The 121,896-nt window shown below is 46.9% G+C and overlaps 1 protein-coding gene across 1 annotated transcript; it reads right to left on the minus strand.

The window, feature by feature from the left end:
- Positions 1 to 46,037: 46,037 nt before the first annotated feature.
- On the minus strand, positions 46,038 to 119,911 carry LOC134486149 (histidine-rich glycoprotein-like). Its single transcript, XM_063284985.1, has 2 exons — positions 118,095 to 119,911; positions 46,038 to 62,066 (listed from the first exon to the last, which is right to left on the minus strand). Exon 2 carries the CDS (start codon positions 47,562 to 47,564, stop codon positions 46,095 to 46,097), a length of 1,470 nt encoding a protein of 489 aa, XP_063141055.1. The 5' UTR covers positions 47,565 to 62,066; positions 118,095 to 119,911; the 3' UTR covers positions 46,038 to 46,094.
- Positions 119,912 to 121,896: the final 1,985 nt, after the last annotated feature.

Below are 121,896 nucleotides of genomic sequence, written 5' to 3' on the forward strand. Positions count from 1 at the left end.
GCCCAGGACAAAGCCGTCCACCCTGTACCACCCTGCTCAGGGTAGCTGGGGCAGGGAGGGGGCTCTGTGCACAGCTTTCCACCTTGACTCAAAGACAATGCACCTGGATCTTGGGCCCAATGGGAGAAGCAAATGCTGAGAAATCATGTCAGAGCAGGGGAGGAAAAAGCTGCGGTTCCAGTCTGTCAAAAGAGTGATGCCCGGCACGGAGCTGTCGTGTACAACCATAGTAACGGACCAGAGAAGAGTCTGATTCCGAGAAAGACAAGCAAACCTAAAATTCAGCCCAGTGGGGCAGCTGGCAGAGTGGAGGGATGACCCCAAGGTCAGTTACCAGGTGTGGATAACCCATCTGGACGGCTGGGTGGGGTCAAAGGTTAAGGTCAAGGCTAATTAATTACCAGCTCTTAGACTGTAAAGCAGGACGGAAGATGTCAGACAAGAGTCAAGACTGCCCAGGCTGCAGTAAAAAGGAAGGCAGGGATGACACAGGAGACTCAGGGCTCCCCCGCATCCACTCCACTCAAGTCTGTCAGGTGCTGCACGTGAGGGAGCAGCAGCATCAGGCATGGCGGGCGGTGAAGGCTTCTCTTCAAGAGCTAACTTTCCTCCACTCAGTTAGCCATAGGACCAGTTCTCAGAGTGAGGCGCCAGGTCCATATCTGGGGTCCCTCCTCGTCACAGCTCCTTCAGCACCTTGGGGTGGGGGTGGGGGCGCAGCCTGCACCTCCTCCTGGCTTCCATGAGAGGTGGAGTGGAGTCAGGCATTCAGGAGTCCTACTGATGGTAACTGTTCTAAATGCAGACGTGAGATAGACAGTGGTCTTTAGATTTTGCTTCGTGAGACTCCCTTGAGAAAACATCCTCGGAGTCAAAGATTCTTTTTGGCAGGACAACTGTGAATTTTAGCCTGTATCCAAAAAAGTAAAGCAGGGTGGGTATGGGGGAGGAGTTCTTGTTATATAGGCATGAATAGCTGGGTTTGAATTCCCAGTGTGTTAAAACCTGTTTAAGCAGGTCATCATCACACTGTGACCTCGAAGCTTTTCAATATCATGGACATATGATATCAATATTACCTACAACAGTGTGCTAGCCCATGGTCCTCACAGCAGCTCTGAGAGGGAAAGTGCATTGTCACACTCAGTGTAGATCAGGGAGCAAGGGGCAGGGGCGGGGTCCTAGTGTTTCTTGGTTTTAACCTGGAAGAGAAAGCCGAGGGTTAGGGAGGATCACCGGAGCCTGCTGGGAAATGGTGAGTTTCAGGGTCTCTGTGAGATCTCTCTCAAGGGAATTAGATGGGGCTTGATAGAAAAGGACACTGAGTGTCCTTCTCTTCTCTTTGCACGTAAGTGCACAGGCACACAGATTTGCATGCAAACATGCACACACACATACACTCCCTAATGCCCCCCACCCTCTACATGCTAGAAACAGTAGGTAATGGGAGATGAGCAAGGTGATCCTCGGGTCCTGAATGACAATGAGTGATCAGCCCAGCCACCTGTGAAAGCCTTCGGGACTGCTCTGAGATGATTAATCATGGGGAAGTCCACTCCTGGAAAAACTGTCATAGTTGTGAAATCGTGTGAGTTTTATAAAAACTAAATGCTCGATAGGAATTCTTGGACTATTGTAGACTTATTAGCCACGACGATTGACAAATATTTCAGAAAGAATACAGGGGCCCACATGGGTTTGATGCACACAAACGTGTGTCTTTTTTTTAACAGGTTTATTAAACAGGGTGGAGCTGATTAAACTGAAATCAATTTCATCAAGGCCATGGACAAAGTTTTTCAAAATATTCTCACTTTTGAAATGAACAGATATGGACCAGACGAAATACAATGGTAAAATGGATTCCCAGTCGAATGGAAACGGATGCCCGGATAAAACCCTGAACACTTTGAAGTTGCACAATGGAGACTCTTAGATCTGTGTTAGGGACCTTGGTCTTCCCAGACCAGCATTGCTGGAGACTTTAGATGTTAGGAAGTGGATCAGTCAGCTGGTGTTGCTAGGGTGTCGTAAGTCAGGTGTGTGACTTGCTGGTGCACTGTTAGTTGGATGTGACACTAGTGCCACTGTCACCAGTCTACTGCTACTCTGCTCTGGCCATGTGCCCTGGCCAGAAGCACAGACCCTTGTCACTGCTCAGCTCAGCTCCCCACTGGAGTCTTGAGACTTTGGCCATGTCACCCCACCACCCTGAGCCTCAGTTTTCTCACCGTGAACTTGATGTTCAAAGACATAAATAAAAATGTGGAAAGAGCAGGGCAGTGGTGCACACTTTTAATTTCAGAACTTGGGAGGCAGACACAGGTGAATCTCTGAGTTCGAGGCCAGCCTGATCTACAGTGTGGGTTCGAGGACAGCCAGGGCTACACAGAGAGACCCTGTCTCAGTGAGGGGGAAAAATTAAAGCATGGGTGTCAAATGTGAGGGTGAGGGGAATGCGGAGAAGGCCAAGCAATGAACCACCAGATTGTGACAGACTCAAACTGGTTTTAATGGGATGAGTCAGGAAGTCCAAACCAACACCAATAAACATTTAGTTGTAAGATTTGTTAAGAAAAATACTGAGAATTTAAAAATGCAACCAAGAAGAATGTACTGGCTCAGGAGTGGCTGGCTGGGCGCCTGCCTTTGTGAAAAGCACTCAAGTCCAACAATGACACTGTAAAAACCAAGACACCAACATCCTAAGGCTTGGGAGTTAGGGTCAGGTGGGGATGCAAACAGAATTACAATGCAAGCTGAGAATCCAGACACCAAGCACTGTCTGCACTGCAGACAGCTATGCCAAAGTGTTCAGTGAAGTTTAGTGAAACTCTCTAGCCCTGAGAACAAAATCATGCAATGATTTAGATACCGTGGATGTGATGGCATCCAGTATTGGGAGATAACATTCTAAAAGCTGATGTGGCTTTAGTTGGAGTTTGTGTCTTTTGGGTGTGATCCTCAGAGTCTCTGACCCAGATATCAGATACGGCACACCTGGCACTTGGGTGACGAGACAGCACTCATCTGGGTAACAAGTGTGTCAGAACAGAGAAAGGATGCGGGCATGCTCTTTAATGTCCTTCTCAAGAGACTTTTTGAAGAAAAAAAATGCCAATAACTTCTAGACAGAACGAGGAATTAAGTGTGGAAAACAAACACACTTCCCACCTTAAAGATAGGAATGAATATTTATCCCGATACGGAGGGATGCAAATCTCTTAAGTATAAAATAATGGGGACAAGCTGGGCAGGAAGGCTCATGCCTGCAGTGTAAGCACCAGAGACAGGCAGGAGGGGCACTGCAAGATTATCTAAAATGTCTCAGAAGCTGGAAAACCACAGTAAAGGTAAGAGGAAAACTGGGGAATATATATATGACTGACAAACAGACACACAGACACACAGACACACAGAGACACACAGGAGGAGATATTTAAAAAATGGGAAAAGACAGCAGGAAAATCAAGACAAATGATTTATAAAACATAGAAAGATGTTCAAAGGGTAGCTCAGTGGTAAAGGCCCTGGGTTCCGTCCCCAGCTCCGGAAAAAAAAAAAAAGAAAAGAAAAAAAAAGAAAGAAAGATGTTCAAACCCATAAACAGCCAACCCCATTAAATAAAAAGAGTAAGATAGCGTGTCTCCCTCAGAGTGGCTTTCAGAGTTTTCTTTTTGTGCTACCATAGCAGAATATCAGAAGTAGGGCACTTTCTAAAGAAAAGTTTTATTCAGTTCACAGTTCTGACCATTCAAAAGGGGGGCATCGGCATTGGCTCTGGGGAGGTCATCGTGTCAAATGGCACAGTGTGTTGAGTGTGGTGGGTACGGCAAAGGACTCAAAGAAGGCATCATGGTCTCATCTAGCAACCCACTCACATTCTAGCTGCCTCCCACTGCTCTACCCCTTAACGGCCCCTTAAACACCTCTACACTAAACTTCTAGCACACGAACCTTCAGGGGCTAAACCACAGCCAAATTGTAGCTGTGGGTGAGAAGACAGTAAGTCCAAGTGTTCAGGGACAAGGACCACAGTGTAGGTGGGATCTTTGGGTGTACCTCTTGGGCCTGACTCTCGTGTTCTTGTAGCCGTGACATCAAGTACTGTGCTTGGTTTCTCTTGCTTATTCACTGAAGAAAATCATAATTCCCGCTCCCAAGGTTGTCAAGAGGCCTGGGCTGAGTTTATTTTAACTCAGTGAGATGCTTCGAGGGGTGTGTGTGTGTGTGTGTGTGTGTGTGTGGTTACAAGCAATTGATCACCATACATTTGTAAAATGAAAGACGTCTCTTATTTTATTTTATTGTTTTTTTTTTTTTTAAGACATGGTCTCACATAACCGAGACTGGCCCAGAATTTTCTATGAAGCCAACAATAACCTTGAATTTCTGATCTTCCTACTTGCTAGTTGATGCCTACTGGAAACTTTGAGTCTCCCTGAGGGCACAAATCTTCTGGGTACACTAATTTTCTTCCTCATGTTCTTGTCAGGGAGAGGCAGGAGATGTGCTGTTTTAGAAGGCTGAGTCAGGCCTCTCTGGAACCTGACACCCATACAATGTGTGTAGACAGGTGCCAGAGCCTCTGAAGAGCCACGTCTGGTCCAGGCTGACATAATCATTTCCTGTTGCTACTTCTGGAAGCACAGGGCTTACAAGCAGCATAAGAGACCCACTGGATTCTCAGAACACTCGGCCGAGCCTTTGTTTGATATCAGTTCCATACCTTTTCAAGATTTACTCTACTTCTCTGTGTGTCTGTGTGTTATATACATGTACATGCATGTGAATGTGGGCATCCTTGGGCATCAGATACACTGGAGCTATAGGTACAAACAGTTGTGAGCCACTGGAATGTGGGTGCTGGGTTGGAAAGTCAGCCCTCTGCAAGAGCAGCTACCAGACAGACAGATAGACAGCTACCAGAAAGAAAGCAATTTAAAGATGGACGTTTTCCTCTTTGTGTACGTGCAAGGCTAGGGCCAGGAAGGTAGCTAGTTGATAGGGTTCAGGCCTAGCCTTCATGGTGCTCTGGATTCAATCCCTTAGGCTACATGAGCCAAGCATGATGGTGACTGCCTGTAACCCTGCCAGCCCACCACCCTTTCTCCTTTTCCTCTTTGGATTCAGTCTGGAATCCCAGTCCATCGATGGTACTGCCTACATTCAAGGGGAGTCTTCCCTCCTCAGCCAAACTTCTCTGGGAACACCTTCAGAGTCACACTGAAATCCACTCAAGCTAACACTGAAGGACAGTCCTCACCGTCCCCACGGCCAAACCAATCAGAATCACACATGCAAATCCACCTGTAAGTTACTTAAAATCAATCTCAGACAATCCTCAAAATCCCTAATTTAAAGACTGTAATAAATCAATTGAAAAAATACAACAACAGCAAAAACAACTTAAGGATCTGCCATAAACAGGCAAAGAACTGAGCTGATGAGATGTTGTGGTTTGCCCTGGAGTTATCTGTATTTTGATGCTAATTCCGCTACCTAAAGGACAGCTACCTAGTCACATACTCAGGACTCAGGTGACTTCACCAGAACCTTCTTCCCATTGAATTTGTAAAATACAGGTGAGGGGCAGGTACAGGATAAAAGAAGGCCTGTCACTGGATGAGAAGGAAGAATGGGTGAGAGAAAAGTCTGAAGGAAGAGGAGGAGACTGGAACAGAAAAAGGGAGAGGCAGGAAGGACAGAGAGGGCATTCACAGCAGAGACAAAATGGAAGCTGATGTTAAGATTCCGCTCTGTGTATTTACAGGTTGTTATAAATGTTCTTAAGGGATGGATGTGTACAGGGCTTTGTGTGTTTAGGTGGGCAATTATATCTTATCAATTGGATCAGAGGTTATTGTGTTGTGTGTTCTTTCATGTGTAGATTTAAGTGTAAGAAAGTGTGTGGCGGCTGGGCTGGGCTGCCACAGAGTTGGGATGTGTGTTTCTGGCATGGAAACCTGCCTTGGGAACTAGATAGGCAGAGAGATTGCTGACGGCTCAGAGAGAGGCCTTTGGCAGTGTGATATGGGATGGAGCAGGTCGGGTAAGATGCCTTGCTGACTGAGAATGAAGGTATCCAGCAGGTATCTTGGGGCACTAAGGTGCCGGACCTAGTGGGGATAAAAGACAACCTTACTTTTTTATTTTTCATATATATTTTTTTTAAACCATAACCACATGGTCTTTTTTTTTTTTTTCCCGGAGCTGAGAACCGAACCCAGGGCCTTGCACTTTCTGGGCAAGCACTCTACCACTGAGCTAAATCCCCAACCCCTATTTTTCATATTTTTACAACAACAACGAGATGTCACACCTTAGATCACGTGGCCATCCTGGTACCTGAGGCGAGGAGACTGAAGTGTGATATCAAATGCACGAGAAGAGATGCGTAACACTACAGAGCAGAAGAGAAAAATGCAACTGAAGCCTAAACCAAGACATCACTAGCCACCTTCAGAACTGTCAGATTTCCCTATGTGCTATATCCAAAGTAATGTCTGGAAACTGCGTCCTTCTGCCTGCTGGCTGCCTGCTTGTAAAATGGAGCAATGTTGGTGAAGCGTGACTTGACAGTATCTATCAAAGCTACTGGGGCTAATCCCCTACCTGAGAGCTCAGCTTCTGAAAAACTGAGGCCAGGGTAAGTTCAAGCAGGTGTGAGCCTCGTGCACCCACAGAGCTCTTCAGGCAGCATCGCTGTCTTCACTGAAGACTAAACACAGCCCCGAACGTCTGACATTCTGAAATTGGTTAAATAAACAGCGGGACAGTACACTATCCTTCATGCAACAAACTAAAGTGTCCCACCTTGTCTGTGTCAAAAATAGCACCATCGGATCCTGGGAAATACGACCGCAGTGGAAGAAAAAAGAATGTCTAGAGGCAGAGGCTGGGGGCCGGCAGGGTGCTTGCCACAGAAACCTGGTGACCTGAGCTTGAGCCCCTGGAACCCACTCAAAGGTAGAAGGAGAGAAATGACTTCACAAAAATCTTCCTCCGACTTCCACACGCATGTTGTGGCGTACAAACACCTTCTCCATCATACTGACATATAATGCAAAATGACAGACCGAGGCGGGAGGGTCCCTTCTCTGCACACTGACTTGGATCTTTTGTTTCTACAATGTGCAGGCTGCCTATTAAAATACATTTCAAGTGTAAAATATGAAAGCCACGTCCTTTTTCTCCAGGGGCCGGCAGATTCTACAAGTCACTAAACATTCAAGTACACTCCATCCACTTATACTTCAGTCAGGGCACACTGCTGGGTGAGTCTAAGGAGTAGGGTCAAGGGAGGAGTTCCTTCTCACTGTCCAGGAGTCACAGCTCAGCTCTGTGTGAGCTAAGTACACAATAGCGATCTTTCAGCCACTCTGCCTCCTCTTGGGGAGAAGCGGAGGAGAGTGTGGTGTTAAAAACTGAACCAACCAACATATGCCAGCTGCTGGCCAGCCCCAAGCCTTGGAGGTGTTAACTGATGATGAATGTGTTTATGGCCGGGGCCCTGTTCACAGCTCAGGGTCTCCTCATCCTACTGCTCAGTCTAGGATAAAAATAAAAACCTCACCATTTGTCTCTCTTGCCCCACTCTAAAAACAGCACCCGTAGAGGTTGGGCCCTTGAGAGAGGATGAACCTGCCTGCCATGGCCCTGACAGCTTCTTGTCAGTCATTGTGGGTTTGAGTTCTATTACAGCATCAACACACTCAACTACTGGCCTCTGAATCTGCTTTGGACTCAGAGCACTTGTGGGTGACTGCTCTGTGCCAAGCCCCAAGCGGGATGGCCTTGGCATACCCTCTTTGGTTCCTCCGGCAAATGCCTAGAATGGAGAACAGAGCCACTCTGGTTTTCATGGAAGGGTTGGCTGATCAAGCTTCCAGCTGTCATCCCATGAAGGAGGTGGCAGTGAGGCTGTCAGGGGCCTGGCCAGCTGCCTGTGGGTGTCAACAGTGAATTCCCTTGCCCCTGGGCTCAAGCACTGGCTTTCCTGGCTTTCTAGGGCTAGCTGCTTACAGTTTACTTCTCCCTCGTCTGTCTTCCCTCTTGACTCTTCTCTTTAAGCCAGAGCTCAGTCTGATCTGTAACTATTTGTGTGTCTCTGTGCCATCATTAGAGAGAGAGAGAGAGAGAGAGAGAGAGAGAGAGAGAGAGAGAGAGAGAGAGAGAGAGATCCAGGAATCTGGACACTCAGGCAGCTACCCTCTAGACCAGTGGTTCTCAACCCGTGGGTCACAACCTTATTGGGGGGTCGCATATCAGATATTTACGTTACAGTTCATAAGAGTAGCAAGATTACAGGTATGAAGTAGCAATGGGGGTCACCACAACACGAGGAATCGTGTTAAAGAGTCACGACACTAGGAAGTTGAGAACCACTGCTGTAGATCCACACTAACCAGTGACAGAGATTCACAGATGCAGCATCTCAGTTTCTTTTTCTGTTGCCATGACATAATACCATGACCAAGGTGGCTTGTAGAAGAAAGCTTTCATCTGGGCTTACAGCTCGCAAGCAACTAGAGTCTGTGGTGCTGGAGCAAAGGCAGAGAGCAGCAGCAACCGAGAGCTCACATTATGATCTGCAAGCAGGAGGCAGAGAGCATTCTGGAAGTGCTGAATCTTTTGAAGCCACAAAGCCCCCTCCAACAAGGCCACACATCCTAATCCTTCCCAAAGAGTTCCGCCAAATAGGGATCAAGTATTCAACCATTAATCCTAAGCAGTCATTCAGACATTTTAAAGATGAGCTACTAAGTTGGCATTCATGCTTTAATCCCAGCATTGGAGAAGCAGAGGCAGAGGCAGAGGCAGAGGCAGAGGCAGAGGCAGAGGCAGAGGCTCTCTGTGAGTTAGATTAAGTAGTTCTACAAAATGAGATTCAGTAGAGCCAGGGCTACATAATGAGATTCTGTCTTAAAAAGAAAAAAGGTGTGTGTGTGTGTGTGTGTGTGTGTGTGTGTGTGTGTGTGTGTGGCGCTGGAGAGATGACTCAGTGGTTAAGAACCCCGGCTGCTTTTCCAAAGGACCTGGGTTCAATTCCTAGCACCCATATGGCAACTGTCTGTAACTCCAGTTCCAGGGGATCCACCACACATAGGCGTACATGTAAGCAAAACACCAATCCACATTAAATAAGTAAATAAAAAAGCAAACAAATAAATAGAGACGCTACACCCATACTTAAGGAGAGGTGAAAAAAAGAAAGAAAACGAGAAGCTACTAATAAATGCTAAGTGGCCTATGATGGTTCTTATGAGCCTGTAAGCATGTGGTGTCCACTGGGGGCTTTGTGTGTGTCTATTTGTGTGTATGTGTGTGTGTGTGTGTGTGTGTGTGTTTGTATTTACAAATGCATGTATAAACATGCCTGAGTGTTTGTTCACGTATGAATGTGTTAAGTGTTAACAGGGGTGTACACACTTGAACCCCAAGCAAATTAGAACATCCCTGTGGCTGACCACACTGCTCCTGGTCTACCTAGAATCCTGTTGTGGATCCAGTCCTCCAGCTTTAGACAAAGGAAAACCAAGAGAGGACAGCTGCCTGCTGTGTCAGACCAAACATCTGGGTGCCACAGAGTGGCCATCTGAGCCTCTGCCTGGAGCAGAGGAGCCATCGGTGGGGCCTGAGGGAGACAGCATTCCATTGTTCCTGGGATGCTGTGGGCATTTGGTTTGTACTGGATTCCTGGCTGCATCTCTGGATAAGCCCAGAGGAGAGAGAACATTCTGAAAAGGAGGAGAGAGGGGGGAGGGTTGTTAAAGGGACCTGGGAGAAGCCTTAAGAAACGTATGCAGAGTCAAAGTGCTCTCTGCTCACGGAACTGTTTCTTTCCTGGAGGCTAAAATTCATGGGCAAGTAGCCAGCAGCCACATTAGGATACAAAATGTAATCTGTTTATAATAAGTTTGCAAACTGCCTCTCATTGGTGCGGAGCACGTAGAGGGTACTACAACCCACAGTGCTGGGACCCTCGCCTGCTGTCCATGGCAGCTCAAGCAAGCTGGCAATTCACTGTGAAGTGCAGCCTCCGGACGCTTCCTTGCTCAGCCATCTACATCCCTCTGGAGTAGATAAACACGTTACCAAAGAGGACAGCTGGAGTGGCTGAGCGCCAACCCCAGCTGCTTCTCCCTCCACTGCTGCTGCCTGAGGGCAGCTACAGAAGCAAAGAAACAAATTGACCCCCGCAGGTCGGAAGGCATCCCACAGGTCACACAGTCCCACTGATACAGGAAGTGTGGGTCCCCCTACACCAATATCCTCCCGCAGGTCCTAGGCTGAGCAAGGCAGCAGCCTGGGCAGCTCCTGGCCACCTCCCTGCTATAGTCACTGCTTGTCTTGCTTTCCAGAACAATGGTGAATGAAAACAGCAGCCAGTACTTATTAGGGAGTTGCCCTGGGGCCTGCTAGCATCTAAGCACTCAGAATGCTTTGTCTTGGGGAACTCAGTAAAATCTCCAGGGAGATGTTAGTCAACATTTTATAAATGTGGAAATGGGAGTGTAGAGGCCTCCGACAATATGCCCAGACTCTCATGGTCAGGGGAGTCTGGATTTGAACCCATCTTTTCCCAGTTCCAGAATCCAAGCAGTTGCCATGACCAGCATCCTCTGCCCCTCTGATCCCCCTATGCCTTCCACGTGGAGGTCCACAGCCTGGATTCCCTGCTAGACATCCCAGAACTGACAATGGACTGTCTAAGATTGATTCTAGAACCTTCATCAGATTTCTTCAATCTCTGATCTCCAGAGGACATTCTTCCCCTTGCCTCAAAACTGAGAAAACAATGAATCCTAGAGCTGTAAGGAAGGGCAAAAGCAAAGGGGATTGGGGACCTCATGCATCGACATTACCATTCAGTGGTCACCTCTCACCTACCTTGGGCCACCTGCTCAACCACTCTCAATGGCCAGTGCCCAATCTAGAAGCAGAGAGCATGGAATGACTTGACACTCCCACGACCTGAAGCTCTAGGAACCACAAGTGGCTGTCTTTCTAACTCTACTGCCACTCTTGGTGGTGATACCCCTGAAGAAGGGTTGTGGTGGAAAGGGCAGGGAATGCAGGATGTGGTGCCAGGTTCTGGAAAGCAGGCAGTGACACTCACCACACAGTCTTGGTCAGAGGCTCCTCCCTGGGCCTTGGGTCTGCCCCACTCTTCATGGGTGATGTGTAAATTTTCCTCCATCCCTCAAGATACACTATATTCCAAGGAATGAACACTTTTAAAGATGCAGGCTTATAGAAAGGGGAAAAAAAAAAACCCTGTCTTCTTCAAACCCAGCATTCCCCAAGATGCCTCCTAGTCCTTTCCCTATTCTGCCTGTCTTCTATTCATCACTCCCAGAAGCCTCCCCTGACCTCCAGTATTGAAATGATGACAAGTCTACCCGAAGTCCACTGGCCACTCCCGATCCATTCACCAAGTTTTCCTTAACCTTTGTGACAGGTGCTGCTAACTAATGTCACATGTCCATTCCTTGTTTATATTATTCTGTTTTACCACTGGTTGGCTGCTGCAGAAGAGATTCCCAGATCTCTTCCCTACTGATAACCATCCTAAGTGGTTACTCACTCAGAACAGGCTCACTGAACAGAGGCTGAGGGGTGTTTTTGAAGGAAGGAAGGAAGGAAGGAAGGAAGGAAGGAGGGAGGGAGGAAGGAAGGGATTTGTAAGCTCAATGTGTGTTCTAGTTAATTCTAATTTCTTTTCTCTTTGGATTTAGTTGTTTTATGTGTATGAACCTGTATGCATGCACACCATATGCCTGCCTAGTGCCTGCAGAAGTCAGAAGAGGGAATCAGATCTCCTGGAACTGTAATCACAGACAGTTGTGAGCAACCATGTGGGTGCTGGGAATTGAACCCTGATTATCTGGCAAGAGCAACAAGTGCTTTTAATCACTGGACCAACTCCAACCCAATTAATTTTAGTTGTCAATTGGACACAACCTAGAGTCACCTGAAAGGGGAGTCTTAATTGAGGGGCTGCCCAGATCAGATTAAGAGCAGACCCATGTGGATTGTCTTGTTAAATGATGTAAAAGATCCCAGCCTACTGTGGGCAGCACCATCCCCTGGGCCCATTTTCCTGGGCTGTGTAAGAGAACTAATGAAGCATGAACGGGTGAGCAAATAGCATTCTTCAGTGCTTCTGTTTCAAATTCCTGTTTGAGTTCTTGCCCTGACTTCCTTCAGTGATGGGTTGTGACCAATAAGAAGGGATGAATTATAAAATATGAGTACGCCCAAACACAGTACACTGAGAGAAGGGTCCAGACAGAGACGAGTGCACAATTGGTACTTGCACTGATCACATGGCTAATCTAGGATTGTCTTTTTTTTTTTTTTTTTAAGAAAAACAATATTTGTCTTAGGAGAGCAAGTGGGAAAGGATTTTTTGACAAGTTCCCATACATAAGGAAGATGAGGACTTCCACTTTCAGGAAGTTGAAGACATCCCTCTCCCTGCTGCCCAGCATCACTAAGTGTGCACATCATCACATAGGGAAAGTACAAAAGGCACTGGAAGGGGACAGGAGGACAAGCTGACCAACAACCTGGGAACCAGAGGAACAGCATGGCAGAGAGTTCTCTGCGTTCATTTTGTCTCATATATCATGGGTGTGGAGCTGAAAAAAGAGACTGCCAGTCCAAACCTACTCTAAGAACCTAGAAAGGGCTGTGGCCTAGAAGATAGTCTTAGGTGACAGTGGCCTACTCTAGGCTCCACTACAGAAAACATGTAAGCCCACCCTATGGGCAAAGGCTAACCAGAGGCGGGGATGGGAGGGGACGCACAGGGGGGAGGTGGGTAGACGTAGAATGAGGACAGGACACCTAGCTTTCCACTGTCACCAAGGGACTTATCTGCTCGCCTGCCCTTCACCAGAGTTGATGTTCAGGAGGACTGAAGAGAGAGCTGAGACTTTTCATCCATGTCCAAGGACAAAAGGTTTCCCTTAGGCCTGGTAAACAACTTCAGGGAGCCTGGGCTTCTACCCCACCAGCAATAAGGAACCTTTCTCTTTGGATATCAACAGAAGCTGCTACCTGGCATTAATCAATCAATCAATCAATTCCTCCAGAAAGCAAGATTTCAATAGAAAATACTTATGCTAAAATCCAGGAATATTTTAAACCAAATGAAAAAAATCAGTAAATTCTAATACTGAGATACAATATCATCTGACAAACTTTTTTTTCAAGACATGTTTTCTCTGTGTAGACCTGGCTGTCTTGGAACTTACTCTGTAAACAAGGCTGGCCTCTGACTTGGAGATCTGCCTGCCTCTGCCTCCTGAGTGCTTGGATTAAAGGTGTGCACTACCACGCCTAGCCCTATATGATAAACATTTTAAGGCATCTATCCTAAGAATGCTTCAAAGTGGAGTGATCGTACTATTGTACTGGTGAAACAAAAGTCAAAAATAGGAAAGAGAAAATGGAAATCTAAGGTCTGAAAGTGTCATAAGCAAGAGAGAGAGAGGGGGGGGGGGGACCAGGATGACCAGGAGGAGGACGGGGAGGAGGAGGAGGAGGACTCAAAAGATAGAGGTGCCCCTGGGGAGGAGTGTCGCTAAAGATTCACAAATGGAACGATTTTCTAAGAACAAAATAGGCATTATTAAATTGTCCTCGCAAGGCGGCAAATTGCTGAAGAGTATTTTGATATCTTCTTCAATGAACCTTGGCTGGGGCGTGCATTAAAACTCCCTAAAGGATATATTACTTATTTCTGTGCCTTGCCTTCCTGACTGGCTGGCTTTTCCTTCACTTCTGCAGGTGTTATCCACACTCTCCCTGGGGCTAGGCAAGGGCTGCCTTGGGGCTCATCCTTAGCTCTGTCTCCTCTACTCAGAGCCCAGAATAAGAGAGACATTCATCCCCATGCCTGGTGTTGGGACTCCTCTGTACTGTGGGACAGTAATTGGCTCTGACTAGCCTGGGAGTTTCCCTCTGTGGACCCTGTTCCTGAAGGGGGAGAGGTGCTGCTGATGTGGGGGTCCCTTGCTCTCCAGCCCCTCACTTTGCTTGGTTATGAAATTAAAGATAATGTCATAATGTTTGTGATCTGTGTGTTTCAGTTAAGATTTTAGTTTTCAAAGTTGGTGTGGTGATGTAACATGTAAAAGTGACCATTTATTTGGGGGATGTGGGTACCAAGATGTTTACTGAATTATACTCTGTTTTCTTCCATCATGAAGATCTCCTGTCCCAACCAAAGAAAAGGCCCATATGGAACCTGTACCTCCCCACCAGTAGGAATGACTACCTTCTTGGTGTCTCTGGCTCCTTCTGCTATAGAAGTCAACCAGACGTTAGAACAGGTGGGGGGGGGTCCTCCCCTCTTTGTCCAGAGCAGAGGCTGTTCTCTAGTCCTCTGGTTCACTTTAGTAGTCTTTTAGGGGAAGGCAGATGAGTTCAAAATGACGTCATTTCCAAGGTTTGACTTAATCCCTGCCCCCCACAAGAATCCCACCTGCACCGCACAGAAACGAACACCTGCAAGGAGAGAAACTTCTCTCTGCTGTCATTAAAAGTGAACCCGGTGCAACAAAATCCAAACCGTCTCGGGTTCGATGAGAACGCATCACTAGAGAAAACCCACGGTGACGCTGCGCGCCTCACTTAAAAAACAACCCACCTGAATGAAGGAACAACAACAACAAAACAACAAGAAGGAATTGTTTCCCACACCATTTGCCCAGCTTCTGCCTCCAAGTGTTCAGTTTGAACCAATTTCCACGCTTGAGTTATTAACTTATGAAAATAGGCACAAGAGGTGGGGGGAGTGCGCACAGATCCCCGGCTGCGTTATTACTCATTGCTATGGCTGAGTGGGTTCCAGCACAAAGGCGTGTTATTCTGCCTGCCACTCTCTCAGTTTTGAACGAAACGCAGCTCGCTAATGGGTTCTGCCTCATATACCTTTCTGTAATCATTACGTTGCCATTCTCTGTAATTTAGCCTGTTTTTCACGAAGAGCGTGTGCATTAGTCAGGCGCACACATGTCTTGTAAGTCCCCTTTCATTTGTGGCTGGAAAGAGAGGTCACGGAGCTGCCGGTCACTTGGGATAAGGCGCCCATAACGCACCCGTTATGCACTGATCCCTGCAGTATCTGGAAATAGTAAGGGATGGCTATGAAGAGACTCTGAAGACGGAGAGCACCGGGACATCGATGTGAATGAGGAAGGGGATCCGAAAACAGTCAAGAGAAGATGGAACAAGGGGGAAGTCTTCCACTGGACCTCTGTCTGGGGCTCACAATAAACACATTGCCCCCCCAGCCGGTTGGAGACACCTGCTTACAGGCTGAGTGGCTTCAAGTACTCCCCCCAGACTCCTAGACTGCCAGCTGATGCTGAGCTCTGGCTCTTATAGGCACAGGGGTAAGCACATGTGGGCATCCATGTAGCATGTGCACCTCTAAGTACACGCAAACATTTTTCTTTTGAAAGAAAGAAGAGCTAGCCTATACTAACTTGAGCCAAGTGTATCATGGAACTGAGTGATGTCATGCTTCTAGAAACTCCAGCATTGGTTGCAGAAATCAAGACCTGTCAGTGTTCACTGGGGGGGAGGGTGGGCTCGGACAGTCAAAATTGACAGTGAAGAAAACAACTGCAAAAGAACTTGAGGCGACACAGGAAAAGCTGGGACACACTTAAGATTTAAAAACAAACAAACAAACAAACAAACAAAAACCAAGTCTGAATTGCTTGCACTAGCTACTAGCAGGTCACACAAGGCTGGGCACTTTGCAAACAGGTGCCCCTAGAACAGCCAGAGAGAAGCCCAGGAAGCCAATCAGGTATCAGAATTCTCTACCAGATTCTTTCCCAGTCAGCTGTGTAGCCACCGACTCTTGTCTGAGAGCAAGTGTGTTTCTTTTATCTTCCTCGAAGTGCTAATGAATGCTTTGGTTTTCTTCTTTCCTCCTCATTAAGACAAATGAGCTCTCTTCTGCCCCCAGGAAGCTGCTCTAACCCCCTAAAGCAGCCACTCTCCTTCCAGCTCAGCAGAGCTCACAACTCTCTAAGAGACCCTGTCCCGTCAGGTGGCCTAAGGGCTTGCTAGTTTAGACTCAGCCTCAGGGCCTCCCCAGACTGCTTTCTGCTCTTGGAGCCATCTTGGGGCCTAGCAGCTTGTTTGAGGTTATATCAACCCTGGAGGTCCTGGCAGAGCCACGAGCATATTACATTTTCATGGTAGTGTGTCCGGAAGAGGCTGCCAGGTTCGACAGGATTTAGGAAGACTGTACCCTCAAAAGATAGACCATGCAGCCCAATCTTGTTCACCTTACTTTTGAATCAGAATCTCTCACTAGAAGTCACAAGAGGAGCTACAGGGATCGGCCTGTCTTAGCCTCCCCAGATCCTGGCCTTTCTTTATGTTGGTGCTTATGTGACAAGTGTTGTGTTTATAAAAAGATAAAGAGGGGGGATATGTTCTATGGAGGTCTGGGGCGTCAGGCTCACGCTGAGACATCCCTTCCTCTTGACACAGAAGGTATAGTATAGAATAGTTTATTCAGGGCATGGGGAAGGGAGTTAAGAGGGTGGTAGGAGCAGGGGGTGGGGAATTGAGAGAGAAGGGACAAAGAGGGAAAAGGGTAAGAGCAAGAGAGAACAAAAGAGAGCAAGAGAGTGAGGAGGGGGCAAGCAGCCCCCTTTATACTGTCAGGCAAACCTGGCTGTTGCCAGGTAACTGTGGGGGTGGAGCTTAGACAATGCTAACAAGCATTTTATCAATTGAGCTATCACCCCAACCCTTTGCTCCCCTTTTAACGGTATGAGATGAAGCAAAGTGGTGTGTAGAGACCCACAGTGCCAGGGAAGTGGCCCAAGGCAGGAAGCAGTGTCCCTTCACTCTGCTTGCCCACTGTGATCAGGGCCCCACCTAAGACCCCTTCTCTGCTTCCCAGTGCTAGCACCAAGCCGTCAGATCCTGCTGACTGGAAGATGAAGTGAACTCTGCTTTACTCGGAGACAACTGAAGGTAGAAAGAAGGGCTGCTTGCAGGTGCAAGGGAATGGTAGGCCTCTGGGACACAGCTCCGACTCACAGTGACCGGCGAGGATCCCATCACAGATGGCCCCATCTGGTTGCAAATCATAGGTGACTGCCAAACCGTCAGAGGAGAAGTGAGAGGGCCACCTGAGGACTGTTCTTGGGGAGTCAAACCCAAGCAAACATAACCCATTTTTTCTCACCCCACCTGAGTTGGGACCAGCTTGAGTAACAGACCACACCTTACTATGTGTCTGCCTATCACCGTATCCCCCAACCCCCATCCATCCCTAAGTGTCACGATGGTTGATGTAATCATCCTGACAGGATCCAGAGTTACCTAGGAGACAGGCCTCTGGGTAATGCCTGTGAGGGATTCTGGGTAATGCCTGTAGGTTAATTAAGGTGGGGAGACTTCCTTTAATTGTAGGTAGCACCATGCTGTGGGCTTAAATCTAATGAAACGATGAACTGGACACCAGCATTCGTCTCCTTCTGCTTCCCGACTGCATGTGACCTGTTCTCATCAAGCTTCTTCTTGCCAGTTCTTCTCCCACCAAGACGGATCATGAGCCAAAAATAAGTCCACCCTCTCTTAATTGCTTTTTGTCATGTATTTGGCCATAGCAACAACAAAAGTCACTGATGTTGGTGGCTACATTAATGAGTCCCGGTCTTTATCTCCTTCACCACATTAGCCATTTTAGGAAGATGTCTCTGTTGCATTAACTACCTTCCCACTGTTCTGTAACATAATCCCTAGGCCTCTATCTATTTGCAAAATTGAGACTCTATTTCAAAGAGCCACCGCTGTCTACTTCCCTCCTGCTGGCCCCTGACAGCTGCCACTCCACGCCTCTCTGAAGTTAGCTGCTCTTAGCACTTCATGTACGCAGAATCAGACAGAATGTTCTTTCACATGTGGCTAATTTTCATTAACTACATCTGGACTCAAGCAAAACCCACGCTGCCGGCGGTCCTGTGAGGTGAAGAACTTTCTCAAGCCTCTGGTCAGAGGATTTGTAGTTCCTAAGGAAAGGATCACACATGTACAGGGTATAACTGCAGTAGCTGGCTCACCGAGTGCGTCCGTCAAATACACCCTCTGTGCTCATGGCCTCACGAGCCAGATTACTGTTTGGAAGCCATTGACAAATCCAAGCTCCCAGAACCCAGAAGTAGGGATACCCACTTCAATGGGGGTTATGTTTTTTAATTCTTTCCCCTTCAAGGAAGGGGAGAGAGCTGACACTGTTGATGGAAAACACACTTAACTGGATCAGCACTGGGTAGCCATGTGCACATCTGTTCTTAACGGGTTTCAGCTGAAAACATACCTAGCCCTGTTTATGGGGAACTAGCTAAACATGGTAAGATTACAACTCACTTGGACGGTAATGGCGGAGTTAGGGGTTGGGGGTGGGGCAGGAGGAAAAACCCATCCACACCCCGCCTGTGTATTTGCTCCTCACACTCGACCACAGATGTGTTGACTGGGCCAGATTTGCTGTGGATTTTAAAAGCCAAAACGGTTCAAGATTAGTTACAGACAAACTCAAGATGTTCCCACAGCCTTTCTGAGACTCGGCCTCCCACCTCACCTCCATGTGAGCCCAGGAGGAGACTACAGTTGGGATGTCACTTTGAATTTTGAGTTCTGGCCCATGAGAAAAACAGTGTGCTAGCTACTCACCCAGGGAGGACATAGAACACCTTAAGCAAACAACTCAAAACAGCAGGGGTGGGAGGATTTCCTTTGGGTCAAGGTTACAGCTCATAAGTTGACTTGTTCTATTGGTTGTAAGTCTGTGGCACGAAGATCACTATAGTGAGAGCATGTGGCATACACCTTATGGCAGACGAGAGAGAGAGAGAGAGAGAGAGAGAGAGAGAGAGAGAGAGAGAGAGAGGGGAAGAAGATAAGGGGCTTGGTTTCCTTCACCTCCCACTAATGACAGCAAATCCTGTCCCATCAGAATTATACTCATGGGTTAGGTCATAACCCTCAGTCAACCAATAACTTCTCAATGATTGATTAGGTCCACTAGCTGAGGCCTAAAATTTCAACACAGAAGTCTTGGGAAGACATTTTTATATCTAAATCACTATGAATACCAATGCCCCACCTTACCCAAGGGGGGGCTGGTTTGTGCTGAGGCCTCTTTCTGCAGGCTCTGTGTTCTCTCAGGATCTTTTGACTCAGAACCTACAGCTCCAGTCTGAAGCTACACTGTCAACTCCAGCACAGAGCTGAGCAATCAGTCTGGGATGATTTTCTTAGAGCCTTGGTACTTTAGCAACTGGCTAATAATGCCTTCAGCAGACTAAGACTGGGAGGAAGTAGACCCTGTGATCTACTTTTCTGAGTTTTGCCGAACTGGAAATCACTGGTTTTTTTTTTTTTTTTTTACGTGATGACTCCAGTATTGAAGGCAAATTAAAAGCACAGCCCTGCTGTGGCTTTGGAGCCCCTCATGGGTCCGTTGGTGCCTCCCCAAGTGGGAGGAAGAGGCTTCATTGGCTTTGCCTACTCAGGGCTCTGACCACCCTCCAGTACAGGAATGCCCCATCTTAGGCAAAAGGTGTCACAGTTTAGTATCCTTCTCCATTTTCCTTCTGAATGCCATCAGACTCCATGGCTTGAAACTTGCATTCATTTGGAGACATCCATCCATAATGCAGCTCTATAAATTGATATCAGTCTATAAAACTCACCACAGGATACAGAAATAATAGTCACACAGCCTCAGAAACAATCAGCTGAAATTGACATCTGAAAGCACACCTCCTCCTGCGTCCCCCCCCACGTGGGGGTGGGCGGGCTGTGATTGGTAAGGGCTTTATCCCCACGGGACCTCATGTTGCGAGCGCTCACCTAGTTTAGTTCATCAAAAATCACTTCTTTTAATAAGCAGTCCACAGGAAAACAATTATGGGTGGCAGTTTCATTATACAGGAAGTTCTAGAACAAAGAACCCATCGACCACAATTCTGTGACCTATTAGATGATACAGAATTTTAATTAAAAAACATTAACATGTTAAATTGATGGCAAGAAGGGTACTGCTCCAAGGTGTTAGAAAGAAACTAGGAAGGCAAAATATGGCTGACAGGCTGTCTGAATGAACTGTGCGCTGCACCTCAACATTTGTCATCAGTGGCTTTTTGTCTGAGGCTTTCTGTTCTGTTTGTTTTTCTAAGACAAGTTCTTATTGTCAGGCACTGACTGGCCCCAAAGTGGCAGCCATCATCCTGCCTCTACCTCCCAGATGCTGGGGTTACAGGTCCACGTACCGTGTGTGCACACTTTGGTTTTGATAGAGCAGAATCCAAGCTGCACACATCCATGGGAGGGAGGGTAGTGAGATTCAGGAAGGGAGCTTTCTTTCTCTCTGAGTAAGTCCACAGCACATCCTGAAAGAGGACCATAGTTAAAATCCCTCCACCTCCCCACATGGCTACTACCCCGAGTAGTGCAAGAAGAGCCCTCGAAAGGAAGCTTCTGGTTTGTTTGCTGTTTCCTGAGCAAGGAACTCGATGTTATTTCCAGGTGATTAACTTAAAGGCTTCCTCATTGGGGCTGATAAGTGGAAGCACAGTCTGCTGAAAGCATTGGCTGAACAGGTAGTGTTGTTCAAGCCAGCCTCACTAAATCTAAGCGCACTAGCTTCTGAACTCATACATTAGCAGACTAGGGACACCCAAGTGCTCTAAGCCGGCTCACACACTAGCTTCAGGAGATTTTCTAGAGCTGAAGAGCATCCCATACCTTCTCTAGACAAACTCCTAGGTCATGCTGTGTCAGAGCAAACCCAAAGTTCTGTAAAAGAGTAGACACTTTGCCCCAACCACAGGGCATTGAGCTGTGACCTCTGGGGAAGACACTGGCTTGTGTCCAAGGAGGAAGTAGCTGCCTGAATCTTGAGAGCCCACAAGAACCAGCTTTACACCTGGAGCAGAGAGTATACTCCAGGGCACTAGGTGAGGCTGGCCACTTGTTACTACGAAGGATCTGGATCTTGGGATGCAGAGTGTCAGTCCTACCCTATGGGAGCAAGGCCAACTGCTTCTGTCCTGAGTGAGGAGGGATGACACAGGGGCAGGCCGTAGAGTTAACTACAGACTAGAAGAAAGCCTCCATTTCCTCCAAGGAAGAGACCATTTTGAGACCAGCTCTAGACCTGAGACTGCACAATGCTGAGACCAGACTGGGCCAGTGTCCTGTAGTGAACCACAGCTGGGGTCTTGGGAAGATCCTGGAGTGATAAAAGTGAGTTCAGGCCTCAGGACACAAATTATAAAACAGCCGGGTCAAATGGCCCTTGTTTATAACCTCAGTAGTGGGGAGAGAGAGACAGGTGGATCTCAGGGGCTCACTGGCCAGCCAACCTAGCCCACTCGTCCAATGAGAAAACTTGGCTCAAGAAAAACCCAAGAAGATAGTGCCTAAGGAATGATGCCTGAGATTGTCCTCTGGCTTCCACGTACACACAGAACCAGACACCTACACATGTACAGACACACATACCCCACCTTACCAAAAAAAAAAAAAAAAAAAAAAAAAGTCAACCAATCACTGCTGGGTCCCCAGCTAAACAGCGAGGGAGGGAGAAGGAGGTGGTAGATTTCCAAACATCCAGGCTTGACTGCATCAAGTCCTAGTTCACATGTGTTCCTGATTGTACCTTGGGGTACCAGTCAGTGGACCACTCCCTTTTTGCCATACCCATATATTCCTCATTGTGTCAAGGTGAGTGGATAAGCCATGTAGGCCCCGGGCTCACAATAGGTACCCAGGGAGCATAGGTTTGGTTTACTCTTTCTGGGAAAGCATGCACAACTCCACCAAGGAACAGTTATGCACTGAATATTCAGGACCTTAAAAAAATACCATGGTTACAAAAAGAAGATGGCGGAGTACCACCACAGGGAAATCCACCGTATCCCTGAAGTGAAGCAGGTGAGTGACGTTGGAACACTGACCTCAAGCACAGACCTATCTTCAACCATCCTGATGGCACGTAGCAGAGGCCCCAGCAGGAGTCAAGTGTGCATGTCTGAGCCAGTGTGGCTCCTGGACATTGTGCCATCGGGTCCTTACGGTCTCCCATGTGGGAAGGTGCTAGTAATGTTTGGGGAAGCTGGGTCTTGCTTATGTGCTGTAGCCACTGCCTGGGAGAGCTTCCTCAAGGATAAGAGAGGCCAAAGCTGGGTAAAAAATGAGCAGCAGGCTCATGGGGGAGGGTTCACTGTGCCCTACTTGGTCTTGGGCACATGACCAGTTTTCTCGGAGCCAGCACATTTTCCGTTCTAAAAATAGCTCACATTGACCCTTCCCGATATCTTCCCCTCCCGATAAGACCCATGGTTCTGTGTTGTTGTTGTTGTTGTTTGTTGTTGTTGTTGTTGTTGTCCCAGAATTTTTGTGATTTCTGAAAGCAATGGGCAGTGAAATCATTATGCTGTCAGTGCCTTATCTATCACCCAGGTACAACACCTTGAGGACCAATATTCGACCCTTCACTGAGGGAGGAGCCAGCCCTAGGAGGTAAGGGAAGCTCTCCATTTGCCAACCCTCTTTAGTCAGCCTGCCTTCTCCCTCCATCATGAGAAGCAGGGGGTGCTGTGAGCAGCTAACACCCACCCCCATCCTCGTCTGCCATATTAACAGCAGGGCACACCCATGAACCCTGAGGCTGTTGGCCTCTGCCAAGGCCTGACCTAGCCACAGCTGGAGGAGCTTTTAATTGGACGTTGGATTTCTGTCTGTCCTGGGAACCTTCCCACATCGATTTTGGGACACTTCTGGGAAGTTTAGTACACAAGCCTTTTTAAAAGAGGAGGTACCCACCACCAGTCAGGTGACTCCAAGGAGCCGACTGCTTGTTTGCAAGCATGGGGCTATTTTTACATATCTGAGCGAAGGCCTATTAATTGCTGCACAAGCACTTCTAGGGAAGTTCATGTTTCCCGAAGGCCAACTGTTAACTCAAACAGCGCCAAGGCTTCTCAACTGGGCACCGGGGTTGGGGGTGGGGAAACTTGGTGAACTGTTTTCAAGCGACTGCAAAACGCACTCCCTTTCCCTAAAGGGTTAATGGGCGCAGACAAGACAGTCATATTAAGTTATACATGGCAAAGGGTGAGCAGCGGGTGAGCAAGGCGGGCGAGCATAAGAAAAAAAAGCGTAGAAAGGGGAAGATGGGAAAAAGAAAACCGCAAGCGTATACACCACCCTCCCCCACCTCTCTCACCCCCACCCCCACCCCCACCCTCCCGCTGAACATTATATGTACGGGCTACAGATTGGAGCGAAGTTAAATTTGGCTCACAGGAATACGGGAAAGAAAGAAAACAGATCAAGTTACACAGAATCCTATTCAGATTTGAGCTTGGGCCTCAGCACACAATGCCTAGCTAAAGAGAACAAGGCCATGGTGTGTTGTGGAAAACCCACGCCCACTTGCTTTCCTTTCCCTGTAGTCATCTGCTGGCCCGGCCCTGGGCTTGCGGGCTAATTCCCTGCTCTGCAGGTGGAGACGGATAAAACAGACCGAAATGGTGTAATGGACTGCAGGAAACCCTGCTTTCAGAACTTGATCATCCTCCAGAAAGGAAACATGCGTGGACTTTTCCCCGACAGCAATCTGTTTTCTTAGGGTGCAGCGAGAGGCCTAGTGGCCAGGGTAAATAAAACAGCCAGTGGCCCGGCTTTTGGCAGGCTGAGTTGCACAGGAAATTTGAAAAGACCGCTTCCTACACTCTGATTCCAATCAAGAGTGAGCTGTCAATCTTGCAGGACTGAGACACTTGAAAAGCACCAGCCAGGAAAGACGCTTCGAGGGGGAAACCCGAGTCACAGGTGTGTGCCTGGAACCCTCCCGGGCTCCCTCAGGCTGGTTCACCTGGCTAGAACCCAGTCCCAGAAGCTGGATTCTCCAAGTTCACCAACTGGAGCCAAACAGGATTGCTGGAAAGAAACTCCAGGTGGATTTTGGCTTCTCCTTAGAACAGCTGGGCAGGCTGTCAGGGGAAAATCAAACCCGCTAAGTTAGCCCTGCATGTAAAGTCAGCCAGGAAATGGTCAGGTAGGCCTTAAACAGTAGAGATTAGACTGTCCCTCCAGCAGACAGAGAGGGATCTCCTCTCTACAAAACAGACAGGAGAAAGTTCCACCGGTGCTTCCCAGGGAAAGCGTCACAGTGATCTAAGGATAATATACCATATTGCAGTGGTGTGGGGTCTTTTCAAAAGCCATTCTATCCTATACTGTTTGGGTTTCCCTGACCCTAGGTGAGCCAGGCAGGGAGAACATGGTCCTCACGTACAGCGGAAGAGGATGATGCCTAGCAAGGCTTCCTCTTTGTCTCAGAGAACACGGTTTAGCATCTGAGCAGACAGGTGCCAGGTCAGGCTGGGTGGCCCAAGGTCCTCATACCCAGCTGTACATGACAGTCACCAACCTTCATCATCTGGTACCACCTACTCTCCTTAAGAATGTTGCCCTAGGGGAACAAAAATATTCATAGGAGGAGATATGGAGATAAAATTTGGAGCAGAGACTGAAGGAAAGGCCATCCAGAACCTGACCCACCTGGGGATCCAGCCCATACACATACAGCCACCAAACCTCAACAGTATTGCTGGTGCAAAGAAGTGTGTGCTGACAGGGGCCTGATGTAGCTGTCTCCTGAGAGGCTCTGACAGAGCATGACAAATACAGTGGCAGACTCTTGCAGCCAACCATTGAACTGAGAACGGGGTCCCCAATGGAGGAGTTAGAGAAAGGATTGAAGGAGCTAAAGGGGTTTGCAACCCCATAAGAATAACAATACCAACCAACCAGAGCTCCCAGGGACCAAACTACCGTCCTAAGAGTACCTATGGACAGACCCATGACTCCAGCTGCATATGTGGCAGAGGATGGCTTGTTGAGCATCAGTGGGAGGAGAATCCCTTGGTCCTCCCAAGGCTCGAGAATGTCAGGATGGGGAGGCAGGAAGGGGTGGGTAGGTGGGTGGGGGAACACCCTCATAGAAGCAGGGGGAGGGTGATGGGATGGGGGGGTTATGGACAGGAAACCAGGAAAGAGGATAACATTTGAAATGTAAATTAAAAAAAATCAAAAAAAAAAAAAAGTTGCCCTAGGGGTAGAGGAATGACTTAGCAGTTAAGAACACTGGCTGCTCCAGAGGATCCAGGTTCAATTCCCAGCACCTACGTGATTCTTCACAGCCTTCTGCAACTCCAGTTCTAGAGAGCTAATGCATTTTCTGGCACCAAAGTTACATGTGGTACACAGACACACACACAGGGAAAATACCCACATGCATAAAAAAATTTAAATTAAAAACACAGGAGAGACTGTTCTCATCTGGAGTTCAGCAGATGCAGTGGACTGGGCATCTAGTGTCCTTAGTTCTCACTGGGCCATGCTGTGAGGGGAGCCCGGCCTGCCTCTGCAGTGTCGGGACAGTACTCAGAGCATACCCAAGGCTGATTCGCTGAGAGACCCCGTGCATTTCATCCTGTCTGCCTGTGATTCTGTGGATCCTCAAACCTCTGTGGAAAATAAAAAGGCATCATGGGAACTGTGTTCCCGAGTTTTCTGCTTTGCCTTCCGATGCCCTGATGAGCCAGTGTGGAGAGGAAAGGCTTTGTTTGGCTTATTATAGTTCATCATTGAGGGAAGCCAAGGCAAGAACCTGGAGAGAGAAACTGAAGGGGAAGTCTCTCTCTCTCTCTCTCTCTCTCTCTCTCTCTCTCTCTCTGTGTGTGTGTGTGTGTGTGTGTGTGTGTGTGCATGTGTGTGCGCACGTGCATGTGTGTAAGCACACTCAGGGAATGCTACTTACTGGCTAGCTCAGATACCTTGAGTAGCCTGGGACACAGTAGCTTAGTCATCATTTTGCCCAATCAAGGCAATATACTGGATATGGATCAAGGCTCTATATACTGCATAGGCCAATCTGCTGATGGAGGCAGTCCCTCAATTGACAGACATCCCTTCTTCCAAGATACGTCTAGATTTATGTCACGTTGACAAAACTGTGACATCTACCAGACCCATCCATTCAAGTCCAACCTCTAGTATCTCAGAATGTATCATTACCTGGGAATTGGGATGCTATGCATATAATTAGTTAAGATGAGGTAACTAGAGTGGACTCGAATCCAAGATTCAGTACAGTTCTTACTCAAAGGGAAAACACGGATGCCAAGGCATATACTGGGGTGCATGCTGTACATCAGTGAAGATGCAGATCTGATGGTGCTGCTGTGAGCCAAGAATGCTAACAGTTGCCAGCAAACCTTAGCAGTACAAACAAACCCATGCTCCCTCCCTCAGAAGGCTGGTCTGTGCCAGTCTTGGACTTCGTCGCACATTTCTGTCCTGTGAGTCCTGGTGTGAAGCTCTCTTCATGTCAAGCCTCTGTACATCAACATGCTAAGAAACCATGCTGGAAAGGTTTTCAGCCTGTGGTAAATGCTCCTCCAAAGCCAGCGTCCAGGCCCTGCCAAGCGCTGAAGACATTTTCTCTGTTGCCTGAAGGAGGAATGAGACTGCGTTGCTATAAAGGGTCTCTCTGCTCCTTTGGGAGAAAAGGAGAGAAAGTATGGTCTTTCGCTTTTATAGCTTGGCCCTGTTTCTCAACAGAATTCCTCTGAAGCATCTCAGAAGTGAGAGCAGCATGCACTTCCTCTTTCGGACGGCGATGGGCTCCCACGTGAATTATGGTGGAAAGGAATACCTTTGTCCTCAGAAACTGAAGACCTGGCCCCTTGATAACTTCCCCTTTATCCTGGTGGCTTTTCTAGAGAAACCTGATAACTTCTTCATGTGACTACAGGAGAAGCCACAGTCTGCTTGAAGCAGAAGCTCTCTTAGGCCGGAATGAAGCCACACGATGCAGCCATAGGCAGGCTCATGGGGGCGGGGAGGGGGCAGACCCTGACAATATTCACACTCGTAACAGGAAGCCTCTCCCACTGGGTGGGAGTGCCTCCCCACGCACCCACACCAGCACCCTGTGCGGTATTGATCAGGCCTCAACCTCCCAGGGTAGCGAGGGACTCCACATCTGTTCTTCAAAGCCCCATGACACCATCCTCTTGGCTCTGGGAAATGTTCACAATACACCACCAGCCTTGGAACTCCGCAGCATTTCCAGTGAGGGGAGCTGTGCACAGGAGGTCCTGGGACTTCACTCGAGTGGGCGGTCAGTGAGATGGCGTTCACACGCCTGACGTGGAATGTCAATCTTTCTCCTTTTGCTGTATCCAAAATCTACCTCTTGCTCTATAGACCCCTCCTAAACACCCTCTCTTTTTTCCTTACCTTCACTCCTAAGTCTTTATTATTTATACACTCCAGAGTTATTTCCCCTCACTAAGTATTTCTTAATATATCAATTTAGGAAATAGTTTTCTTCCACGGAGACAGTTGCATGTTCGTGTTTATTACTGCTGTGTTCACAGCAGCAAGGAGATGCACGCAGCCTAGACGTCCATCAGTGGGTGAATGGATCCTTTAAATAGGTGCTTTGCACAGTAGGATACTATTCAGCAGTGAGGGAAAAATTAAATCTACGGGAACCAAGTAAGGTGACCCAAAGTCAGAGAGACAAAAAGCACATGTTTTCCCTTATATGTGGATCCTAGTCTACACTGCACACATGTATATGTGTAAAAAGGTATGAGTGCATACATATGCATATGCATATGCATATGCATATGCATATGTATATGTATATGTATATGTATATGTATATACATATATTTTTTAAATCAGTTTTACACAAGCTAGAGTGGTCTGAGAGGAGAGGCCTTGGTTGGGAAAACGCCTCCATTAGATCGTCCTGTCAGCAAATCTGTGGGGCATTTTCTTGGTGCATGATCGATTCGGGAAGTCCACTGTGAGTTGTGCCACCCCGGGGGAGGCGATCCTGGGCTTTTAAAGAAAGCAAACAGCAAGCTACAGGGAACAAGTCAGCAGGCAGCAGTCCTCTGAGGCATCTGCCTCAGCTCCTGCCTCCAGTTCCTTCCTTGAGTTCTTGCCCCCACTTCCCTCAGCGATGGACTGCGATGGCCTGCGGCCTGAGAGCTGTAAACCAAGATAAACCCTTTCCTCCCCAAGTTGGCTTTGGTTGTGGTGTTTTATTACAGCAATGCAAACCTTAAGCAAAACAGGGGGCCTAGGGCAAAAGGGAACATGGGACAAGGGGAAAACTATCTGGGGGAACTGTGATGGGGGCAGGGATAGAAGAAGGATGGGAAGATGAGGGAAGGTAAGCATGAAAACACAGTCTGTGATGATGTCATTACGTGTCGAACACAGTCGCACTGGCTAAGATGTGTACACACACACACACACACACACACACACACACACACAAAGAGAGAGAGAGGAAGAGTATGAATTATGCTTCTGCCCTTCCCTCTCCTCTGTGGTTAGTGACCAGCATGTAAGAGATACTTGAGAAGTATTTGCTGAGAGGGGCGATGTCACCTGAACCTCTTGTACTCATGCTCTCTTGTCTTCTGTCTTGACTCTTGTCATCTCCACTTGGTCACCCCATCTACAGGTGTTACTCTCTTAACTGAGTCCCAATCTGGACACCAAACAAAGCACTCACAGACTGTGTGTGTGTGTGTGTGTGTGTGTGTGTGTGTGTGTGTGTGTGTGTGTGTGTGTGTGCGTGTTTGCGTGTGCACATGTGTGACTGTAGTGCATAGTGTGCAGTATGTACAAGTATGTGTGGTTGTGCATGCACAGACACGTGTGTGGAGGCCCGAGAAGAACATAACCTACCTCCTCTCATGTATCTTTTGAAGCTGGGAGATTAGTTTGAATGTATTTGGTCTCTCTCTCTCTCTCTCTCTCTCTCTCTCTCTCTCTCTCTCTCTCTCTCTCTTTTCTGTTTGTTTGGCTTCTTTGAGGCAGGATTTCTCTGTGTACTTCTGGCTGTTCTGGAACTCAGAGAGCTGCCTGCCTCTGTCTCCTAAATGCTGAGTTTAAAGGCATGTGAGCTTAATAATTTTTCAACATTTCTTTGATAAGAGGTCCCATGGCTCCTCAGGCTCTCACAGCTGGTGAAAGAGGCAGAAGGAAGCCTGGAAGACAGATTTTCTGGTTTATCATGTAGATGAATATGTCACCTATATGGAGTGTATATACCCGGTACACAGTTGTTCCAGAAGGTTCCTTCTCTTGGTTTCTGAACATTTCAGTTTAACATTCACATGCTTTCAAGAGAGTCCAGGTATCTGCATTCAGCCTCCAGAGATATTCCTGGTGGTGAGCTGTGTGACTGGTCTACCCCAGCACAACAGGTTGAGTGATAGGGACACACATTGAAGCCAGCCAGAGTGACTTCCACGTAGAGTGCTGTGCAAACCTCAGAGGTAGATCTGTTTCCAACCCCTGAAGAAGCTTAAAGCAAAGCAGTCTTCCTGGCACAGAAGCCAGCCTCCTTGTTCTCAAGTTGAACACATGTTTTACATCAAGAGGAGGGCTGTGGTCGGGGTAGGGGAGCTAAAGGGAGATTCAAAGCTTCTTCGGTTCTCATAGGTCTCAGCCTCTTCAAAGCTTCATCCCACTCAACTAGAGTGCTTCTGCCCACACTTGGGTGCTGTGGTACATGCATGAGGACTCGTCTGTGGGTCAGAGAACAGGTAGCAGGCTCAGACAGCAATCTCCCTGCAGATGTTTTCCTCCAGGACGGACATTTCCCTTCAGTGTTTGCTGAGCTCCCTAAGCCATAGCTGAGTGCACTTTCTGTTCCTGGCTGTTCACAAGGCCATGTCAAACAGTGGGATGGTGCAAATGAGCTCAAGCTATCAGATGGGGCAACTTCTACTAGGGATCTTTGCAAGTGTCAAGGTCAACATGGGATGGGCGTCTAGCTGTTTGTGAGATGGGGGGTGGTACATACACCCTCTCCAGGCTTCAGAATAATGCAAAGAAGGCAGCTGGAAAGTGACAAGGTAATAGGCATTTGTATGATGCTATTTCTGAAATAAAGCAGTAGAGGGGGAAGAGAGGAGGGGAGAAGAAAAGACAGAGAACAGGAGCCAGAGTGGAGGGGAATTACCTTCATTTACCTCCTTATTTTACTAAACTTCTTATTTTCGAAGTCTTCATTTTCTAGAAAAGTTGGTAATTAATGCAGGGACTCTCCCTATACCTCACACCCAGTCCCCTGAGTAGGTCTATTTGTCACCATTAATCACAATGTAAATCAACTGAATTCTACGGTCTATTCAAGTGTCTACAGAATTTCACCTCAATACTTGGTACAGCATCTACATTTAGTTATCATATCTGACCCATTCCTCTCAGTCATGACAATTTCCCAGACACGTTTCTGAAGCCTGTGGCCATTTTGAGAACTGTTAGGTAGAGTTTCTGTTGGTTTGAGTTTGTTATTATTGTTTTGGTTTTTTTTTTTTAATCACAATTGGGTGATAAAACCTCAGAAGTGTCATCCTCACACAGGACATGAATACCCATTATGGTGACATCTCGCTTGACCAATTGACTAGGATGGTGCTTGTGGTACCTCTCCACTGCGAGACTCCTTCCACTCTTTGAAAGGAAGTCATCATGCCCAGCCACACTTGAAGAGTTCGGAGTTCTATTTCGTCCATGAGGGTGGACTGTATATACATTATTTGAAATTCTGTTGCACCCTGGAGACTTTTCTATTTTCTTCCATTCATTTAATCAGACATATCTGTGTCTAGCTATCTAGCTCAGTGTGAAACCAGGCGTGTTAACTTTGAACTTGAGTTACTTAGACTGTATATCACATCGCTGCTCGAATTACTCTACCTAGGACTACAAGAAACTCAGACTTCTTTTGTGCTCCTGACATATGATGTTGCTTGTTTTTTTAAATACTCTCATTCCTGACACACTCAAGTGTTTACTCTCTGCCTGACCTCAGGTCATCCATGGGCTATGAAGAGCTGTTAGGGGTGGTAGAGTAAACTAAAATCTGGGCATAAGAGGATGGAGGGATGGCTCAGTTGTTAAGAACACTGGTTACTCTTGAAGAGGACTTAGGTTCAATTCTCTTTTTTTTCATAATTTTTTTAATTGACAATACATCCCACTCACAGTCCACTCCTCCCACCTCTCTCTCAGTCCCACCCTTACAAATCCCTCCCCTCACTACCCCCTCCACTTCTCCTCAAAGAACAGGAAGCCCCTTTGAGAACCACTGGATCCTGGGACATCGAATTCCAGCAGGACTAGGCACCCTCACTTCCACTGAGGCCCAACCAGGCAGTCCAGGTAGGGGAAGAAGACCCAATGACAGGCAACAGAGCAATAGACCACTCCAATTGTTAGGGTACCCACGAGAAGACCAAGCTCACATCTGCTACAAATGTATGTGTGAGGGCTAGATCCAGTTCCTGCATGTTCTGTGGTTGGTGGTTCAGTCTTTGTGAGCCTCCATGGGCCCAGGTTAGTTGATTCTGTAGGTCTTCTTGTGGTGTCCTTGACCTCTCCAGCTTGCTCAATCCTATCCCCAACTCTTCTGTAAGACCACCCAAGGTCTACCTGACCTTTCCCCTTCACTTCTTGATGAATCCTCTCAGGAGACAGTTACGATAGGTTCCTGTCTGAAAATTCTACCAGAGAACTCCTACAGCTGATAAATACCTTCAGCAAAGTGAATGGATAGAAAAATCCACTCAAAAAAATCAGTAGCCTTCCTTTACATAGATGATATAAGGACTGAGAAAGAAATTGAGGAAACATCACTCTTTACAATAGCCACAAATAATATAAAATATTTTGGTGTAACTCTAACCAACCAAGTGAAAGACCTGCATAACAAGAACTTCAAGTCTTTGAAGAAAGAAGTTGAGGAAGATATCAGAAGACAGAAAGCTCTCCTCTGCTCATGGATTGGTAGGATTAAATAGTAGAAATGGCCATCTTACCAAAAGCAATCTACAGATTCAATGCAATTCAATTCCCATCACAATTCCAACACAATTCTTTACAGACCTTGAAAAAGCAATTCTCAACTTCATATGGAAAAACAAAAAACCCAGGATAGCTAGAATAATTCTGAACAATAAAAGAATTTCTGGAGGAATAGCCATCCCTGACCTCAAGCTGTACTTCAGAGCAATAGTAATATAAAAACAAAACAACAACAACAACAACAACAACAACAAAAAATGATATTGGTGTAGAAACAGATGGGTTGATCAATGGAATAGAAGTAAAGATCCAGAAATAAACCCACACACCTATGGACACTTGATATTTGACAAAGAAACCAAAATCATACAATGGAAAAATGAAAACAACTTTAACAAATGGTGCTGGGCTACTTTGATGTCTGCATGTAGAAGAATGCAATCAGACCTATATCTTTCACCCTGCACAGAACTCAAATCCAAGTGGATCAAAGACCTCAACATAAAACCAGATGCATTGAATCTAATAGACGAGAATGTGGAGGACCAGCCTTGAACATAAGGAGACAACTTCCTGAACAGAACACCAATGGCTCAGGAACTAAGATCAACAACTAATAAATGAGACTTCATGAAACTGAAAAGCCTTTTGCAAGGCACAGGACACCATCAACAGGACAAAACGGCAGCCTACGGAATGGGAAAAGATCTTCACCAACCCTGCCTCTGACAGAGGACTAATATCCCAAATATATAAAGAACTCAAGAAATTAGACAACAACAAATCAAATAACCCAGTTTTAAAAACGGGTACAGAGCTAAACAGAGAATTCTCAACAGAGGAATCTTGACTGGCCAAGAAGAACTTCAAGAAAAATAAATGTTTAGATTCAATTCCTAGCACCCGCAATGCAACTTATGGCCAACTGTAATTCTGGGGGAATCTGACGCCCTCTTCTGGACTCTGAGAGTATTGCATGCATGTGGTGCACCGAGGCAGGCAAATTAACCTTACACATACAATAAAAACTAAAACAAACAAAAAATCTGGAATAGAGGTGTGTGCTTTTTGTTATTATTATAAGGTTTTTCACAAATCCCACACTCAGCTGACAGAATAGGAAAATAAATATGTGTCTAGATGAACTGTCTGAATATTTCGTGTGTACCCATCTGTACCTGTACTAAGCTAAAGTTGATTCCATACTGGCTTCTCTAACACTAAGCCATTACCATGTGAACAATCCCAGTCTTTCCCTTGTCTGTAATTCTCACTCTAACTGTTAGAAACATGACTGTCTCTCCCCACTGTCCAGTCATTTCACTGTTAGAACACGTAAGCCATAGTATTAGAATGTGCATCTCAAAGAAAGCAATTATTTTTAATTTTTTTTAAATTTTATGTGTGGGGGTAAATAACACTTCTGAAAGTGCTGTTGGAGTTTGATCACCATTGTGCGGGCTGAGGAAGGTGGATGCTCCATTTAACTGCCGTGTTTACAGTCAGGGCCTTTAAGAGAAGGTTAGGATGAGGAAAGGTCACCAGAGTAGTCATGGCTGAACCCTGGTTGGCTTCATGACTGAAACCAGAAAACACACCCATAAACACACACACACACGCATACGCACACATGAATGCATGCATCCACGCACACATGCAACCACGTATGTGTGCTCACTCTGTATCTCTCACTATGTGTTCCTTTGCATCACTCTGCCAGTGAGAGGCTATCACTTGTGATGGCCACTTGACATCGAACCATTACTAGAAGCCATAACAAATGGCCCATGTTATAAGCATACCAGTATCTTGAAAGCCTAAGCAGTCAGGATGATTGTAGACCTAACACAATAGTTTCTCCACATATAATGGCTAATCTTTGCTTGAAACTTGGTGGGGTTTAGTATTACTATAGAAGCAATCCCCTTGGCATGTTTGTTGGGCATTTTCTAGATTAAGTTAGTTGTGGGCTGGAGAGATAACTTAGTGGTTAAGAACACGTTTGTTATTACAGAGGACCTGGGTTCAATTCCCAACATCCTTCTGGTAGCTTACAATCAGGGGAACCAATGCTCCCTTCTGACCTCAGTGGGCACCAAGCATGCACAGGGTTCACAGACAAGCAAAATATTCATATGCATAAAAATGAAATAAATCTAAGAAAAATAAGAAAGAATTTAGATTGACTGAGATGAGCTGGGGAAAATCTTCCTAAATGTGTCCAACCCCTGGGCTGGAGTCCTGGATAGAATACAAAAGAAAAGTGAGCTGAACCCCAGTAACACATAAGCATACTGTGCCTGAGTGCTGACATACTGTGGCTAGCTGCCCTACACCCCTACCACGGGGCCTTCCTTGTTGTAATGCTCTTGGAACCTTTCTTAAATTGGGCACCAGGATAAACCCATCTTCTCTTCCCTTATTTCTTCTAACAGTAATGAGAAAAGTAAGTCACATCTAGTGCCAGCAGGGCAGCAGGTGCCCAAGCTGGGCCTGTCTTTCCCACACAGGCGAAGCCATGTATCTGATTGCTCAGGATTAGGGCTGGTGATAGCCCAGTTTACTCTGGGGCGGGATCTCTAAGCTCACGTGCTTCCTGTCATCCTTCTGCTCCTCCGCTCCTTCCCCCGGCTGAATCCTCACCCCACCCCACCAATGTCTGCCACTCAGCTGCTAAGTCCCTGCAGAGACCGGAGGGCCACCACCCCTCAACATACTGGAGGGGTTACCCCAACCAACATGCATATATCCACAAAAGTCCTTCTCTCAGGGAAGCCCAGGAGAGAAATAACTATTCCGTTAACGATTTCATTTTTGTTGGAACTGATCCACATCTTTATATTGTCATAGAAATCCAATAGGGAACTTCCATTTTAAAAGAGAGGAGGTGCATAATTAAAAAGAAGAAAAGACAGCTCAGCGGAAGCTGTACTTAGAGATCGGGAGCCCCAGAGTAGAAAGAGAGACTTGAACTACCAAGGACCAAACACCACGACGCAGAAAATGTTCCCCAGAGAGATGATCCTGGCTCCTGTCTGAAGACACAGATAGTTGGGGACCTATGGGACACAATGGAGGATCTTGACTGTGCAAGGCTTCATGTGTGGGTGTCAGCTGGTAGGAGCCCCGATCTGGAAAAGAACTGCTGATTAAAGTGTTAGAAGCAGGAAGTGGGTCCCCAAGATAGGAGAGCCCTGTGCACTTTGGGTCCCTACAAGTCTGCAGCTCTGGATAGCAGTGACTTTCTGCAATGTTGTCGTCTGGGGTGCAGTGTCCAGCAGCAATCAGAGAAGGAGAGAACTTTTGACTTTTTCTTGGAGGTTAGGCCCACAGCCAATCAGAATACTCAACCTTGGGGTCCGGATTGGCTTTTTATTGGGCGCGGTTCCTCTGATCGCAAACGTGATGGATGTTTATTGCATGAAATTTGGAAGCAGAGAAAAGCAAATGAGAAATTTAAATGGACCAGCGTCATCTTTCCACCTAACTAGACTCATTTATCAGTCAGACATTTTTATTTCCCAGCCTTTGGAAAAATATAGACTGTAAAAAAGAGAAGGGGAGAAAGCGTGTTGGGAATCGGGGCAGGGCGAGGGGCGAGCCGCCACCCACACGGACTGGGAGCACACTGAACAGATGGAAAGCGATCCTGCCACCAGAATCCTCCGCAGCTCCGAGGGGAGAACGAGGTTTAGAAGATGGATGTGGAGAGGGCAGAAATGGGTGAGGCACTCAGAGTTTTACAACCAAACACGAGTAGTGAGAAGCTTGAGCATCCGGCCTACAGGAACGGCACGCAAAGCTCACGGATGAGTGAACATTTCCATCCCCTTTTCCAAGTTCAACACCACGGGTGACAGTTTCTGGCACTGGTGGACACTGTTAATCTGAGCTATCACGGCCATGAATCCACATTTCTGGAGACAGGGACACTAACAGGCAATGTCCTTGTTACAGCTTTACTGGCAGCTTTGAGAGTAGGCACTGTGGCTCCCAGGGCCATCTTTTTGTCATTTTATTTTCTCTGTATGTGTGCAATCATACATGTGACTGTGGGCATGTCTATACTATAGTGTATCTATGGAGGTCAGGGGACAACCTCAGGTGCTGGTCCTTGCAGATCAGGGGACAACCTCAGGTGCTGGTCCTTGCCTCCCACCCTGTTGCTTTTGTAGCTATAATTTTGCTTGATTTCCTTTATTCATTGGACATTTCTATTTCTAAAGAAATGCCTACATCTACCTCTGACCAGCCCAGCTGTGGCCAGCACATATCTTCCTTATCTTGCTGGGATAAGGGAAATGCCTAGCTGTCCAGGTGGGCATGTTGGAGCACAGATATTTACCAGACGGGTTTGGGTCCCTGCATGGTCTTTCATTTGACAAAAAGTCCATGTAGATATTCTTACATTGTCAGTAACAATGGTTTGTGTGTGCGTGTCTTCACATGCAGGACGAGCTGCCCAAGAACTTTCTATACAATAGCTAAGATCCTAACACTTGTATTTAACAGCTGAGGAAGATGGATCCCAGAGAGTTTAACCGAGGTACTCCAGGTTATTTATACAGTTTGCGTGTTTTTTTTTTTTTTTTTTGGAGCTGGGGATCGAACCCAGGGCCTTGCGCTTCCTAGGCAAGCGCTCTACCACTGAGCTAAATCCCCAACCCCAGTTTGCGTGTTTTGAAGTGGGGGCTAACTCAGTTGTTGTGGAAGCTGACGCTGTAGCAATTCTTTTTTTTTTTTTTTCTTTTGTAGCAATTCTTATGTACAAAGGCAGACCTGATGATGACTCCAGGTGAGCTGGCTTTAGAGTCTGCATGTTTCTACCTTTAGTCTATTGGTCAAAAGCATCTGGATCTCCCAATCGCTTTATCTGAAGAGCTCGAGTGACAGAGAAAATACAATCCGTATCCTCAGATCTGAACGGACAAGTATGACAATCTGTTTCAATTGTCAACTGGACACATTCTAGGCTCACCTGGGAAGAGACTCCATAAGGGATTGTTAGATCAGGTCGGCCTGCGGACATGAGTGGGGGATTGTCTTGATTGTTAAATAAGGTGGAAAGCCCCTTATGTGGGCAGCATGATTTTACCTGTTGGGAAGAGCACTGGACACAACAGCCAGCAGAAAGGCCCAGTGTGCATCTTTATTTCTCTGTTCTTGGGTGAGATGTGACTAGCTGTCTTGATTCCTTCCACCTAAACCCTCCATTGACAACGACGTGGAATGGCAAAGCCAAAGAAACACCTTCCTTCCCTAAATTGATTTTGACCAGGATATTTTATCACAGAAAGAGAACACAAAACAAAACAAAAACATCTCAGGCAATGGAGAGCATCTGCAAGACCATGACTGTCCATTCAGCTTCAGACTCCCTCTCCAGGTGTGCTTGTTGAGTGCATTCTATGTGAGAGAGAGAGAGAGAGAGAGAGAGAGAGAGAGAGAGAGAGAGAGTATGTGTGTATGTGTGTGATTGTGTTTATGTGTTTGTTTATGTGTGTATGTGTGTTTGTATGTATGTATGTGTGTTTGTATGTATGTATGTATGTGTGTTTGTATGTATGTATGTTTGTATGTATGTATGTGTGTTTGTATGTATGTATGTTTGTATGTATGTATGTGTGTATGTGTGTTTGTTTGTATGTATGTGTGTTTGTATGTATGTATGTGTGTATGTGTGTTTGTATGTATGTGTGTATGTGTGTGTGTGTTTGTGTGTGTATGTGTGAGAGAGGGGGTGTGGAGACATATGTGTGCCAGTGTCCAAGAAAGAGGTCGGGAGAAGCCATTGGATTTTATTGGAACTGGGGTTACAGGTGGTTGTGGGACAGTACATGTGGATGTTGGAACCAAACCCAAGTCCCCTGGAAGAGCAGCAGCCAGTGCTCTTAACTGTCCAGTTGTCTCTCTAGCCCCACATCACTATTTTCTTTCCTCCTGAGACACGGACTGAGTGGACTTCAGAACCACTCCTTCCCAGACAGAAGGTGCAACTGAGCTCAGGACGCAGTCTGATGTTGGTTTTGTTCTGCGCATTCACAGCACGAGTGAGTCATTGGAACTCTGGGCAGCTCTTTTATCTCTCTGGGCTTCTGACAGTTCTCACAGACAAGGACAGAGACAAGGAAGAAGTCTTATTATCTAGAGATTTCTTTCATTCACTGCCCACAGTGCCCAGGACCCCACCAAGCACTCATCAGAGTGACTGTCTTGGGGAAACCCCAGAGGACTAGGACCAACACCCAACTTAGCAACAAGAATGAACTTTGCAAGTTTGGGTTGACCAAAAATGAACTTAGCTTTCCAGGAGGGCTCGTGATGAGCAGAACACCGTCTCCATGAGGAAAAAAAAAAGATACAAGACCAATTCAGAGTAATGGTGTTCAAGGCTTAAGGTATGGGGACTGTACTGTATATTTGTACAAAGTACTAAAAACTTCCAAAGACCACCCTTCCACCACAAATTGCCTTTATGTGGACTTTGGGCCACCATTACAGAGAATGTTGTTGAGAACATTTTTTTTTTTTTTGTAGAAGTCAATTTTGAAAAATGTTTTTCAAAACCTTCAAGTGGGTACAGAAGAAATAGTTCTGATGCTGGTTGGTTGGAATGGTTCCTGGTCAAATCCTCTCGAGGTGATTTTTAAACTCTGAACAAAAATTGAGAAAAACAAAGCATATATTTGGAAGCTTTGGGAGCAACCGAGGCTGACAGAGAAGTTGGGATTGGCTTTTAGAAGGAGGAACTCCACTGGGTAAGAGCAGGCCTATACTGCCTTTCCCAAGGCACCTCCAGGTTGTTGGCAGAAAAGTGCCATGAGATGACGGAGGACAGAATGTGGACAACCACGGTGATTAGAAATGGGGTCGGGGTTCTGGAAGTACTTAAAAGTTTTAAAAGTGAGTTGTTATTTCATCTCTCACCCACCAATTAGGAGACAGAATTTAGAGTTTGATTCCTGCCAACGTTCCAAAAGAACTTTTGAAATGCCCTAGGAAAGTCACAAAACCCTAGGCTAGGGGACGTTACACTGAGGGCCAAGAGACCATGTCCCAGCGATTAAATTTTTTCTCTCAGTCTAAGGAGAAGTGTTGAGCAAGGATATATTAAAGACTATAAAGCCAGACTTCTACATCTTGAAGGTGATATCCACAAATAACCACCTGATGATGTCAAAGAAAGAGAGTCCAGAATTTCTGCCACCATTACAAAGAGGAACAGCATCAGTAAGAAGTTTTAGATAGCCGAGAAAAAGGTTTTAAAAGTGATTTGTTAAAGGTTATCTTATGACCAGTGGTGGCACAGAAGAAGACAAAGCATGGCCTGTGTGAACTGGCCCTCTTGTACATCTAAGACTGATGAAAAGAAGTTTCCCTGTGAGGCAGATTTCTATTCTGTATGAATAGAGGAGCATCCCAAGGCAAGAATATGGGAAGTAGTCAAAGGCTTCTTCATCTCTTTGCTTAGGATCTTTGAAATATCAATAGAAGATTTATCACAACAGAAGTGAAAATATTGGTAATAGAGAAATAAAAAATGTGTTAAGTCCATTCCCTGAGGCTGCCCAAGCAACAACCATTGCCACAGAATCAAGCTGCCATACAGAAAGACCAATGTTGAGTTTCCTGTATAGTTCCCTACTTCAAGATCATTAGCCAGCTACTTTTGACATACAGATTACAATGGATCCCTTTCTATATGAAGAAGAAGGAATAATATGAAGGAAATCAACACATAGTCTATGTGTAGGTTACCACCACAGCTGAGAGACTCTTGGCCAAAACCACTATCCCAAAGGCTTACAAAATATTAATAAGATCACATCCCTCTTATCCAAGAGACTCTACAGCAAAGAGGTGAGGCAATGGGCAGACAGCTTTAGGTCCCCTTGTTCTAATTCATACCATATGTGATGGTTTGTATATGCTTGGCTTAGGGAGTAACACTATTCGGAGATGTGGGTGTGTCACTGTGGGTGTGGACCTTAAGACCCTCATCCTAACTTCTCAGAAGCCAGTATTCTGCTAGCAGCCTTCAGATGAAGATGTAGAATTCTAAGCTGCTCCTGCACCATGCCTGACTGGATGCTGCTATGCTCCCGCCTTGATGACAATGGACTGAATCTCTGAACCTGTAAGCCATCCCCAACTAAATGTTGTTCTTATAAAAAAATAAAATAAAAAAATAAAATAAAAAGTGATTTGTATTCAAGGGGAAGACATAGTGACACAAAAGCCAAAGTACATCATATGTTGGAATAACTAAGTAAGAGCTTTTGTTTTCCCTTGGTGCTTAGGTTTAAATCCAGGGCCTTGCACATGCTAAACTACTCTAGCACTGAGCTAACTGCTCATCCCCATAAAAACTTTTAAGTAGCAATCATATGTTTAAAGGACATAAGTGAAAACATAGCCATAATGAGTGAATAGATGTAGAATTGGAGACAGCAATGGATATGTATGAATGTATATATTTATAAAATACATATACATATATACTATATATTCATTTTAAGGTTATTATACAAACTGATGGGTTTCATTATGGTATCTTCACTCATACTATATGCATTATACTTTGCTCTCTATCGCCCCACCCCCACTCCCAGGTGTTTTCCAGCACCTTCCCACCTCCAGCTGGTTCTCCTTTTCACACAGTCTACTATCTGCTTTCTTATCACATGTGTTTCATTATCCTCTCTATCCCCCACTGTCTTAGCAATATATATTTTAAAGAATCCAGTGGAAGTTCCAGAGCTGACAATAAAATATAAAATAACAGTAACATTTAAAATCTTCAAATGAAAATTAAACAATACATATTTAGAAGTAAGAGTCCCAAACTAAAAATACAAATATAGCTTGTCTTTGCAACTTTGTGGGCTCTTCTTTTTCCCATCCTTTATGTCACCTCACCCCTGGCTTTACCCCCTAACACTAGATAGGAGAGAAACAAGGGTAGAAGGGAGAAAGGAAATAGGAAAATCTCTGAATCTAATTTCTTTCTTTCTGTTTCTTCTTTGACCATGACTACTACAAACCACTGTTGTTGTAAAAATATAAAAAATAAAAAAAGTAAGGTTGTCTTTTTATCCTGCTAGGTTCGCCCATAGTACCCCAAGATATTTGCTGGACATCTTGGCGGAAACAACATCCCAACTCCTCGGCGGCCCAGTGTCTCCTGCCGCCACACACTCAAATCGTCACATAAAAGAACACACAACACAATAATCTTTGACCCAGTTGGTAAGATATAACTGCCCACCTAAACATACAAAGCCCAGTACCATCCATCCCTTAAGAGCATTTGTAACAACCTGTAAAGGTGCAGCGTGGAATCTTAACGTCACCCGCCATATTGTCCTGCCATGGCTTCTCTCTCTCCCTCTCCTCTCCTCCTTTCCGTTCCAGTCTCCTCCTCTTCCTTTAAACTTCTCTCCCACCCATCCTTCCTTCTCCTCCAATGACAGGCCTCCTTCTATCCTGTACCTGCCGCTCACCTGTATTTTACAAATTCAGTGGGGAGAAGTTTCTGGTGAAGTCACCTGATTCCTGAGTAGTGACTAGGCAGCTGTCCTTGGGGCAGTGGAATTAGCATCAAAATACAGATAACTCCAGGGCAAACCACAACAAACCACAACCAACTTTCCTAACTGACTCTACCTCTTGGGACCCTAGCATTTAGGTATCCTCTGAAAGGTTCCCAGAATGCCAAACATCACACAACCATGGAAACTATCTGCAGCTGGCAAAACCACATCTCTACTAGAGCATGAGGTAAATCATAGTCAGCTGCTGTGGACAATCTGAAGCAGCCCCATATCCCACCCCTAGGATTAAAATGAAAATGCATTCTTATAATATTTGTACTTTTTAAAGAAGCCAAAATTCCAAAATTTTCACTATACACATGGAAGAAGACTTAAAAAATGTTGGCCATCTTGGAGTAGGCAAAGACTTCTTATAACAAGAAAAAACACTGATCCCAGAACTTAACTGATAAATTGATCATATCAGCAAAAATGAGGGGGAAAAAAGCATAGAAAATATTCAGAATCAGTATAATCAGTAAAGGATTTATTCTAAGCATATATAAAGATCTCCTATAAATTCTTAACAAAGGCTACCCTGGGCATTAGCGGGGCACAGTGTTGGGCTCGTCTCTGAAGACATTTCCACAGGTCAACAGAAAGAAGGAAATCCACCCTGAATGTGAGTAGCACCATCCATGGCTGAAGTCATGTGGGTGTTAGCCTTCTTCTTTCTCTACTTCTGGGTCTGCTGAGATTTGAACAGGCAACCTCACATTCCACCTGCCACAGCCCCATGGCATCTGACCTTTATGCCACTCCTGCCAGATGTGTTGGACCTTCAAACTATGAGCCAAAATAAACCCTTGAGCTGCTTCATGCTGGATGTCTCAACAACAACAAAAAAGCTATTCAGGTATAGAATAGACACTTTACCAGTGGCCAATAATCCTGTACAGGTAGAGAACATGATGTGTAATTAGGGAACAAAATCACAATGAGATCCCATTTCCCACATACTAAATGGCCGATATGCTCAACACCATGAGTGCAAAATGTTGGTAAGGATGTGAAGCAACCAGAACTGGCAGACTGTCAGCGTATGCGTGCTTTATCAGCAAAATGAAATACTTTATTATTACCAACTAGGAGATTGATACGTGGTTCTTATGACCTGTCCTTAACCTATACCTGAGTATCTTATACTCTCTGATGGGCATGAGAGGAACAACCTCTCTTTTCTCGTTTCTCATTGTTGTGAAGAAAGGAAAGTTTGTTTTGGGCTCACAGTTCAGGGTTCTGGGGAAGGCACTGCGTGGGAGAGTGAGACCTCGGATTCTCCTGCCTCATGTCAGGAAACAGAGGGAGATGAATATTGTTCTTAGCTCCCACCCTCTTCACTCCAGACCCATAGCCCACGAGAGGACGCCACCCACACTCAGGGCGACTCCTCCTTTCCCATTCTGTCTGGAATCACTCTCAGGGGCACACACAGAAATGTGTTTCCATGGTGATTCTCAACCCTGTTTAATTAACAAGGTTAACTACTGCAAAGGAGAATCCAGAGACTTGATTGAGACCCTGAGGATTCTTCTTCACTAGCTGTGTCCCTGGCCATGAGACATGCCGCCGCAGTCTTCCCTGAGCCATTTCCACTCAAGTAAAGCCTTTCTGTAATTCATACTTCCTCCAGTGTAGGGTCCCGTAGAGCAGAGATGCTCAACCTGTGGCTTGTGACCCATTTGGGAAATATATCAGATATCTTGTATATCAGTTATTTGCATTATGATTCATAACAGCAACAAAATCACAGCTATGACATGGCAATGAAATAATTTTACAGCTGGGGTCACAGCACAAGGAACTGCATTAAAGGGTCTCAGCATCAGGAAGGCTGCGAACAAAACCACTGCTCTAGAGAAAGAATAGTTTCCACACTGACTCAGTACCAGCTCTGAGAAGCAATGTGTCTGCATTTTGTCAAATATTATAATTTACTGTTAAAATAAAATCCGATTCTTCTCATGAAACCCTTAAGGTTTTTAAGTGCTCACTTTCCACTCCCCAGTCCAAAATCCTGGAAAAGTTCCGGCCTCTATTCCAAGAGCGATGTTGAGAGTAACCCCTACCCCACCCCACCCTGCACCAAGAGTAACTAGAGTGGGCATCTGTCCCAGTGATCGAGGCTCAGGACAAAGGGGGGTTATATCCTTTCATAGCCACAAAGTCCAGGGTAGAGGGATAGGATACTTGCCATCCAGGTTCCCCCAGGACTGTTCTGGCTTTCATGCCAACAGCCCTTCCCAAGAGATTCTCAGCCCGGAGCAAACCAGTATGGTTGCCCTCCTGGCTACAGATCAAGGTCTTCTGGTTAGAGGCCTTGTGTCATTGTCAACCCCCAACCCTCAACCAGCCTTTGGAGGACCTTGGATGTAGTGATTAATACCCTTTCTGCTCCAGCCAGTTCTCCTGGATTGTGTTATACTTGGTATTGCCCCCCTAACCCCCACCCAGAATCTCACACACAGACATAAACTTACATATATACATAGATACATATAGACAGACATAGACACATAGACATGCATATATATAAAGATAAACACACATACAGAGACACATACACACACATAGAGACACACACATACACACAAATACACAGAGACACATATACACATACACACACATGGATACACACATACACATATATACAGATACACGCAGACATACACACATACAAAGACACACACAGACACACCCACATACACAGACACACATACTTATACGGGCACACACACACGCACACACACACACACACATAGACAGACACACATATATAGACACACACACAGAGACACACAGAGAGACACATACATGCAACATACATACACACAGAGACATGCACACATACAAAGACACACATACTCATGCACACACATACATACATAGAGACACACATACACATATATACAGATATGAACACAGAGAGACACACACAGAGATACATACATGCACGTACAGACATATACACAGAGACATGCACACATACAGAAACACACATACTCATACAGACACACACACAGAGACACACATATACATATATACAGACATGTACACAGAGAGATACATATACATACACACAGACATATACACAGAGACACACACACATACAGACACACACAGATACACACACATACAGAGATACATATATCATAAAATATACACAGGTGCGCGCGCACACACACACACACACACATGCGCGTGCGCGCACACACACACACACACACACACACACATGCGCGTGCGCGCGCGCACACACAGTTAGCTGCCCACACCCCCTATCTTACTAGAGTTCAACTATACTGTGGAGGTATCAATGACAAATGCTCTCCATAGTCTCTGGTATTGAACACTTGGCCCCATTGATGGGACTGTTTGGGGAGGCTCATGGGGGTGTAGCTTTACAGTATGTCATTTGGGGGGTGGGCTTTGAGGTTTCAGAGCAATGCACTATTCCCAGTTTGCTCTGTTTTCTGCTTGTGGTTTAAGACATGAGCTTGAAGCCATCTTTCTCATCATGGCAACGAGGGACTTTATCCCTCTGGACTTGTGATCCCAAATAACCCCTTCCTTCTAATAAGTAGCCAGGTCATGCTGTTTTGTCACAGCGATATAAGTGTAACTAAACACTCCGGCTGGGCCTGGCCATGCTCACCTGCAATCTCAGCACACAGATGTCAGAGGCAGGGGACCCTATCTCAAGAAGCCTGCAGCCTCTGGCTCCTGAGTACACCTTAGTCATCACCCAGAGCCTCATAAGAATGAGACAAGAGAGAGGAGGGAGGATGAGGGCGAGCCGCAGAGTCATTCTGTAGGTAGAGGAAGGGTTCACAGCCAAGGAGTGCTGAGAGCCTAGAGAAACCAAAACAGAGGGAGACGAAGCTGTCCTCTGGTTCCCAACCCACCAGCACCTGGATTCTTGTTAGTTAAAGTTATTTCAGCCTTCTGAACTGTTCCAGCAAACATCTGTGCCTCTGGAAGCTTCCACGAGTTGAAGGCAGCATGGGATAAGAAGGGTACTCTGCAGGAGAAAAGCAAGAACTAGAGGAACCAAGTGGGTTCCTTAAGCCACAGGGAAATCCCAGGAGGCATTCGGACTTCCTCCTGCTGGGAAACAGCTTCCAAATACCGGAGCCTGCAACTCCTCCCTAAAATCCCCTGGGCCCACGGGATCATTCAGCATCTGTCACAGTGTGCCCACTTTTGGCCTAAATCACTCGAGTGGCAGGAATTAATATCCTATAAGGCAAAAAGAGAGTACCCACCATGTCAACTGCAGTGCATGCTGGGAACAGGGACAGGCCAATGGTCCGAATAAACGGGCACCCATCTAGAGTGATATCCTGGGAAGAAGCCCAGACAGCATTCAGAGTAGGAGTTGCTAAAGGCTCCTGGGGGACTTTGCTTTGAGGGGCATGGGCCACTGAGGCACTTAAATCACAGGGTGTGTGGTGTGTGGTGAGTGTGTGTGTGTGTGTGTGTGTGTGATGTGGTGTATATGTGTGGTGTGTGTGTGTGTGTGTGTGGTGTTTATGTGTGGTGTGTGGTGTGTGGTGTGTGTGTGTGTGTGTGGTGTGTGGTGTGTGTCTGTGTGGTGTGGTGTGTGTGTGTGGTGTGTGGTGTGTGGTGTGTGTGTGTGTGTGGTGTGTGGTGTGTGTGTGTGGTGTGTGGTGTGTGGTGTGTGGTGTGTGTCTGTGTGGTGTGGTGTGTGTGTGTGGTGTGTGGTGTGTGTGTGTGGTGTGTGGTGTGTGGTGTGTGGTGTGTGTCTGTGTGGTGTGGTGTGTGTGTGGTGTGTGGTGTGTGGTGTGTGTGTGTGTGTGGTGTGTGGTGTGTGTGTGGTGTGTGTCTGTGTGGTGTGGTGTGTGTGTGTGGTGTGTGGTGTGTGGTGTGTGTGTGTGTGTGTGGTGTGTGGTGTGTGTGTGTGGTGTGTGGTGTGTGGTGTGTGGTGTGTGTCTGTGTGGTGTGGTGTGTGTGTGTGTGGTGTGTGGTGTGTGTGTGTGGTGTGTGGTGTGTGGTGTGTGTGTGTGTGGTGTGTGGTGTGTGGTGTGTGGTGTGTGGTGTGTGTCTGTGTGGTGTGGTGTGTGTGTGTGTGGTGTGTGGCGTGTGGTGTGTGTGTGTGTGGTGTATATGTGTGGTGTGTGTTTGTGTGTGTGGTGTGTGGTGTGTGGTGTGTGGTGTGTGTGATGTGGTGTATGTGTGTGGTGTGTGTGTGTGTGGTGTATATGTGTGGTGTGTTGTGGTGTGTGTGTGGTGTATATGTGTGGTGTGTGTGTGGTGTGTGTGTGTGTGGTGTATATGTGTGGTGTGTTGTGGTATGTGTGTGTGGTGTATATGTGTGGTGTGTGTGGTGTGTGTGTGTGTGTGGTCTATATGTGTGGTGTGTGTGTGGTGTGTGTGTGTGGTGTATATGTGTGTGTGGTGTGTGTGGTGTGTGTGTGTGTATGTGGTGTGTGTATGTGGTGTATATGTGTGGTGTGTGTGTGTGGGTGTATATGTGTGGTGTGTGTGTGTGTGGTGTATATGTGTGTGTGGTGTGTGTGGTGTGTGTGTGTATGTGGTGTGTGTGTGTGTGGTGTATATGTGTGGTGTGTGTGTGTGGGTGTATATGTGTGGTGTGTGTGTGTGTGGTGTATATGTGTGTGTGGTGTGTGTGGTGTGTGTGTGTATGTGGTGTGTGTGTGTGTGGTGTATATGTGTGGTGTGTGTGTGGTTTGTGTGTGTGTGGTGTGTGTGTGGTGTGTGTGTGTGGTGTATATGTGTATGTGGTGTGTGTGTGTGCATGTGGTATGTGTGTGTGTGTGTGTGTGGTGTATATGTGTGGTGTGTGTGTGGTGTGTGTGTGTGGGTGTATATCTGTGGTGTGTGTGTGGTTTGTGTGTGTGTGGTGTGTGTGTGTGTGGTGTGTGTGTGTGGTGTATATGTGTGGTGTGTGTGTGGTGTGTGTGTGTGTGTGTGTGGTGTATATGTGTGGTGTGTGTGTGTGTGTGTGCACGCACACATGAGAGATGGGTGGTGGTAGAAGTAGAACTGGCCCCTGGGCCTTGGATCATAGGTGTCCCAAGCAGATGTGTCTCAAAAGACACCAGACAGACACGAAGTATTTCTTGCTGTTCATTTCTTTCCAGCCTTGGTGACAGAGTGTGATGTGGGAGAGGGGGAGGGAAGGTACATTTGGTCACAGCTCAGCTCTTGTTTACCAAAATGTCTTCTGAGCAAGAAAAAAGCCCCAGAATAAAGCAGGGGTGGGGGGAAGGGGGGAGGGGGAGGGTGTCCTCAACTTCCTTGAGCTCACTTGGTTACAACAGTCAAAATTGTCCTTCGAGTTTAGTCCCCCAAAGGCATCAGAGCTTGACAATGACAAATGGGTAACAGCTGTCCCTTAGCCATCAGAATCACAGCTCTTTCATCCCTGTGTGGACTATGGGACACGGAGAGTGTGTTTCTCACCGCCTCCAAGGCCAGACAGGCCAGACTCTGGTCACCAAAGTTTAGACTCAGCCACTATTTGGAAAGCGGTGGCCCAGGCTTTCCCTGACACAGTTGAGCAACTTGAGGCTTTTAACTGCCTTGGGAATTTGGGTGTGCCTCAGATGAGGAACTGAGCCAGGCTTCACTTCCCAGTGGGGCTCAGCTCTGCTCCCAGAGTCCTTGCTCCCAGGCCTGGAATAAAGGCAAATGGAGCTCCAACCAGGAGCCAGGAGCCAGGAGCCAGGAGCCAGGAGCCAGGAGCCAGGAGCCAGGAGCCAGGAGCCAGGAGCCAGGAGCCAGGAGCCAGGAGCCAGGAGCCCCATTTCAGAGATTGGACGACCACTTGCCTTTCTACCTGACTCATCCTTCCTGCTCCAAGGACACAGAGATGACAACACGGGTCACGTTCATCTCTAGTCACTGTTGGTGACACCCTCCTCCTTGCAGCCCTCTGCACAGTACAACTCCAGGTTCTCACTGCCTCCGTCTTTGAATGTCCCCAGGCTCTGGGAAGCTCAGGGTTCAGTGGAGCCGGTGACTTCACTGTGCCATGCTCAGGGCAGCTGGCATTGAAGGCACAGGCATGTTCCAGAGAGAGCCGGACCTTGCCTCAGTTGTCTCCACACTGAGAGCACCTCCCTGACCAGCCAAGGCCTAACCTGTGCTGTGTCCTAGATACTTGTGGTTAAGAGGGACAACTCAGGCGCCCACCTGCCAGGTTCTAATCCCAGCCCCAGGACTTTCCTTCATGCATTACAGCATTGTTTAAATCGAGTACCTCGGTTTCCCCGTCCCTAAGTAATGAGGAGTTCAGAACTTTTTTTTAAAGCTGCTTGTGACACAGGAAAGCCAAGAGCCACACCTGGCATGAAGGGCAGGCCGGATAGGAATGAAGTGGAGGCACCAGAATCTGAAACAAAAGGCCAGGTCACTTAACCACAAAGTGAGTCAAGGTCCCTTTTAAATAGCTGGCCAGGCTCCCCTCTGAGCTGGCATTGGCTCTGGGGCATGGACAGATGGCAGAAGCCTTTCCTGGCAACTCAGCCTGGAGGCCTCTTCCCTGGGGCTAGCCTTCTCCAGCCTCTACTTCTCTTCTTCCTCACATCTCCACTGACCAAGGCCTAATCTTGTCCTCCATTTACCAAAGGGGAAACAGGCTCAGAGAGGTTACATGAATTGTCTCGGTGGTAGAGCAAGTCAGGGCTGCACTGTGAACTGTCCTGTGCATGCCTGTTATGGGGTCTGCTCACTGAGGATGCCTTTGCTGCCTGGGCCAAGTAGAGGCGGGACCAAGAAATAGGGCTGGGACATAAGCACTGGAACCAGATTCTCACATCACTGTGATCTGTAGGTAGACAGCACAGGGACCTACTGTGCACCGAGGCAGGGCCACCAGATTCCCAGATGAGCCCACAGTTGTACACTGAGGAAAGAGCAGGCTTCTGTGTGGCCACTCAAATGGGTACCCTTCCCAGAACTAGGACAAGGAAGGTAGCATAGTATGAGCCTGGGGTTCATAGCAATGCTTCCAAAGAACCTTTTGCCAACATGTTTAGGCCTTCCACGGCAGTCACTCTGGGGAGATGTAGATGGCTTTCTCTAGATTCATGTAGATGGCTACCAGCTACACACACACACACACACACACACACACACACACACACACACACACACACCAGCAGCAGCAAAGGGGATGAGCTTAGCTGTCTGATGTCTGTTTCTTAAGCTTGCTAGGCCAGGGAACTTTTATTTAGAAAATGTTGATTGGGCTCTCCCTGCTCTGAGACTGTTAAGCCTGGGCTACCCGGCTGGAAGCGGCAACACTGTCCCTGTCCTCCTACTGCCAAACTGTAAGGACCCTGCCCCCAATTTCACTTCTGGTAGGTTGGACAGGCACTGATATTCCTTTTAGTGGAGTCTTGAGTTGAAAATTATGGGGTCTCAAACTACTGCCCGTTGCTCCAAATTCCTAGGCTGCCCGGGGTTTTTGTTTTTTTTTCTAATAACATTTTATTAGAACACAAAGGCTCTCCTCTGTGCCTCACCTCGGGCTGTTGCAATGCTACCCTGGGGCATCAGAGAAGTTGTAACACAGAAGTTTGATTCTGTAAGCAGCATTGGGGAGCTTATATTCTATTGTTTTTTTGTTTGTTTGTTTTTTTGTTTTGTGTGTGTGTGTTTTTTTTTCCCCGGGGCTGGGGACCGAACCCAGGACCTTGTGCTTCCTAGGCAAGCGCTCTACCACTGAGCCAAATCCCCAACCCCTGGAGCTTATATTCTAAATCTCTACAGTTTGGAGCAGTCCAGCTTCTAACCGAGGGTGAATCTAATGCTGGAGCGAGTGTGGACGCGAGTGTGGATCAGGGTGCGGGTGTGTAGACGTGTGTGAGAATTGGTGGTGGGCAGTGGAGGTGATTACCAGTCTGAGTCTATTGATTACTGAGAATGAAGTTGAAGCCAGAGTGGAGCTCAGTATCAAACTGGATCCATGAGCAATTGTATTAATCAGGGTTCTTCAAAATAAAGAATATATGTAGGACGTATTAGACTGCTAACAGGATGTGGTCCAGGTAATCCAGCAATAGCCTTTTCACACTACAAGGCTAAATGTTTAACAGTCCCAAGGTAGAGTCCTGGAAAGACCCTGGCTTCAGTCAATATTGGAATCCCAAAGAAGCCAGTTCTAAAACTGGTGAAGTGTCACAGCAGCAGGGTAGATGGCATTGCCAGAGGGAGTGAGGTGAAACAGGCAAAAGCGAAGTTTCCTCCTCCACATCCTTTTGTGTGACCTACCACTAGAGGCCCAGCTCTGAGGTGAGTATTCCTGCTTCAGAAAATCTGGTAAGAAAAATCCCTCACAAGAGTTACCCAAGGCTTGGTTTTGAGCTGATTCTAGATGCGGTCAAGTTGACAACAGACTAGCCATGTAGCACACTATGTCATCCTATAACCCTCAGCTCACTCTCAGGAGAAGGCACTCACCACCCAGGGCTGCTGTTGCCAGCAAATGATGTCAGATGTGCAGAACTCATCATGTGGGGCCTTTCCAGGGCCCCCAAAACTATTCCCAGGAACACCATGGCACTTCTTGGGAGGGTGCCTAGCATGCATTAAATGCTCAACCGGCTCGCCCACGTGCCATATTTGGGGTATAGATATTTTAATAAGATGATCTCCTTTTTCCCTGGGTGCAAATTTGGGTCATCTTGAGAATGTGACCTTCTGTCATAGTTTCCAATACGCAGCAATAGTCACTTGGCCTGCAAACAGGACACTGGTGCTCTGTGCATAAACCGATAACGGTAACCTGGGAAGCAGATGGCCCTGTCTGTATCCCACAGACTTTCAGAGATGACCTCCCCCTCCCCCAGGCAAGGTGTGCATGACTCCTGCTGGAGCTAACAATGAGACATTTTAGATTCCCCAGGGCAAACCGGAGCAGTCCTGCTCTCTGTCAGCAGTGAACTCTGCCTAGACACAAAGGAGTTTATCTCCCTTAGCTATAGTTTTTACTGCAGTCAGTTGCCTTGTATATTTAGGGGGTGGGGATTGCCTAAATGGTTACTGAGACGCAGCAGGGAAAGAAGGGAAGAGGGTGGGAAGCTGCCCTTTGACCCCTACGTTGGCAAACTTGCCTCATTAATCAGACCTGTGCTGGAATACAATGTTGTTCATGTTCAGGGAATTAAAACTTGAAGCTAAAATTGTAGCAGGAGGTAATCAGAGTGCAGGCAGCCTGTCTCCCACCATAGATTTATGGTGTTTACTCAACAGTGGATGGGAACGTTCAGGGAAAGAACACCTCTCCTCCACTCTTTTTTCAAAACACATCATCAGCCCACAGTGATCAAGTTCCCGATTTCCAGTGTGCAGAGCGCGCACTGCATTTGATCTTCCTTGTTCTGCACCCAGTGGAAGGGGGGTAGGAGTGGGGGGAAGGCACGCACGACTAGGAGTTGCCTGTGAGGGGTTTCCTTATCGGAGTCAGCTGACTGCGGGCAACACTCGCTTGGCCCAGGCGGTTCTATACCGTGCCACCTACACGCTGTCTAATGGTGAACCAGGAACCTTGGTCACCTTTGCCACACCACAAGGAGCACAGGGAATTCCTAGAAAAACCTCCACTCCCCTTGTTTTGCTTTTGGGTCCCTTGTGGTTAAAGTTCTGAGCACCGATTGCTGGTGAGTTCAGAAAAACAAGGGATCCCATTTTTTTTTTTTTTAAAGTTTCCCACAATAGCCTCGCCTGTCTGTCAGTACAGGTAAACATCTCCCTTGAATCTCAGAGAATAAGGTCCTTTCTGGAAGAGGTTCCTTTAGGACATGTCACAAAGAGCTTTTCTGCTACTCCTCTTAGATGCAAAGCCAAGAAGTGTGGGAGCCCATAGTACTTCTACATCATCTCTAACTCCCTTGGTACAGAACATCCCCACAGCCAGGCAGGAGGGAGCTCTCCCGCTGGCTACTTTGCCCTCTGGTTTCCTTGGGTCTGGGGTACTTGCGATAATACCCCATACTCATGCATCTGCTTCAAACAAACAACATTCTGAGGCATCTTGTTAAGCAAACTCATTTCCTACAAGCCATTGCAAAAGTATTTTATGGACCATAGATTTCCAAATACATCATTTGCACTCACTGATATCCTAGGTCACCGTGAGAGGACACAGGAAGGACTGTGAATGAACATTCTGTTGTTTATACCTGTCCTCACCCCCTCTGCGTGAGGAGCCAGTCACCTGGTTGTATTCCAGTGCAGAACTACTTTCTAGCAAAGCCGAGTTCTCAAAACATTATCTCTGAGTGAGGCGCAGAGGACCAGAGCCCTCACAGTGGCTGTGTTTCCCTGCAGGGCAGACTCGTGCTTGTGTGCTCCAGGGCCTGGAAAACAGGAACAGGGATGCTAGTAATTTACAAGCAGAGATAAGACGGGATTTAGAGGAGGTCAATCAGATAGAAATGCCACACACATGCTTAGAATCCAGCTGAAACTTTCATCTATTCGGAAAGGGGGAAAATGGGAAAAGGATGAAGATGAGCGGCAGACTTCTGGCGAGCTGCCTATTTGAACACACCCGTGGTTTAATTCAATCCATCTTTAAGCAAGGTGGGGTGACTCATCTCGTCTTCTGCTTCCTTCAAAGACTTGAAAGGTGTATTCACGCTACCCTCAGTTTACCTTCCAACAGGAATATTTCTTGAAAACAAACTCTGCCAGAAGTAGCTGAATGGGCACAGGTATTATGGGGTGTGGCAAAGCTGACCTGGCGAGGAGAGAGTGGGGCCCAGAGGCTCCTATTGCTCTTGCTGACTGCTACAGTGAGGAGAAGAGCTTCACCATGACTTGGCTTATGAAGCAACCCTTTCCCTCATCAACCACTGCAAAGCACATTAGGGATCTTGAATTTTGACAGCACCTCCATGAATCTGGAAAATCAACAACTGGATATTCAGGAAACAGTGAAACTGTCGGGGAAAGGTGAAAAAGGCCTGCTCAGGAGAAGCTGTCAGGAGAATCGAGTTTGAGGACTAATCAAGCTGTTCACACAAATCAGTCTAACACTGCAGCTCAGCACAGCAGAGTCACCTCCAGCCTCTGCCTACAGAGGAGGATCATGCCTTTGACACTAAACATGGGCCTTACCATCTGCTCCTCCTCTGTCATAACCTCAGAATTTACAGTAGGATTAAAGCCCCACACCAAGGATCTGAGCAGAACCAACACTGCTCCTACAGCCCAACACTGCTCCTACACCCCAACACTTCTCCTACAGCCCCAACACTGCTACTACAGCCTAACACTGCTCCTACAGCCCAACACTGCTCCTATACCCCAACACTGCTCCCACAGCCCAACACTGCTCCTACAGCCCAACACTGCTCCTACAGCCCCAACACTGCTCCTACAGCCTAACACTGCTCCTACAGCCCCACACTGCTCCTACAGCCCCACACTGCTCCTACAGCCCCAACACTGCTCCTACAGCCCAACACTGCTCCCACAGCCCAACACTGCTCCTACAGCCTAACACTGCTCCTGCAGCCCAACACTGCTCCTACAGCCCAACACTGCTCCTACAGCCCAACACAACTCATTTCTTCCTACTCTTTTTGTGCAAAGGGACACAACTGAAACTTGGATATTTTTTAAAAATTTTTGTCTGTGTATTGTTATGTTTTTATTGTCTCAGAGACCTTCTCCAGATAAGAGCTCCACACACTTTGCTGTAATTTTTGCTATCTTTGAATGGGTACACGTACACATTTTAATCATTTTGATTTCCATTAACTAAAATTAGCCTTTTTGGTTTTGGTGACCCCTCTGAAAGCAGAGTTGTAAAGAATACTAAGGGGTCCAAACATGAGGAGACTGACAAGTAGCTCATTTTTAAAAAAATCTTTTTTCCCTTTCTATTTCCTCAAGAGTTATTTCTCAGAAAACAATCCATTTACTGTATGTGCCCTATTTACCAGCAAGGTTGAAGGTTCAGGAAAAGAAAGACTTCAAAATATTTACATTAAAGTAAATGGCTCTGCAGAGCAGGAGCCGTCCTCATCCCTGCCTTGGCCAGGCCTCACCCCAGGACACCATTTTTCTTTTTTTCCTGAGATGTGGTCCCCTTTTCTTCCTTCCTTCTTGTGATGTTCATAGATCATAGTTAAGGTCCTTAGGATTCAGAGAGGATATCTTACTGGTGACATGTGCCTACCACTTGTACTTATTGTTTTCAACATAAACAATTTGGTGAGTTAAAGTAAATGGTGGTCAGCATGGGGAGCCTTGATGCCAAGCATTTTGTTCAGAACTTTAATACATAGACACAGAGCTCCTCTAATGGAGCTAATGTGGTTGGTAGGCAGTGTCTTCTCTAGTTTGTGGATTTGCAAAGCAAGGATCCTGCACCACTACTGCACACATCCATCACACATGCATGTACCTGTCACACATGCACACAGCTACTGCACACACCCATCACACATACATACATACATCACACATGCTCACAGCTCTTGCCACATACACACAACTAATACACACATCCACCAGACACTTACATTTCTACTATAGACACCATGTACCACAGAATCCATGCCCACTTAGATACCTTGCACAGATACCACACATATGAACTTCACATACCTACACCCACATTATACACGTGTCACACATGTAGGCACACATTCACCTATATACATGTACCACAGATTCTACATTCACATCCACCCATGGACCCCCCTACCCCCACACACAGGCATGGGTGTACAAATATACCCAGGTATACACATGTCCCCAGACATGTAGAACATACTCACACTCGCACCATAGACTTCCATTCCACAGACACTCAAGGACCAGACACACAGTTCACATTGTCATATGTACCACAACTTATTTCTCATATATATATATATATATGCACGATACTCATATGACCATATCTCCCCACCAACACAGACACATACTTAGGTGTGCACACTCATTGTCATGACTCAAAGTTGGCTTTGCTTCTGCTGAGGCAACCCTGCAGGAGGCAGTTAAAGGTGCCAGGTGACCTACTTCTTTCTTAAAGGGACAAAGGGATGTGAGGGGGCTACTGTTTGTAAAGTAACCTGTAGATAAAATAAGAAACAAGATTTAAGGAACCATGAGCCAGCCTAGGACAGCCCTACTCAGACCAGGACATCTCTGCCCATGTGTAACTGTGAGTGCATGACCGAGCACGTGCGACTGTGCAGTGACCAGCTGGGGAATGCTGGTTTCTAGTCAGCAGGAATAGGCAGCCTTCAGCGTGGGAACCGTGGACATCTATAAAGGCCCAGAAGACCAAAGTGGTAGGTTAGTGATCGGTGTGGAGGAATGTTGCAGATCAATGACTATTTTTGATAATTTGCTTTTCTTTCTCTTTCCCTCCTCAAACACCAGCAATGACTTGTGTGGAAGACTTTTTGTAGTTTACCAGACCATCCCATCTCTGTGTTATCACTGAATCTCAAAGTTTTCCCCCACCCTAGCTGAGAGGGAAGAGGCCTGCCTGGGGCCCAGAAGCCTCTGTCTGACAGCCTGCTCCACTGCTCAGCCTGGAACACGGCAGAACCAGGCTAAGACGCTCTCCATGAACTGACTCAGTGCTGACAGTCTGGCCTTCACTCTCCAAGTCCCCTGGGATCCTGTGGAAGTGGTTGATTCTGGTGCCAGTGGTCAATGCTGGCGTCTTTACCATTTGACTCAGACAGAAGGTTGCATCAAGCTGACCCTAGGACTGCACATGTCATTGACCCTTCAGTTATGCCTTGATGTCATTGACCATGCACAGGCCTTTTGAAAGGTTGAATGCATGGTGACAGCTAAAGTGAGCCCAGATAAGTCATCTTGTTATAGGAGGTAAACTGATTCTTGCTAAAACACAGTTTCCTTAACTTAAACAAAAGTAATTATGCTGCCTCCAGAGACTCTGAAATAGTGCCGGAAGCCACCAGAAAAGAACTAACTGGAGTCTGGATAGTCAGGTTGATTATTAGAGAAGAGACTGTTTATAAACCTTGCTCAGACACTCACACTGAAACATACGCATAGGGCCTCTGAGCTTGACTTGGCCGGAAGAAAAATGGTGTTCCAGCCTTGAATTCAGGCTGTCTTTTGAGATCCTGTTAAGTCAAGAGTGTGTGTGTGTGTGTGTGTGTGTGTGTGTGTGTGTGTGTGTGTGTGAACATGCAACAAAATATGCCCATGTTTACAGAAGGGAGAACCCCAGAGAGTGGGTGGGTGGACACCAAGTCTAGTATTTGGAGACTACAGTCTAACTTAGTCATTGTGAGTCAAGAGCACACTTTCCCTCAACTACATAAAGGCAAATTGACCTCAAAAGTACTTTAGTATTAGGAAAAAGATACGTGTGTCTAGAGAGTTCAACTAGAGCCCTTTGCCAGAAGGCCTCAGCAAAGATAACCAAAAAGATCCTGCAAAGTCTGTGAGACCTTCATCACTCTTGACAACTTCATCAAAGAACTCAGTGTGCTTCACTTGAAAGGGACCAGCCTAGTTCCATCTGCCTTTAAATGCCCCTCTGACTGAGGAAAAGATATTCTTCCCATGGAGGGCTCCATGTCCCTGGGTTGCTTTCTCTTCCTGGCATCTTTGTGACATGGGATCAAAGAGCTCTGCTTTGGAAGGAGCTGCCTACAGCCCATGGCACCTGTGAAGCCTCCCACCTCAGAAGTGTGCAGAGTCCTTGGCTTAACCACAGTCTTGCTGTGGTTGGCATGTATGCAGATCTAGCTTCACGCCAACCTGCAAACACTTCAGAGATGCTGATATGAGAGTGAGGGAAAGGGGTCCACAGGCTGGGAACAAACGTTTCCCGAAGCAACCAGTTCCGAAAGCCTGCAGAAAACCAGATGCTTGCTCGTGTCAAGGAAAAACTTGGCAAGGTATAAAACCGGACCACGAGCTTTTGGGAAGAACGTGGTGGTCTCTGGGAGGCAGCATAAGTTCTCTGAGAGAAAGTCATTCCATGCTAACCTCATTTCCTGTTTTGACGAGCTTCACCAGCACAGGCGATTCGGGGAATGCCCCAGACAGCATGTCTTACTTTCAGTAAAGCATTTGAAAACCTCTCCTCCTAGCCTATCTATGTATAGTTCAAGGTGGGTTCAATGACAGTGAGTCTAGGACTCACAATCACCCAGAAAACTCACGGCCTCCGGGCCCTCCTACTGACCTGTTGGCCAGGCCACTTAGAATACCTCAGATTAGTCAGTGTTCCCTTCCATGGTCAAGTGTGATCTGGAATGACTGATCTTCTATCCAGTAGGAGGTTGAATGGAGAGAGCATTATTAGCCTGAGGTTGGACCCCAGGATGTCTTCAAGAGGCACGCTCTTCACTGAGGACAGTATCACTCTTGCCTGTGTTTTAACCCACCTATCTCTTTAAAAAATAGCTCGCAAGGAGACACAGAAGTCACATTTATTAAATTTGCAGATCACTCAAGGAAGAAACATCCCAAGGTTCAAGAGCTAAGGGTGAGAAGACCAAGGTGAACCACAGCACAGCCAAGTAGGCTGGTTACACAACCTACTGAAGGGGCTTTAAAAAAAAAAAAACAAACAAACTTCTGCACATCTTCTCTCAGTTATGACGCTGAGCATTTGAGTGTGGCCAAGGATGTGAAAACCTGAACCTTCACTTTTTAATCCTTTCCTTAAAACTCTTCAGGGACATCCGTCTGAGCAGGGAGCAGCAGTTCTCAATCCCTCCCCTGCCGATCCAAGGGCCTCGGTGTGAGAGCAAAATAAACCCAAGATGATAAAGTGCTCAGAAAGGGAAAGCTCTGAAATTCAAAATAGTATTATTCTCTGTCTGAGGTGCTTTCCCTCCAACTTAAAAAAGAGAGAAAGAAAGAAATCTGACAGTCTCAGTGATAAGAAGAAAATGATTCAGCTTCGGCTTCTGTCTCTTCACCTCTCACCCCACACTGGTAGAGCTGGCTCAGCCCCCTTCCTGAGTCCATTTTTTAAAATTAAATAAATTAAAATCGCTGTGTATAAGTGTGTTTTGCTGCATGAATGTATGTGGGTAAGTCAAGTACGGTGCCTGCAGAGGCCAGAAGAAGGCGTCAGATCCGATTAGTGAAGATGGTCTTCCTACCCCACCTAAGTCTATTTCAAAAGCTGTAAGTCCTCGTAGTGGCACATGGGGGTTCAGAAGGCTCCCTCTCTACGGCTAGGTCTCCAAAGACACAGATGCAAGAATTGTCACAATTCTTGGTAGGCAGGAGGGCAGTCCTTTGCAAAGTTAACAGTCAGAGAGAGCTAGCTCAAACGCCTTGTGTGACTGGCAGAGTTTCCCTTGTAGTTAAGAGAACTCACTACTCCTATGTACCAGGTTAGCTCCTGTTCATCTCATGAAATTGCCTTCTCATGGTGCGTGTGTGTGTGTGTGTGTGTGTGTGTGTGTGTGTGTGTGTGTGTGTGTGTGTAATGTGTATGTGTGTATATGTATATGTATAAATAGTATGTGTATATGTGTACTTATATATATAAAATGTGTGTATATGTGTGTATGTATATGTATTTATATATAAAATGTGTGTGTATATGTGTGTGTATGTATATGTATTTATATATATAATGTGTGTGTATATGTGTTTGTGTGTATTTTTTCTTCTGCATTGTTTAATATAAAAACTGCAGCCACAGGAGACACCTAGGTTAAAAGAATTAAAAATCAAAAGGAATAAAAAATCCTCAGTTGTATTAAATGTCCAATAGCCACATTGACTGAAGGAAACCGTAACAGAGAAAGTAGTCCTGGACCAGTGCTGCTGAGCCCTGGCTAAATGTTAAAAATGTGTGTGGAGGGCAGAGCGTTGGCTCAGTGGCCAGAGCACTTGTTGTTCTTCCAGAAGACCCAGGTTCAATTCCCAGCACACACATGGTGGGTCACAACTGTCTGTAACTCTGGTTTCACATCCTCTCTGATCTCGTTGGACACCAGGCACACACACAGTATACAGACATGCATGAAGGCAAACAACTTACATTCACAAAACAATTTAAAAAAATCAAAATACCAGAGTTTCTTTCTCATGTTTTCTACTTCCAAAATCTGATGTTTTAGGTCTGAGTGAGTCCTGGATGTTTCAAGTCTTTTTTTTTTTGGGGGGGTTGTTGTTGTTTTTATATATAATTTGTGAATAATTACACTCCCTGGTCAGGGTCAGAATTTTGCCTCAATGGCATCTGAAATTCTATGGCCAATTCTCTTTCACTTTTTAAAAATCATCCTTATGAGGGACTTATTCAGTGAATGCTGTGTGGGTTGTTTCTGGCCTTCCTGAAGACTGGTACTGTCTTTGTTGTTGTTGCTGCTGTTACCATAAACACCCTACAGAGTAGATGAGAGGCAATGAGCTGGAGGCTGTGTTCTGTTTGAGAACAAAGGACAGGGAAGGCTATCTGGAAGACACATGCTTGCTGCTGCTGGTGGCTGCTTATGCCAGGATAGGGTATACCTAGAGAGGACTGGAAGCCTCTGCAGGGCACACACACAAACCTGTTTGTGTCTAAGCTCTTTGTCACCCTTTGGGACTTCATCTCTGCTCCCTGTGTGGCCCCCTCCACATTGCTTCCTCTTTGCTAGAGACCAGACAGATGGAACTAGCGAAGGAAAATCAGCCCCAGGGCATTCTTCTGAGGAAAGGTCTTGCTGGAGACTCGTTTCTTCCACGACTCAGTGGTTTTGATCTTCCAGGAAGAGTCAAACAAACTTGGACTTGACAAGCTTGTCAAGGAGAAAGTTGGTTCTGGGGCTGGGGATTTAGCTCAGTGGTAGAGCGCTTACCTAGGAAGCGCAAGGCCCTGGGTTCGGTCCCCAGCTCCGAAAAAAAGAACCCCCCCAAAAAAAAAAAAAAAAAGAAAGTTGGTTCTGATGAGCATGAGGCTCTGAGGCAGGGGAGGGCTTGTGATCCACCCCTCTTACTGATCCTCACCCTCCTGCTCCAGCATCGAGCTGCAGAGAGGGAGGCTTATCCTCACTGTACCGTTACAGTACATGCATGCCTGTTACTGAGAAGCTAGGAGATGACAGACCTAGGCAACATGTCTGCTGTAGAGTGCCAGATGCTGTGGACAGACTTGGCGATGAGACAGCACGTTTGCCTCCATAAAGAGGAAACTGTTGAGGGGGCGGGATGAGACCCACAGACAATAAATAAACAATGACCGTCACTTCTAATGCTAGTTAATCCCAATGCAGAACATGAGAGAGACAAAATGGCAGGGATGAGGGTGTCTCAGGACTCGGTGTTCAGGAGGGCTTCCCAGAGTCTGCACATTTGAGAGAGGGCTGGACAGTGTCCATGGGTCATTCACCCAGAGCCTCTGTGACGACCCCCATGACCAATTAGCAAACTGATGCTGAGAAATATAAAGTAGTGAACACGGCCACTGAGTTATTCTTGGATTCTGCTAAGCTCAGAAGTGAAAACCAATAGACTCTGGGAAGGGGACTACAAACAGGCTCTTTGGCTATATTCCCAGGATGGTAAATTTGTTCAGCTCACAGTTGGGGGATGTGACGAGAACTCTGCAGAAAGAATGACTGGCCATTTAACCATTTCAGAGGATATTCAAGTGCCAGTCACAGGATCTCAGAATTGAGGAATGGATTTGAGAAATCAGGACATCTGAATGACATGTCCTTGATATACACGTAACTCCCTGTTCTTCACTTCTTGAGTCAAGCCTACTCATAAGTAGGCCAAACATGCAGGGGGTGTCTTGGCAACAGAACATGGTGTACATAGACCCCAAAGAACCTATTATAGATTGAATCTACAAATCAGTGATTTGTGTGGAAGTAGAGAGGGGGGAAAAGGGAGAAAGTTGGGGTTTCCAACTGAAGCTCAAAGTTGAAAGTGATCTCTGGTAAGTTACCAGCTGTGATGGAAAGACACATCCACACAGATCCCAATGTTCTCAAACCGTCAACCTGCCGACAGCTACTCTTGAGAGATTATCTCGAAAGATCTTCTAGAAAGGTATAAAACATAGGACCAACATGGCTGAGAGATGAGAGTCCAGCTCAACACACTTTTAAAGATGCCATGCGTGCAATCACGATAATCTTGACAATCTGGAGAAAGTTCTCTGAAGTTCAAGCTTAGAGCTCTTTAAATTGATGTCTTTGAATGCTAAGTAACAGACAATTTCATTTTCTTTAGTTTTGCTTTTAATGAAGAAAAGATCACGACATGGAAGAGGGCCAATAAATAAAGTAATAGTAGACTAACTAATTAATTAAACAAACAAACAAACCAGCTGTAAAAGAACATCACCAAAGCAAGGATTGCAGGCCCATCACCCGTGAGTATGGAGTAGAGTTCATTCCTGGTGGAAACCCTTCACGGGCCTCCCAGCTTCGATCAGCAGGCAGCAGGTAGGGGTGCTGCTGGGGGCACGTCCTGATTTTTCTGTGTCTGTGTCATTTTCGATCAACTGTGTCATGGGGCTTCCTGTTTCAGCTCCCAGTTATTCTGAAACAAAAATATGCAAGAAAAACATAGGTCACTGCCAACCGCACTGTGACACTCACTGTAGTACATGGAAACTGAAAAGGGAGACAGATCAAAAATGCCGCTGTGAGCAGGGGATCAAATCAATAACACATCTATTCACATAATGATATCTGAAATCCAACAGTGGTGGTGAGCTCTGACTACCCTTTAAAAACCATTTAGGGTAGATCAGAAAGATAAATTCCACTGTTTTGTTTGGGGTCACCAGTTTGTGACTTCCCCATGGGGTCTGATGCCCAGTGAGCTATAAGATTCTACTTCTGTGTGTTCTTGATTTTTACTGGAGACTCACACAGGACTTAGAAGACACCCTAGGTGATGTCTTGAGCTCCTGGCCCCAAGGACCCAAAGCAACCTCAAGCCAAGTCCATTGGGAATTCCAATTCATGGAGGTGCAGAGTCCCTCATCGCCTCTCCTCTCTGAGACTCTGAAGATAACTGTGGGTTCACTTGAACTGTGCCTCCATAGGATAGGAAAAAAAAATAAGATAAGCCTCTCCACACACACACACAACCAAACAGAGGTTGCAAGGACTCTATAGAGCTGACAAAAGTTCCAGAGAGACTATGGTTCTATTCATAACTGCACTGTTGCTCAAGGCCCCTGTGCTCAGCCTCCCAAGGTGTAACCCTGTTTGCAGATCACAACTTCGGCTCTCCCAAACACATGAAAGGGTATTTCCAAAGGCAGAGTAGATACAGGCAGAAGGCGCCATATCCCTAAAAGGCGTGCCGTAGACCCATAGAGCCAGCTCTGTGCTCAAATCTGCTACTCACACACGCCCACAATGGAGCAGTTTATCCACGAGATGGTTGGAGACAATGCTCCCATGGGAGCAAGGTCAAATCTAAGCTGGCCACCGTTCTCAGCTATGATTCTGAACAACACTGCTGACAGCTGAGAAGACAGTACCACTCAAAACTTCCTGGGACATCCCCTGCCCCCCTGTATGGGCAGCCTATTTAAGATACCACCCCGTGTTTACCCTGAACTCCAGAGGACACTGCACTGTCCTGGGGCCTTTTGTTAATGACCCACATTTTTCTGCAACATCAGAGCAGGGGATTGTATGATTTTTGGAATAGCTCCATCTGTCCCCAAGAGATCCCTTCACAATGCATAGTGTACAAAGGACTTGGGAGAGGAAATATGGAAAGTTGCTCAGATGGGTGTATTGTGTATTTCCCGACATGAGTGTGGCTGCTACATGGGGTTAGGAAGTGCTGCTGAGGGAGAGCAAATTGCCCAGCCATTGAGCTCTGGTTGAGCCTCTTCTAAGGACCCTCTCCTGACTGCAGGTCATAAGAACAAAGCTTCGTAGAAGGTCCAGGCTCTTGACAGCAGCAACTGTAGTCATTTAGTGCCTTTGTTATTCTTTAAAACGCCCCTAGTGTCAGTGGCAGTGGCAGTAGGGAAGTTTTTGGAAGCTGAAGAACCTGTCTGTGTGACACCTACATAGTCAGGGGAAACAGCACCCACATCCTCCCCACCGCCACCATGAATCTCTTGGGAAAACCAGCTTCCCGTTTTGTGTCCTGTGAGCCAGCATTTTCTGACCAGGCTCACAGAATCCGACATCTGGCCCAGGATTTCATCTGCAGCGCCTTCCTGGGTGGGCGAAGAGAAACAGGAACTGGGTGACGCACCAGTGGCTGACATGGGTGGAAGGAGAAACTGGCTTCCTCTAGTTCTACCCATGAAGCAGAGATAGCTGACTGCCCCGTCCTCACCAGCCTTCCCCTTCTGTGTGGGATGTAAGAGTTGAATGGAATAGCCCAGGCAGGTACAATATGGCCCAGTGGGTACTGAAATTGCAGAGAGGTGACAGTGTCTTACAGACACAGCAGGCCAGGCCATAGAAGGAGGAAGTGCATACCCTTTCCAAGGTCACACAGGAAGGGGGACAGCTGGACTAAGACTTGGGTCTTTCCCACCTAGTTCCCATGGGCTAGTGGCCAAAGCTGAGAAGTTTCTTAAATTCCAGCTTACCACTGCAGAGCTTGGACATGGAAGTTTTTGCATGGATGAAACTGATTCCTGTGAACCCCAAGTCCTGTGAACCCCATACTGAGTAGCTATCCTGTTATCATTGGAGAAGCCCAGGCTAGTCTATTTGGATACCATAAGAAGTTTGTTCCCAATTCTCAGCAAGTCTCAAGAATGTTTTCTATAATCAAGTGGACACTAAAAGTTGGTAGAGACCACCCATGCCTGCACCCCAGTATTGGGATGAGCCTGAAGGGATACCTGGTCACACGTGGGGCCATGCTACTCCCTGCTTTGGTGAGCTTCCCTCTTCTTGTGGATCTTTAGTATTTGCTATTACAATTCCCCACCCCCACTGTAGATACACAACTTTATTTTCCCCACGATGTTATGAGCAGCCTGGGGAGCATGCACACCACACTGAAGACAAGTGCTCACCAGGGAACAGAAATATAGTTCGAGCCAAAGGTGTCCACACAGTGTATGTCCCTTGCTTGTCTCTCACCAGGGTTCCTGTGTCCAGGGCTACATCTATGTATCTCTGAGCCTCTGGAGACTTGGGTGGGTGATTCGCTTCCATAGAATGCTCCTGCCTCAGAAAGTGACTGGGTACCGTATGAAGGCTAGGAGCAGAGCCTGAGTCCCTCCCAGAGCTGCTCTAACACACACCCAGCTTCCCTCATGCACCACTGAGTACAGCATCCCATCTGCCAGAGTGTCCAGATGTGTGTTTTTCCCTCTCGGAAGGATATGTCAAGGCCATCTCTTACCAACCAGGCAGAGCCAAAAGCACAGGGATCCCCAAACCTGGAGGTGGAGCTTGACAGCCATACCCAGTTTCCCGTCCAGAATCCCAGACATCACATTCGGAGTGTCCTGGAATGGCCAGATGATCACGGAAAATTCAAATATCAGAGCCTCAAAGATCTCGTAAATTGGCTCACTTGTGGTAGTCCTTGGGTACCTCTAAGGACTGCCTCAGAGTATGCCAAAGATACAAAGGGGCAAAGGGTCCACAGTAAAGTTCTGGTCCCCCAGCTTATTTTCTGGTCTCATCTTTCCACACCCTTCCCTTTGGACACGTTCTCCATCTTTGCTAGTTACATTTTTTTCAAAGAACAAAACCTCCTGGACACTGTCACAGATATATACAGCCTGACCAGCCTTGTGAGGGGACAAGGTTATAGACGGCCCTGCTGTAGTCACTAAGAAATTCAAAAGGTCTTTGAAAAGCAGCATTCACTTCCAAGGTTGGGTTGGGACATATAAGAAGAACCTCAACCTTCCAGACAAACAGCAACAACCTAAAGCCACAATCCTTCAATGCCAGTGACCCCCGGCACTGCACAGCAGTTCTCGGTGCGAACGTCTCTGGACCAGATCATTCTCTCTGCAGCACTGTGAGATCACCTGAGGATGCATTAGATATGCAAACTCTCCAGCTTCCTCCTGTGTCTTCTGATTTGGAAACTCTAAGGGTAAAACCCGGGTTGTCCTCACAGCACCCAGAAATAGAGATAGAAATGCAGGGGCCACCAGTGGCAAGTGATTGTTTGCTCCAAGTGACAGTCTGGAACATGTGTAGTCTCCACTAACCCTACTGACCACACTTAGCCAACTCTTAGTGTCTAGTTTCAGTAACTATTCTGTAGCCATCCAGTGGATGGCCCTTTCCATAGATCTTTCTGAGAGGATGGATGCAAGACTTGGGTGAGAAACACACATCTGGACAAATGAGATGCTGTACTCAGTCAGTGGTAGAGGAGAGAAGCTGGGTGTGTTGGAACAGCTCTGGAAGGGACACAGGCTCTGCCTTAGGGGGTTGAAAGCCTCCATACAGTACACAGTGGGCAGGAAAAGTGGACAACTCAAAAGGCTTCCAAGGCTTGAGACTGTAGAGGGAAGTGTCTCCATCTTCTGCTTTTGATATTGGGCATTTGCACAGCACAGACCTGAGCTGGAGGGCTCTCAAATCCATGATGAAATTTCAAATCTCCTACAGCAAGCTGTTCAGTCATCCAAGATACCCATCACAGCCTCCTCTCCCCAGTCTGCATAGACCTATGGAGAATATGGAACCCCGAGGTCTCTTGACATATCCTTTCAATAAAAGCAGAGCCATGCCATCAGCTCTACACACATTACTGTCACTCCGGGGAAGGAGGAGAGATGCAAAGCCACACACCTTTCAGTCTGGTCACAGTGAAGTGTCAGAGCATAGGTATCAGACAGAACAAAGTACTCGTACTGAGAGAGATAAGAAGCACAGAAGGGCAGACCCAAAAAAAAAAAAAAAGGTTGAAAAAGAATTGTTGAAAAACAGTAAAAACAACAACAAAAAAAGCCTAACCTTGTACAGGAAGTATGAGAGAAGAAAAAACAAAGGAAATAAAAAGAAAGAAAGAAAGAAAGAAAGAAAGAAAGAAAGAAAGAAAGAAAGAAGGAAGGAAGGAAAGAAAGAAAGAAAGAAAGAAAGAAAGAAAGAAAGAAAGAAAGAGAGAGAGAAAGGAAGGAAGGAAGGAGAAAGGGGAAGAGAAAGGGAAAAGCTAGGAAATTTTAAGTACATACGACAGATAAGATATTTGTCCCTCTGTTTCCATGGTTACCTTTGCAGATTTGGGAGCATAGGCAGGAGTACTTGGGGACTGTGGGGAATTACAAAGCCAACAAAGTGACTGGAAGTTCATGAAGCACAGGCTAGTTAGACACCAATAGAAACCAGTTTTCACACACAGCCTTCCCAAAACCTGTAAGTCCTGCCTCTCCACTCCAGGTTCTGACTTTTTGTGTGTTTCAGGTGAAGAAAGAACGACAACTTGCAAGATCCTGACCACGACCTCCCCCATCCCCACCCGCTCACACATCCCTGCTCAACTGCAGTGGCTGGAGAATGCCTGCCTGGCAGCCCAGCCTCCATCGGCCCTCTGGGCCATGCAGACCTGCAGGACGGCAAACCAATCCAGCCCTGCTCTAGCATCCTGAGGCTACCTGAGGCAAGAAGGAGGGAGGGGGCTGCCTTCCGACAGCAAACCAGATCTCCTTAGTGAAATGCAGCCTGACTGGATTTTGAAAAATATCAGGGAGGGCTGTGCTTCTATCCTATCCTATCCAGGAGGACTAGACTGGAAACAAACAGACAGATCCAAGTCCAAGTTTCCTCCAGGTCGCACCAAATAGGAGACCGGGCATTTAGGAATCCTCCGCCCAACAATAAAAGTCAACACTGTAACATGAGCACGTAGTTGAAAACGCAGTGACTAATTATGTAACTGTGGAAGAAGGCAATTCCTCAAAGGAAGGAGGGAAGAAAGAAAGAAAAAGGGGTTTTGTATACCCAAGTCTTAAAAATAGAACCGAAGGCTTAAAATCATACCCAGTTGTCTATTGTATACCCCTCTTTTAGCTGCTGAAAAGGTTAATAATTTTCCTACCGAAACTGAATGTGGGTTGTGAAAGAACATTGAAATGAAGAAAATTTCCCCGCGGCTGCTAATGTATTATCAGCAAAGCCATCGGGTTTCAGTTTGAGTTGTTTGTATTTATTTGTGAAAACAAAGATCAGATCAGCAGAAGCCTCATCCTAACTATTGTCCTGGAGTGTCTGAGTTTTTTGACATGGAAAAAGAACAGAAGACCCTCATATATATGTGTACACACACACACACACACACACACACACACACACACGTAGACATGAGAAGTCAAAACAACAGCTTAGGGGGAGGATGTGTTTAACTCAATTCTATCATTTGAGGAAGAAAAAGTATTGCCTCATGTAAAACATATTTGTTTACAGTTTTTTCAAACACGAGGCTTTATTTGTACTCTTAATTGTTAAAATTTTTGTCTACTGTATGGCCAGGTAGAGACTTTTTTTTTTTTTTGACTGTAATGTTTCTTTAATACTTTCAGAAGTGAAAATACAGCTGTATCATAATTCTCTGTAGAAGACTTAGTGGGGAATTACAATTTAAAGTCTCCTTTCAAAGATCAGAATCATGAGCTTGGAGCCACTTCTGAGCAGGAACCTGGATGAAATGCGAAGTCAGGTGCTTTTAACAAAAAATGTGTTTCAGATGCCAGGTGAGTGGGTCGTGCTCTGAAGTTTAGAAGTTTAGAAACCAGACAGTGAAGTGGTTAATGGGGCTGGGAGGGAGCTCAGAGACTCCTCTGCGTGTATTTCCATCACAACATAAACAGCAGAATAAAGAAAAGAAAAAAAAACCTGCAAAAGGAACTCTCCAGTGGTCTCACATCACCGAACAAACTGTTTTTCTACCTATTTTGTGTTGCGGGCTTTTGTTATCAACCCAATCGGCAAATTGTGGCCAATTTTGTCATGGTGTAAGCAGACATTTTGTTCCCAAACTGTTTTCAACATTTTTGCTACCAATTACAGTCAATGAGAAAATGAAGAAGCCACAATACAAACAGAAAGGACACTTCTTCTGTACCCGATTAACCCCTTTTAAGGTTAAAGATACATAGATGCGAGTACCGGTGCATGTTTTTTAAAAACAGAACTCTAGAAAATTCAGATTCTGAAATAATCTAGACAGTCTTTTGTGGGGGAAAAAAAAAGACTCATTAATGATTAACCTGCCGATTGGATTTTGAAACCAGCCAGGAGACGTTCTCCTGTTCTAACCACGCTGAGACCCTGACACTACTCCCATTTAATGACACGGTGTATCATTATTAATCTAGAAAAGGTTACAGAAACCAGATAAAGGTTGAAAATGCAGATGAGGGGCCCTGGGAGCCAAATGAATTAAACCAAGGTAAAAAAAAAAGTTAAAGAAAAAAATCACCAGTTAAGCTGTTATTTACTACTGAAAATAAATGACGCCCACGGAGTTCAAGCAATATATTAATATTGAAACCAAACGGCAGTCTTACACCACAAATCATTTCATTAAAAACAAATAAAGAATGACACCTAGCTAAAATGAAAACACAAGGCTTTATTTGGTGAGGCGTTAAATGTTAAGATCAGGACACAAGGACGGAAAGCTGGTCTGGCTTTTCTCTCTGCCTTGTTGTTGTTGCTGTGTGTGGCATCGTCACAACACAACACCGACAGCGAAGGACCCTTCCCTAAAGATTTGAGAATAACTTGGGAGGCGAGCAGAATGTGAGTTCGGAAAGCTCTGCTTGTCTCCGTCCCTCAGGTTGGAAGGCACAACCATGTGTACATTTTTAGCCTTTTAAAATACCAGCATGCCCACACACTGCCTCAGATTAAACCAAGGAGAAAATGACACATTCTGAAACCATTTTCTACAGCTACTTTCCTGATAACACTGAGGCGTTTACAATCGAATTAATGAGTTCTTAAAAGCCCAAACAATTGTCCACAGAGACAGAATCCTCACAGCCGCCTGCACGCCACTCTCAGGTTTTCAGGCAATTCTGCAAGTATTAACCTTTGTTATGTGTGTTCAGAAAAACTCAGGTTTTACATCCATTTCAAAGACTACTCATTGCTCTGGATAGTTAAATTGAGGAACACTCTGAAAAAAGCCCACGGACACACCACAGTGCTTCCTTGACCTCAAACAATCTAGGAATTGGTGGATTTCTTGTCCCTCGTGCCTTTGCCCAACCTGTTCATATTTGAAATTTCTTTAAGTAGCAAAGAGAGGAAACACCCACGAGTCTAAGGAGTCATTGTTTCTTCAGAAAGTCAATTTCTTCATAAACAACCACCCAGAGGAAAAAAAAATCAGAGGAGGTCCCAAACCAAACAGCCAAAAAAAAAAAAAAAAAAAACTCAGGAGGATGGTTGCACAAATTGTCAGAATGAAGACAGTTTAAGTCATTAACGAGGGAGTCAGTTTTATTTGTGATCGAGCTGAAAGAGTCCCCGTGAAAGGTCGACCCTGCTTCTGGTGATGTGGAATGAACGCAAACACCAGTGAGTTAATAGCTTCCATTCGAGAGTGACGTTTAGTAACCTGCCTGAAATTCAGAAATGCTTCTCCCTCTAGTTCTCTCAGCACTTTGAGACCGTGTCCCCGTGTCCCACCAAGCAAGCAGTCTGCTGCCTCGAGGAAGACACCAACAAAAGACAGACAGAACAATTCTGAATCAGTGGTGTGATTTACAAGAGACAGGGAATTTCAGAACAAAAGAGGTCACCGGCATTTGTCATTTTCGGGGAGTATTTGGTGAGAATTTGATTTTAGAATACCCTCCCCGTCCTCATTTAGCAAAACTGGGCACTCAAACTCAGAAGAAGCCTCCCATGAACACCTACTACCCTTTGTAAAACCACACACAGCCCCATTGCCCTGTGTGAGACTTGGGAAATGATGATGGTTTTAGTCATCTGGAAAAAAAACAAACCATGACACGGGTTTAAGGGCTTTTCTTCAGAACCTCTGTCCTTTTGACTCTGCTTCACCACAACAGAAAAGCTCGAGTTCACACTCCATTGTGCTTGTGACCCGGGAATTTCTTAAGAGCAGGGTGGTTACACAGCCCCAAGCTCTCCCTGAATAAATGGTCAAGACATTATCTTTAAAAAAAAAAAATCTCATGGGGGTAGGGGGAAGAATATATAAACATAAACGCTCTCCTGTATTAAAAATTAACATTTTAGCACAACTATTTGCCATGTAACCTAGCTGATGCCTTTTTTCACACACACACAACTTAAACTTGTTAACACCACCAAAACTTTTTAAACTTGTTTGGTTTAAAGACATTCATATGTATAAATAAAATGTGGGTTTTCCCCCTTTGTTTACACTTTTGCTTGAAGCTAAGCTACCATTTATAAAATGATGACAATGATTTTGTTAAAACAACGTGTGTTTAGAGGTTTAGACAGGCTCAGACATACAGTTGGGTATAGATATTAAGGTCTTCCTTTTTTTTTTACAAGATTTTTTAAAAATGAAAATCTATAAATAACTGAGACTGAGAGGCAGGAGCAGGACAGACAAAAGTCAGAAGAGCCCCCAACTCAAGATGCTTATCCTGGAAGCAAGGGTCTCAAAACACTGCATGATTTTTCTTTCTACAGAGGAGAAAATAAAACTGATCTTCAGTGAAACATTATCTATGTAACAGGCGGGAGGACTTTGCAATAAATGTAAGATTAATTTATGAGGAAAGGCACATTACACTCCTGCAGCCGGACCCTGACCCAGCTCACTGCTGTCTCACACAGTGGCACTGCATAGAGGAGAGAATGGCTCTGGCTGTAAACTCAAGAGTATGGCTAAGCAACTTTTTTTTTCCCTGAAGGGTGGATCTGTTACCCCAAGTCAAAGGCACTGTGGACGTCCCTGGACCCTGAAGAGTGTAGCGTGCTTCTGAGAGTCCTAGCCCTTTCATTGATGTTAGCTGGAAAGCTTAATTATCTGTAGGTGCCAACCAATTTCTTTCTCAAAGCCAGCTAAAAACAAAACTGAGAGACACAGCTTGTGGTTTCACAAAAAATGTATTTACATGAAGTGTATTTTAAAGGGAGTTCGATCCCCAGGCATGATGCCATCTGTGATGTGTGGTGAGTTTGACATTTAAAGATATCAGGGGTTGTCAGATGTACCTGCCTCCGGTCTATACTTAGTTAACATGCTACCACCCCTGCCAGCAAGCCTTGTTTTGCTGATTTCCAGCTTAGAAATCTGAAAAAAGACTCAACTTTATTTCACACCAGTCCTCTCAGATTCTCTTACTTCCCCACCTAAGATCTGTTTGGAAGGAAGTGGAGCTGTGGGTGACCAGGGGAAGAAAAGCCAACTTTCACATTGTCACCAGGGATGGGGACAGAGGGACCAAACCACAGAGTCTAGAGTTGGTGGACAGAGTTATAAACGACAGCGGTCCCCCCCCCCCCCCCCATGGCCCACTTCCTCGCCCCCAATCGTCTAGGAAAGAGCTATCTTTCCTATCTGCCAAGGCGGCTCTCCTTGACTCTTAAAAAAGGTCCACGGTGTCTGGAAAAACCCCAGGTGACTCCAAACATTTAACATCACTTATAACTACACCAACAGAAATCACATCAAAGGAGCCTGCTAAACACTGGCTGTAGGGTCTCTTCACTAGGGAACTCGCATCCCAGAGACCCTGGATCAGTGCTTAGAAACTAAGAAGGAAGGCTGCTGTGTGCTTTATCAGGAGAAGTAAGAGTGACTCGCTACTAGCTCATCCTCGGTCGAGTGATGCTTGGCAAGTGTGTGAGTCACTGTCCCCTCATTTTGAAGGGTCATTTCCCTGCCTAAGGAATGAGAGTTGAGTCACAGCATAAATTAGGATAAGCCCCCAAAGATGCAAATAGAATTCCTACCCTGTAGCCAGCAGCACCCTGAGGCTCAGAGTCTCCTTTCTGCGAATGTACAGACACCAGGCAGAAAGGGTCACGGTCCTTAAAGCTCCCCACAACCCTCCTCTTTTCCTCTCAACTGTGAAGGCTGAGGGATGCTTACCCAGGACCTTAACACGAGCGAGGGTTTATGTGCAGTGGTGGCGTGGCTTTCAAAGGATGTGAGGGGGAGTCGTGCACCAAACTGGGCCAGCTTATCTGCTAATTCAAAGGTCTTTTCTCTGAACCCAGAGCTTTCTCTTCGTTTGTTGTTGTTGTTGTTTTTTTTTTTAAATAAAACTGTGGCATTATTTCACTGTGTTTAATATATACATATACACATATATCATACACGTATATGCATATACATGCATGTATATCATATACATACAAATAAAGGATTTTAAATGACTTTACCATAAGTCATTGAAAACTTTTAAAGAATATATTGTTTTGTTGTTATTATTATTATTATTATTATTATTAAATTATTGTTCTAGAAATCAAATCTGGAGCTTAGTGTATATGAGGCATGGTACCATCGTGTCTAAATTCCCAGGCAGGAGAAAGACATATTGAATCTGATTTAGACATTGCATGATGTATGCACACGTGTAAAGGCATCACATAAGCATGCATGCCTTTAAAAGTCGTATTTTTATCTATTAATTTTTTTTAACAAAAAAGTACGCGCACGTATATTCAACAGCAGAGTGTAAAGTGCAAAGCGAAGCTGCACGGCTTCCGTTCTGAACGGCGGCTCTAACTGTACACAAGTCCTCTGAGACTGTGCGTCTGTTAATTTTGATGTGTGATATTTTTTATTTGCAAACTTTTTTGTTATAAAGTTTATTTTTTCTAAATGGTGATACTATGTAAGTTTTATCTCAATACAACTATAAGAATTATGGTAAAAATCTCTTCCATTCTTGGTTGCCCTCCAAACCCAAGAGAACAGCTGTTCTGCAGAAGCCAGCAGCTCAGGGACAACGGGAAGGATGGCTGCTGCTCTCCACCTATCTTCTGAGCAGCAAACAGCAGCATTGATTTCTTTAGTGAACTTAGGGGCACCCGGACTTCACTTTCTAAGAAGTCTCTTCTGCCGGTCTGAGTTGTGGCCTTCATTCTAGAAGTTACCAAAGCTGGGGCTCAAATGCCAAGGTGAGGAAGGAGGGGGTTTACTTGGCCCTGAGCCCCGGGGTCTCTTAGATCCACAGTGCCCACACACGGGTTCTGCAAGCTCCTTCGTACACCAGACAACTGACATTCTCCTCAGCACCAGAAGCCCCAGGGAAGTTGATCATTACCTCTGCTTTACAGACTCATTTGGAAAAAGACAGAGTCGAGATACAGCATTTCTAGCGGACCTAATTCAGGCCAGTCTCAACTACTGCACAATCAAATGTGTGCCCTCCAATCCAGTCAGTCCAGGGGGCTCTTCTCCAGGATCCAGACACAGGCAGTCAGTGAGCCTGGGGGGTGAGGTGCTCTGCCCTCTGTCCTCCCTCCAACGCTGCCTTTGTTGTTGACACTATCCCTGATGGTTTATTGGCCTGCATTGCTCACTTCCTCTGCAGTCTGTTGCTAGGCTAGAGAAGGAGCCCTAATCGCCCAGAAAGAACAACATCAATCTTCTCTCAGTGCACTTGGTGACAAAGTAAAAATAATCCACACGTTCACATTGACATTTTTCTTCAAAAGGATAGCAGTGTCCCTAGAGAGGTGCAATATGTATGTATGTCTGCATGTATGTATGCATGTATGTCTGTATGTATGTATGAATGTCTGTATGTATGCATGCATGTATGAATGTATGTATGTATGAATGTATGTATGCATGCATGTATGTATGTATGCGTGCATTATGAATGAAGGTATGTATGTATGTGTGCATGTATGTATGTATGAATGTATGTATATTTCAATCACAAAAGGTTGGATAAAGTGTATTTGAAGTGAATCTGGTTTCATATTGAATTGTTGTCTGTCATCACCAACCTGGGTGCCTGCAGGCTCTTAGAACAGCTTGACTGTGGGTCTTACTAAATTGACAGTCTTTGTTTACTCCCCTCCCACCCTCAGAGGGGAGGGGGAGAAAAAGCAAACCACATTGTCAAAGCATTTAAAAACAAACCAAAGGAAACTGGGTTTCCAAGCTTTAAGCAGATGTTATTTACCCACAATCCGTTTCCAAGAAGTCACTTGGAAACCGGCTCCGTTTTCGTCAGCATTCATTTAGAAGCATGGAATTTCGCCGGTGCCGATGACATATATTTGCTTCTTGCCAGTGATAAGTGCAGGGTGAGCTATGTCTTCACCCCAGTTTCCCTCGATCTTGGGGATAGAACCATCCTAATCCCTTACGTGTCTTTCCGGCCACCATTGCTGGCAGAGAGCAAGCTGGTGGAGATGTGTAAGTGGCTCCTGTGTAGTTACTCATACCCTACACTGAAGCTAAGAGCCAGTGCCCGCCTGTTTTTTGAGAGATGTGTCCCTCTTGCTAGGAGGCTGGTCCTCACCTCTAGGTACCACACGTGCCTTATCCTTGAGGCTTCTCGGGCGCTGTGCCCAAGCATCAAGACTGATTTTCAAGGATGGGAAGGCTTGGGGCAAAAATGCTCATGGTGCATTCACCAAGACATGCTTTGACCCGAGCTGGGACTGGGCGAGTATCCATGGGCTGGGCTCACCAATGACTTGATGAGAGCATGGATCTATTTCCTAGCTTGGGACTCAACTATCATTTTGAGGTTGACCCAGACAGGCCAATTAAGAAGAACGTTGATGCTTTCCCAGGCCCACTGTGTAATATAATTCTTTGAGATAAGTGTTCTACTTGTCCTCGCTAGAGGGAGGGACACCAGTGGAAAAATGGTCAGTTTGCAGCAGATGATGGTTAAGTCAAGCACCGAGGAAGGACTACAGACACTAGCAGCACATCTCTCATTCTGTCCTCTGAGCATGAAGATTTCCCTGCCATTCCACTCAATGCCCAATACTCTACAGTCCACGCAGATACTTGAATCCTGTGGATCCGAATGCCTCCCTTCTTGATTGGAGTGTGCCTTTCCAAGACAGACACTATAGCAGTGGTTCTTCACCTGGGGGTCCCAGACCCTGACCCCATTTTTGGGTCAAACACAGGGGTCATATATCAGATACCCTGCATATCAGGCATTTACACTACAATTCATAGCAATAGAAAAATTATTGTTATGAAGTAGATATGAAAGTAATTTCATGGTTGTGGGGGCAGTCACCGCAGTGTGAGGAATTAACTATGGAACCGCAGCACTGGGAAAGCTGAGATCCACTGGGCTATAGTCAGATCTAGCACCAAGTATCCTACCTGGAACATCATAGCACGTGATCTACCTGAGTATCCCAGAGATGCACACGTGCTAGGACATGCGCCCATGTGGACACAAGATCAGATAAAAAAAAGTAAAAAGCTCGCATTAAAAAAAAAATTCTCAAAAACTGCCCGTGAGCCTTGCCGGTGGTACCTTGATAGAGCACAGGTTAGAAGGACTTCACTAAGATTGTTTATCCAATTAAGTGACATTTGTCTGCAGAGGTTTTTGCATGTGTCGTCTCTGCAGTCAAGGCCAGGACCAGCCGAGCACACCTAACCCAGTGTTCTCCCCAAGATTCTGGAGGATGGAATCCAAGAAAGTGCCAGGTGACTGGCACGCAGGGTTAGTCCAGGGTGTACAGCTAGGCAGGGGGCTTTCTGGCTAACAAGGGCCCTGACATGCTTTTCATAGACAGTTTATTAGATTCATTATTTCAAGATCAGCACTATTTTCCCTTTGAGTGTTCCAGGTCCCTCCCTGTTCACTGTTTTTTTGTTTGTTTGTTTGTTTCTGTTTTTGTTTTTTTTTTTTAAATACGGCTTCATTTAAACTTCACAGCTGCCCTGGGAGGTGAAGGGTGAGTGCACTCGGGCCTGCTGTTTGTTCATTTGTCCATCTGAAAGAAAAAAGCTTGTTTGACCCAGCAGAAAGGCCTGATTCAGGGCTCCTAGGACAGATCTCCTGGCAAAAAGACCCAGAGCCCGGCCTTCGGATTCCCAGACCCATATCTCAGGACTGCCCAAATGAGACAGCCTCGGTTGTTTCAGGACCTAGCCCATCCTAGGGGTAGAGAGGGGAATCAGCATAGAATGGGTTCAGGCCATGGAGCTGTACCCTATAACTAAACTCTGAGGCACTGTCTACTCCTTATACAATTTTTGCACTCCTTATGTGTGGCCTGAATCTCCCAGTAAGCCGTGGGAGACCTAAGGGCTCATCTCTAGGGGTTTTAATAGCGTATTACGAGGAAATGATTAGTGACATTCAACACCAGAGTGCAAATGACACCCATGGCAGGCATCCAAGAACACCTTGATCTTCTGGAAATCGGAATCTCTATACTTCACCCCACATTTTCAAACTCCAAAGAAGCCAGGCCCGCATCTGGGAGCCAGAAGCAGAAGACCACTGTTCCAGGAAGACAAGGAGACAAAGACATGAGAGTGAGCAGAGTATTTTCTCCGTTTACTGAGCTGAGGTCACTTTAGACTGGTCCCCCCATCTCCAAGAGACTGAAGCCACAGGTAGCCTGTGGACTCCACCCTTAGCCTGCTCCATCTCCCAGGACCTCCTCTCCCTTCCAGCACCTAAACAATGGCTCAATTTACTGTAGCCTCACCTTGCCTCAGAAAGACCAGGAGGCCCTCTGCAGCCTTGGGTCCCTGAGCTGTGTCTCACAGACCGGAGGTGGACAGAGTACCCAGGGGAGGTTCCTGTGCTTCTGAAATTCTAGAATCAGGGCTACAACGAGGCTTCACGAGTCACATCTCCAATCCTAGCATTTGGAAAGCAGAGACAGGAGGATGGAGAATTCAAGGCCCATCTGGGTTATATAGGATTTCCAAGCCAGCTTAGGCTACAGAGGGGAAGAGAGAACTGGGCTGGAGAGATGGTGAAGTGTCTGCCATGCCGGCACTGAGTTTGGATCCCCAGCACCTATGTAAAAATGCAGGTGTGATTCAGCGCATCTTTAGTCCTATCCCAGGAGGCAGAGGTCAAAAGAGTCCCTGGAATTCACTGACCAGACTGTCAAGCCAATTAGTGAGTGCCAGCTTCAGTGAGAGACCCTGCCTCAAAATGATAAGGTGATGGGATGGAGAAATATCGGGGGAGACATGTTGATCTCTCCACACATACGTTAGCATTTGTACATAGGCATGCAATACACACAGATAAATCGAGAGAAGAGAGGGGTGGGGGAAGGGAGAGAGCAAGGAGACAAAAGTACCACAGGCCACACTCATTTCGTGCCAGATCAAAAATGCGGGGGAGGTGACATTTGGAGAAGGGCCTATCTCATCAGCTTGTGGCGTACTTGTCTTTTTCCCTGGGGGAGTTAGGAGGCCTGCTCTTCCTGGGCCCTCTGGGTTGGAGTCCTCTTTGGGAGAACGGCAGCCATGATCACCTGCAAGGCCTGGTGGGTCCCTTGGGGCAGGCACCCCATCAGGCTACCCAGGTCTTTGTGACTTTTCTGGTCCTTTGCCTCAGAGGCTAGCAGGAAGCTCAGACTCACCCAGCGGGGAGAGGATCCTGCTACTCTAGAAAAAGCCAGTGTTGGAATCATTTGCTTCTGGACTCTGACTGTTAAGGGTGGGGCTGGGAAGGGTGGATTCATTTGCTTAACTTTTTATTTTCATTTTTAAATAATGTTCTTTTTTTTCTTCTTCTTCTTCAGTGAAGGAGATCAAACCCAAGGCTTTAGGCATGCTAGGTAAGCAGTGAGCTATCCCCTCAACCCCATGACACCTTTCTGGTAAACGACCCACAAAGATTTTTAGAAAGGAGAATGATGGGAAGATAAAAACGCCCGAAGAAAACAGAGTGAAAAGAAAAGGGGGTGTTTGGGAAGAAAGCAAGGTGGGAGGGAAATTAGCACAGATTCTCACCTCCTGCGGAGAGAACCAGGAGAGAGCCACAGCCTCCTTTTGACTCAAATATTATTTGGAAGAGTATTTAACAAGTGGTTACAGAAATAAAGTAGAAAGAAAGAATCTTCGAGTCAGACTCCCACTGCTCTGTAGAGAAGCATCCACAGGGGAAAACCCATCTCACCACGAGAATGTTGCTTTGCTACCATGCCTCCTGGAGCCCAGTCTTAGCAGCAGGGCAGTCGGGAAGCCAGGAAGACTTATCCTCCGACTGTAAATGTAGCCTTGGAACCCCTGCTAATGAAATAAATCTCTGCCCGTGGGGGACGGGCAGATACAAAGGGAGGCTCCGGGGAGCGGTGGGGGGCATCCTTCCAGCCCTTTTAAGAAGTGTGGTTTTAATGGAAAGTGTTTTAAGATTAGTGATGATTCTGCAATTTATCTGAAAAGTCAAAAGAGGGTTTCAGAATGATGCTCTATAGAAATTTGTTCTTGTGCCTCCACAACCCCCATCGTGTGCTCCAGAGAAGGCTGGCTGGTCTCCAGAACCTAGCTACACGGCTGCTTGGAGAATGCTCTAAGACTCTAATACTGTCCCTTTGGCCAACAGCCAGTCTGGCTAAACTCTGAGCACCTCTCAGCCATTTCACTCTGGCCACAAACCCTGTTTGCATCTTCCCGTTCCCCAGGTTTTTGTTCCAGCCATTTCTGTCATGTCAGGCGAACAAGCCATGTCCCTCCTGTCCCGCTTCCTCTCCCTCTCTCCCTCTCCCTCACTCTCTCCCTCTCCCTCTCTCTTTTTTAATTTTCTTCCTTTTTCCGATAAGCCCATTTCACACTCTGCTGGACACTCCCCCCCATTTGGAAGCATATTTCTGATATTACATTCCAGGACCTCTTCCCTTGGTTTCACCCCATTAGTCTGGTTACCCCTCCTTTGAGCCTGCTAACTTCTTCATATACCTCCTGGGCATAATCTTCACCAGTGGGTGAGCCACACTTTCTTTTCTTGCTCAGACAGCATCCAGGAGAGCTCACCCTCTTTAATTCTTGTGAACTATGTCCTGTGTCTTTCTCTCCCCTCACTAGGGTTCTCTGTCCCTGTGTACTCTCCAGCTCTGCATTCTTAAGTCTATGTGTGTGGTCCCTTTTAGAAAGAATTTATAACAGGGACAGAGTGGGGGCGGGTGAATAAGGTGGGAGTGGGTTTGCATCAGATTAGAAGAGACTTTTCTCTCACCAACTAAGGACAAAGGCAGCCATTGACCCACACTATTTCACACCCTGTGTTCGGATGGTGCACAATGTCTAGTCTTGAATCACATGAAGTTAAATATGTCCCCAAACAGCACGAAATAAACGGGCTTTTCCAGCAAGATGTATGTCAGAAATCTAAAAATGCCTTGCCAGTTGTGATGCTATCTCATTTGGGGGAAAAAAAAGCCTGTTGTGTTTTGTGTCATCCAGATAACTATGTCACACATGAAGTCATCTGCGGTCCGCACTCAGGCAATTTCTTCATTTTGTCACCACCTTCCACAGATTGTTAGTGCTGGCATTGGTCACCCATGCGCTACCACAAAGCATCACTGAGGTTGGAACAGTGTTTCCTGTCAGGAACAATGTGAATTGTTGGTCACAGGGACACCGACTTGTGTGGAGTTAAATATAATTAGTGTCTATTCCACTGACATGGGCTTTACAAAGATACCAGACAGAGCTCTAGAATGTGTTATCTAATAGGGGAATGTATGCTGGGGTAAAGATTGAAGGGATGTCCTAGAAACGGCATAAGAAACCGTTTTCTCAGATCAGAGAGTAATTGTGGACTGTTTGTTTCATGGGGTGTTTAGCTCTCGGGCTAATACAAACCACTTAGAGGTCTTACAGAGGGACTGAGAATTTAGCTCAGAGACACAGGCCTTCCCTGGAGAGTACAAGACCCTGGACTCAACCTCCAGCATTATAAAAAGGAAAAGATTACATTGCTAAGTCTCAGTTACATTTTCCTCTTAGTAAAATTGCACGCGCACACACACACACACACACACACACACACACACAAATAATAGACAGGAGAGGGGCCTGATGGTCCAGGCCTGTAGCTCAGCTCGTCAGTCAGCAGGCTGAGGCAGGGTGATCACAGGTGTAAAGCCAGCCTGGGCAGCTTAGTGAGACTCTAAGACTCTTTAGGAAGGGCGTAGCTCAGTGGTTGAGAGCCTCCTAGCCTAGCCTGCAAGTGGCTTAGGACTCAAACCTCAGAACCCTAAAAATCAAAATGTTTTTCTTTAAAAAGGTACGAATAAAAATGTGGAGTTCACATTGTAAGACCACGGGTCAGATCCTACCTAGCTCAAAGTTCACATAAGGCCACCCAGTCTACATGACACACTTTCTGTGTCCCCCTGAGAGAGCTGCAGTTTCGCCGTAGACTAGAAAGCAATCCTACAACTACAACTTCCCATTGAGAAAAGGTTTTTGGCTTGACAGCTTTGTGGTGTATCAGGCTGGAGCAAACACCCCTAAACTTTGCCCTGTAGACAGCAGTCCAGAAATGTCTAGATTAAAGAGCTGGGTTCCTAGACTGCTCTAATCACAGTAAGAAGAAATGGCTCAGACAGGGTCAGGCTCAGTGGAGGCAAAGAGCCCCAAGTTGACCGCCCCCAGACTAGAGAGCGATTCTTGGCTGGCCTGGAACTCAATTTATAGACCAGGTTGGCTTTGAACTCACAGAGATCTACTTGCCTCTACCTCCTGAATGCTGGGATTAAAGGTGTGCACTACCACACTTGGCTTTTTTTTTTTTTTTTTTTTAGTTAAAAAATTAAACTTTATTACTAAAAAACAGTGGCGGAAAAGCACACATCTTAATTAACCAGACCCGCCGCATATATAACTTGTGTATAGTTAGGGTAACCATCCTGAATGGAAGTTTCTATAAATTCTAACAAATCACATCCGGCTCCTAATTTTATTACATGGTGACTCAAACCCCCAATTTCCATAGACATAAGCTTTTCAAACTGTGCTAAAGTGGACACAGTACATTGAGCATTTTAACCACATCTCTGTGTATACTTCAGTGCCTTGCGTCCTTTCGTGATGCTGTGCAGTGGGCAACACCACCTTTCTGTAGGACATTTTTGTCTTTCCAAACTGAAACTGGCCCCATTACACACAACTCCCCACCCACTCCCTTCAGCCCCATTGCTTTCCAGCTTCCATCCGTTTTTCTACAAAGTTATCTACCCTTGGTGTCTCAGAATTGATTTCCCACTTTTTTTTAAACCCTCAACACCACAGACACTGGAAAAAGTGACAGTTTATTGGCTACCCTGTCCTACAAAAGTAAATCCCAGTCCACCATGGCCCTCTCCAGGTCTGCTGGCAGGAACGGTGCTTTTACAATCTAAACACCAAAAGGCAATTTTTTTTTCTAATCGAATGAGACACAGGAGCAAGAACACTACCAAGAAACCTCGGGGACACACTGCATCATGGGTTTGGTAAAGGATACACTTTTAAATCTGATACTTTGAAACTCATTTCAGAAGTCAAATAACCCAGGCTGTCACCTTCGACCCACCCCCCACCCCCTGTGCATTCTCTACACTCACTCTGTCACTGTGTGTGTATGAGGGGGGGGGTGTTAAGGGGGGGGAGCTATTCAAAACAACAGGAAGTTTCTATGGATCCCGACATTGGCCCCCGGTGACTGTAAGCCTAATTCAGTGAGTCATTCCCCCAGGAAGGAAGAAGACAGTACGATTGAAGTAGATTGTTTAGTATTTCAAAACAAATAGAAGCACTGACGAAAATGGGGTGTCCTTATTGGTAGAAAAGGCAAGCTGCTTTTTAAAAATTCATCTGTAAGTGTCAAGAAAAGCGAGTCTGATTTATTTTGTATCATCAGGGTCCTTACTGATTTTTCCCCCTCAGTGTTATTCTACAAGAAGCATTACGGGGCTACAGGGAAAAAAGTTTCTAGGCAGGCAAACAGTAATTAATAATTTCACAGGTAAGTTCATATGAAATATAAACTTTATGGGCTATTGATAGAAAGCAATGTGAATAAACACAGGGATTTAAAAGTCATTGGCTGAAAACAAAAATTATTTTAAGTCACTGCTTCTGTACCATAAAGATCACAGAGTAGGTAAGTCCAGGGCAGTTTGGACAGGGGGGTGGGTCCACATCACAATGCTCTTGAATCGGAAAAGCCCTGATGTTGGGCCAATGCTACAGTTTGTCCGAGGAAATGATACAAAAGCCAGAGCCACAGAGTCATTCAGATTTAGGTAAATGTCAACTCGTTTTGATTTCTGAACTGTCTCCCATTGGGGGTCATTAGCTATTTGGTGTCAAAACCAAACCAAAACAAAACAGCAAAAAGCTGAGGTTAACTAACTGATTTCTCTTTCAGAAGCCTCGAAGGACCTGTCTTCATGCATTGTTGTCGCGGGATAAGATACACAGAATAGAAATATATAAGGACACAAAAAGTGGCATCAGCTAATATTTATTAATAGACTTCCTAAGGACAAGAGGAGATAGAGCTCAGAGGATCAGACGCTATGTGTGACAGTTAATTAAGCTAAGGATCACACTTACACCCAAGACCCGTCTTGTCACCCTTCTTTTAAATAGAAACCAAAGTTGGACCCTCAGCCGAGGCAGTCAGGTGACGGGTGAGCCAGCCGCAGTCCACACCAGGCTTCGTGTCCACACCCACTGTGGGACTTTGAAATCAACAAGTCACCAGACCACACACCAAGCGGGGGTAATGCTCATTTCCCCGAGGGAAAATAAGCATGTTTAAAATGAAAGTATGATCAACCCTGGCCTCAAAGCTGCTAAAACGACCTTGAGGAAGTTTCAAACCCACCCAATTAGCAATCTGTCTGTCTTCAATTACAAAAGTACTAAAAACCAAAATAAACTGATTATGCTCGAGGCACCTGAGTTTAAAAATGACTTAGCAAGCTTCTGCCATAGAAACCCCTGTATTCTCACGGACATTTCTGTCAGTCTGGACAGAGCCCTCGGACGCTCGCTCTGGTCCAGCCCAGCCATATTACAGGTGGCAGAGTCCTCGGGGACCGTGACCTCCACAGGACCTTCAGAGGGTATTTTATTTCACATCCCCTCAACCACTAAATATTGTTACTAAGCAGGAGGTAGCCATGTACCAAATTCATATGACTGTGAAAGCCATCACCACCCAGGAGAAAGATGACTTATCTAGGGGGGGATAGAGTGACTGAAGTGGATAGCCCCTGGCCCCAGAGGATGAGCATCACATTTTCTAATGACTAAGACTGAAATCAGCATTAAAGAGAATATCTGCATATCTACTCCGTGACCACGGGGCTCGAGGACCTGCAAGAACCCTTGAGAACTGGAGAACCAGTGTCCCAGACACAGAGGCAGCAGAGTATGCGGAATTAATTTGACTTTGGGATTTAATTCAAATCACTTAGGCCTGCGGGATAGAAGACAGGCAGCTGGTCTAGGAGGCAACAGAGACATTTTGCTTTCTGGAACATTCCATGCAGTGGGACCTGACTTAGGTGGGTGAAGTTCTTGACCCTGAACAGAAAATAAAATGCTAAAAATAGTTACGAGAGTACTGCCTGTCTTCGCAGTCAACCCTAGAATGTAGAATGCGCTACGTGTCTATGAAGCACGGCCAGAGGCTCTAAGAACATTGACCCCCATGCCAGGTCCTCACAGCAACATGCTGGAGCCCATGAAACGGGGCTTCTTTTTATCTCTGTCATAAAACATAAGCATGAACTTCACTGTGAAACCGTTACCCCTGAGTCCTTCCTCAGAACCTGGGAGAAAAAATCACTTACTCAGAATCCAGATCTTCCCTAAGACGAACCTAGAGAAAACTTTTCTAGGGCTATGGCCGATTGAGAACCTACGGTGTCTCCAATGGTCTTTCTCCCACCTTGCTTTTTCTAATCTTGCTTTTCTTGTGAGACAAGGTCTCACAAGGTGATATAGCCCAGGCTGGCCTGGAAGTCTCTGAGATGCCCAGGCTGGCCTTCCTACCTCAGCCCTGCAAGTGCCTGACATTAGAGTTCCCTGCCTCCATGCCTGGCTGTCTGGCTTCTTTCCCACTTTTTGACAGAAACAATAGCAGTATTTTACTGAACCAAACAGAGCTCAAGCCAGGCAGACCTCTGGAGTTCCCTGCTTCCTCCCAGTCAGCCTCACGGCCCTGTAGAAGTGTCTATAGTAGCCTTCTAGTTTTGACACTGGGCTCCACTTAGCAACCCACACAGAAAATAAGAAGCCAGAAGGATAGGCAAGACACAGTGTGTGGGCTTCATTGGTAGGCTGATCAGACCGAAAGTTCAGATGAGGTTCCCTGTGATGGTTCAGGGGCACTGCCTCTGGCAGGGACTGGCATCCATCCAGACAGCAGCTCCTGTGTGTTCTGCTCTCATTTCCAGCAACCTGTACCCCTGTTTCCTTCCTGGTCTCTCAGCCTTGGAAAAACACAAACAAGGAGGCGGGACCATTTTAGGGAGTCCAAGAGGCAAAGGTTGTGTATCCCAGTCTCACAGAAGGCAGAAGGGCCAGCACAGGGCTCTGCTTGACAGGACAACAGACACACCCAAGGGTCACTTCCTTTTAGCTTCTGCCTACTCTCAGAGGCAAGAACTTCCAAGCCCTTCAGCTGACATGGGCCAGGACTTGAGAAGGGTGGAGGGCCTGGGAAGGTGAGGGTAGACTATAATCTTGAAGTGCATCGTGAAACTGAGCAATTGTCACTGTGGATATTAAAATCACTCTTTTAAAAAAGAGAGGAAATAAAATTTCAGATTTTCTTAGTGTTTTGAAATCACAGCAGTCTCAGATTGTGGATAATTACATGACAAAGGGATGTATATCGCTTGTTTGTGTCCTGTTACACACACACACACACACACACACACACACACACACACACACACACCCTCATGCAAGGGTTTGAGAAAACATAATATTCTGTGTATTCAACATGAAGAATAAAGAAGAAAAATGTGTTTTTCCACAGGAACGGCTACCTTCTCCTCCTTGACATTCTACAACTTTGGGACAAATAGAGGGGAAAGTGCTGGAAAGTGGAGCAGGGCTCGAGGCCCGGAGTCCACGACTCAGCAGGAGGCCAGCAGCTGCGGAGAAGCTCAGGCTGCTTCATTTCTTTCTCAACACCGCCACCTACAGGGCCTGCCTGGAATAGCACTGCACTGTGCGGCCCAGACACCCTTAAAAGAAAAACATTCAGAACAATCGCATCACGTTTTTTTTTTCCTTCAGTTTCCTGTTTATTAGTATTTTATCTAAGAGCAGAACAAAAGTCTACATGGGGGTGGCAAATGCACGGTCCTACTCACAATAACACACAGAGTTTTCAAATACAAGGGAATTATATTTTTACACCAAACCTACTCCAGGCAGGCTTTTTTATAAACTTCTGATGACAGTTAAAGAAAAAGAAAGAGTGGAATTCTTTAGCACATTAAAATTATAAAACATTTTAAAGATTTTTTAAAAGAGGGATAGGGAGAAATCTCAGTAAGTGAAATGCTTGCCCCACAAGCATATTATAAATAAAAATAAATAAATAAATAAATAAATAAATAAATAAATAAATAAATAAATAAATAACAGGTGTGGCCCTGTGCCCCTAAGATCCCAAAGCTAGGGAAACAGAGACAGGGTAATTCCTGGGACTTGCTGGCCAGCCTGTCTAGCCGGCTGACAAGCTCTGGATTTGATGACGTGTCCTGCCCCAAATAAGGTTGAGAGCAATTAAGGAAGACGCTTGATGTTGATGTCTCATCTGGACACACGTGCATGGGCACACACATGCACAAGTATCCACATGTACATACACTTCCACACACAGTACATACGTATGAACCAATAATACCGCACATGAACCAATAATATTTATAGATAAACACATTCGAACGGTAGCATTCATTCCTATACATTTTATTGGTGAGTCTTTGCATTTTGTTTGACATATCTATAAAGGCGATGAAAATGTAAGTGCCCTCCCCGCCGTCTGTTTCAGAAATTGGTTGGGTGATCGAAAGGATGAAGGGGAAGGGCGTCCACTGTTTCCATGCTCAGAGGCTGAGGACATCTGCATTTCTTCTCACACAAACAAGAGTCTTGGCTAGGGGCCTTCTGCCATCATAGGGCCATCCTCGACTCCATGAACTCTGCCTTTCCCTCAGCCTGGCATGCTGCTCCTCCAAGCCTACGTTCTCAGAAGCCTCAGGGACAATAAAGTGAGGAACAGGCAGCACAACTGGTGGCTGTGGGTCCACTGACCTCACACGCCACTTTCTTTTAAAAAGAAGGTTATGTCTTTTACTTTCTGAGCACGGGTGTTTTGCTTGTGTGTATCTATGTGTGCCCACCTGGTGTCCTCAGAAGTCAGAAGAGGGCATTGGATCCCCGGGAACTCAAGCTACGGAGGATTGGGAGCTGCCATGTGGGTGCTGGGTACCAAACCTAGGTCCTCCTGCAGAGCTGAACCACCTCGCCATTCCCCACCCATCCCACATCCTTTATCCTTCTCAGAGATGAACATGCAGGGAATTCTCATGATCACAGCCAGCAAGCAAGGGACGGCTGCTGTTGTATTTGGTGACCTTCCTTGTTCTTGTGATGGCTCGGGTCACTTAGAATCCTCCAGCATGCTCAGCTGTTCAGAGACTGTTCTGGCTTCCAAGTTTGTAGTCTTCTCCTGGCTAGTCTATCTGGTCTCGACCAGCACTAAACACATCTCCACTCTGCTGTATGCCCTCCCGATCTGCAGACACATGTCTTGTTAGCTCACACAGTTAAAGGCCTTTTGTTTCCTTATCCATTTTCATTTTCATGTGAATGAGAAAGCTGACCTTAAGAATCACCAAAGAGGCTGGGGGAGGGGAGCTGTGGCTACAAGCTGCCCTGGCAAAGGCTTGAGTTCGGTTCCCAGCCTCCAGATCTGACTTCTCACAACTGCCTGTAATTTCCAGCTACAGGGGGATGCCTGCCACTTCTGACCTCCGTGTGCACCATCACATACTGAGCATAATCTCATAAATAAAAACAAATCTCAAAAACAAAAAGACCCTCTAGGCAAGGCCATGGGAGTATGCATGTGAACATATAAAAAAAAAAAAACAAAACTAACAAACAAAGAAACAAAAAACCTCAACAGACATAAAAAAGGTTCTAGGTGACTTTCTGAGAGGATAAATTCCAGTCTGTAGGTGTCTGTCTTGAATAGGAAACACATGATATCTATAAATATATATTAACATTAAAATAAAACATGTGATATAAAATGAGCCTGCCCCACTCTTGTTTCAGCCTCCTGAGTTCTGGAACCGTCAGCATGCGCCATCACACCCGGCTTTTCCAAAAAGCTCTTAATCAGAGGTGCAGGCTGGGGTGTCGGCCTGGTGTGGAGGAAGCCTTTGGTTTACTCTCCAACACCACATAAACTGTGCATGTTGGCATGAACCTGTAATCCCAGAAAAAGGGACATGGAGGCAGGAGAAGTTTAAGGCCATCCTCATCAACACAGTGTCATTGACACCAGCTTGGGGCACAGGAGACTCTGTCCCTAAATGGATAATTAATTAAATTCGCTCTCCACCTCCACCGGAGAGAGCAGTATGTATGGATTTCCCTTCCAAAACCAAGAGTTCCCATGTCACTTAGTCTGCCATGTTTAACTAACGACACAGAGGGCACAGCAAAGTACCCAGGAAACCCCAGTGCACAGCAATTCTCTTGGGGCCTCTGCTCTTTAACACAGGAAGATCCCACCAAGAAGTGTCAGCCGGGCTCAGGCAGGTTCTCTGATCTCCTTCTCCATTGTCCAACAATGACAAAGGAAGTTACTGCGGAAGTTACAACTGTCAGAAATGGACAGTGAACTGGCATGGTAAAAACAGAAGCGAGGCAATGACCAGAGATCACACGGCGCACGTAACCGTCAGCTCTTCCGCTCATTTTCAGTGTTCTTTGCATCCCGCCGTTTTGGAGACATCAATTCCCCCTACCCTAGGCATTGTGTTTTCTTTTGGGCCCTGTGTCCTTTAGAGAAAGTAAGAAGGCCTGAGCATAGATAGCTGTCTGTCTTTTACGCGGAACAAATTCTACAGCTAAGCTTGTTGGTGATATTGGTTCCTTGTTGAAGCCCACAATAACTAAGGATAATAAGGACTTTGGAAAGTGTCTACACGGGGAGGCTCAGAAAAATAAACAGAAGTCCAACTTTGTCTGACGCATACTTTCAAAGACGGTCTTGGCGTCCTATGATTTGAGTTGCTTCGCAGACATAACCCTGAGTCTGCTTGGAGGCATCTGCCAGGGTGTGACATTTGATCTGCCACGATCTTTTATTCATTTATCATGGAACATCAATCAAAATTTAACAGGCCCTGTCATTAGGTTGAGACTCTACGACGAGACCAATATCCACTCAAGCTAAGGACCAGCCTAGTGCAGGGCCTTGAGCACAGGGTTCCTGTCCAGCTACACACACCATGGGCTTGTTTGTTGGTTCGTTTCTCCTTTACAAGTGGATCCTGAACACAGCAGTCAACTCATTAGTGTTTCTTAGGAGACAAGGCAAAATACGGAGTAACCTGATGACAGAAGTCCCCACCTCCCACAGGGGACGTGTCAGCTCTCCCTACAATGTCTCCTGTCTCCTGAAAATCTATAGATTTTTTTTTAAATTCTCAGAATTCCTTAGAGACCAGCTTGTTCACTCTTGAGCTGTTTTCTGTTCAGTCAGAGCAGAGTGTCCCAGCCTCACCTCCGGATGAAATGGCAGCTCCTTCCAGGAGCCAATATGGGTCAGGAAAGATACCCATCCATTCACAGCACCCAACTCACTAGCAAGGACCATCTCCCTGCCTCAGGGCTCCAGACCCTCACTGACCCCATAGCTCTGGGTACAGAGAGCTCACTGCCTCCAGCTTGGACTTTAAGTCTCACAGTGACTGCATCAACAGAAACATTTACTCTCAGTCTGAAGCCTGGACATCTGAGACAGTTCATAGACTGAGAGCAAAATGTCTCCTCGGGCTCATGTTTTGAATACTGGCAGGCTGTGGAGTCTTCAGGAGGTGGGGCCTGGTTGATGGAAAGGGAGCCACCACGGCCCAATTAATCCCTATGAAGAGCTTGCCATGGCTTCCACAGTGACAGAGACATGTTCTCATAGGCAGGCCCTCAAAACCATGGTGGTCTGGAATCTCTGAAACCACAAGTTGAAATAAATCTGAAATTGTTTCTGTCAGATATTCTGTCACAGAGACTTAAGGTGTGAGCAGGGCTGGTTTCGCCTTGACTAGCAGATGCTGGGCTCTCGCTGGCTCTTCCTACACTGTTCCCTCTGTATGTGCCTGGGTCCTCACCTCCTCTTAGGAGGACACCGGTCATAATGAATTCCGGTCCTTCTGCATGGTTTCGTTTTATCTTGATTTCCTCTCTAAGTGCAGCCCCGTTATGAGGCACTGGGATTTGGGCTTTGCCACAGAAACTAGGGTAGGGCAGGACTTCGCCCAAGACAAGCACCAACAAGACATCCTGGATTGGAGAAGAAGGAGAAGGAAAAGAAAGGGAGCAATGAGTCAAAGATGGCTGACACATAGCCATGGCTCAGAAGAGGACAGCTCTACCTACTTGCTGTTCTCACAGCCCTGGCTGCAGCCTTTGTTAGTGCCCAGAGAGTCTCTCCTCACAGTTACTTTATCTTTGTGGAGTCCCTTACCACTTATCCTTCTGCCCCCACCGAGCACCCCAGGCTGCTTCTCCTCCCTAGGGAAGACCCAAAAGGGGAAAGGGTCTCCATTCTACTACAGCAGCATTCGCTCGCTGCCCAAGGAGCCCGAGGGAAGCTGGACACAGGTAGCACTAAGCAAGTGCTTGATGGAAGACGCTTCCTCCCTCCCAGTGAGACTCCTAACTGATCAGAACTGCCCAGGGAGCAGGGAGCGGCAGCTGGGAGCCCCCGGTGCCTCCTCCGCCTGTCTTGGCATCTTTTGTCTCTCTCGCTGTGCTCAAAGCACAAAGCCTTCCAACGATCTGAGTGTCATGGTGAAAGCAGTCTTTGGAGTTTTATGTTTCACTCATAGACAGAGCACTGAGTTCTCTGCACAATGAAATGGTGACTCCGGGCACATTCTGCTTTCATACGTAGGTTCTGCCAGCTACACGCTGTGTCATCTCGGGAAGGTTACCTAAACTCTCTGTGCTATGAAATAGAGTCATACCGTAACCTCCTTGTGGATTCTGTGACCGTGAAATGAGATGATTCACACATTGAACCTGGCCTGCAGCCTAGCATGTATGTGACCTCAGGGAACCTGGGCATGGGTGCCATGTCTATTTTCCACACTGTGACATTGCCATCGTCAGGGGCAGTCATTTATTCTTTATGTCAGCCTGGTATCCGGGATGCTATAACCACCCGGGGTATGTTAGGGAAATAAACACGGCAGCTCAGTTCTAGTTTTAAAACCACTCTCCCCTCATTTCGAAATGTTACAGGTAAAATAACACCAACCAGTCAAAACATAGGACATAATTAAATACGGCATCTCTCTGCTTCTCATTTATGGTTTCATCCATAGGTTTTCAAAGCCGACTCCCCTCCAGTGCTCGGCGGAACTGCAGGTGTGTGCAGGAATATAGAACAGGCCAACTGCTTCGCAGCATAACCCTAGGCTCCGCCCTCCGTACTGAAAAACAGAAAACCCCACAAACAAACAGAAAACCAAGCCTCCTGTGCCTGTGCAGACTAGCGCACTCCCAACCCCCTTTCTCTCACTGTTCGAATAAAAACATCTTCCAATACAAAGCAGACCCAAAGCTGGTTTCTCCTTGGAAGTCTGAAAACCAGGACCATGACACTTGTCCCAGGGACAAATGAATTTAAGCTGCAAATTCTTGGAGCCTTTGCTGCCCACAAACTGCCACGTCCTTGGAACCCTCCCAGCCAGCTTCAGAGCACCCAGGAAACTGTGACACTTCCTTCTGAGCCAGAGCCCACCCGCAACCACACGGCCACAGGATCTGGAGTTATTCTTTTATCATACCGTTAAGGAAAACCCACACACATGCCACTGTGGCCGTGGACAGAGTTAAAGTTTCTACATCATCACAAGAGGCTCCGCAGCGAAGGCTTCACCAAAGGGGCAACAGCCTTCCACGCTGGCCTGGTGTTCACAATGGCTGGCAAGTCATCAGATTTCAGAATATTCAGAGAATATCCGAAAAGGAGCTGAGACCTCCCCTCCCACGTGGAAGCTTCTCCAGTAGAGGGGTTGTTCCCTCTGTCTACCAACAAGGACAGCAAGCTAAAGACAGAAAGACAAAGCAAAGGAAATATGGGTACAAAAGGCTTCTACCCTTCCATACCAGCAGGAGGCTGGATTTCATAGTGGAAAACCCCGTCCCCAGGGCAAATTGGTCCTATGTCAAAAACATGCTGGGTACACACACACACACACACACACACACACACACTCACACACACTCACACACACTCACACTCACACTTCACCACCTGGAGACATTAACCAGCAATGGTGACAGGATCTGTAAAACTGTCCAACTTTCACATTACTGCCTAGTGAAGATAGATACCTTATGAGACACCAAATAGGTGGGAAAGCCTTTTATTACTTGGGAGAGCCAAATATCCCCATGCAGCCTGTTGGCATCCTCGAACCCTGAGCCACCAGGATTGGGAAGACTCCAGTTGGTTGAAAAAAAAAAAAATGACTAGAGGAGAGAAGTGTATCTTTGCTTTACCTCACAGTGTCAAAACAACTCAGGTGGGAGAGCATTAGACTGGAGATAAAATTGGGCTCTGTCGGCAAAGGTTTACTATGCCACACGCCGGGCACCACCAATAGATTGCGATCTGAATCAGAAATAAAGGACCACGCATGCTTGTTAGTGGAGTGCAGCAGAAAGCCCATGGCCAGTCGGAGCTCCAGGTGTTTTATCTGGTTTCGTTCTGGTACCCAGGGACTCAGGCCGAGTCCCAGGGACTCAGGCCGAGTTCCTGGGCCTCGCCATCCCTAGGCCTCCATGGGAGCCTGGAGGGGGCGGGGGCGGGGGGCTGTGCTGTTGAGGGGCAGCTGTGATGAGAAACAAGGCCCCACCCACACAGGCTAGGGTTTCAGTTTCACCCAGCCTCAAACACCATTATGCAAATGAGTTGGCCACTCCGCCTCACCTCTGCCTTCCCATGCACTCTTCATCCCAAAGTTGAGGGAATGTGCTGGGGAGTCTGAGTGCATTTGCATCGTATTTACTTTAAAATGCCCAGGTGCCGCTGGAAGCAGATTCGCCTTTCAGAAGGGCAATCACGAATATAAAGTGGAGAATTAGTCGACCCGTCAAGAGCGAAGCCCCGCGGCTAATGCCAAGCCTCTCACATAAATGGAGTGTCGACGCTTGTGCTGGGAAGGAGACAGGCAGGAGGAAGGAGATACCCTCCGTTTCAGAGGCTTACTGGCGCTAGTCCAAGGGGAGCTGGGCCCCCAAGAGTGGACAGACAGCCCCAGGCTCTGCAGATCTGCAAATCTCCAGTCCCTTGGGGTTTGGGAAAACAATTCCGTAGTTCACATTCAAGGCACGTTCTAGAAAGTGGGGAGTGTAGTCATTTTGTCTGCATCACACACCTGCAAGTTAATGCAAGTGATACGAGGTGATATCCAGTCAGACAAAAGAAAAAAAAATCTGCAACCCAGAATCAGCGTTTGTAAGATTTGAGGGTATGGGGGTGCAGAAAAGGGCCTTCCTGTGTGGTTGTGTTAAATTGCTGGCTTGGGATTTTTCTTTCAAGAGTTTTAGACCAGAATAATTAGATTGTCAGCTCAGATGACCTTGTGAGCAGCATGGTGTGCCTTGCTAAGATATGCCCTAGGTTTCTCCCAGTGCTTCTCACATCATTTTCGGGATAATTGAACCTCTGTTCCCCTCACGAACACTCTTCCTTGGCCCCTCTTACTACTTGGTTTCATTTTCAAGTGTTGTGTGCAGCTCACAGCTGCAGGAGAGAGACAGATGGCTCTCCGACTTAGCCTGAGTGTGAAGAAAATCTAGTCAGGTAGGCACGTTTTATAAGGCAAAATCTACAGAGACTCTGGAACATCTCAGAAAGAGAAGGCCATATGCATGTGAGTGGGGTTTGTCTCCATTAAGGATGCTGGAACCAGGGCTTTGCAGAGATCAGGCAACGTTGCCCTCAGAGATGGTTTCCGATCTTCATACACGATTAGGTCCACAGGGCAAGCAGAACTGCCAGGTGCTCTCTCAGTCTGCCCATACTCTGAGCCCCCCTGAGTCTTGAGTGGTTTGCTTTCCCTGATGTGTGCAAGTAGGCCTTAGCTGCCCAGCCCCTTGCCTGTGTGAACAGATTGGCCTGGTAAGAGCTGGGGAACACAGTCTGGCTTTCACAGAGGTCCCACTGGGCATCTTCTCACCACCTTCAGGTTGCACAGTCACTTTCTCTGACTTCCCAGGGTACGCCGAGGACCCCTGAGTCAGCCACAGTATATACTCAGTGTGTTTGCAATGTTCTCTTCCGGTCATTACAAGTAAATGTCCAATCTAGGACATCTATAAAAACAGCTCCCCGCTTTATGCCAAGGCTCATGACTGATTAACTAAGTGACCGTCAGCAGCTCAACCCCAAATGAGATATCCGTGTTATTGTCTCCAAGGTCTAGGGAACACTGGCGAAGGAAGGGTGGGAAGAAGGCAAGAGGCAGCCAATGAGGAGAGTGGCTGTGGAACACTGTCTTTTCAACACAGTATGGCTGCTGCATTCATGAACTGTCAGCTACTGAGGTTACCTGAATGAAACTGCCCCCCCCCCAACATTCCCTCACAGGTAGGGAGGTCATCTCAAGCTCTACTGTAGAGGTGTTGGTGATGAATGGTTTTCCAGGGGGAGGAGGTGACATTTTCTTTAATGCTATAGCCATTAAGTTGCTATGCTCTAAGTCCCCTAAACTCAGTGGTCCAAAATATTGCCCTCAAATGAATCTCTAGGAATTTAAATGCGTTTATACACACATATAAATATAGCTACCAGTATGTTAAATTTTATGTAAATAAATGTTGTTTCTTCAGGCCACCAGCCTAAGGATGCTATCAGCTCCATGGGTTTTAAACATTAGAGAATGAAACCAGTGAAGGAGATGTTGAGAGAAAGCCGTAGATTTCCATGGCAGTAGTCTCATGAAACACAAAATGTAGGATGACACAGTCTAGTGAAGAAAGTATTCCCTGCCTGTGAGGACCAAAGCCACCGCAGAGTGTGTGCTTGGTAAGTGTTTTTAAGTGGAAGTCAGTAGAACGTGCTCAGGAAAGCGCAGGTCTAAATAAGCTGGAGAGAAATAAAGGAACTTGGTTGCCAAGGGAAACAGGCCACCTCTGTTCTTACCTCATGCCCACATGTATTCTTTCTGTCACAGAAAGTAGCATTAATACTGGGAAGACGACTACATTAGTCAGGCTTCTCCAGAGAGACAGGACCCATAGGATATATGCATGCATATGAGTGCATGACAGAGAGATAGACAGACAGACACAGACAGTGATTTAAAGGGCTGGTTCACACAGGACTGGGGCTCTGAGTCCACCTGAGTACAGCAGGCTAGAGAGCATAAAGGAGTTGGTAATGCAGGATCAGGTCTCCCTGTGGTGTTGCCTTAAATGCTGAAAGTTCCCAGTCCTGTGGGGTTTAGGAAAACACAATGGTAGGGCTTTGAGACTCTGGGGCATTTTCTTCTTGGAGATTAGTCTTTCTATGAAGGCCTCTAACTGATTGAGTGAGGCTCACTGATATAAATGATAACCTCATCTTGCAAATTACCTCACAGCAATATCAAGAATAGCAGAGGGTGGGTGAGGCTGGAGAGATGGCTCCGCAGTTAAGAGCACTGGCTGCTCTTCTGGAGGATCTGGGTTCAGGTCCCAGAACCACATGGAGGTTTATGGATTGTCTGTAACTCCAGTTCCAGGGCATCCAGTGTCCTCTTCTAGTCTCCACATACCCAGTGCCCTTACATACACGCAGGCAAAACATCCATACTCAAAATAAGATAAATAAATTAAAAAAAAAAAAGCAAGATGGCTGAGTGTGTAAAAGGATTTGCCCCCAAGTCCAATGACCTGAGTTTGATCCCATGTGGTAGGAGAAGAGAACTGACCCCTGTAGATTGTCCTCTGACCGATATACTTACACTGAGTTATGGAAGCACACACCCACCCTCCCCACATAGATAAATAATGTAATTTTAGGGGGGTGTTGTGAGATAGCAGACGGTATTTATCACCCCCCAAAAAAAACATGAATAAAAGAATTGAGGGCTGGGCAGGCGGCTTAGCTGGTACAGGACCTGAAGTACAAACATAAGGACCCTGGTTAGCCTCAGCACCTACATGAAAGCTTGTCTAGAACCCCGGCTCTAGGAGCAGAGAGAGATGGAGCCCTGGACTTCACTGGCTAACCAGCTTGGCCTAATCCACAAGTTTCAGGCTCAGGAAGAGACCTTACCTCAAAACAAACAAACAAACAAACAAACAAACAAACAAACAAATAAATAGGTGGAGAGAGTGATTGAGTAAGACACTTATACTGAACTCTGTCCTCTATACTCATGTGGGCATACATACATGTGCACATGTGTGTACACATGTACACACCCACCTACATGAATATGTACATACACTTGCCTATGCATGCACACACACACACACACACACACACACACACACACACACACACACACACACACACAAAGAATAACAGAATAATTTTGGTCCAAATACCAGCGACTATGATCTAGTAGTCAGCGCGTGCACTGTGAGGACTGCAGTGTCTGGGCCTGGTCACAGCCGCTGTGTCTTCTCAGACCTGTTTCATTCTGCAGCTTTAGAACAATCGGAGGCCACTGAGAAGACACAGGGAGAAGACCAGGCAGCAGAGGAAGTTCATGCAGATATGGCAGAGACAGGACAGGTACCAGGACAGGAAGCAGACAGGATTCCTGTCTCTGAGCACCGTGAAGCCAGTAGCTGTGCTCTCAGCTCCACCTTTAAAACTTAAATTCGAAAATTGTTTGCCAAAACTCATGCCTTAGGAGACCTTGGAGAAGGGATCCGTGTCCCAGGACCCCGTAAAGTGGGTCACAGCCCATCCCGTTCTCCTATGACAGAACATCAAGGCCAGGTAAGTGAAGAAATCAGGTAAGAGGCTGTTAGACCTCAGCAAGATCCTGGCTATTTATTTTGTTTTATTTTATTTTATTTTATTTGGTAGTAGAGATTGAATTCAAGGCTTCAAGCATGCCACATAAGACCCTGCCACTGAACTTTTTTGTTTGTTTTCTATTTTATTTTGTTTATTTGTTTGTTTCATTCTATTACTCTGAAACCGAGTCCTGTTATGTTCTCCAGGCTGACCTTGAACTTAAGATTCTTCTGCTTCAGCCTCAAGCCTGACTCTGGCCCCAGGACCAGCACCAGTGGTGGGCCACATCTGTTTAGTCACAGTCCAGATTGCTGCCCTCCATCCTGCCAGCTCTGCCACCTTGTTCAGTGACTTGGTAATATAGATGGTACCTGTCAGATCTGCTTATGACTGACCTCAGGTGGGATATGAATTTTAAACAAAGGAACAGGAGACCAGACCCATCTAGCGAGATTGGTGGTGGCTTAAATCTTCCAAAGTAGAGTTTCGTAAAGAGATACCAGCTTGCAAGCTTTTAAGTTCAGCAAACTAACAAACAAAACCCTAACTACAGGGGAGGTTGAGCTTTTGTAACAAAAATAGAGAAACAAGAATCTCAATTATTAACAGAAATGGCACAGGTGAACCACAGGGTAAATGGAAAGAAACAATTGAACCCAAGCATGACCACGGAGACAGGGTCAGAACAATGCCCAGAACACAAAAAGAATGGCCCCAGCTGTGGTCTGGGTAGTATAAAGGCTGTAATAGGAAGTCTTAGGATTTCTGTTGCTGTGATAAAATACCATGACCAAATGTAATTTGGGGAGGAAAGGGTTTATAACCCTGTCATCCAAGAAGTCAAGGGAGCAGGAATCTGGAGGCCATGGAGGGACAGTGTTCCTTGGGGCTTGTTTAGCCTCCTTCCAAGTACACCCCAACACCACCTGTTCAAGGGTGGTACTGACTCCTGTGGAATGGCTGCTCACGCATCGATCCAGAGAAGGCCTCACAGGTTTGCCTACAAGCCAGTCTCATTCCCTCTTTTCCCAGACATATCTAGGTTTGTGTCAAGTGGACAAAAGCAAGCAACACAGGAAGTGGGAGAAAGAGCATTGCAGAAACATCTGGACTTTTCTTAGTCTCAGAACCAGTGACCTCGGCTACACAACTGCTCTGCACTTCTGGACTCTCACAGGCTTGCACACCGAAAGCCTTCACAAAGAACTAATTCGATAATCCAAACAAACCCTGTGCCTTGGAAGTCACGTTTGAACTTCAAGCTCTGCCTTTGGAGTAGCTCCTCAGACCCACATACCGTGTGCATCTCAGAAATCAGCCCCTGTGTCTTGATCCCTCCAACACTCCCAGACAGACAGACAGTAGCGCCCCCTCCTGGCATATGGCCTTGATTGCCCACAGGGGCTGCTCCCTCCTGAGCCAAACACTGCTTCTTTTCTGACTAAGCACAAATCCACGGGAGGGTCACTGTCCACTCCTGAACACCTAGACCCCTGAAGTGTTCCCTCCTCTAAGCCACTCACTGCTTAGGTCTTACTTTTCCATAGTGATAAGCCATCTTCTCTGGAACTCCTGTCTAATTCATCCCGTATCTATCAGAATTCGCCTCACTGAGATGAATTGTCTCCTGGTGGAAAGCCCAAGCCAGGCAAGTGCTCCACCAGTGGCCTACATCCCTAATCACTGTGCAGGAATATTTTAGCAGATTTCAGATGAGAGCAGGTGCATCTAGGGTGTTAATGGCCGTAGACATTAGTGACAAAGCCAACGGATATTGGTGCTCTTGAGGATGACATTAACTACCACATCTACCCCAAAGCCCCTCACCCATCTGCCCTGGTTACTGCCTTGGTTGGAAAGGATCTAGCTTCACACATAAGCATGTGTGTAGGATTGCCTAGGCATTGACAGTGCTTAGGCATCAGTGTAATTGCAAAGACTGCAGGAGAGTTTTTTGTGTTTTTTTGTTTTGTTTTGTTTTGTTTTGTTTTGTCTACCTACTCTTCCTTGAACAGCTTCTGTGTGCAGCAGGATGACACACAGCTCGACAAGGTGGGCATTTTGCTGGTTCTAAACAGCAAAGAGTCCTTGTCTGGGAAGAGCTGGGTTCGGCTAGGATGTTCTTTATTTCCTTTCCTTTCCCCAGTGCTGTCTGAGACTATAGCTGCTAGCCAGCAGTGGTTAAGGACTTCAAACCCGTCCTAGCAAAAGACCACAGCGAGCCTCTGTTTCCTCTACAGACTGGAGCTATGGGGAAGGTTTCTTACACTGCCTCCATGTTCCACAAAAGCACAGCTTGCTAAAGGGCTGGCTGAGGTACCGTCTGGCACACAGGTGCCCCTACTTGTTATTGGTGGCTGCTCAGCCAATATACACTTGGGGAATCAAGGGGTAGTCCCCTAGAGGTATTTCACTGATTTCTAACAGTCCCACTTTGTAAGTGTATTAATGCTTACATGAAAGAAACTGTGCCACCCAAGCCCAGCCCTCACACGTGGTACCCGCTCTAGCCTCATCCACACAGGTGCTACCTGCTCTGGGTTCTTGAAACACTGACGTGACAAGAGTGGCCTGGAGTTTTGAACGTCGACCAGTCTCGGTTGTCACTTCTGCTGGGATTGTGGCTCTCATGAGTCCATTCTCCTGCCTCCCAAGCTCAAGGTACAATCTCTTTCTGCTGCACCAAGGCCCCAGGCGGAAAGCCAGTCCCAAGAGGACTAAGGGCCTCCATTGCATCTTCATTATAATTCTGCCCACAAAGTCCTTATTAGAAAGCTGTTTGCTCACCAACCCATTCCCTCCCCAATAACCTGCAAGCGCCCCCAAGCATGCAAACTTCAGGTGAGAGACTCCCACACCAGGCTCTGGCAATCAAAGCTCTACCCAGACGTCTCCACATCACCACAGCCTGAACTAGGGTGCCCGGATGTGCCAGTCACTCTCCTCTGCTGTGCCATCATGCCACCATGCCACCACGGCATTCCTCCTCTGTGGGATTCTTCCCCATTTTATCTTTATTAATTTTTAATCATGTGTGTTATGTGTGTATGCATGTGTGTGCATGTTATCCAGGTGAAGGATGAGGCTGACGGCTGTTTTCCTTCCTCAATCTCTACCCTGTTTCATTGAGACAAGGTATCTCGCTGAATCTGAACTAACTCATTCACTTAGGCCAGCTCTGCCCATCTGCCTGGTTTTGTCCCTAATCCTACTTGCATTGGGGTCACAGATATGTCCCGCCTTTACATGACACTAGGTGCCTAAACTCAGGTCCCCACCCTTGGGCAACAAACACTTTTCTCAATGAGTCATCTTCCTGGCCCCTTTCCATTTTGAACACTTCAATCCACTTTATTCCCTAGGAATTTATTCCTTCCCCCTTTTAAAACAGATAGATCCATTCATGGAGGAGGGCTCTAGTTTATCTATACCTAATGTCTACCATAGGCTCTGCAGTGTTAGCTATTGTCTGGAGACTTATGATCACGACAGAAGGTCCTGAGAAGTCTTACAGTCAGAAAGACATATACATTTGTATTGGTTTGTCTGGACTTTCCAGTCCCACCCCGACGGCAGGTCTTTGTGGAGAATTGCATCTACAGCTCACTAGCGCCCCCTGACTTCCAGTATCGCCTCTGCAGGCCTCACTGCAGTAGAACGTCTGACCAACAGGTGGCCTGAACGTAACACAGCAGCGCACCTGCAGGTGGATGTGTGGGTGTCCCGTTTTCATAGGCTTTCGTGTTAGTCGAGCCAAGCCCTGCAGCTGTGGGCGTGGTAAAGTATAGCAGGGAATGGGGTAGCTTTATGGCCCGTGGAATCATCTTTGTTATTGTAAAGCCTGTTCTCTCTAAGTAGGTATTCATTTGCATGCCGGCCTCATGTCCTGGAGGGGCAGACCCTGAGGTCAAATGGTGCTGTCTTTGCTCCCGATGAAGTGTAGAGGTGTGGGGATGGGCAAGGAGGAGCAGAAGGGTGGGATGGGAAGTGAAGGATCCAGAACAGAAATCCACTTCCTTATTCGCAGGGGAGTCTGAAATTGAGAGCTAAAGAAGACTCTTTATGAAGTATGTCTTACATGGGGACAAAGAGATCCCCTATAACCAACCTTCCAGGGACCTGGAGTCCTCACTTAGGGAGACAGAGTTGATACTGCAGGCTTCAGAACTAAGCTGTGGTTACATGGGCCTCCTGCTGGCTGCCTCAAGTCCCGGGCCTGGAGTTCTGACCTTGGGAGGGAGGGAGCATTACTGTACCACAAGCTCTTCCCCCGCCTCTCATCTATGTAAATTGCTTTTACAGCACATGTCATAAATCAGCAGGAGCCAATGTTACTTTAGGTACTAGTCCAAGTTGTAAAGGCTGTCATCTGTGCCGACTCTGTCCTCAGTAGGGGCTCCCTAGAGCAGAAGCGGAGGACCAGAAGCTTCATGCAGGCTCATCAGGAGAGGAATTAAGACCAAGTCCTGGCTGGCCTGGCTACATTAGGCATGAGCTTAGGTTAAAAACAAAACAAAAGCAGCAGCAACAACAAGAATGAATGTGCGAAACTCCATGATTAAAACGTAAGTTTCAAAACCAGGTTGGGATATGACTCAGTGGGCGATATGCTTACTGGGCAGCACGAAGACCTGAGTTCGGATCCTTGGAACCTATGTGAAAAGGCAGGTTGTGGCAGCTTTCCTCTGTAACCTCTCCACACTGGGGGAGCGAGGAGGAGACGGACAGATCCAGGGAACCATTCTAGCCGAGCTGGTGAGTTCCAGGTTCCGTCAGAGACTGCCAGGAAAGCTGAGAAGCAGAGTACTAGAGGGAGATACTGAGCAACCGCACACCGTGTGCGGGTGCACACATATGTGTACATCATCTATACATTCAGAGTTTCAAGACAGAGGGAACAGAGCTTTTAAACAAGTACAGGCCTTCCTGAAACTACACAGAATACATATCCCAGAGGCCAATCTAGTCTACGTCTGTCATGCGCTTGGAGAGTGGGGGACTTAATGACTTGCAGGTCCTTAAGGAAGCAACTCTGAAGTAGAACATTCTGGAAAGACTTCTTCAACTCTTGGCTCCCAGGATGGCTCTCCAGGGCAAGCCCAGATTCCAACCTCTGGCATAAACCATGGCTTCAAATCCCACATCTTCTGCAGTGTGGGTCTCTGTTTCACAGGTTTCGTCCACTCTTCTTCGAGGTTATCTTTGCATTTCCCTAGTTACTGAGGGAAAATAAGAAAAAAATATTTTCTCTCAGCTTTCGCTTAGCTGCCTTTCAGTGCACAGGTACCTGAATCTCCTTCTCCATGTGCCCACTAGTCTCCCAGGATCCGGCTTGCCCTGGGCCTGGTGTGTATCCAGCACTGGGTATCATCGGTCTCTCCTGGGCTGCTCACTGCTGCCCTGCTTTCTCTCCTGACTTTTCCTTCAGGTCCTGGAGCGGTGACTTCTCGGGCACCTCTGGTGTCAGGACATCTTTTGCCTTGTTCTTTGACATCTCTTCAGCAGTTACCTCAGAACACCAGCGAGGCATTCGATCTTACACACACACGGCTTTTGCTGTGCTCTAGACAACAACTTCATTCTACGGTAAAAGGATCACTGGGTATTTATGTAGGAAACAGCTATGTTCTGGAGGCCCCTGGTGGAAACAATCTCTGCTCGGCCACAAGAGTATCCCCCTGACTTCTGAAGAGGACAGCAACTCCTGAACCTCAGTGCAAGGGAACATCCAGATGGCAGCCCGCCACCAGGGACCCACCGTACAGACCACTGCCAGCCTTGAATCCTAGCTCACCTTCTGACTTTGAACTCAAAGTTTCACATCCTTGAAAAATACTCATGGCGGAAGGCTAGTCCCGAGACTAAAATAACTTTCCACGAAATGCTCAGAAAGTGTCTCCTTGCCTGTAAACGCTGTGATATTATAAGAAACACCCTTGTTTGTGTGTGGTTACGTCTCGTGTAACTGCCTCGGTGGGGCCTGCGAGGCCATTGCGGCTCATTTCTGTCACTTCTAAAACCCAGCACTCTTTCACTATAATGTGGCGCCTTCTCGGTTCTTTAAACTATTTTTCTCTTCAAGTTCTCATGAACTGATGGTTCCTGTTTTTCTGAATGTGCTGTTGGAGCCTGTGTTTCTGAGGGTTTGCCACCATTCTGGCTTAACAACTAGGCAACAAGTCAAAGTCCCCCCATGGCTGTGCTGCTGCTGCTGCTGTCCCTTGGGAAAGTGTCCCCTGGAGGGAGAGGCGTCACTGGCTCCCTGGGGAACACAGGAGAAAGGGAAAGGAGAGAGACAGAGTGGGTGAAAGTTCGAATGGCACAGGCGAGACTCTCGATGTGAGATCAGCCACTGTGAGCCGCCCCTGGGCTCTGAGCCCACAGTGGACCCTGTGTGAAACCCTTTGTGCCCACCAGAGGACCTCATTCTATGTAAGGATGAGACACGACTTCCCTTTTTCATTTCCCCGCCTTAGCAAATGTAAGTCCAAAATCTACTTTTGAACTTCTCATTATCCAGACACTTTAAAAAACAATTTTTTGAGACTATGGTATAATTACATCATTTCTTCCCTTCCTCCTGTCAAGACCTCCCGTGTGCCCATCCCCCTTGCTTTCTTTCAAAATCACGGCCTCTTTTTCTTTAACTGCTGTTACTTTTAAGAAAAATTAAGACACGGCAAGACCATTTGATTGACCTAAATACCCCAAAACGACTTCTTGCTAACAGGCTGACAGCACACTTGCTGTCAGGAGACAGCCTTCGAGGAGCTAATCCACACTGAAGTGGACCTGGGACTCCTCGGGGTTCCCCTTCTATACACACGCTCTGTTCATATGCTAGGGCTGAGGCTGGGGAGTGCTGCACGGCAGATATCTGTCTTCTGGGTCTGAAGGCAGAGGATCAGCCAGGCTGTGCACCTTCCAAGGCTCCCGGACCTTCTCTCATCTTCTGGTGACCCCTTAGCTGAGTCTCAGCGGCTCTAGCCTCCCAGAGCCTGGGAATATATGCCTACCTGCCTGTTTAGTTTTTCTCTTTGTATGGGTGTTTTGCCTGGGCACTGCATTAATGTCTGAAGTCCAGGGAGGTCAAAAGAAGGTGCCAGATCTCCTGGAACTGGAGTTCCAGATGATTGTGAGCTGTGAGGGTGCTGGGAATAGAACCAGAACCATCTGAAAAAGCAGCCAGTGCTCTTAACTGCTGAACCATCTCTCCAGCCCCAGGTTCCTTTTGCTGTTGCCACGGTCACCCTACCCCACAGGTCCTTGTCCTAGGTAGTCAGTCAGCTCTGTGGTGACACTGTTATGGAATAAGGACTTGTTCTGAGCTGCTGGAAGCATAAACGTTTTCAGAGACATAGTCAATCCCAGACATGCACTGGGGCCCTAACTGGTAACTCACAGCCTGTGACTCCCACTCACGTCTCTCCCACCAACTGACTACTCCCCCCGCCCCCAGTAAGCGCCCATTGCTCAGGAGGATCAAAGTTGCTTGTAATGGGAGCTTCAGGTACTCAGTGTCCTTGCTGAATAAAGCCCGTTCCTCCTTGGCTGAGTCTCCCGTCAATCTGGTCTCCGTAAGACACCAAACAAGCTAGACATGGATGCCTCTCTATAACCCCATGTCACCTGTGGATGCTCTGAGGAACCTCCAGGAAGTCCCACAGGCCCTGTTTGCACTCCAGTGAGGGAAAGACGCCAGCAGGCAGACAGCGAGTATGTCTCAATAGCTACTGGAGTAGCCCTGATTCTATCTGCTTTGTAAATAGCACTGAGTGCCCCGAGGACTCCAGAGGCTCTGGGTCCCACACGAAGCACATGGTGCTTCCTATCAGACTATAACCCTCAGGGCTGGAGCACCAGTCCCCAGAAGCATATCTGATGCTGACTCTAATTGACACAGCTTATCACAATGCCTCCCTGGGACTGGGCTAGAGATTGGAGAACGGCCACTATGCCTTTCCTGTGTGCAAGAGCCTGCTATCCAATCCCTACCTTCTCTGTAAGGACTCTCTCATCTTGTCTTGGAGTAGGGATATAGAGTACTTGCCTAGCATGCACAAAGCCCTTGGTTTAGTCACCAGTACCACCTAAGCTGACTATGGCGTACTGAATACCATTATATACAGTTCCATTTTTTTATCTTATATGAACAAATGAATTAAAGCTAGATGTTCTAGTTCTTCATTCATTCCATTTGCAAGTTCAAAGAGACCTCTTGCTTCGCTCAAGAGCTCTAGGAAGGTCGGCGCTAAGTCCATATGGTGGCTCTAAAGGCCCCTTTCCAGGTGAGGCAGGAAGGGTAACTGGATGGAAGTGTGGCCTAGGACAAACCCCAAGGCTTTCTGAGATTCTCTAAGGTCCAAGAAAGATTGCCTCAGCCCAAAGCCAGGACAACAGCCATCTCTCCCAGGAAATAATCGGCCAGGACAGTCTCAGAACACAGAACCCACCAAGGTTGGGTATGCACAGCCCACTGGAGGTTTGTGATGACCAGGAATTCTGCATCCATCCCTAGCCTTGCCTTCCCAAGGACCTCAGTTTGATTAGCTGTGACGTTTGTGCATGAAGTAAGCTTGAATGGGCCTTTAACATACATTCTTGACCCACCAAGGGTGCCCCAGGAACACTAGCTTCTCACCACCTTTGTAGCCAGAGTCCCTTTCCAATTTTTCCAAAGAAATTCGATTCTCTACTTACAGTTTAGGCATCATGGCTGATCTCTCTTACTCTGTTCAGGAGATGAAATCAAAGTCTCAAATCCCCAAAGGGCACCATGCTTCCATCAGGAGAGGATGGGCGGGGACAGTGTCTTTATAGTGCATTGGCTTAGATAGCTCTCAGACTCCACACACACACACACACACACACACACACACACACACACACACACACACACATGCACCTTCTATTTCAACAAGACACCCATCCCCTGCTTCCACTTGAGCCCCAGAAGGAGCAAATTGGTGTTGGGAGGGAGAGTCTCCTTATCCTGGTGGCTAGAGATGGGCAGGGGTGGGTGAGAGGAGCTGGGAGCACTGCCTGACTTTATCAGCTGTACAGGGTCTCAAAGAGGAGCTCATGTGTCCTCCGTCCAAGTGGCCATGCTGTTGTGTCCAGAGCCCCGAGGGAGGGTGAGGTTCGTGTTGAACACATACGGCAGATAAGATATGCGCTGGACAGTGAGTTACCATGTCGCCCAGAAGATCCATGGTCGCCTATCACACTGCAGTGGTGGCACTGTACTCTGTGCCTCATATTGTCCCCTTCTCCAGCATGACTGTGAGCAGGCACTTTTGGTGAAGTCAAAGAGCCCCCACTCCCAAGCCCTGTGGGAGATGAGATGAGCCACCCAGCTGTCCGTCCAGCCTCAGCAGGTAGCACAAGCTGGAGGCTGGGGTTAAAAGCACTTGCTGCTCTTGCAAAGGATTCTGGTTCCTGGAGGCACATTGCATGGTTCACAACCATCTATAGCTTCAGTTCTAGGGGTTCTGAAGCCCTCTTTTGGCTTCTGAAGGCACCTGTTCACATGTGGTGTTCTCTCTCTCTCTCTCTCTCTCTCTCTCTCTCTCTCTCTCTGGCCCACATACATTTACTAAAAGACAAAGTGGAGGAGTAGATAGATAGTACCAGGTGGGAAGGCACTTCTCGGAGTGAAGCAAGACACCCGACACAAGACTAAAGATAAAACTGTACACAGGTGACTAAGGCAATGGTGCCCAAAGGTCAAGTTCCAAAAGTGAGGATTGCTTTATTAGTTACTTTCCTCTGGTTGTGACAAAAGCTACTTAATGGAGGCTTTATCTGGGCTGGCAGCCCCAGGGTGCAATCCATCAGGACGGAAAGGCATGGCGGCAGGACGAGGACACTGCATTCACACTCGGGAAGCAGAGAGGTGGTAGCACGTATTAAGCTTGCTTTCTTCATTTTCTACAGTCTGAGATCCCAGCATGTGGGATGCTGCTGCCAACATTCAAGGTTGGTCTCCCCACCCCTGTAAACCCGACCTAGAAACTCCCTCGGAGACTTGAGACTCCCTCACAGTCTCGCCTCTTGGATGGCTCTAAACTCCGTCAAACTGGCAATGTAACTGCCCTGGTAACTGACTGCCAAAGGCCCTGTTCTGGAAGACAGAGAGTTGAAAGAACGGAAGAGAAGGGAAAGGATGATCGTGGCAGAAGGCCGGCTGAGCTGAGTCATTTCCACCTGCCCCTGTCATCTAGATAACCACTGTAACACATTCTATTGCATAATGTCCCCATCGCCAACAGTTACGCATGAAGGGCACTCCCTGTGTTCCCAAGGGCACCTGCAAACATATGGATATTGGCAAACTTGAAGATGCTCTTTACTGAAGCGCTCTGTCCGCAGCCTATGCTGATCTACATGGTCGTTTGATGAAGAGGTCATGGGGATCCCTTTCCAAATCCATGTCTTTCATAGGACATTTGAGCCAGCCGTGGGGGCTGATCAGATCCCTCAGTGAAAAGACCGGAAGAAGTGTAAGGGGAAATAAATACTTATTGTCCTCAAGTTGTCCCTTGGTCACGGGGTTTGTTATAGCAATAGAAAAGCAAACTACAACATGAGCCAAGGCTAGACTAAACCAGGAATGATAGACACTGGGGGGAAAAGTCACCACCTCTGATACAGAGTAAGGACATGGCTTTATGTGTCCCCACAGGGTGTGAGCATTCTGTGGGCCCAACAGGTAGAGATGGCCACCAATAACCTCAGTGTAGCATTCAAGATAAAGGCAGACAACTGAATCCTCACTGAGGAGGGCATTGTGGGGCTTCAGGGAACTGACAGGGAAGGAACTTTTCCAGGACCCATGAGAGGATGAAGGAGCCCACACACAAGGTGAGAACAGTCCCCAAATCTGGGAGGACCTCTAGGTAAGGAGCCAGAGTTTAGAGTATAAATCAGTTGTATCTGATGCAGACACTAGGCTAAAATGTGAAAGTGGCCAGAAAGCTGCCTCTGGACCATTTCCAGAAGTATTTCCTAGTGGGCACCGGACAGTGATGTAGTGGCTGTCTGGTGAATGGGAAAGTGGGCCTGGACATGGGTCAGCAGTGCCTAGGGGGCTCAGAAAGGGGTTTCTATAGCAGGTAGCCCCCAACACACACACACACACACACACACACACACACACACACACACCACACACGAAACTGCAAATCAAAGTAATGCATGCTAAATGATGCCAATGGTGCTTCTGACCCTCCAGGTCCCCTCAGCCATATGTGAGGGAAAGGTGAAGATGGCTCGCCCATGGCCACCCAGCTAACCATGAAGAAGCAAGGATGCAGCAGGGGAATCTGACTCTGTGTGGGAATGAATGTGGTCCAGGTTCTCCCAAGGTCCTTTTGTCCCCACCTCAAACTGCTGCTTCTGTCCTAGAGCAGGCAGACCAATTCACAAAGCTAAGGCCAATCCGCTTGACCCTAGCTCACCAATGACCATGGCACAGAGAGGCTCCTGAGCAGGCTGCCTCCTCACCATTTGCTCACTTACGCTGCTGTTCCTGGCCAGCCTTCACAGGGCTTAGGAACAGTGAGCAAAGGAATGAGCCACCAGGGACAGCTCTCCTTCCAAGGCTCCCACTGCTCCTTAGCTCCTGTGAGGCAGTATTCTGAGTATCTAACCTGGAGCCATTGAGGAAGACGGCATTGCTGGAGTGGCCTGTCACCATCCTGTGTTCAGGAGGACGTGACAAAAGGACAGAGAATCCCATAGTATCTATCAGCAACTTGTATCAGCACAGTATCAATTGAGCAACTTGTGTGTATGTGAGGAGCACGCCTAGGAATCCCTCACACTCAACTCTGTTCATCTCCTAGAAAATGAAATGCAGTACAGATCCCAGCGTTCCCATTTTACAGATTAGGAAATGGAGGCTTGAGCACTGAGCAACTTCCTGGGTGTACAGCAGGTAGCAGGCTGAGCAAGGTCCAAATGAAACCATAAGCAAAGAGGAACAAAATCCCAGAACTTGAAGGAACAGTGGTATGGCTTTAAACAGCCTGGAACTGCGTCAGGGCCTGGCCAGCTCCTGCCCATGCCTCTTAGTTACCTCTAAACATGGTTGGATGCTCGAGTCTCTAAGAGTCCCCAAGGACAGTTTGGAGGAGTCTGGGACAGTGACAGCACCAGAGCATGGAGCTTCTTTATAACCAATGGAGTCAGATGGTGGAATGACTTCATTCACACAGACAGCACAGCAGCCCTCCCATCTTCAGAGGAAACACTCCCAGACCTCAGGGCATGCCTGAGGCTGCAGGGAGCATCCACACCTGGGTTGGTTTTCTCTGTGTGTATCTGTGATAAGGCTGAACTTACAACTTAGACAAAACAAGAGACAAGTGATTATTAATGAAGCCTCACAATTGCAACAATTTACGGCATAATAATGGCATCACAGTTCATGTGCACTGGGGTCAGTAATAAGTAAACCAACGGTTACTTAGATGCAAGCACTGTCTACTGGGCAATCCGGTGGCAGAGACAGCAACTCTGAAGTACTAGCAGGCAGGGAGAACATACAGTATGGATACCCTGGGCAGAGAGAGTTGTGCCTGGGCAGGATAAAACAGGTCAGTGAAAGATTTTTTTCACACTGCTCCCACCCACGCGCCCACACGCAGTTTAAAACAGGAATTGTGTATTTATGGACTTCAACACTCGGTGGGCCACGTTTGACTGTGGGAAACTGAAACCAAGGAAAACGAAAGTGAGGCCGGGGAAAATCATCAGGGAAAGTACGCATGCAAACCCAGGAACTTCTAGCCACACGCAGCTATGAATATTTAAATTGTCATTAAGTGATTAATCATTCAGCTCAGTTCCTGGTCACATTGACCACGCATCCACTGCCTGGTGGCCACAAGTGTGATCACCATATCAGGCAGGGCAGACACAGTGTGGCCACAGCTGCAGGTTTTGTAGGACAAAGCTGCCTTGAAGGGATTAAGGAATACACTGTCTGACTTCACCAGATACCTAAGAGCTGTTTTCTTGTTGCCAGGCAGAGACAGGAGCCTCCACACTGTAAGCGGCCAATAGGTGAGGCATGCATAGGCTGTCCCATCAGACCCTGCTGAGGATGGCTGTAGCGGAAGGCGAGTTCACCATTCCTGAGGGTAGATGAATCTCCAGTATCTAGAATGTCAGTCAATCTGTCCCTACCCCAGATGGAGCCAGCCCTGAGTGGCTCTAGTAACCCCCAATATGATGGCAGCTACGCTAAAGTAACCACACCTGGAACACAGGGTCCAGGAACGAGGGAATCCACAATAACCAGGCATAGGGAGGGAGGGAAGAGTGGGGAGTACTTGAAATGGATTCAGTGGAATTCAGAATTAGAGAAGAAACACATTTAGATGTGTACACACTAACCAAATGAAGTAAAGACAGGTCCTATAGGAAAACTGAAGAAATACAATCTGGGCTGGGCAGGCAGCTGAGTTGAAACAGTGCTTGCCTTGCAAGCGGGAAGACCTGAGTTCTGTTCCCAGAATTGATGCTTTAAAAACCAAATGTGATGGTGCACACTTGGGAGCCTAACGCTAGGGAGGGAGGTGATACAGGTAGATTGTCTGGGGCTCACTGCCAGCCAGCTCGGCATGGTTTACAGTGCCAGGCCAGAGAGACCCGGTCTAAAGAAGGAGGAGAAAGAAGAGGAGGAAGAGGAGAAAGAGGAGATGAAGAAGGTGAAAAGGAAGAAGGAAGAGGAGAAGGAGGATAAGGAGGAAGAGAAGAAGAAGAAGAGAAAGAGGAGGAAGAGGAGGAAGAGGAAGAGGAAAAGTAAGCAAACAGTACCTGAGAATTGACATCCAAGTTTGTCTCTTGCACACAAGGGTATGTTCTCCTACAAATACATGAGTACACACACACACACACACACACACACACACACACACACACACGCATATGACAAGTGGACTCTAAAAGTCCAAGGATAACATGAGAGACTGTGTTGGACTCATCACAGAACCTAACAATTAATCCTGTTTGCCAACGATAGAAGGGAGTCATGGTCTCTAGTGGCCGCTGCTATGACTGCTGGTCATCCACAGTTCGTATGCTCCTTGAGATATCCTTCCCCAAGGCAAAGTGTTTCCAACGATGGTTCTATGATTCCAGCAGACTTAGAGGGTCCTATGCTTGGAGCCCATAGCAGGGTCCTCTCAAAATATTTTCATTAGAGAGAAAACATGAATAATATATTTTCAATGGACATAATCATGGATCCAGCGTGAATGAAGTATATCATTGTACCAGAACAGACTTCTTTTTTTAAGGTCAAGAAAGCTGCTAGAGCTCCAGCCATCTCCTCTGCATTTCGACAGGAAGAAAGAAGATCCAAAAGGTTAAGCCAAAGTACCTGGAACACTTGGAACAGTGAAGGAAAGTGTCAAGGGTTGGAGATGTCAGAATCCTTTAAAGAGCTTTCCCAGCATCCCTGGCAAACCCATGACCAGTCTTCATCTTTCTAACTGCAAAGGAGCCTGGGAAACAGCCTTTACAGGAAACATCGTTGTCCCTAACAACAAAAAAGCTGTTGCTGACAACACAGGAAGAAGAGGAAGGATGTAAGGCAGGAGACTTATCAACAGTCGTGTGGGGCTGTGGAGATGGATGGCTTGGTGGTTAAGAGTGAATACTGCTCTAGCAGAGGCCTGGATTTCGGTTCCTAGCACTCATGCTGGACAATGTACAACCTACCTCTAATTCCAACTCAGGGTATCTGACGCCCTCTTCTGGCCTCCACAGGCACTGCACCCTATGCATGATTTAAAAATTCATTCATGTCATAGCTTCTCTGTACTGTGAATAGCACAGGGGCAAGCTATTCACTCCTCTGTGTCTAGGATCTACTCACAGAAAGCAGCAGGAAGCTTTTTGGGCAGAATATATGAAGAGCAGATCTTTTTGGCTGTATAATTATTGAACACTTGTTTTTTTTTTTACCTAATAAAGGAGCTGTGTGGTGGCTCCTGCCTTTGCTCCCAGTACCTGTGGTGGAGGCAGGAGGATCATGAGTTTGAGCCCAGCCTAAACTTCACAGTGAAGCCTTGCTCTGTTCATGAAGGACGTGCTTGGTGCCTGGCTCTGTTCTGAGTCTCATGTATATCCAATCTCAGACTCACAAATCACCACGTGTGGCAGAGCCTATCACAGTCATCCCACAGCCTCAGGTGAGGAGGGATGCAGAGGACAGAAGAAAGAAACCCTGTCCCCACTGTCTGTCTGCAAAGTAGCCAGGGAAGCGGGGAGAAGGGTAGTTGAGGCCCTTCTCATTCGGTGGCTGACGAATATGAGTTTGTTGCATATTGTAGGCTCCCCAGGAGCCAGGGAGACAGGGAGCATCCCCTGTGAGTGAGAAAGCTACTCAGACACCTCTAAGCTGAGCTTCCTTCCTCTGGGAGAACAGATCCTGAAGCTTGTTCCCAAGTCAAGACAGGGGACCTGGTCCCAGGTGGCAGCCAAGAAACTGGTTTCAGAGCCCAGGCTGGAGCCCAGCACAGAGACAAAAGTGACCTTGCTTAGAGCATTGGAAGAGGTATGGCCCTAAGGCCAGGGGCTCTATTTATTGGAAATTAACTGATCAACCTCAGAGGAGCTGAAATGGATGGGTCTCCATCCCCTCTGGGGCCAAAGAAGGCCATATGATATGAGTGGGACAGGAGCCCTTGTCCTTGATTCTACTTCAGACCCATGTCCTTTCTTTGTGAGTCCTGTTTTAGGGAGTCTCATACCCCCGTCTTCTTCCGCCTGTGCATAGGTAGACAGTGACAGTAAAAGTCAGTTGAGCATGACTCAGTAAAAGTCAGTACAATTGTGAGAACAGAACCCCTTAGCCATTTGAGAGCAAGTGAGCTTGGCTCCTTGGGGAGCCACTGATATTTAATAAATGTTGCTTTATGTCCAGTGGAATTGCCAGGAGCCTGTGTGACCTTCATGCACTGTAAATTACTAGTACAACGGGAATATATGTCTTCTGCCACCATTAACAAAAGTTCTCTACTTTTAACATGATACATTTTTCCAGGGCAGAGCAGTGGCCTGCCTCTCCTGTCCCAGAAACCCTTGTTTGCATGTAATCAACCTGGAAAGCCAAAGACTTGCAGGGAACCCAAGTTAGACTCGTTACACTGTTGCTCTAACATCTCAGGCTAAAGACAACCGGCTTTGCCTCAGAATGAATCCTATGAGACCAGTTGACCATTGGCTCTCCTCTCCTTCCTGTGAACCAGCTTCCTTCAAACCAGCTGTCTTTTCTTTGAGCACTAGGATCCAGCCAGAGCCTCTGCCTTCGACCAACCCCCAATTTTAGCTATGGTGCCAGAGACAGAGACAGAGAAGGGCCCTCAGGTTCCTGCCATTAGTGTAGCTTTGGGGACCTATGACTGTGCCACCCACGTGTTACACTCACAGTGCTCCAACACAGCCAGGCCACTCTAAGCTCCCAGAGCTTAAATACTACACACAGGACAGATAGAGAAAAATGACCCTAGCCACTTCTGGACCCCAAGGGTGGCCTTGAGGATGTGTCTGGCTTTTGAAACAGACAGATCTTTGGCGTTGGTAAGGGAAGGCCACACTGTTCTCCGTTTGGGTCTTTGGGGGCTTGTTTAACACTTTCAGTATGACGTGTCTCCCATTCGCATTGATTTTCAAGCAGCAAGAATCTAGATGAGCTAAGGGACAATTGTCACTGGCTTCAGCTGGGAAACACCAGCACCAAATCAAGCTGTGCCACCTTGGGGGCAGGTCTATGCCCAGGGGGCCTGGGTTTCCTGACCTTTGGCCCAGATGGCTGTATTTCGCAGGAAGCCCTACTGACTGCCTGCTCCTGCCCATTTTCCTGTGCTGAATGGGCTAGTGCTTCCCTGGCACCTGTGTGTCTTCACTGAGACAGTAAGGCTAATGACTGTCCCCTTTCTATGGTTCTGGGGGTTGTTGTGGAGTTAAATGGAGGACCCACAGAGTGTGGTTGGGCTGAATAAAATGGGAACTGTAGTTTTGTAATGATCTTGATAATAATGATGATGAGGGGAGGAGGAAGGGAAGGAGGAAGTGGAGGAGAAGGAAGGTTATAGTGATAACAATGATGGTGGTGACAACAGCTAAAACTCAAGGTTTCCTGAGAGGACCAAGAAGCAGTCCCTATGCAAAGGACCTAGTAAGCAAGACCCTGCTGAATGCAGAGCCTGTCGTAGATTGAGACCTCATGAGAGACCTTGTTTCAAGGACAGGATCCGTCCTGATGAAATACCACAGGGCAGTGGAGCCCGGGACAGATGCAAGAGGGTGGTCACATCTCTAAGAACATGCCTGTCCTGGTGACAGTGTCTCCTGGCAATTGGTGTATGTACCTCAGAACCTTCCAAAGGCTCACATCCATGACAGTCTTCTCCTTCCTTCTGGATGAAGAAGGCAGGACACCAGGAGCTCCAAGAACGCATAGCACTGGACGTAGACTGAGTTTGTGCTGTGGAAACCTCTGCACAAAATGTCATAGGGCGGATAGTCCACAATGATGAAGACCAGAGGAGACAGAGCCACAAGTCACAGGTTGGTCCTAGGTTGAGCACACCATGACAGCAGGATTCTGAGCAACTTCCACTGTCAGCAAGCCTGTATCACTTTCTGTTTGTAGTTAGACATCCCTTCCAAACTCGGCCTCAATTCCTGCCACGGAATGAGCTCCTCTGACTCCTGCCTGCAGCTACACTCAGTCCAGTGCTGTATGGCAAGTGGAAACCAAAGCCACAAACCATGTGGTGTGTGTGTGTGTGTGTGTGCCTGTGTGTCTGTGTGTGTGTTTGTGAGTGTGTGTCTGTGTGCCTGTGTGTGTGTGTCTGTGTGTGTGTGTCTGTGTGCCTGTGTGTGTGTGTTTGTGTGTGTGTCTGTGTGCCTGTGTGTGTGTTTGTGAATGTGTGTCTGTGTGCCGGTGTGTGTTTGTGTGTGTGTGTGTCTGTGTGCCTGTGTGTGTATGTGTGTGTTTGTGTGTCTGTGTGCCTATGTGTGTATGTGTGTGTGTTTGTGTGTCTGTGTGCCTGTGTGTGTGTCTGTGTGCCTGTGTGTGTATGTGTGTGTTTGTGTGTGTGTGTGTTTGTGTGTCTGTGTGCCTGTGTGTGTGTTTGTGTGTCTGTGTGCCTGTGTGTGTGTGTTTGTGTGTCTGTGTGCCTGTGTGTGTGTGTTTGTGTGTCTGTGTGCCTGTGTGTGTGTGTTTGTGTGTGTGTCTGTGTGCCTGTGTGTGTGTTTGTGAATGTGTGTCTGTGTGCCGGTGTGTGTTTGTGTGTGTGTGTGTCTGTGTGCCTGTGTGTGTATGTGTGTGTTTGTGTGTGTGTTTGTGTGTCTGTGTGCCTATGTGTGTATGTGTGTGTGTGTTTGTGTGTCTGTGTGCCTGTGTGTGTGTCTGTGTGCCTGTGTGTGTATGTGTGTGTTTGTGTGTCTGTGTGCCTGTGTGTGTGTGTTTGTGTGCCTGTGTGCCTGTGTGTGTGTGTATTTGTGTGTCTGTGTGCCTGTGTGTGTGTTTGTGTCTGTGTCTGTGTTCTCTGTGTATGTTTGCGTGTGTGTGTCTGTGTGTTTGAGTGTACCTGTGTGTGTTTGTGTTTGTGTGCCTGTATGTGTGTGTGTCCCTGTGTGTGTGCGTGTGTGTGTGTATGTGTGCATGTGTGTGTGTGTGTATGTGTGTGTATTTTCATATATGCAGGTCATACAGACCTCCACATGCCATGGTTCGTGCATATAGAAGCCAGATGACAACCTTGGGTGCTAGCTAACACCTTTCACCTTGAGATGGGTTGTCTTGCTTGTGACTGTGCATGCCAGGTTCTGCTTCCCTGCTTGTCACAAGTGCTAGATTACAGACAAAGCTAACTGTGTTACCTGGGTCCTGGTAGTCTGAACTCAGGTCCTGCTGCCTGCACATCAAACTCTTAACACTGAGCCACACCCCATCAGTGCACAAATCGTGGTTTTGGGCATTTGCTTTCACATTTGTCCTTAGTCTTTTTTTTTTTTTTTCCTGTCTTGTTCAACAACTCTCTCCTGATGACTAAAGAGACCTGTCAGTCCATCCTTGCTATTTTTCATGGTAAGAGGCCATTAGCTATCGGAATCCACAAGACTACATGACCTTTACATGACAGATCAAAATCAACGCCTAAAACACAACACAGCACCACCGAGCCACATACAATCCAACAGTGCTCATATGAGATTGAAGACACAGAACCCAGAGATAGGCTCACAGCTGTGACCTGCATATGTGTGACATAGGAACCCACGTGAGTGTGCTTGGCCCACAGACATACTGTGTCACGATTCTTGATCCCATGACGTGGCATTTCTCTGGTTACTTGAACAGCTTACTCACCGAGAGCGCCTAACCGGCTAGGAATGTTATATCGTTCTTAGACTTAGAACAACTGCTCCCTGCCTTGGAATGTCAATCACTTTCTGTAAAAGTCCTGTAGCTAACCACAAACCTGTAAACTATGCACCCTCAGAGGTCTGGAAACTAAGTGGACCAGGTAGAGGTAATTGTGCGGGAGTCCCACCTCCATCCAGGCCCTTCCCTGAGCACCTGGCAGGTACCTAACTCCTTAGGCCCCTTGTGCTGAGGTAGAGGAACAATGGTCTAGAAGTCCAAGGTCTCCAGAAGTGGGTCTACAGGGTCTGGGGCCCTTTGGCCCTGCTTCAGAGCCTCCCTTCTAATCCTTTAATCTTGTTATCCAAGTTTTGCGGCTTCAGGGTGTGGCTCCTGAGAGCTGGGACCCACCCACAGTTATCTAAGCATAGATAAACAATCTTTGGGCAGAGCTGAAGTACTAGCTGGGGAAAAGATTCAAACCCTGTGAAACCTTTGGCAACTTCCGTGGGCTCCATTTACAGAATTGCTCTAGGAATTTTTCTCGAAGGTGTTCGGAGGCTTTCTTCCTCTGAAGCTTGCACTCTGATTTAAGCCAAGCTAGTGCCTGTCTCTTGTGGAAGCCAGCTTCGAAATTCATATCTCATCTGATTCTCCCCTCTCTCACATCAAGGTGTGAACTGTTTCAAAGGGTTGGGTGTGACTGTGGCTCTATTCCAACCTGGTCCTTCCTACACACCAGTTTTCATTTAAGAAACTATGCTCAGTCAGGGGCTGGACCCCAGACTATTACCATGAGCTCAAGCATGCTGAGAAAGCCAAAGTTCCTGACAGGGGGACAGATCCCTCAGCCTCTCAGGGACCTCTTAGGAGCATCACAGGAGACAGGAGGAAGCTGAGCATGTGTGACTGCCCCCATCACAGAGGGCCAACAAATGCTGATAGCAAGCAAGGACCAAGTTCCCTCCTGGGCCAAGCCAACAAGCTCCTGTGGTGCTCAGGGCGGATAGAGCTGCTCTGAGAGCTCATTCAGTTAGGACGCTGACTCATTCTTAACTCGGGAAGCCCCACACACCCCAGTGGATTGCTCAGAACAGGCTCCGTCTTCCCTGCAGCCTACTATGCTGCTTTTTAAGCAAGTGACTGCCTTTTAGATTAGCTTTAGAAGCGGCATAGCAGTTACCGTAAGTCTGTTTATTTGACAGTAAAGATATGCTCGTATGAATAATAGTAACTCAGCCCACTCCACTCCCCTATCTTCCAGGATGCCCTCCCAGGTCCCCAGCCTGTGGCTTTTCTGTCTGCTTTTGAACACGTCTTCCACCTGGAGCGTTAAGGGGAAGCAAGGGATGTAAAACACAGTCCTGAAGCCATTTGCACGTGTTCAGAGAAAAGTCAAAATTCTGCCTCGCTGCTGTATTTCTTGCCTTGAAGCTGGACAGCTCAGACCGGGCTGCCTGAGCCAGAAGCCAGAAACTGCCCCGGGGGCTGGCTCTTCCTCCTGCTTCTCAGGAGCGGAAGCTAGTCCAACCTCAGTGCCCAGTTAGCACAAACTCACCCACCTCCCTCTCTGACCTTCACTTTGGCTTCTAACAAGGAATCCGAGGTGGCTTCCTTCCCAGGCAAGTCTCACGTTCTCCTCTGAGACAACATAATACACAGCGGCCATCCGCAATGCACAGCTCAGAAACTTCCCCCAAGAGTCCCTCAGACCCAGCAGAGGTAGGCTGGAGGCAGAGGGGAGCCACTTTTCTGACATCACAGGCCTTCAAAGTCTGGGAGAAGCACAGTGTCTACCCTAGGACACAGCAGCTGTCACAGCCCAGAGGCGCAAGAAGACATCATTGACAGAAAGTACTCACCAGGGAGAAGCTGATAGACGGTCTGCCTTCCCAGCCACTGTGCTGTGAAGATCCCAAGATATGCTCAGCTTGCCTGGAAAGTCACTTTGAAACTTAGAAAGCAGCCACTGTAAAGTCACCCAGTCCCTTCATTCTCAGAGATGTCCACATGATTAGGAAAAAAAAAAAAAAAAGACAAGAAAAAAGCGCAGAGCACACACCTCAGTCTTCATTGTCACTGGAACCAGATGACTCATGCTGACTCAGAGCCACCACTTCCTCTCCCGACATTCTCTTCATACTTGTGAGCCCGGCTGGTCTGGTTCCCAGGGTCTCTACCACCCTTCCGGAAAGAGCAGCTTCCCAGACCCTGGGTATAGGAGCTCCAGGCTTATAGCCAGTGATCACCCTCATCAGGGAGGAGGTGCTTCGGTTAGGAGACTTGGGGGTAGCTGAAAATAAGAGGCAGAGATCTCACATGTATTTGAGTGTCCAGTGCACACTGATTCTGTAACAAGCTGGAAGTCCACAGTGGGAAATGCACACTGATACTGTAACACGTAGGCAGCCCACAGAAGAGAGGAGAATCCATTTTTGCTATTTCATTCAGGCATCTGAAGTTGGCTTGGTCCTGATAACTCCCATTTCAGTCCATGCTTTTTTGGTCTGCACAGAGTTTTGATCTAAAATCATTATCTACTCTGAGCTGGCTGTTAGCGTGTGTGACTAAGTCTTGCAGGCTTAAATGGTGGGCTAGATCACAAGAGTAAAAGTACCAAGGAGTAAAAAGAAAGTTATGCCTCTAACTTTGAAAGGCTAATGAGCGTTTCCATGCAAGGACCAAGAGCCCGCCTCTGTGTCTGAGTTTTCTTTTGAATGATGCAGAGGGCGGGGCTTTCTTCCGCAGCTTCAAGCATTTTTAAATTATGAGAAGTACTCCACAGAAAGCGGAACCCACATACCACTGAGCAACCTCTGGCGAGTCCAGGTAGGGTTGCTGTGACTGTTGATATCTCTATGCTCTGTCCCCCCAGGCCCCCCAAAAACCCAGCACTGTTCAAAAAAAAAAAAAGCAAAAAGCAGAAGTTTCGCTTTTGAAATGTGCATTCCAGCATATCAGAGAATTCTTAACACAGAGTGTGTAAGAGTAGATACGTGTGCTAGAGACTCTCTTAAACAGGTTAGGGAAAAGCTAAGAGTATAGGCAGGGAGGAAAGGGAATTTGGGGGCACAGAGGCAGGAGAAGAAGAAACATGTTCGTAGGTTGAGACCCTTTGAGGGTCAAATGAGCCTCTCACAGGGGACAACTAAGACCATTGAAAATCACAGATATTTATATTACAATTCATAACGGTAGCAAATCACAGTTATGAAGTAGCAATGGAAATAATTTTACAGTTGGGGTTCTCCACAACATGAGGAGTAGCAGGATTAGGAAAGTTGAGAACCCCTGGACCTAAAGAGATGGATAATTTGGCCTTAGTAGCAGATTGCAAGTACATTGTCCTCCAGAGCCACCAGTCACCAGACCAGCCCCTCCAGGACTCCATGTTGTTTGAGCAGGCTATCTGGTAAAGTGTGCGCAGACCTTCTGAAAACAGCAAAATGTGAGAGAGGAGGGGTTTTCAACACAAACCACTCAATCTGGGTAACCAGTTACACATGATTAGAAGACCGAGATACTTGTCCCATTTGCAAAATCCAGGCAATAGTAGTTCCTCTTAGGACTATGTGAAAATGAAAAGCTAACTCCAGGGTCTGCAGCCGTAGTGAGCATCTCTGTTCTCTTACACCACTGAGCAGGTCAGAGCTGCAGTCTGACTATGTGTGTGACTTGTTGTTGAGACTTTTCCTACCAGGATGGCATTTGAGTCACGGGTCACAGTGAAAAGCCTAGAGCTCCAATAGATGAATAGGTACTCTCTTTTTAAAATCCAGAGCCCATGAACAAAACGCATGACCATAAACCGTTAATAATTCAGACAGTAGTGAAGACAGGAAGTGTGGGGTTCAGTCATTCACAGAGAGTCAACAAATGTGCTCCAGATGCCCGGCTCTGGTGTGGAGCCTTGGGAAACGGGGGTGGGGGGGTGTCTGTGCTCAGGAAGCTTATGTTCTCAAGGGATGGGACAGAAATAAGCACACAGGAGACCATGACGTGAACAGGGTGAAAAACCGCTAGCGAGTAAAGTGCGAAGTCACTGAGATGAGTGGGCTGCCGAGACAGGGCTGGGCTTGAGGAAGGAAGCAGGGAAGGGGCTGGAAGGCTGAGCCTGGTGTAATCAGAAAGCATGTGGCGGGCTGGACTAAACAAGAGAGTGGAGTGATCTGATAGGAATTTTCCAAGGACGGCACTTGCAGAAAGCAGAGCACGCAGGAGTCTGGTCAGCTCCACTCTGGGTCTGACAATAGCAAGGCATGCAGTCAGAGGGCGGGGTGGGTTGTTTCACCCAGTGGTGGGCTCAGATTAATCCAACAGGACTCTTAGACTTTAGGGTTGTGCAGCAGAGTGGTGTCACCTGCTTAGATGAGAGGGCTGGGGGGGAGGGGGGCTCCAAATGAGGAAGACCATGAACGTGGGCTCTGTCGTTTCAGCTGCTGTTTGGCTTTGCCTGTCAGATGTCACGTGGAAAGGCTTATAAAGATGTTGGTAGACTTTAAGTGCTGGGTCTGTACCCAAGTTTTCAGTGGCGGTGGTGATCTAAAGGTGAAACCAACGGCCTGGCCTGGATTCAAAAGATGCATAGAGATGAAAGACAGGCAAGGAGGTTCAGACCAAGAAAACTGGGGCTCACGGCGAAGGGCTGGAGGTTTCAGGAAGGCCGAAGAGTCTGACTGGCCAGGGCTTCAGGGACTTCCTGTCAGACAGAAACAGGGCAGGGCATGCTGGCCAAGGCCCAGTAGGCCATGGTGACCAGGTACGTGGCATGGCAGCCTCTGTGACACTAGGCCCTTGGCAGTAAGTAGCTGGGAACAGGGTAAGCTCAGCCAAAAGAGAGGGAGCCACACCCACAGCAACACCCTCCAGCGGGGTGTCAGGGAAATGGATACGTGGCACTTTAAGGAACAATGACATCCAATTAAATGGCAGAAGCTAGGCATGGTGGTACGTGTCTATAATCCCAGAACTCAAGAGAGAAAGGCTAGAGGGTTGGGAGTTCAAGGTCAGACTAGACTACATAGTGAGATTCTTATCTTAATCAAATACCCCATCCCTGGATTTGGATGCCATGGCTGCCTGTGTCTGCATGTAACTAGTGCTCCTGTTGGCCTGTGAATGGACAGGATACGAGGTAAAGAGTTAGGAGCTCACTATCGGCCAGGGTGTCATCCACGAGTCAGTGTTCCGTGTTTCTCGTTAGCCCTGCAGACACCATAGCTACGGTCTGGGGTTATTGCCTCAGATCAGGCACTTCTGGCTCAGTGAAGACAGCCTGTAGTTCTGAAACAGGAAAGGATGTAAAGTGACGCTGTTTCTAAGAGCCAGGGCAGTTGCAACTCTTACTCGGGACTGACAGACAAGCATGGGACAGCTTCCTCTGTTATAATCACGATCTCCTGCCTACCGTCATGTCCCATGATGTGATGTAAGTACCAAGGTGTATAGGCTAATCTGTCAAAAAAATTTTTTTTTAAATTTCTATAATCGCCTTGGTCCGATGCAGACTGCCATGAGATGGAATAGAGCCTCGTCTCTGAAACAGGAGCATCTTGACCACTGGCTGAGTCCTTTTGTTAATAGCAGTATTAGCTTAATTTTCAGTTCTCATTGTTCGTGGTGGCCCTCATGACTCCCTCAAATGTACCTCGAAGACAAGCTTTTCTCACGACCTCTGTGTCAGTTTTAACTGGACTGAGAGGAAGTCACACTTGCTAAGGGTGGCTGGCAGATGGCTGGATTCCATCTAATCTGAATTTGCCAAAATTCATTCATATTAATGTCTGGCGGCTTTTAATGGAAAACTGTGAGTTTCAGATCTCATCTAACCAAGGCTACTCTGACTCCAGGCCTAAGAGGAGGTT

The sequence above is a fragment of the Rattus norvegicus genome, chromosome 3 (genome assembly GCF_036323735.1).
Source record: "Rattus norvegicus strain BN/NHsdMcwi chromosome 3, GRCr8, whole genome shotgun sequence".
NCBI classification, from domain to species: domain Eukaryota; kingdom Metazoa; phylum Chordata; class Mammalia; order Rodentia; family Muridae; genus Rattus; species Rattus norvegicus.

Excerpts from the sequence above, each read along its gene's own strand:
- LOC134486149 (XM_063284985.1), bottom strand. The coding sequence starts at position 47,564 with ATGTGTGCGTGCACACACACACACACACACCACACATATACACCACAC.